Source organism: Schistocerca piceifrons, chromosome 5 (genome assembly GCF_021461385.2).
Source record: "Schistocerca piceifrons isolate TAMUIC-IGC-003096 chromosome 5, iqSchPice1.1, whole genome shotgun sequence".
NCBI classification, from domain to species: Eukaryota; Metazoa; Arthropoda; class Insecta; order Orthoptera; family Acrididae; genus Schistocerca; species Schistocerca piceifrons.
The window spans coordinates 603,702,012-603,846,190 of NC_060142.1; the positions used below are offsets into that span (position 1 = coordinate 603,702,012).

Below are 144,179 nucleotides of genomic sequence, written 5' to 3' on the forward strand. Positions count from 1 at the left end.
CCTTGAGTGTCCCATGTCTGTTTTGGCGTTAATTGCAACGTAGATCGAATACCCGTAATGCCCTTTAGTGCATGGTTTGGAACCTTTTATCTGCAGCAGTAATACGAGAACTGGCCTCAAACGTACTCAGTACAAGTGCCTGAATGTGGTCATAATTCCTTTCCAAAACAGTTGACTTCATTAATTTTCGCGTACAACCAAACGAGCTATACAAAGATTCCACAAAAGCGCTAACGCCAAACACATTTATTTAGTGAACAAACTTCGTCGAGTTAGTATCGAGTAGTAAGACATTAATACTGGATCTCAAAATATCGAGCCCGCCATCACTTGCTGGCAGCAGAAACCTGCTGCGGCGATTTTCCTACTCCCGAGAAACTTTACTCATATCTGGTCGGTGGACCTAGGCTTCTGTACTGAATAAGAAAAGTCCGTCCTGCAGCGCGCAAATCAATTCTAAAATTCTAGTGACTGCTGCAGACGTTGAGATGAAATTGTGGAGGAGATGAAATACAGCTCCTAAGCAGCTGAGAAGTGGTTCCCCCGAAACGTACTGGAAGAAATCTAGAAATAAGCTACAGAGTTTTATTAAATTTTTTCCTTGATCCTCTGTTAAACTGCGTTGGATGAGCTTTCGAAGTTGGTAAAGAGAGTGCGCCCACAGAAACTTGATATATTTCTGATATTCGAGACACAAAAACAGTAAGTTCACAGTTCCTGGAGACGCGAAAAGTGAGAGTAGCAGAACATCAGTTCTTTCGTCAGAGCCGTGATGCGTTACACGACTTGGCGAACCAGGAGCAACGTTAGCGGAATGCGCCGCCTTAAAATGGGAAAACTGGCCATTGTGAGGGAATCGTTGTCAGTAAAACCGACAGTTCCGTCTCGTAATTTCCGTTTCGTAAATGAAGAAACGCACAACATCTACAAGTAGTGTATAAATCTTTCTCCCGTTTTCTTTCTGAAAATCTACGAATTATGTTTACAGGTACCATTTTAAAATGATTCCTGTGAATTTTGAAAGTAAGTCTTGATTTTTCTGCTCTCTTATTGAGGTTTTGATGGGCAGTGGTTCTAACATTTTTGCAAACTGTACCGTTTTTCCTGATTGCCTTAAGCACAGCGTCTCCTTACAATTGGGAGAAAACAACTGTTTCAATAAAACCAATCAGTTAACGTCGTATATTTGTTTCTAACCCCATCATTGCTTTCGGATTATTTTCATATTTCCATTGGCCATACATCAAACTGTGTCAATTAAACAAACAAAAGTCAATCATTGCACCACTGATGACGATATACACTGCTGGCCATTAAAATTGCTGCACCACGGAGATGATGTGCTACAGCCGTGGAATTTAATGGACAGGAAGAAGATGCAGTGTTATGCAAATGATTTGCTCTTCAGAGCATTAACACAAGGTTGGCGCCGGTCACGACACCTACAACATGCTAACATGAGGAAAGTTTCCAACCGATTTCTCATACACAAACAGCAGTTAATCGGCGTTGCCTGGTGAAACGTTGTTGTGATGCCTCGTGTAAGGAGGAGAAATGCGTACCATGACGTTTCCGACTTTGATAAAGGTCGGATTGTAGCCTATCGCGATTGCTGTATATCGTATCGCGACATTACTGGTCGTGTTGTTCGAGATCCAATGACTGTTAGCAGAATATGGAATCGGTGGCTTCAGGAGGGTAATACGGAACGCCGTGCTGGATCCTAACTGCCTCGTATCACTAGCAGTCGAGATGACAGGCAACTTATCCGCATGGCTGTAACGGATCGTGCAGCCACGTCACGATCCATGAATCAACAGATGGGGACGTTTGCAAGACAACAACGATCTGCACGAACAGTTCGACGACGTTTGTAGCATCATGGACTGTCAGCTCGGAGACCTTGGCTGCGGTTACCGTTGACGCTGCATCACAGACAGGAGCCCCAGCGATGGTGTACTCAACGACGAATCTGGGTGCACGAATGGCAAAACATTTTTTCGGATGAATCCAGGTTCTGTTTACAGCATCATCATGGTCGCATCCGTTTTCGGCGACATCGTGGTGAACGCACATTGGAAGCGTGTATTCGTCATCGCCATAATGGCGTATCACCCGGCGTGATGGTATGGGGTGACATTGGTTACACGTCTCGGTCACCTCTTGTTCGCATTGACGGCACTTTGAACAGTGGACGATACATTTCAGATGTGTTACGATCCCTGCGAAACCCTACATTTCAGCAGGATAATGCAGGACCGCATGTTGCAGGTCCTGTAGGGCCTTTCTGGATACAGTAATTGTTCGACTGCTGCCCTGGCCAGCACGTTCTCCAGATCTCTCACCAACTGAAAACGTCTGGTCAATGGTGGCCGAGCAACTGGCTCGTCACAACACGCCAGTCACTACTCTTGATGAACTGTGAATCGTGTTGAAGCTGCACGGGCAGCTGTACCTGTACACACCATCCAAGCTTTGTTTGACTGAATGCCCAAGCGTATCAAGGCCGCTATTACGGCCAGAGGTGGTTTTTCTGGGTACTGACTTCTCAGGATCTATGCACCCAAATTGCGTGAAAATGTAATCACATGTCAGTTCTAGTATAATATATTCGTCCAATGAATACCTGTTTATCATCTGCATTTCTTCTGGGTGTAGCAATTTTAATGGCCAGTAGTGTATATTGATTTAAATGATACAGTATCATCTACACTCACGTGAAGTTGGGATGAGATTCAGAAATGCGTTGAGAAATCAACAATAAATACACCATGTCGCCAGATTATTTTATAGAAGTAATCGTGTTCACATAACAATGTTAAACACTAAATAGGATAGCTGGTGAGGAGGCACAAATAGCTATCCACATCTCTACTTGTAGGAGGTCTCCCACTCGAAGTGCTTTTTCATATTTCGTCTTCATGGGGAAGTTGTTTCTTGGTTTCCCTTCCAGATCCGAAAGATTCATCTAACTGGTGCAGCTGTATAGTTGGTGATCGAACTTTTCCCGTCGAAAACGTTGTACGTGTGTTCTCATTTCCGCTACAGTGTGCGGCCAAGGTTGGTCATGAAGAAAGAAATGCATGAAAGTTACGTTGGGTAGGCTGCATGAAATCGGGCGAAAGATCTCACAAGCACTCACATCTGTCGGGAGACACTATTTTATTGTCATCTTTACGTGCTCACTGTGCGCTCAAAACCAGAAAGAGCGACGTGACGCGATCGACGGGCGTACTAAGGACACTGCCCAACACCTCTATGCAATGCTTAATCAGGTTTTCATTGCGGTTTCCGTTTCGCGATAGATCGTACCGTTCCTTCTGAATAGCCCTCCTACATCTACATAACACTTTGAATCTCACATATTTCTCCAGAGATCCACTGCAAAGGGACCTCTATCAGATCATATACGGAAAATACTTCCATACTAAATTTCCTCATTGACACCATCTAGCTGATAGACGTTTGACGTACTAGAGTAGTATCTGCACAGTAACTAAATCAAATACATTAATTTTATGCAAATATACTGAACTATAATTTTTCAGTTTGATAATTAATAGCTTAAAGTAGCAAGGAATAAAATAAAATAGAAAAGAAATTATGTTAGTAGAAATCGAAACGGGAACTACGAATTAAATGCCCGTAATTCTCCCACAGTACCGTCACAACAACAGCTACTTTAAAGAGTCCTCGTACTGCCGCTTGCACACTACGCTGTATGCAGCTTCAAAGGAAAACACTGATCTAACGTTGTGAGAAACTTAGCATTCGTGGTGTCGGAAGGCAAGACGTCACAGCAGAGCATGTGCAGAAGAAAACAGGCAAGTCCATTCCTTTCCGAGCTGTGCGCAGTGCAGCTGACCATAATTCCTGCACTCGACACTGGTTTCTAGTTATCGAGGATACAGCAATATAAAACATGTTTTTGTCGGTTTTATTTGCATACCAGCATGCGTTCGAAGAGAAATGGCGTAATTTCAGCACCAATTTTTGACTCCCATTGGAAGAGAAATGACGTAATTTTAGTGTGATTTCCAGTTTGCATTCGATATTTACAGAGTGCAGGAGCGCATTAGCACGTGATAGCTGTCCGCCACTGCAAACGACTCTCACACTACAGTAAGTGTTTTCATTTCGAACCAGAATCGTTGCGGAAGCTTTATGATAGAAGTGATTTGCGAAATGTTTTATACTTTTGACATTTGAAGCGAATAATAGTCGTCAACGAGAACTTCTTCTTTCGCATTCAGTATGTAACTCATTCATCACCATCATTATCATCTTCTCCTTCCTCTTATGATATTAGTATTTGTAGCATTCTGCATCCTAGGGAATTCAGTATTTGTCGATTATGAGAGACAAAACATTTTTCACTTTCACACTCTTGTTCGTCTTAGTCAACGCATAGGGCTTTGACGTTGTGAACGTTTACATATTTTCTCTTAAGTCTCTCAAAACGTAATACTGATCCTGTATTATTATTATTATTCCGCTAAAAATCAACATTTGCAAGTACTTCTCGTATTTTATCGATTGAGTGTTTTATTCCATAGGATATGTAGTTTTAGATAGATTTTTTTCCTCTTATCATCGCGGCCATTCTCGATATTGATGACAACCTCTCTCACCAAATTGGGAACAATGTCATGGGTTTTCAAAGTTCCACGTGTTAAAGTAATTCTGTCCACACTTCCCACATAAAATATCTGATTTCAAAAGTAAAAGTTGTTGTTTCTCGACATAATATTCTGTGAAGAATTGTTGGTAATTCGTTGGGTAAGGCAATTGCGTACGCGTGATCAGTCAAATTTGATGTGGTGTTAAGGACAACAGTTATAAAAGAGTTTTACCTGATAGGGTAAATGTTACACCATGTTCTATGGTATCTACTGTGATACTGTATGTACTAAAGAACTCGATAATTTAACAAGAGTTCAGAAACTTTAAAGATAGGTACCACATCTCTGCTTTTTGATGAATGAAGCGTGTAAAAGGTAAATTTTCTTATAGCTTTTGAAATGCATCACTATTTCCCGAGGAGGAGGTAAACAGCCAAACCAGGCAAATTACTGTAGAGGATTGCCCTTCTCATTGTAAGATATCCAGTGCGAACCACGTTGAACTTCTTTCTGCAGGTTAATAATTGTACTTTAATGTCTTTCAAGTGCTTTGGTTGAAGTATCTCTTAAAAACAGTATTTGCAATTTTTTAGCGTAATACGTTGGATGACGATCAGTTAGGCTGTATGAAAGATACAGGCACAAGAGAGGCAATTCTTATGTTGCCCTCGATAATGGAATTTAAACTGAAAAAAGGATCAAGACACCTTCGTATGAGCTGTTGACATCAAAAGAGCATTCGGCAGTGTAAAATGGTGCAAGATGTTGGATATTCTGAGAAAAATAGGGGTAAGCTATAGGGAAAGACGGGTAATATACAATTCATATAAGAACCAGGAGGAAACAATAAGAAAAGGCATACCAAGAGCGAAATGCTCGGATTAAGACGAAGAACCAATGACGGAAATAAAAGAAAGGCTCAATGGTGGGACAGAAATTCAACGTGAAAAGATATCAGTGTCAAGATTTGCTGATGAGATTTCTATTTTCAGTGAAAGTGAAGAAGAATTAAGATACCTGTTGAATGAAAAGAAGTCTAGAAGTACAGACTACGCATTCAGAATAAATCGAAGGAAGACAAAAGCAATGAGAAGTAGCAGATATGAGAACATCAGATACTTAACATCAGGACTGGGATGCAGTATGCTAGTATTAACGCAGCCTTCGCAGCTTGCGACAGCTTCTATTGTGTCTTCCTCCGACGTTTGTGGTAGATATAAAGTCCATGATGTTTTAATACCGTCTTAACTAGTTGTTTGCACGGCTTATGCTCCGTGGGAAGGACACTGTGTCTGGGGAAGAGTAGAACCGGAACATGCTAGGTAATATTCTTTGCCATATGCTTGTATATTCTAGACAGCGGCTGATCCTTCTTCTGCAGGGCACCAGGAGTAAACATGCAGGTCACCTGCAAATTATGAAACTATTATATTCTGTGGCAAACTATCAAAGCTGAATCGTAAATTTTTTGAAAAGCAATGGTGATACCTAGGATGTACCTGCACTTATCATCCTCGGCGAGTCATAACTACTTCTACTTCTTAGTGGTCGATGGGTAAGTACGTGGATAAATTTGCTCACGAAGCTCCCCGGAATATTCTGTCTCAGTATTTGGGCTGGCAGTGTCGTTAATGTGACCTTAATACCCGCGTTAATTATGTTTGTAAAAACAGCAGTTACATAACTGTTGCAGCACAAAATTATCTGGTAACTGTAATTTTATTTATGTTCATGAGACCTGGTAGTTAAGGAATGGCAGGATTCGGTTAAGATTTTTGACGGGGCCGTAATCAGTTACTTTGGTTGTCTTTTACAGTCACACAGAATTTATTTTAAGCCAGTAATTCCAGACTCAACAATAAATAAAATACCACACGTTATTAATGAAGGAATAAACAACTGCAAATAATAGTGTTTTCAGTGAGCTATATTTTAGCAAATCACCATTATAATACAGGCATAACAGATAATGTTTTAAAAACAAGTAACTGCGATATGGGCAGAAGGCCTTACACCCCAGGAATGGCAATAAATTAAGAATTGTTTAAAACTCGTTGCAACTTACAAATTACAGGTATTGAAATATTAAAGGCAAGTGGCCACAAACAGAGCAGAAGGCGTCGGAAGCCAGGATTGACAGTAATTAAGATTCTAAAGGCTTACTACGTAAATACAAATAGCAAATTAGAATTTTAAGGCAGGTGACTACAATCACAGCTGAAGGCCTTACACACCAGGAACGACAATAATATAAACGATTTAGAAACCTGCTTTAAAACAGCAAATACAATAGCAAAGGTTAATTAAAAAAAACAAGCAGCTGATCACCAAACGGGTGAAATAAGATGACGGTAAACTTTGTAACACAAGTGGCCACAGACAGTGCTCCAGTAATCTCGACCTCTGAGAAGGTCCGGCTACAATCACTTTCGCGAGGGATGAGATAGGCAGCCAAGAACTGTACTCACTTCACAAGATGGTAACTCAGACTAGTGGCAGTCTGACAAATGGCTAATGATAATCTTGCTGAAGCTACCTGACTTCCAGTAAACCAAATGCAAGAATGGATCAACACGCCAAAGCCGGAACCGGCGGTTTGCACTACGTCCCCGGAATACTGTGTTTAGAGCGCCCAGACCGAAGAGTGAACCACTAACACCACTACCACCACAGTAGAAAGCACTCCACTCGCTCCTCTTCGCCTCGGTGACACTACGAGCAGCAACACGGAACCAAGTCACTGGAGAATCGCGAAATATCACAGTGGCGCTTTCTCTACTTGGATTGAAATGCACTCATCTTGAGACTTGCTGGATCAGGTCTATGGTGAGGTCGAGCACCCTCGTGACCACAGCCCTTCCATCCGGCAGTCCATGCGTACCGCCAGAGGATCCAGCGTGTTCTTTCACTTCGCGGACCCCGCACCTCCTGAGTCCCCACCGGACTGGCACACTCACACGACCCGAAAAAACAACCACGTCGCCCCAAGGATAGGACCACAGTTACTACAAATCGATAACCGCCGCTGCTCCAACTGGCAGACTGGCAACGCTAGCGAAACGGAGTGGTGCCAGTCAACACAAGAAGACAAACAACCGCAACCATGCCAATTAAACGATACCGTCTGGCCTGCAATAGAGGGCGGAAACGTACAATCAGCACCAACGCGAGCCGCAGCATCTCTTCAGTTCAGTTTCTCCTAAATCCAAAATTTGTTTTTGGAAATAGGTTTGTGGTGCTCATATTACCATTCAGATCCGTATTTCAACATCGTTTCCAGCACTCTCCGTGCGCAACTCAGGTGCGTTATAGCCTTATACGGGGTTTTGGTGGTTTACCGTGTCTTCCTGTCGACGGGAATATCAGCCCTCTTCTTCTAGATATTATTAAAAAGAACACATAGATGGATCCTCATATTCTGTGCTCAAGAAGGACCCATGCGGTAATGTATATTTTCGATCGCTGGGGCACTACTTCGTCCCAGATAACAGGTGTCTGCTGGGTTCTGAAACAGTTCTCTTACGGTTACCTTCCTCGACATACTCGTTAATGAATTGTTCATCTGAATCAGCAGTTATCCAAAAACTTGTTCAAAACGCTTTTGTGCTGTTCTTATTCCAAACTCTACGTACGAGTGTATGTTTAATTTGTTGTACTTGGTTGTAAAAGGTTATGTCTTATTAAGGTTGACACAGCAGTTCAAAAAAGGGCACATTTTTCTCATTTTGTAGCAGTCGCTTCACTTTCCTTCCTGTCTCTTGACGTTTATGTACTTGTAATTTTCTTCTGAACTACACCATATGTGAAGTTTGTACGTCCTTGGTTGCAGCAATGCATTATTGCATTCCTTACCCCAGGTACCACGTTTGGCCCCTGCATCACGTGTGAGAATTGTGAGTACATGACAAAATCTGAGGATTTTTGCCTCTACCTGCCATGTGAGGCTTAATAAAGTAGGTTCGTACGGAAGGAGTGGCTGGGGGAACCCGAAGGGCAGTTTAGTCCCCTCGTTGGAAAGGTTTTTCCTTCCTCCGCTCCCGAGGGCACCTCATCTTGGCGAAGTGTGAATTAGCTTGTAGGAGTGAGTCTGTTCGGTGTAGTGTAGCGCCGGTGTTGGAGTTGATAGGGGTGTGTGAAACAGAGTGCTGGCACATAGCTTGCACCTATCGACGAGCTTAATATCCCCATCCGTTGGGCAGATCACCATCAACAGTATTCCATGCCCACTCACCTTGAGATACAGCAGAGAGATTTGGTACTTAAGCCAGGACAACGGTACAAAAACTGGTGATCAGAGATTTACACCAGCACCCTGCCTGTGCCTTCCGCCATAAAGGCGAAGGGAAGATTGTCACCAGCAGCCGGCTTGCCTAGACGGTCAACCCTCCAAGCAGTGACCACGTCCGATGGTGAGCTGATGGAAATCGGAGTATTCAACTCAGAACGATCATTGACGTGAAGTTTAATGCTAACAGCGAGTTTTTCAAAACCAGAGTAAAAATGCGGTGAAGAGTGTGAGCTTGGGTTTTCAAGGGCAGGTGATCGTGGCCAGTAAATTAGAGGCGATGCGCCCAGGTGATAGTGCTCTAATTAGCTTTTGTGAGCGCACAGCGCGTTTTTGACTATTAGATAAGTTATTCAGAGGGGTGGAGGCGGCTCACCATAAAGACATGACTAGGACGGCAGACGTACGTGAAGAGCGAGACAGATAGACCACGTTGGTCTGAGGTCAGATGCTACAGGTGCCAGGAGAAAGGTCAGTTGCCAAACAGTTATTCCAGCCAAGAAATCGGATCAGTATGTACTATAAGGGGCAAAGCGTTACCCGTGGTGTTCTTGATTGGAGCATTTTGGTAACATCCAAATTCGGTGTTCTATATGTGTGCAGGAGCTTTAACGAGGAGCTGGTGTGTGCTCTTTTGGGTTCGGGAAGTTCATTGATTTTATTTACTGAAGATTGATACTTGGCGAGTCTTGAGGCACGCAAACTTCTTGAGTTTTCGTGGTAAAGTCGGGGGCCGTCAGGGTGGCAAATTCCTGGGAGATGCAGTTGTTTTGCGAAATCACCCTCAAGGTCCGTATTCGCGACGCCACCTGGAAGATCAGGGTTCGAGTAGTATGGAACTTGTCAGTTCCCACGAATTCGGAGTTGATTTCATTCGACACGTCGGGAATGTTCACAAGTGCAAGCAAGAAAAATTTATTCCGGTTTTGATGAGGGGCGTCACACCTAATCATTTTGCAGACCTCTAGTGGGAAGGAAGGTTGATAATCGAACGAGAATGGTCATGCAAGGTGGAGCAAGGGGAGACTGTATAATATAGATCATTAAATACCATAGCAGGGTCGGCGTCTTGGGGAGTTCTGTAGCGAGTTAGTTCTGTAGCGAGTTAGTTCTGTAGCGAGTTAGTTCTGTTGCCAGTTAGTTCTGTAGCGAGTTAGTTCTGTAGCGAATTAGTTCTGTAGCGAGTTAGTTCTGTAGCGAGTTAGTTCCGTAGCGAGTTTGTTCTGTAGTCCTTTGTCGCATCGTTTGGCGGAGCTGAGAGGTGAAGAGTACAAAACAGAACTGACGACGTCCAGGCTAGGCTTCCGTCATACCGATTGCCCCCCGCAACAGCTGAAGGCTTCTATCGACGAGATTTTGGGAGAAGGAGTCATCCAAGTCCTGTCTTCTATTTTTGTTGTGCGAAATGGTCAAGACGGTGTGCGTCCAGTCGTTGACTATAGGCTGTTAAAAAAGGAGGTGATGCTACAGTTGATAACCTCGCCGGAACTCCATTCGTGTTTCTGTCGGTTCCGAAAGGCGAAGCTGCTCATCACACTTGACCGTAACCAAGAATTTTGTCAGATTTCGCTGACCGAAGCATTGAAGCCTGTCACGGCGTTCACCACCGACTGTTATCTCTATCGGTATAATAGTTCCGTTTGGACTTTCAATTGGAGTGGATGTTTTGTCGAGAATTTTGGACAGGGTTCTTTCTGGGCTGAGATACTGGTGCATTTAACACTGTTTCGATAACTCAGTAAGTTTTAGCGAGCAGTTGGATGAACACCTGAATAATATGAAATAAACTGCGGCGTGACCACGATGTTGTTGTAACCGTGAAGCCTTCGAAAACTAAGTTCGCAGGAGAGCTTATGTAAAGTTTGGAAGTAAAGCTGTGAGGAGTTTGGGTTGCTCAGTTGGCAGAACACTTGCCCGCGAAAGGCAAAGGTCCCGAGTTCGAGTCTCGGTCCCACACACAGTTTTAATCTGCCAGTCTGCCAGGAAGTTTCATATCAGCGCACACTCCGCTGCAGAGTGAAAATCTCATTCTAAGTTTGCAGAGCGGAAGGTGTTTTTTTTTTTTTTTGACATTTGGTTTCAAAACCAGGGGTTGGGATTGACCAAGGCGGACATGGGCCTTATGTTGGTGTATGTCTCCGAAAATTAATAAGGGAATGGCCTGCATTATTGGGATGTCAAAAATTTTCGCAACTTAGTGCTAAACCATGAGAAGCTTGCAGCTCCGCTGAAAGATTTTAGAAACAAGGGATAGAAGTTACAGTGGGGTCCGTTACAGCCACCCGCATTTGATAGGCTGAATGCAGTCTCGGCAAGCGCTCCAGCAGGGCAGTGGCTGATTTTAAGGAAGAGTTTATTACGCAAACCGACGCTTGGATGGCTGGAGTCACCCCTGTTCCCCTACAAAGGGACGGACGGGGGAGGCTGCCGATCACGTACCCTACAAGGGCGCTTTGTGCTCCTGAAGTAGTCGGTTTACGAGCTCGAGGCCCTGGCCCTTATACCTACAACCGAGAAGTTTAGGGTTAATTTCAGACACGATCTATTCCTGTTGGAGACGAACAGTTAGGCACTTTAGGTTTGTCTTGGCTAGGCCAGAAGAACGGGTCGTATTTCGAGGTGCGATATTCAGCATTTCAGCTCAAAGTTAATCACATGTGCGGTGGCCGGCCGGAGTGGCCGAGCGGTTAAAGGCGCTACAGTCTGGAACCGCACGACCGCTACGGTCGCAGGTTCGAATCCTGCCTCGGGCATGGATGTGTGTGATGTCCTTAGGTTAGTTAGGTTTAAGTAGTTCTAAGTTCTAGGGGACTTATGACCACAGCAGTTGAGTCCCATAGTGCTCAGAGCCATTTGAACCATTTGAACCACATGTGCGGTACAAAGAATGTTGTTGCCGATGAGGGATCAAGTACGCCTGATTATCATGTGTCTCACGTTAAAATCGGCATTTAAGGACGTAGACGTGAAACTGGACATCGATACAGAGTTATGTCAACCGAAACAGCTATTTGAGTGGGGAAGCATGGTTAAACGGTGTATCTTAAAACGGAACTTTGTGTGCTTTTCCATTCGGGGTGGCCGTGGGAATAGGGTTGTGTCACTCAGCGATGGAGTGACAGAAACACAGCCATGAGATGCATGTTGAGGTTTTCTGGGGGTTATCAAGACCAGAATGATCAGGGCGAATTTTGTTTCGAAAGCCGTGGATAAAGAGATTAGGAGTATGCTGGCAGGTTGTAAGGTTTGTGGTATAAGAAAGACAGTGTTGTGGGCTCGGCAAGTATTATTGGCGTCGGAGGTAGTCTCCCAACCGATGGAGAGGATATACGTGGATTATGTGCGTCCGTTACCACGTTCGAGTGAGGTCAACCGACGTATATTCATGTGTGCACACATTTGCGTGTTTTTAAGGGTTTGAGACGATATTCGGTACCTGCGGGTCCTGAAGGATGCTAACCACATACAGCGCTCCTATTTTTACTTCGTCTGCTTTCCGAAAATTCTGTTCTGAGGCAGGGATTTGCCAATCAATAATAGCCCATCCTTTCCTAATCCACCCTTTTGCTGAGCGCGTTAGTCGTAGTTTGTGCGGCGCTCTGATTTATCGTCATGCTGACCTGCCTAAATTTGTATGATTGTCGTAGATGCTCTGCTTCGTGACGACGGTTATTAGAATGTGCATTTAATACAGGAGTGCACGAGGCCCACAACCAGACCTCCGCTGCTGTGATATTTGTCTTCAATCAGAATAGGCCTCTGTGAAACTCGTGGTCACTCAACGATCTCCTTTCGCAACAGATGGATGCTCTCCAAATACGAACGAGTTGGAAGAGCAGTCGAAAAAATTAAAGCTCACCAATGAGAAGATGGTGTGCAGGCACGATGATGGCAGATGGCCGACCTCGCGTAAGCCTGGAGGCCGGGTGTGAGTCAGGCGCCGTGAATATAGGGGTGGATGAAGTCTTCGGGAAACTCCTGCCTAAAGTTGTGTGATTGTCGTAGATGCTCTGCTTCGTGACGACGGTTGCCTTATTCAACTGTCCTCACACCAGGCGCAGATTCAGTGTGCATTTGTTTCCTGCTAATCCTAGAGGGAGGTGCTGCACACGCAACATGAGATTATGTTAGGTGATCCATGTGAAAAGGTTTCCTACTGAATTATGGCCCGACTACGGGAATTAACAGACTTGGAAAGCGGAATATTTGTTGGTGCAAGACGCATGAGCCATTCCATTTTGCAAATCGTTTGGGAATTCAATGTTCCGAGATGCACAGTGTCAAGAGTGAGCCGAGAGTTATCACAGCTAACAGACAAACAACACTACGTGAAACAACAGCAGAAATCAAAGGGGCGTACGACGAAAGAGTCCGCTAGGACATTGCGGTGAAATTTAGCTGCCCAAATCCGACCCAGCTGGAAGAATCGTGGAAAGATACACTTCGGTACGAGGTGCCCAACAACGCTGATAGTGAAAATACCATCACTTCACACAGGTGCAATTTTCATTTTGACACTGCATTGATTTAATGCTTGTCTTTGTAAACTATAATTTTGTAAGGCATTACCTAAATAAAAATAAATTTCAAACAAGGTTTCACCGGCTACTGGGATCTGACTGTAAAACGTTAGCTGGATTTCAAGCAACAAATGTTCTTATATGGTACGAAGAACATTCTGGACAATTGGAATGAATGATACGGACCATCCATCACATGACATGAATCCCATCAACATTTATGGGACACAATCGATAGGTCACTCCGTGCCCAAAATCATGCATCAATAACGGTTTCGCAATTATGGACGGCTATAGAGGCAACCTGGCTCAAAATTTCTGCACGTGCCTCCAACGCCTTATTGAGTGGAGCAACTGCACTACAGCGGGATATTAGGAGTGGTATCCCGCGACTTCTGTCACCTCAATGTATATCCTTTTTTTGTGTCTCTTGGAGTCTTAGCATAATTGTTATCTGCAGTTGTCAATACTGGCCATCCTTCCCGCTTCCCCCCCTCCCCCCTCCTACCGTCCCCCCACCGGACCAGAGGGCCTAGCGGAATGGGGACTTTCTGATTGAGACGGAACTACCACGTCACGAGCCCCATAGCACTCAAAATTCCCGCTGCCGATTTGAGCAAGGGCTGTGAACAAAATCCATGTAACCTCATGGAGCGCCCCAAAGACTGGGGACCCTTCACCGGTCTTCCTTCTCGGATCAGTTACTCGACAGTAGACATTCCCTGGATTGAAAGAGGGTCTCAGGAAGTCCGTGCCACATGCTGAATCGCTAGACTTGATAACAAAAAGTTGCTTTGGATCGATGTCGATTTGCTCCAGTTCCTGTGCGCTGGAGAACTTCGGATAACTAGGGAGCTCTTGTGTCTTGTAGCGCCCGATGTTGGTTAGGTAGCTGATTACATGTGAAGGTAATTTTTTCTGCTTTAATCAGCGAACTGGAACTTGCGATAAACTGCGTAATTCACCACGCGGCTGTGGAGATACAGATCTCAATGTAACTAAATTTGCATCCCTGTTGGCCAGTGGGTTAAAATTTTATTGAAACAGTTTATTTGCTGTTGGCCAGCAGGTAGATTTCTCTAAACTGCACAGCACGTTCAACCTTAATTCTAGTTACTCCACATTTTGCAACCCTTCCCACTTGGTGCCTAATAAGTAACACGGTATGAAACCGATTTGTGTTTTTGATATTTTATGCTGTAGTTGCTAATGATGCTGACTGTTCTCGTGAATTTTAGTAACATTTTAAGTAGCGTTAAGAGACTGATAATATGTAACTAAACTTGTTCGAAGCATTAATCCGATTATTTTGAGCTACTTATTCAAGCTGAGAGACAGTATTTTATTTGCATGAAAATATATTCAATGAACCGATTAGTTGTTGTTCTTGAGCTATTGTTGTTGCAGATTGAACTAGTGAAGTTGCAGTTGATATTTTACTTTTGTTGTTTAGAACTCTAATCTCTTAAATGATGAATATAGTTGTCAACGGTAACTGGGATCACACGGCTTCTGGGAGTATTTGGTTCGATTTGTCGAGTCTACGTAAATGGTTTTAGAAATTTGCACTTGGCTCTCAATCCGGCACCAAAACCCCAGTTGCTAGTTCCGCTACAGTCGTCAGTATCCGCTATCATCTTCCTGACACTGTTCTCTTAGTCTGAGCCCCACAACAGACGGTAAGAGGTAGGATAGCCCAGTACAGTATTTGGATGCTTTACCGCACTTTCTCAATTTCTTTCGTCTTGGTCTCCCTATGAGCAAAGTAAACCGACACTAAGTTTATTTCATTCCCGTTGCTATACAATGAAGCTGTAGCAGCTGAAGTGGTATCTCTTGTCTATCATCTCCTTGAAAGTTATACAGGATTCCTTTTCTGATGAGAAGTGTACTCCAACGAATCCTCCGAATGCATACACTGGAGCAAATATTGGAATGAGAAGCAATATTACACCTGTTTTGGAGAGACAATAATCACCTTCTTTCGAGCGAATTTTCCTTCGAAGCAACTTATGAAGCTATTTTAAGAGCTACTTTCTTGACTGATGTGAGATTATTGGCTGGCTTCAAACACTGTAGACTAGTTTGAACTGATTTAATTATTCTGTTCGTTAGGTTCTCTGTATTTTTCTTCTTCAGCTTCATCTTCTTCATGCCAATAACCTATTTACCCTCAGCTTGTAAGCCCAGACACTGCGGAGGTAGTTTATTTTCCACTGTGCTTACGAGGAGAACACAGCCTGTGCCGTAACCCAATTTCCCAGAAACTTCGCTCAGTGGAAGGCGAGTAAAAATAAGCGCACATGTTTCTCGGGTTATACGTAGACGCAAAACCGGTTCTGAGGAAACGACGTTCAATGTTTTAGTCGAAATTGTAGCGGCCTCTCAGCGCACTGAAAGTTAGGTAGAAATGGTGGTACAATAGCTACCGTCCCAGCTGATTACCTGCGCTCCCCGTGTTCGAAACTAGATTACCATTTTTATTTTATTTTGTTTTTCATTTATCTACCCATGGCCATTGAAGGTTAGTACAAGAAAGTTTCTTATCAAGTTAGGGAGCAAAGGTTCTTGTATTAATTGTAAAATTAAAGCTCGGTTTTACTAATCGTAGATTAGATTTTTGATATTGTAAGTGTATATTATTTTTAGCGCTTACAGTTTTTGTAAAAATTCTTATAGCATTCATATATCATTCTATAACGCCCCAAATTTTATACGAAATTTACCAAAAATAATGTAATGACAATACCAGAGACCTCTGGGTAATATATCGATAATTATATAACGACTATAATGTGTAGTTAGTAAAAATGGTGGTGGAACCAGGGCACACTCTCCTTTCTTTTTTGCTTCGATCTTTTGCTCTTTTCTTTTTGCCATTGTGCTTTTCTCTCTCTGTTGGAGTGATTCACGTTACGCAATTCTGCGGATTCAATAAAATGGCCACAGGAGATATTTCTTCGACTATTACTTAATTATTTATAAATGGAACTGTTGTTAAATATCACAATATCAAGTGCATGCATCTGAATATAGCACGTTTCATATAGGGATCTTTTGTTTTAAATGTTAAGCTGTGCGGAATAGTGTAAGCTGGCTTTTATTTCTTTAAAATATACTGTTATAGTTTAACCATATTTCATCTACAAACCAGTCCTTCCTTTGCTGATTTATGATTTCATGTGTTTTCTTAAGTACGGAAGCATTTCTTTTGGGCATTATCGTTCGCGTGCGACATTTCATGAGCCCTAGTCTTTTGTTCTCCCCCCCCCCCCCCCCCCCCATGAACCATAGACCTTGCCGTGGTGGGGAGGCTTGCGTGCCTCAGTGACACAGATAGCCGTACCGTAGGTGCAACCACAACGGAGGCTATCTGTTGAGAGGCCAGACAAACGTATGGTTCCTGAAGAGGGGCAGCAGCCTTTTCAGTAGTTGCAGGGGCAACAGTCTGGATGATTGACTGATCAGGCCTTGTAACACTAATCAAAACTGCCTTGCTGTGCTGGTACTGCGAACGGCTGAAAGCAAGGGGAAACTACGGCCGTAATTTTTTCCCGAGGGCATGCAGCTTTACTGTATGGATAAAGTATTTGTATGGAGTGTAGCCATGTACGGAATGGAAACATGGACGATAAATAGTTTGGACAAGAAGAGAATAGAAACTTTCGAAATGTGGTGCTACAGAAGAAATCTGAAGATTAGATGGATAGATCACATAACTAATGAGGAGGTATTGAATAGAATTGGGGAGAAGAGAAGTTTGTGGAACAACTTGACTAGAAGAAGGGATCGGTTGGTAGGACATGTGTTGAGGCATCAAGGGATCACCAATTTAGTATTGGAGGGCAGAGTGGAGGGTAAAAATCGTAGAGGGAGACCAAGAGATGAATACACTAAGCAGATTCATAAGGATGTAGGTTGCAGTATGTACTGGGAGATGAAGATACTTGCACAGGATAGAGTAGCATGGAGAGCTGCATCAAACCAGTCTCAGGACTGAAACCACAACAACAACAGTCTTTTGTTTGTGAAATACGACAGAACTTGCAATCATTTCAGTATTATGAAATCCGATAATCAGTTTAATTTTAATTTCCAAAAGGAAACATGTTTAAATTCACCGTCAGTAACAGATTTTACCAAAAGATTTGCTCTCCTAACCAAAACTGTGGACCGTTGCTACTTTCAGAATTAAGTCAGTCATTTAACGAAAGAGGATCCAGTTTTATTCAACATTGCCGCTATTGCTTTTCATTTCAGTATAAACGAAGTTCATAATCCGAAATTATCGTTCATATTAATTGCAAGTAAAGTAATTAAATCTCAATTAATAGGTGGTGATGTTAAAATTCATATACCAATTCTTATATTAACTTAAATATTTCATTCTTATGTTTATTCTTAAGCAAGATCTTGTGGATTACCTTGTGTGACACCGATCGTTCAAACATTAGAGACGTTGTAACTGCTGTATCACGATCACTGTGCGAAGGCAGGTTGGCCACAGTAAAATTTGTTCATGTCAATCCTAATTGAGAAAGAAACGTCCTTAACATTGCTGAGAATTCACACGCTGTCAATAATTTCGTGGCAAGACACGCTTAATGTATCACTTTACTGAAAATGGGCACTTGTTCAAAATGGTTCAAATGGCTCTCAGCACTATGGGACTCAACATCTGAGGTCGTAAGTCCCCTAAAACTTAGAACTACTTAAACCTAACTAACCTAAGGACATCACACACATCCATGCCCGAGGCAGGATTCGAACCTGCGACCGTAGCGGTCACGCGGTTCCAAACTGAAGCGCCTAGAACCGCACAGCCACACCGGCCGGCTGGGCACTTGTAATTGATTATAAATCAATATAGAGTACATGAGATTCGCCGAAAACAATGTCAAATAGTTTTCTAATTCATTTTTTTGCTTTTTGCTTAGAAATCGTTCACCAGACATACAATCATTAGACGATTAAGGACAACGTTATTTGAGCATACTCTGGAAACCAATTATGTATTAATCTTATGTGGGCATAAATATAGAAATGAAAAACCAAAGTAAAAATAATAATCGGGCTTCGAACACGGAATGCAGAACTGTAATGCCGTCACACTAGCCACCATTCTGGCACTCGGGATGAACTGGTGGCTCTCTACAAGGCAAATAAAGTCCATTGAAAACCATGATCGTCATTTTCTGGGCAACGGTGGAATGCCTTTGCTTAAGCAGAGTCACATGTTCTTTTATTATGACCCTCTTCCAGTGAGATAGTTTCCTAGTTAACGGACTGGCTCCAAATTCACATCATGTATTTAACTATCCCATCAACTTTCTTCCTGGCCTACAGTATGAGTAGCCAGATATATGAAGTTCTGTGGGCATGTTGCTAAAAACACGATCAAGGAGAGATCCAGCTTCTTCTTCTTTCCTTTGTACATGCTCGAATTCTACCTGACGAGTGATGTACTAGAATCAAGAAAATGCTCCTACAGAGGGTGATTTTTTTCGCCGTGCAACTTTAGGGATTCATCGATTAGAGGATACAAAACAAAAAAGATGTAATGAACTTACAATTATATCCGGAAATGCTTAATTTCCATGATAGAGACCATTTATTCAATCGTACATTGTTACAGAACCTGATGTCTAAAATGTGGTGTACCAAGCAGCCACAGTTACAGGATGTGTTGAAAATCGTTTCCGTGTGCATCAACACATTCACACATTCACGCGTTCACATCGGCCAGGCTGCATTCGAACAGTGTCCAAGGCAGCATGAATACGCTGCTCCAGTGTCTCCACATCTGGAGGGGGTTCTGCATATACGATACTTTTGAGATGGTCCCATGTCCAGAAATCGAATGAGCTGATTATGCAACTGGACCCCCTCGTCCGATCCATCGACAGGGGTAGAGGGGGGAGAAGCTTCTGGACGTTAACAGCGAAGTGGGCTGAAGCACCATCCTGTAGCAGCCACATAACCCTTCCAGTCATCTGTGGCACTTCTTCCAGTAGGAGAGACATAGTCACCCGAAAGAAATAACGAGACTTCCGGCCTGTTAAGTGATGTGAAAGGAAGACTGGTTGCCGAAGTATGATAGCCAATTATCCTGGCCCACATATTCCGGCTGCACCGATGCTGATGATTCGCTGTCACCATACTTTCCATGACTGCATACTACTCCACAGATGACTGTTATGAAAGCTGAAGATACCACACCTCGTAAAGGTGGCCTTATCTGTGAATAAAGTTGATGCCACTAATCGCGGAGTCATGATTAGCTGTTGAAGAAACCAGTGACAAAACTACTCCCGATGTGGAAAGTCTTACGTTAGCAAGCCCTGCACACGATGTAAGTCATAAAGGTAGTAACAATGTCATTCGGAACGTTCCACATGGTTGCCTGTCTTATCGTGCATCAGCAGGGCAACTGCCAGGTACTGACACAGCGGTCGCCTTCCACAGTGTTAATCACATTTTCCTCCAAATCTGGTGTCCGAACATTTCGGGTATGTTCTTCACGATTTCCTGCTTCCTGAAACGACCCTGCCTTAGACAAATGGCGGAACACTTCTGGATACCTTGAATGGTGCGGTTGGTGTCGGCGGAGATAGGTCTGCTGATTTATCTTGCTCCCCGCCCGTTGCCATTTGCCCTTCCGTACGTAACGTGTATCCACAGGACTTGTGGCCTGTAATTGAAGAAGTATCATTATGATCTCTCCATTGCCAAAGATTCCGGAATAGTCCCCCATTCGGATCTCCGGGAGGGGACTGCCAAGGGGGAGGTTACCATGAGAAAAAGATTGAATTATCAACGAAAGGATAACGTTCTACGAGTCGGGGCAAGGAATGTCAGAAGCTTGAACGTGGTAGGATAACTAGAAAATCTGAAAATAGAAATGCAAAGGCTCAATCTAGATATTGTAGGGGTCAGTGAAGTGGGAGGAAGACGAGGATTTCTGGTCAGATGAGTATCGGGTAATATCAACAGCTGCAGAAAATGGTATAACAGGTGTAGGATTCGTTATGAATAGGAAGGTAGGGCAGAAAGTGTGTTACTGTGAACAGTTCAGTGACCGGGTTGTTCTAATCAGAATCGACAGCAGACCAACACCGACAACGATAGTTCAGGTATACATGCCGACGTCGCAAGCTCAAGATGAACAGATAGAGAAAGTGTATGAGGATATTGAAAGGGTAATGCAGTATGTAAAGGGGGACGAAAATCTAATAGTCATGGGCGACTGGAATGCAGTTGTAGGGGAAGGAGTAGAAGAAAAGGTTACAGGAGAATATGGGCTTGGGACAAGGAATGAAAGAGGAGAAAGACTAATTGAGTTCTGTAACAAGTTTCAGCTAGTAATAGCGAATACCCTGTTCAAGAATCACAAGAGGAGGAGGTATACTTGGAAAAGGCCAGGAGATACAGGAAGATTTCAATTACATTACATCATAGTCAGACAGAGATTCCGAAATCAGATACTGGATTGTAAGGCGTACCCAGGAGCAGATATAGACTCAGATCACAATATAGTAGTGATGAAGAGTAGGCTGAAGTTCAAGACATTAATCAGGAAGAATCAATACGCAAAGAAGTGGGATACGGAAGTACTAAGGAATGACGAGATACGTTTGAAGTTCTCTAACGCTATAGATACACCAATAAGGAATAGCGCAGTAGGCAGTACAGTTGAAGAGGAATGGACATCTCTAAAAAGGGCCATCACAGAAGTTGGGAAGGAAAACATGGGTAACAGAAGAAATACTTACGTTGATTGATGAAAGGAGGAAGTACAATCACGTTCCGGGAAAATCAGGAATACAGACATACAAGTCGCTGAGGAATGAAATAAATAGGTAGTGCAGGGAAGCTAAGACGAAATGGCTGCAGGAAAAATGTGAAGACATCGAAAAAGATATGATTGTCGGAAGGACAGACTCAGCATACAGGAAAGTCAAAACAACGTTTGGTGCAACGGGAATTCCACTGTTAAATGCAGAGGAGAGAGCTGATACGTGGAAAGAATACATTGAAAGCCTCTATGAGGGTGAAGATTAGTCTGATGTGATAGAAGATGAAACAGGAGTCGATTTAGAAGAGATAGGGGTCCAGTATTAGAATCTGATTTTAAAAGAGCTTTGGAGGACTTACGGTCAAATAAGGCAGAAGGGATAGATAACATTCCATCAGAATTTCTAAAATCATTGGGGGAAGTGGCAACAAAACGTCTATTCACATTGGTGTGTAGAATATATGAGTCTGTCGACATACCATCTGACTTTCGGAAAAGCATCATCCACACAATTCCGAAGACGGCAAGAGCTGATAAGTGCGGGAATTATCGCACAATCAGCTTAACAGCTCATGCATCGAAGCTGCTAACAAGAATAATATACAGAAGAATGGAAAAGAAAATTGAGAATGCGCTAGGTGACGATCAGTTTGGCTTTAGGAAAAGTAAAGGGACGAGAGAGGCAATTCTGACGTTACGGCTAATAATGGAAGCAAGGATAAAGAAAAATCAAGACACTTTCATAGGATTTGTCGACCTGGAAAAGGCGTTCGACAATATAAAATGGTGCAAGCTGTTCGAGATTCAGAAAAATGTAGGGGTAAGTTATAGGGAGAGACGGGTCGTATACAATATGTACAACAACCAAGAGGGAATACTAAGAGTGGACGGTCAAGAACGAAGTGCTCGTATTAAGAAGGGTGTAAGACAAGGCTGTAGCCTTTCGCTCCTACTCTTCAATCTGTACATCGAGGAAGCAATGATGGATATAAAAGAAAGGTTCAGGAGTGGAATTAAAATACAAGGTGAAAGGATATCAATTATACGATTCGCTGATGACGTCGCTATCCTGAGTGGAAGTGAAGAAGAATTAAATTATCGGCTGAACGGAATGAACGGTCTAATGAGTACACAGTATGGTTTGAGAGTAAATCGGAGAAAGTCGAAGGTAATGAGAAGTAGTAGAAATGAGAACAGCGAGAAACTTAACATCAGGATTGAAGGTCACGAAGTCAATGAAGCTAAGGAATTCTGCTACCTAAGCAGTAAAATAACCAATGACGGACGGAGCAAGGAGGACATCAAAAGCAGACTCGCTATGGCAAAAAAGGCATTTCTGGCCAAGAGAAGTCTACTAATATCAAATACCGGCCTTAATTTGAGGAAGAAATTTCTGAGGATGTACGTCTGGAGTACAGCATTGTATGGTAGTGAAACATGGACTGTGGGAAAACCGGAACAGAAGAGAATCGAACATTTGAGATGTAGTGCTATAGACGAATGTTGAAAATTAGTTGGACTGCTAAGGTAAGGAATGAGGAGGTTCTACGCAGAATCGGAGAGAAAAGGAATATGTGGAAAACACTGATAAGGAGAAGGGACAGGATGATAGGACATCTGCTAAGACATGAGGGAATGACTTCCATGGTACTAGAGGGAGCTGTAGAGGGCAAAAACTGTAGAGTAAGACAGAGATTGGAATACGTCAAGCAAATAATTGAGGACGTAGGTTGCAAGTGCTACTCTGAGATGAAGAGGTTAGCACAGGAAAGGAATTCGTGGTGGGCCGCATCAAACCAGTCAGTACACTGATGACCAAAAAAAAATGTAGACCATGTCGGCCATCTCACGATTAGACTACGGAACCATTGTGTACAATGCTGCATCACATCCACTACAAGGTGAGTTAGCAAGAGACGTGAATCGCACAACATTACCAATGACTAAGGCAGGAGAGGAACAGTACCACCCTCTAGGAGGAAACCATACATTCTGTAACTATGGTTGCATAGTACTTCGCTAATTTGACAGCAGTCTTTGTAAAAGAGTATGATTAAATAAATGGTCTCTACCAGGGAAACCATGCGTTTTTGGACATAAGTTCATTACATCTTTTTTGTTCCGTCTCCTCTCAGAGATCAATGCATAAAATGTGTACACAGTGCAAAAAATCACCCTGTAAATTAGTTGCTGCAAGACAGAATATTCCTTATCTCACTGAGTCTGAACGTGATTGTGCAACAGTGTTACAAGAAACTGGTTGTTTTTGCTGCAATACTGCAGAAAGGTTTTCAGGAATGGAGCCACTAGACATGAATTCTGGCAGCGTTGATCACGAGAACATACGGTAGCAGGAAGATCTGGCTCCGGATGGTTGTTTGGTTGGTTGTTTGGGGAAGGAGAACAGACAGCGTGGTCATCGGTCTCATCGGATTATGGAAGGATGGGGAAGGAAGTCGGCCGTGCCCTTTCAGAGGAACCATCCAGGCATTTGCCTGGAGTCATTTAGGGAAATCACGGAAAACCTAAATCAGGATGGCCGGACGCGGGACTGAACCGTCGTCCTCCCGAATGCGAGTCCAGTGTCTAACCACTGCGCCACCTCGCTCGGTGTGGCTCCGGATGGCAACGCGACACTACCGAGAGGAAAGACTATGGTGTTCGGCGCACGACCTGGTGCATCTACTGCATTTGTAGCAGCGATTTGAGCAGCGGTTGGTACCACAGTCACACAACGAACTATTACAAATCAGTTACTTCAGGTACAGCTCTGAGCCAGACGCCCTGTAGCATGCATTCCACTGACTCCATTTGTGACTTCAGTGGTGTCAAGCGAGATCTTCTTGGAGGACAGGGTGTAGATATGTTGTGTTTCCTGATGAAAGCTGATTCTGCCTCGGTGCAAGTGATGGCCGTCTATTGGTTAGGAGGTGTCCACTTGAGGGCCTGCAACTAACCTGTCTGATTGCCAGACACAGTAGAACTAGGACTGGTGTAGTGGTCTGCCGTACGATGTCCTATGACAATGGGAGCAGTGGTGATTCCACGCAAGCTGACTGAAAATTTCTATGTCAGTCTGGTAATTCGACCTGTTCTGAGAGCATTCCAGGGGGTGTATTCCAACCGGGTAACGCTCGCACACATATAACTGTCGTAACCCAACAGTTCTACTCTGTCGACATGTTGGGTCGACCTGCTATATCACCAGATCTGTCTACAATCGAGATGATATGGGGCACATCCAACGATAACTAAAGCATCGTTCATAATCAGCCTTAACCATCCCTATATTGACCGAACAGGCATGGAACTCCATCGCACAAACTAACATCAGACACCTGTATAACAAAATGCATGGACATCTACGTGATCTCACTCAGCATTCTGGTGATTATATCTGTCTTTAATGTACCAGAATTACTAATTTGCAATTAGCTTATCTGGCGCTTAAAAATAATCTGTGATCTTGAATGTTACTCACTCACGTATGTTACCTAGACAAATGTATTCCGGAAATTTCATTACTCCACATTATTTACTTTTTGGTGTTGCGATATTGTTCCGTCAGTGTACTTCAAACAAATAGAAAAAAATCCAAAAAAGTTAACAGAAGGTAGTTTTAATGCAGTTACTCTTTTTGGATAAGGCGATCATAATTTGAGGGATGTTTTCAAGTTTCATGTCAACCCAGGTATGACTTAATGTGTTCCTCGAACTGTGGAGACAGGTACGGGGCTATAAGCAAAGATGATGATTTAAATAACAAGTGTTATTGGCCTAACTTTGATAGCTTTACTTGCATTTAGCTTCATCTGATACACGTGGGCAATGGTATAGACTGAGATGTTTCCTTGATCAATCAGATGTTGAATTGACAATGTAGTTTTAGCCATTCTCTCAGTTCCATAGGACGAATACTTAGGCTTTAAAGTTGGGTGTTGAAATCTGTACGAGACATTACGCAGAAAACTGGAATTGTTGACGAGAAAGGCAGTCTGAAGCTGACTTTTTACTGGAAAATGAGTTTAAGCTCGACTCTGAGCCGCTACACGGTTTGGGATAGCGAATATGAAAGGAATAGGAGGAGGCGGACCAAGGGAATGAAATTGAAACCAAATAAAATATTTATGAAATCAGAAGGTAGAGGAGTACATATCAACAATACGAGGAGAAAGACGATGATGATGTTGATTAAATGTCATGAGAGTAATATACAGCATAGACCGGGCTAACATTATTTTTGTAAACCACCAAACAAAAGTGTGACACTGTATCCGGCATGAGATTCGAAAAGACAGGAAGAGTATGGATGACTGATAATTCACACTAAACTGTCTAAAGAGGTGATTTAATAATTCGCAGTGTAAGATATCAAGGAACGGGATGATTATATATGCTGTTGTTTCAAATTACTTCCTGTACATGTGTTACACAACATGAGATCTGAAACTTGTGGTATAATTCTAGGGGCATTTAATGCTCGTAGACAGAGCTATCTCTGCTACCGACCACCAAATTCTTACACATCGTAAGCCTTTATTAAAGAAAATTGATGGAACATTATTGCGAAGTGATGGCATATTCGTACATGTTGGTATGGGAGAGAATGAAAATGAACTTGACATTTCTGAGTGAAGGTGATTCTCCAATGAACCCAGAACACGTCGATTTTAAAATTGATTAATGAGTCACTGGGTAGATTATTTCTCTTCTAAGCTTAGAAAATGAAATGCAGTAATGCACGTAACAAGGAGATAAAATCCACTGCGTACGCCACACTGCTTCCTCGCGACACAGCCACCACTCTTGCAGACGTGTACCGTAGGTAAGCCACAGAACTTGCAGCTAGGACATCTACATCCACATGTCTACTCCGCTATTCACTATTAACTTACTCGCAGAGGAATGGTGCACCATTGACCTAGAAAAACCGGAAGTCTGTTATGCACTGTTCCTGTTAATAATAATAATAATAATAACTATTAATAATAGTACTTGTATTTTGCTTGACAATTTCTGGTTGTAATTTTGAAATATCATGGGTTCTTGTGCTCTCAAATTACAGAACTTAAAGTTCTGATTTTTGGTGGAAGGGAAATAGGCATCAAAATACCTTCGGCACTGCAGAGGGGGCAGCGGCGCCTTGTCTTGAGAGTAACACACGTGAATACCAGATCTGAAGAGGCAGTGATGGTCTGTCGTAAGGAGTGTAAGGTATATCAGCTGTCAAGATTCTTTGCTCTCAGAAAAGATGAAATTTACTTTCTCAACAGCAGCGTGATATATCATGGAAGAGTAAACAACTTGGACCTATTTTATACAGAAATTACTCATGCAAACTGACATATTTTATGGCCGAGCGGTTCTAGGCGCTTCAGTTTGGAACTGCACGACCGCTACGGTCGCAAGTTCTAATCCTGCCTCGGGCATGGATGTGTGTGATGTCCTTAGGTTAGTTAGATTTAAGTAGTTCTAAGTTCTAGGGGAATGATGACTTCAGATGTTGAGCCTCATAGTGCTCAGAGCCATTTGAACCATTTTTGTCCTGACATATTTTTTCACATACGTCTAGAAGAAAACTACGAACATAGAAATATCAGTTGCTATTAGTAAGTCATCATGCAGAGGAACTATAAGGCATATTAACTGTCGGTCTCTAAAAGAACATCGGTGTGGATATGTGTTTAATAGGCAAGAGTGTATACATCTCACACACAACGTCGTTGGACGTAGTTGCCATGTAAATACTTTTTCAGAAGTTAATGCGAAAATAAAACAGTCGCATAAGAGGGAGTGTTTTATAGATTCTGCACACTTTCTTACTTCTGAAGTATGTGATAAATATGAATTTGCACTCATGTTCAGAAAAGAAAACAGAAAGTCTTGAACGACTAGAGGTAAGACATTCGTATTCACAGAACATGTACGTTAGTATGCTCTGCAGAAATGATTAGCATTTGAACCATGTCGGCCCGCCGGGTCACGGACATCATCGATATCGTGGCGCAACGCAACCTACCGGTTAAATGTGCCCAGGGCTCTCGTTGTTGCTATAAACCGAAGGTAACGGATCGGTGTGACTTCAGCAAACGTGCAAGATGCCTTACAGATGTTCGCACGAACCGTACCGTCAAATCAATAGGTTTGGAACAGAGCTCATTTCTGGCATTAGAGAATGTGATGCATCGATCCGGGAAATTGCTGCTCGTGTCTAAGTGTTTCGGCAGTGCAACAGGTGTGTGGAGAACGGTTGAAAAAAGGTGGTAGAACACGACAAGATGGCTCAGGTCGTACCACACAGACCACACCCCGAGAAGATCGACACCTCATCCGAAAGGCATTGCAGGACAAATCCGCGTCCTTCTCGGCTGTGGCGCAACAGTGGAACGGTGGAACACACGGTACACAATCAGAGGCGACAGTCCGCCGTCGTTTATTATGGCGTGGGTTACGTGCTCGTCATCCACTTGTCCGCCTCCATTCGACGAATGTGCAGAAACGCAGGGCGGCAGTGGTGTATGCAACGACGTCACTGTTTACAGGAATGGCATCAGATAGCGTTTTAGGTTCTGTTTGTCAGAAAATGATGGCCGCATTTTGGTTCACTCCTGATAGGGGGAGCAGCATTACAGTGACTGCACTCGCACGAGACATACAGCGTTAATTCAAGGCCTTATGGTGTGAAGTGCTACTGGATATCCACAAATCACGTTTGGTGCCGCGCAGAGTGACCGCGTGGTTTGAGGCTCCCAGTAACGGATTACGCAGCCTCTCCCGCCGGAGGTTCGCGTCCTCCCTCGTGCATTGGTGTGTGTGTTGTTCTTAGCGTAACCTAGTTTAAGTAAAATTTGAATTTTCTCGGCGAATCAAGTGGTCAAAAAGATTTTGGTCAAAAAGATTTCGGGTTTGCAGCCGGTCGTCGTAAACTTCATTGCACGATATTTCGGCTGGGCAACTGCCAGCCAACTTCAGGTGAGCCGAACAAGGACTGACGAAGACGTTCTTCGCTCCAGCTTATATAGTGCGCTGATAGTACTGCCGCGCATGCGTTGCAATTGCGGAGACAGAAGGGCCACACCGACCAGCGGCAGCGCCCTCGCTGGTGGAACTGCAGTAATCAGCTGCCGTCGGTATTGTCGCTCGCCGCAACTATCGAAGTCTTCTGGCGTCTTCGTCTCGAGCAAATTTCGGAGATGACGGGATTCCACGCGTTATTCAATTGGTAACCACTATCACGGTTCAAATCAAGTATTTCAAATGATTCTTTGATAATGGAGTCCCAAGAAGTTTTTGCAGTGGCCAAAATCGAAGTTTTGTCGTATTCCATTGAATGTCCGTTAGGAATACAATGTTCCGCAAGTGCAGACTTACTGGGTTGCAGTAGGCGAGTGAAACGTTGATGTTCTGTACAACGCTCTTCCACTGTACGCGTCGTCTGACCTATGTAGGCCATACCACACTGACACGCAATTTTCTAAATTCCCGCCGTCCGCAGTAATAAATCATCCTTCACTGATCCCAGCAAATCCGAAATCTTAGAAGGCGGACGAAAAACCACTTTCACATTAAAACGATTTAGAATCCTTGCTATCTTGAAAGAGATATTTCCGACAAAGGGAAGAAAAGCTAGGGACTTGGCTGGCGCGTCCTCTTCTTTATCCACTTCCCGGTTCCTGGCTCTAGTTGAGAAGGTCCTGTTAATTTGGCGGGTCGAGTACCCATTGTCTCTGAACACAGTCCTCAAATGTGCCAATTCCTTAGGCAAATTCTCTGCATCCGACACTGTGTGTGCCCTGTGTACAAGGGTTTTAACTACACTCATGGTCTGGGGTGGGTGATGGCAACTTGAAGAATGCAAATACAAATCAGTGCGAGTGGGCTTGCGATAGACAGACTGTCCCACAGTGCCGTCACTCTTCCGTTTAACCAAAACATCCAGGAATGGAAGGCAGCCATCTTTCTCTAGTTCCATAGTAAATCGAATATTCTCATGGATGGAGTTAAGATGATGAAAAAACTCCATTTACTTTTCTTCCCCGTTAGGCCACACTATGAAAGTGTCATCGTTGTATCTCCAAAAAACAGTTGGTTTACAGACCGCAGATTGAAGTGCTCTCTCCTCAAAGTCCTCCGTAAAGAGGTTAGCCACAAGAGGAAACAGACGGCTGCCCATGGCGACACCGTCAGACTGTTCAAAATATTCCTGGTTAAACATAAAATAGCCGGCCGCGGTGGTCTAGCGGTTCTAGGCGCTCAGTCCGGAACCGCGCGACTGCTACGGTCGCAGGTTCGAATCCTGCCTCGAGCATGGATGTGTGTGATGTCCTTAGGTTAGTTAGGTTTAAGTAGTTCTAAGTTCTAGGGGACTGATAACCACAGATGTTAAGTCCCGTAGTGCTCAGAACCGTATGAACCAACCAAACATAAAATAAGTTGAGGAAAGAGTATGTCGGAACAAAGCAGTAATGTCCGATTCAAACTGTTGGCCAATTCGAATCAAGGAATCCGCAAGAGGTACTTTTGTGAAAAGGGAAACTACATCAAAACTCACTAGAAGATCTGAACTACTTAAGTGGAGAGCCCCCAGTCTGTTAATAAAATCAGGAGAGTTCCGTATATGGTGTGAACATTTGCCAACAAATGGTCTCAACAAAGAAGCTAGATGTTTGGCTAATTCATATGTCGGTGCGTCAATATTACTCACTATAGGCCGTAAAGGCAGACCTTCTTTATGCACTTTAGGAAGACCATACATTCTCGGTGGTACGCTGCCATGTGGTCTTAACCGCTTGATATTCTCTGGAGCTAGCGAGGAAGAGTTCAAAAGTGCACACGTCTTACTTTGCACACGTGCTGTCGGATATTGATCAATTCTCCGATACATAGTATCACTAAGTATACTATACACCTTCTCCAAATACAACCCACGAGGTAACGAATCGGTAGAGTTACCTTCGTCAGCCTTAAGCACCACTATTTCGGGATCTTCTCGAAGGTTCCTTAGTGCAGCCCTTTCTTCAGCGGTTATATTACTGGGTTGGGGAGGAGCTTTCAGAAGGACCCGACCAGTTTCCCTTCTTATTTCTTCAGCAGCGTCCGTAGGAAGGCGACAGCTTGTTCAACACCACTTACGAAACTTATAAGAGGTAATGCACTGGGTGTAGGTGCAAAGCTAAGACCTTTGCCCAAAACCCACAGCGTCGCATCGTCTAAAATCTTCTCCGTGAAATTAACGACGGAACGTCGTGCAGTTATTTCCTGTGGCGTCGGCTGTTGTGGCACCAAGCGATCAAATTTCGACATCTGCCGGAAACTAGCAGCCTTATATACCCAGTCGAACTTGGCTGACGTCACACCATCCACCCATTCCCATGACATAGGAGAAAGAAGTGCTGCAATTTTCAACTGCAGATGGAACAGTTCTTCTGAGATGGCATCCGACCTTCGTCTCGTATAACAAATTCTCTCCTTCACGATAGCGTGACTCGCCTTATCCATTATTTTCCGTGCAGTGGTCGTCTTAATAAAATGTGTCACTCTGGCAAATTTGGGTATTATGCCATGGTCCCAACATCTCATTAAAAACTTAAAGAACTTAAAAGCTTTGCTCTCTTACCACGTAGCTCGTCGAACCTTCTTACATTTGAGGCCATCTCCTCCCCGTAAAGGCGTTTGATGTAAATTTTGAAATTTTCCCGGCGAATGAAGTGGTCAAAAAGATTTCGGGTTTGCAGCCGGTCGTCGTAAACTCCATTGCACGATATTTCGACTGGGCAACGGCCAGCCATCTTTAGGTGACCCGAACATGGACTGACGAAGACGCTCCTCTTTTTCTTTTTACTGATTTTCAATTCCCCCCCGAAGGGGGCGGGCTGGCAGCAGCTTACTACGCTGCCCTACAGCCTACAGACTTTTTCTTAAAAAAAAGGAAGAAGAAAGAAACAAGAAAAAACAGGCGATAAAATGATGATTTAAAGTGGAAAACGGCGTAAAAATGCGGAAAGTTAAAACAGAAAACAAAAAAGGACGGCAATGTTTATAAAATACACAGGAATCAGACAAGTAACATGGAAATGGAAATGAGCGTTTGGCGTCATTGGCCGGGAGGCCCCTCGCGGGGCAGGTCCGGCCGCCATATCGCAGGTCTTATTACATTCGGCGCCACATTGGGCGACCTGCACGCCGGATGGGGATGAAATGATGATGAACACAACACAACACCCAGTCCCTGAGCGGAGAAAATCTCCGACCCAGCCGGGAATCGAACCCGGGCCCAGAGGACGGCAATCCGTCACGCTGACCACTCAGCTACTGGGGCGGACGAGTAACATAGTAGACACACAATTAAAAAACATGGCTACAGTCTGGATTCTGTTCGCAAGTGATAAAAAGCACACCCAGCGACAGTATGATGGCTGTTCGCTACACTTCCCAAAAGACACAACACGGAGCACGCACTGGAAAAACACACTGTAAAACACTGCACGAAAAAGGCGGCACAAAGATGGCACTCTCGATCCAAGGCAGATGGGGGGGAGGGACCTGGAGTAGGGGGAAAGCAAGGAGGGAGGAAAGGAAAAAACGAAAGGGGGGGGACCAAGGAGGGAGAGGACTAATAAAGGGGGAAAAGGGCAGACGCGAGATGGAATGAGAGGAGGCAGAGGAGGGAAATGTAAAAGGACTCGGGGAAGAAAAGGGGGCAAAGAGAGGGGAGGTGTGGAAGAAAGAGGATGGAAGGGGGGAGAGGGAGCCCGGGGAAAGGACAGTGGAAAGGAGAGGGAGTGAGGATCAGAGTCGATATGAGGGATAAATGGAGGGAGAGAGGGCATCATCCGGGAGGGGGAGTTGATGGAAGCCACCTTGGGAAAGGAGATGTATGGTGTAGAGATGGAGGGTAGGGGGGACACAACGGTGAAGATGTGGCAGGGGACAGGGATCGGAGAGGAGAGGAGCAACCAGGGGGTGAGGGGGTTCAAGACGGCGGGAGGTGTAGAGGATGCGGATATGTTCAAGGAATAGGAGCAGATGGGGGAAAGGAATGAGATCATAGAGGATCCGCGTGGGGGACGGGAGGCGAATACGGAAGGCGAGGCGGAGTGCATGACGCTCAAGGATCTGTAGGGACTTATATAATTTGGGGGGGGGGGGGGGCAGAGATCCAGGCAGGGCTGGCATAACATAGGATGGGATGGATTAAGGATTTGCAGTTGTGGAGGATGGTAGAGGGGTGCAACCCCCATGTCCGACCAGAGAGGAGTTTGAGGAGTCAGAGGCGGTTGTGGGCTTTGGATTGGATGGAGATGGATCCAGGTGAGGTGACGGTCAATGGTGAGGCCAAGGTAGGTGAGGGTGGGGGAAGGCGGACAGGACAGGCGCAGACAGTAAGGGAGAAATCCAGGAGCCGGAAGGAGCGAGTGGTACGACCTTCGATGACAGCCTGGGTCTTGGAGGGGTTGAGTTTCAGGAGCCACTGGTTACACCATGCAGCAAAAAGTTCATGGTGATTCTGGAGAAGGCGTTGGGACCGGTGGAGGGTTGGAGCGAGGGCGAGGAATGCGGTGTCATCAGCATATTGCAATAGGTGTACTGGAGGGGGGAGGGGTTGGGGCATATCTGCCGTGTACAGGAGGTAGAGGAGAGGGGAGAGGAAAGAGCCCTGGGGCACACCTGCAGAGGGGTAGAAGGTGTGGGAATTGGCATTATGGATGCTAACATAGGAGGGGCGGTGGGAGAGGAAGGAGGCCATCAGACGGATGTAGTTGATAGGAAGGGCGTAGGTTTGGAGTTTAAACAGGAGACCGGGATGCCAGACACGGTCATAGGCCTTTTCGAGGTCAAGGGAGACAAAAATGGCAGAGCGATGGGAGTTAAGCTGGAGGGAGAGGAGATGAGTGAGGCAGAGGAGTTCGTCATCAGCAGAGAAGGAAGGTCGAAAGCCACATTGGGTGTTTGGGAGGAAGTGGTTTTGGTGGAGGTGGTGATGGATGCGCCGGGAAAGGATGGATTCCAAGAGCTTGCTGAACACCGATGTGAGACAGATAGGACGATAGGAAGAGGCATCACATGGAGGCTTGTTGGGTTTCGAGAACATCAGGATACCTGAGGTTTTTCACAGGTCGGGATAGAAGCCAGTGGCAAGGATGACATTGTAGAGGGTGGCAAGGATTGAAAGGAAGAAGGGAGGGCAGTGTTTGAGGTGGCGGTAGGTAACGCAGTCGTGGCCGGGAGCAGTGTTGCGTTTAGTGCGGAGTGTGAGGCTGATGTCCTGTGTAGTGATGGGAGTGTTTAGTGCAGATGGTGGGGTGTGGTTCAAGTATTGGAAGCTAGGAGCAAGGGGAGGAACAGAGGTATTCGTACGGTCCATGACATCAGGAAAGAGGGAATAGTCAAAGTGGGGATCATCTGGGATGGAAAAAACATCAGAGAGGTGGGAGGCAAATTGGTTGGCCTTACTGAGGTTGTCGGGAAAGGGACGGTCATTAAGGAGGAGAGGGTACTGGGGAGTGGGGCGGTTCCCAGTAAGGCGATGGAAAGTAGACCAATACTTGGAAGAGTTTATGGGGAGCATGGTGTTGAGTTGTGTACATGACTGGCGCCAGGCATGGCGTTTCTTTGCAGTAAGCAGGTTGCGGATGTGTCGTTGTAATTGCCGGTGGCGGGTAAGGGTATCCCGGTCACGAGTGCGGAGAAAAGAGCGGTAGAGGCGGCGGGACTCTCGAAGGAGAAGGACGGCCTGTGGAGGCAGGGCGGGGCGGTGAGGGTGGATGGCTTTGGTGGGGATATGGGTGGCGATGGCGTCAGACAAGGTCTGGTGCAGGAAGGCAGCAGTGCGAGAGATGTCATCAGGAGATTGGAGGGTAAGGTTGTGGCCGTCAACCTGGGTGTGAATGGAGTCCCGGTAGGCATCCCAGTTGGCATGGGAGTAATCATGGACAAGTTTAGGAGTGACGTCAGGGCGAGGCGTTGCGGGGATGGCAACCATTAGAGATAGTGAGGAGAACAGGAGCATGGTCACTGCCAATGAGGTCAAGGACATCTGCGGTGATGCGTCCAAGGAGGTTGGGAGAGGCAAGGACCACATCAGGAGTGGTGTTGGATTTGGGTCGGGTGTGCTGAGGCAAGGGAACCAGGTCTCCCTGGAGAGTGGTGAGAAACTGATGCCACCGCTGGAGGTCGGCAGGATCACGACTGTGGATATTGAGGTCGGTGGCGATCACATAGGTGGAGAAGGTGCGGTCAATGTGGGCCAGGAAATCGTACGGGATGGGGGTGTGAGGGCGGATATAAATGGTGGCACAGGTGATGGTAAGGGTGGGGAAGAAGAGGCTGAGGGTGAGATGCTCGGCAGGATTGTTAAGGAGAGGTTGGGGCCGGACAGGGAGGTGCTTGAGGTGGCCTATAGCAACTCCGCCATGCGCAAGAGGGTACGGATTATCGGTGTGGTGTAGGGTGTAAGGAGCTGTGGAGACGGAGATACGGGGTTGAAGGAAGGTTTCATTTAGGATGAAGGCATCCACGCAGTGCTGATGGAGGGTGTGGAGGAAGAGGAGTTTGTGGGTGGGCAGGGAGCGAATGTTGTGGTACAGGATACGGTAGGGTTATTGTACCATGGGAGAGGAGAGTTAGACGAGGGTGGTGAGGGGGGTGAAGATGAAGTGGGCCTGGTTGTGGGAGTATGTGGCATAGGTGTAAGATGGAAGATGGAATGGGCAGCGAGGGTGATTTGGGACAGAGTGTGTGAGCGCTGGAAGGGGTGGATGTTTTGGAGCACAATGGTGGTGAAATGGAAGATGTCCTCGGCAGTAGGGGGAGGGCGGAGTGAGTTGTTGGGGTGGACGGGGTCATCAACAGGACGGACAGGGATGGTGAGCTCAGGGGTGACTGGTGGGGGTTTCGCTTTACACTTTGAGGAGTAGGTAGGATGTGGTTTGTGGCAAGTGTTGCAGGAGGGGGGAGAGGTGAGGTTGGGGTAATTCTTGAGGAAGTGTGAAGCTTTGCAGTGGGGACAAGTAGGGGGGTTCTTGCGGGCAGAGGTAACATGGTCATTGTAGGTGAGACAGCGTTGGCAGCGGTAGGATTGGACTGGGGAACGGGAGGGGTCCACCTTATGGCGCTGATTGTAGATGAGGGCTCCCTTGGTGAGGAGGCGGTCAATGGAGGAGGTGGATTCGGTGAATATCCGCATGAGAAAAGTCGGCCCGGCATCGTTGAAGATGAGACGGGCTGAGCGGATTTCAATGTCGGGCCGGGAGTTGAATTCCGCCAACACCTCAGACTCCATGATCATGGGGCTAAGCTTCATGATCACAGCGGTGAAGGTTGGCGGACGTCGGGGAGGTTGAGGCTGACGGGGAGAGGACGGGTTGTGGTAGGAGGTGAGGGTTGCACGTTGGCCAAATTGGATACGGGGGATGCGGGAGAGGAGATCGGTGTGGAAGGAAGCATTGGGGGATTTAATGAGGACAGAGTCCTTGCGAGGAATCAGATGGGAGATGGGGGCATTGGGGTAGTATTTCCGGATGGCGAGGGTGAGGGAGCGGGCATCAAGGAATTGAGGGTCAGGATTGGAGAGGACAAAGGTGTGGGTGGCAGGCGTGGCGGTGGCGGGGGTCAGGGCCACGTCCATGGGGGTGGGTGGGTCACAGGGATTGGGGGTTTTTTTGGAGGAAACTTCGGGAAAGGGTCAACATTCGGGTGCTTTGAAGGTTTCGTGGTCACGACTGGGTGGAGAGGGGGCAGGGGGACGGGTTGCAGGATGGCGGGGGGCAGGACCACCCTGAGCATCGGATGACGCAGACAGAGGGGGCGTGGGCGTCACAGAGACTGTGGATCGTCGAGCCGAGATCCTTGCTGGCTTGAAGCCCGTCGGAGGCGGTGCAGGGAGCGGCGGAAAGTCAGTAGCTGTCGATGGGGCGACAGTGATAGGGGAGGAGGAGTTGGGGGTGGTTACAGCCGAAAGTGGCGTAGGGGTGGGGTGGACAGGGAGAGTAGGAAGGACGGGAAGTGGGGTGGAGGATGAGCTCCATGTGATGGTGGTTGGAGCAGCGGAGGGAGAGGTGAAGATGATAGTGGGGGTGGGTTGGGAAATGGTGGCGGCGCGCGAGAAGGGCGGCGGCGGCGACCAGATGGCGGCGGCGGCGAGCACCGGCAGGCGGCGGCGGTGGCGGCGAGCACCGGCAGGCGGCGGCGGTGGCGAGGACCGGCAGGCGGCGACCAGGCGGCAGCGGCGAGGACCGGCAGGCGGCGGCGGCGGCGAGGACCGGCAGGCGGCGACCAGGCGGCGGCGGTGGCGGCGGCGGCAGCGGCGGCGAGGAGGACCGGACGGCGAGCAGTAGTGACGGCGAGCAGACAACATGGCAAGGAAATGGTGGGGAACTTCCAAGTCGAAGATGCACCCTGAGAGTAGCCCAGGCAGTGAAAGTCTTCGATGAAGAAGTGAGGGAATCCATCCCTCGGGATGGCGTAGACAATGTCCGCTCCAGCTTATATAGTGCGCTGATAGTACTGCCGCGCATGCGTTGCAATTGCGGAGACAGAAGGGCCACACCGACCAGCGGCACCGCCCTTGCTGGTGGAACTACAGTAATCAGTTGCCGTCGGTATTGTCGCTGGCCACAGCTATCGAAGTCCTCTGGCGTCTTCGCCTCGGGCAAATTTCGAGGATGACGGGATTCCACGCGTTATTCAATTGGTAACCAATGTCGCTGGTGGAACTGAAGATGGCTGGCAGTCTCCCAGCCGAAATATCGTGCAATGAAGTTTACGACGGCCGGCTGCAAACCCGAAATCTTTTTGACTCGTTCAAGTAAGTTGAAGTAGTGTGTAAGTCTAAGGACCTAGGACCTCAGCAGTTTGATCCCTTAGAAATTCACACACACACACACACACACACACACACACACACACACACACACACACACGCGCGCACTGGTACGTGTCTAGTGCACTTTGACCAGTGACCTACGTTAATGACATCCTGCGACCCGAACCCATACACGTTCTACACAACACCAGACGCCATTTTTCAGCAAGACAATGCTCGATCACATGTTTCTGCACAAACACGTGTCACACGATGTCCGCCTGTTGCCCTGGCTCGCCGGATCACCAGTATTATTGTTAGACAAAAGTATGTGGGATATGGTGAAACGACGGGTGCAGCCCTGTGACCCAAAGTCGTTCACCACAGATGAACTATGGAATCAGGTGAATGCAGCATAGACGGCTATACTACAGGACGCCACTGGCGTCGATGCATCATGCATGGAACAAGCTATCAGGGCCCATGACGGATCCTGTGCTTACTAGGCAAGTAGACAGATGCTGACAGAGGTGACTGAAATGCTAATAATTTCTGCATAAAATACTATTGTACATGGCTTGTGAATATGAACGTACTACCTCTAGCGTTCAGAGTCTTCTGTTTTTTCTGAAGCTGTATGTGTTTGTTACTGTAATGTTTCTGATTCACCATGGCCAACAGTATGACGTTGCACTGTGTGTCGGTGTGTTCTGATATTGTAATTGCCGCTAGCCAGCTCTGATGGCCACAAAACCACCACAACTTACAATAAGGAGCTGTCTCACCATTGCTTCACCCCTTCCAGACTCAGTACACCGACAGTCTGACGAGCTTCACACACATTCTCTCATCCTTCAACGATATCTATACTGTTTACCCCTGATCACACCCTTACAGTATGTATCTCCGTATGTTATTTCTGCTCAGTACCACCTTGCACTCTCATGTGTTGTAAGTAAGCTGTTTAGGTTTTTATGTTGGTAACGTCACGTAGCGCTCTGAATGAAAATCACTGACTGCGCTGTGTGCAGTGTAGTGTTGGGCTATTGGATGTGAACAGCGCGTAGCTTTGGTCAGTTGTAGGTGAGCCGCCAGCAGTGGTGGAGGTGGAGAGAGAGATGCCAGGGTTTTGAGAGGGTACTACAAGCAGACGATGTGGACGTGTGTCCGTCAGAGAAACGAAATTTGTAAAGATGGTTGTCATGAATTGATATATATTTAATGACTTTTAAACATTACTGAGGTAAATACATTGTTTGTTCGCTATCAAAATCTTTCATTTGCTAATTACGCCTGTAAGTAGTTAGTGCCTTCAGTAGTTAGAATCTTTTATTTAGCTGGCAGTATTGGCGCTCGCTTTATTACAGTAGTTCGAGTAACGAAGATTTTTGTGAGGTAAGTGATTCATGAAAGGTATAGGTTATTGTTAGTCAGGGCCATTCTTTCGTAGGGATTATTGAAGGTCAGATTGCGTTGAGCTAAATAATATTGTGTGCCAGTTTAGGAATGATCAGAATAAGTAAAGAGAAAACTGTTTGACAGAATTGAGATTTGCTCAGCTGTTTGAAAATCAAATAACCTTGAAGTTTACCAGCACATTCATTCTTAATTTTCAAAGGGGATGTTTGAAGCCGGCCAGAGAGGCCGAGGGGATCTAGGCGCTTCCGTCTTGAACCGCGTGACCACTAGTGTCGCAGGTTAGAATCCTGACTCGGGCATGGATATTGTGTGATTTCCTTAGGTTAGTTAGGTTTAATTAGTTCTAAGTTCTATGGGACTAATGACCTCAGATGTTAAGTCCCAAAGTGCTCAGAACCATTTGAACCATTTCTTTCAATATCTTTATTCATCGCCGTTATTTTAGCATAAAAATGGGGATCGAACTGTTACGTAAGTGATAACGTAAAGTAATTGACTAACAATTCAGTTGATCATGACAAGGGAGCATAGATGATGCTGTAAAGCGGTCGCGAACTTCCAAGTTATTGTCCATAGTTAATTACCAACAAATCCACAAATAGACATGTCGTTATTAAAGACCATTCGCAGATAAAACGAGCAGCGTATAGTATGTTATCACTCTAGAAAACGCTCTTAAAATAATGCCATCTGAATCGTTACGGCATGGTGCTGTGATAGATTCCTCGAGTAACGTACAGCTACATTTCTTGGCTTGTCGTTACCGAAGCTAGTGCTGATTTTTGTCGTACATGAGTGGCTGCAGTTTCATATGAGTCCACTACTGAAGTCTGGATGTCTTGGTTTCATTTCCTCCATTTATACTTCCCACATTCCATCCCTAACCCTCCCTTTCTCTCTCTCTCTCTCGTCTCTCTTTCACCCCCCACCCCTCTTTCTCTCCGCCGCTGCTAGTGTCGGCTCGCATCAGCATCCACTGTGCAGCGGGGCAGGAAATGGACATCGCCTCGACGTAGAGAGGAGGACGTTAGCGACACGGGGGGGGGGGGGGGGGGGGGGGTAGTTTCAGCAGGATTTGGCGTACCAGCTGTGACACGCTGTCCTCATTCATTTCCATAATTCAGACATCTGCTCAGATGTGGACTAACATGTTTAGTTTACGCTCCTGTTATGAAATATCGTACTGAGTTCCGTAATGGCAGAACGTAATTTCTAGTTACTTCGTGCTGCCGCCAATAAATCTTCTCAGGTAATATCCCCTTAAATAATTTTGTCAAGTGTTCTCATTTGCTAGCTGATGAACAGTTTACATGTAATACGCGCCGAAAAACATCTCACACTTCATAAAAGATTGTATTATATTTCCCTGTGCCCCAGCGGACTATAAAAGAAGGATGTCAATCACCTTTCGTCCGTCTAATTTACAAACAGTTATTTTATTTGGCCACCACTTTCGGTGAATTAGTATGCCAATCTTCGCGCCCCTGACCGACGTGTAGGATAAATCCAACCTCAGTTCCGGTCTAAATAGTGGCCAGCATTCAAACAATGGTATCTGTAGATTTTTGTTGCTCCAACGCTGTAGCAACCACAAATATACAGATACCAGTATCTCAATGCTGGCGCTATTTTGACAGGAACCGAGGTTGGTATTTTACTACATGTCGGTAAGGGGCGTGAAGATGACATGGTAAATCCCAGAAAGTGGTAGCCAAATAAAATAACTGTTTGCACATTAGATGGCTGAAAGGTGTTTGATTCGACATGCTGTAGCGAACAGCCAAGACCCGCAACCATCTCTGGAAAGGTAGACACACAGAGATAAAACAGGAAATTTTCATCGACGTCCCTTTCATAAGACTTCTGCAGTGTTATGACTCCGCAGAAGGCAGAGAGAACTTCATTCCCAGATTTCTAAAGGGCATTGAGTGAAGTGACAGAAACGACGACAGGAAGGCTTTTGAAACTAGGTGTGCGGAATCTATGACGCTGGAGACATACCATTACACTTTCGGAATAGTAACATCATTACGGTTAGCAGGGTACCAAGAACAGGTAGGATTTAGTTATCGTACAGTCAGCCTGTCAATTCGCAGTTGCTGACAGAAATAATATGCAGAAGAAAGGAAAAGAAAACTGAGGGGAGAAAAAGAAGCAGTTCTTACGTTTCGCTTGACATTGGAAGCAGGTCTTAAGAAACAGCAAGACATTTTCACTGGACTTGTCGACCTAGAAAAAGTGTAAAATGGTGCAAGATATTGGAAATTCTCAGAAAACAGGTGCATAGCTCTAGGGTAAAGCGAGTTATGTACAGTATTTACAACAGTCTAGAAGGAGCAATAAGATTGGAAGATCTATAAAAAAGGTTCTCGGATTAAAAATGAAAAATGGTGTAAGACGGAAAAAAGCATTTCCCCCTTGGGGTCGAATCTGTACACAGGGGAAACAATGACGTAAAGCAGAAATCAGCAGTGGAATTAAGGTTCAAGGTGAAATATTTCCCATGCTCAAATTGACTGATGACATTGTTAGCCCTAGTCAAAGCAAGAAAAATTACACGCCATACTGAATGAAATGAGCAGTCTACCGAGCACGCACCACAGATTAGGAGTAAACCGGAGAAATATGAAAATAATGAGAAACAGCAGGAGAGAGGTTAGTATAAACTTGATATCAGAACTGAGGACCACTAAATACAAGTCGTGCTACTATAGGACCAAAATAACGCATGATGGATGGAGCAACGAAGACATAAAAACTTGGCTAGCACGGAAATGAGGGAATTCTTGGACAAAAGAAGTCTGCTATTTTCTAAATTTGACCTTAATTTGAGGAATAAACTTCTGACAATTTATACGTTGAGGGCAGAATTGTAGGGAAGAGAATCGTCATCTGCGGGAAAATAATGACGGTGAAGACCAAGTGACGGTAAAACACGAAATGAGGTCGTTCTCTGCACAATCGGCGAAGATAGGAATATGTGGAAAACACTGACAAGAGGATAGGACAGGGTAATAGTACGTATGTTAATACGCCAGGGAATAACTATCATGGTACTGACCTGAATGGCAGATGATGAAAACAACTGAGGAAGGCAGAGACTGGAAAAATGTCCAAGAATTATAATAATTGAAGGCGCCGTTTGTAAGTGCACACTGAGCTGAAAAGGTTGACACAGCAAAGTAGTAGTAGCGGTCATACACAACCAGTCAGATGGCTGATGACCCAGGGATATAAATGCTTCCGAATAACATTCCCTGATAGCACCTGTAAATATATTGGCGGTAATTACGTGAAAGTAGCAAATAATACCCTTCGCAATAAATAGGTGCCACACTCATTCACAGCTTCCTTCTGCATCATTGAGGTATTTCAGATGCCGATTTTTAGAGCAAGTTGAGGTTGTTATATCTGTAGAACAGCTAAGCAGCACGTATTGGAGTATTCATAACAAGTACCAGAGATTTTAGTAATTAGTTTTTATATATTTATGATGAATTCGTTTGTTGGGATTTAAATATACTATTATCTGATGTAGCCGTAGACGGTCAGCCTTAGATCCATATTGTGAGTATACGGAGAAAACAACTTGATTTTTAAAATGAATGTTCACCTGTTTTACTAAACAACCATCGTTTCTGACGTAGGAAGCTATTTAATGAGTTTTAGCATATTCACAGAGAATACATTACATCCCTCAGATGATACTGCATAAGTATTAAGGATATCCATTAACCACTACCGCTGCGTTGGACTCTATTCTCCTATTTAATATCTCCTTGTGTGATGCATTGGGTCGATGTTTTAAGATGCCAGATCTGCGAATAGTGCTGAAGAATCAACAATTCGTATTTAAAATATCTTAATTGTCCTATTGCTAAACAGATCTGAGAACTAGATGCGTTGTCCCAACGAAAGTAATTTCTTATTTCCAAAGTAGCTCGCTTCTCACCAATATCTTTACCAAATTGATCCAGGAAACTTGGACTGTATTTTCCAGTTACTGCTTTATCATGTTGTGCCCTTCATATGAAGCCGACTTTGGCAATGTTACGTGAATAGTAATTTACTTGTTACAATCTTTATCAGTTAGCTTCTATCTTAACGTCGTTTGGCTGCAGATGACAAGCTACCTGCAATAAACAATACATAAGTGGTCCTGAAAAATCATGCAAACCGAGTGTGAAGGTATTATTAAAAAGGAACGAATTGTTGTTTCAACTAAATATTACCGTAATTTTGTAATCATTTAGTAAAACTGTTCACATTACAAATTAAATAAAACAGAAACCCACTGATGATTGCACAGAGGTGCTGAAACATGTTTGGGAACTTGGAAAAAACGGTGTTTTGCATATCTGGCGGGCCTTACATCCAAAAATTTTATCGTAGCAGTTGTTATGCATCTCCATTTCCTGCGATCCATTGCTTTCTTTATAATTTTGATGAATGTGCTGCCATTCATCACATCATCCTTGGTCTGAAATCTCTTCCTTCCACGCCTCCTTCCCCCTTTCACATAGCCCTCTAACAACTTTAATGTAAGCGCCTCCCTCTTTCTTAATATATGTCCAATACTGATTCATTCACTTTTTATAAATTGCCTTCGGCAATTGTCTTTGCCGTCCCACCCTTCTCAGTGGCTCTTCATTTCTCGCTATAGCCATTCAACTAATTCTCTCGATCCTTCGCCATATCCACATCTGAGAAGCATCTAGCCTTGCTCTGTCTGTCTTCTTCAGTGTCCACTTTTCAGCACCATACATGGGCACACACCATAAAAAACATTTCATCCATCTTTCTGTCAAATCTTTGTCGATATTGATGAAGAGAATCCTCCTTGTATTATAAAAATCTCTTTTGCTGTAGCAATCCTCGTTTAATTTTTTGTGCTGCTCTCCAGTTGGTTTCTATCTTGTTGATGAGGTATTTAAACACCTGCACATGTTCTAACAGCAGTCACGAAAACAGTGATGCCTGTCGGCTGAGGATGAACCCTTGCGCTTTTTAAGGCCTGTTCTGGTGCAGATTAAATGTTTCTACATGCTCTAATATTTCTCCATTCAGCATTATTTTAACCCTTTCATTTTATCCTGTTGCGATATTTTTGTTTCCTGTTACTGATTTTCATTCCATAAATAACATACGTAAGTCTAGGAATCTATGACCAAACTCTCTATAGTAAATGAATTCCCTTGAGCGCAACACTTGCAATAACGAATGACCATCGATTACGTGTCTCAGCTGCTGGTATATACTGATAGAAATTGACATCTGGATTTATATCTACAAAAATTAATTACCTTTGGTGACGGCTAAATTTAAGTTAGTCACCTCTATAACGTTAAAGTCATATCACACTGTAGGTTTAAACCAAAGCATTTTCCATTCTTCATCACAAATTAAAGACTTATAAACTTAGTATGAGACCTATTATTGCTAATCTCAAGGTACGTATTTCAGATTTAGTGTTTCACTGAGTTGTCACATACGGAAATCTGGAAGGCAACTTTTCAGTTGGGTGCGTTAGCGCAGTCCAGTACCTTTTGACGATTGTTTTCCTGATGGCGTTGAGTGTCTCGTAAGAATCTCGATTGTTATTGACTTGTTTCGGAAGTTGCTATTGAAATTTGGAGAGTAAATGTCTCCGCAATTCACAGTATCTACGGTTTACAATTCCAACTATAATTTCAGTGACTATCTCTACTTTTCATGCTAATGCAATGGGCTTACTGTTCCCGATCGTGGAACGTCACAAATTCATCGAACGACTGTCTTGTAATAGACCTTTTTGTTGCTTTCTTCTAATTATTTCAATAAAAAACGCTCTGTCCTGTACCGTTCTCACAGATAATTTCAGATGTAATTGTTTCACACTAGATCACTCCGGACAGCTACTACTAGACAGCGCTTCAGTCTGGAACCGTGCGACCGCTACGGTCGCAGGTTCGAATCCTGCCTCGGGCATGGATGTGTGTGATGTCCTTAGGTTAGCTAAGTTTAAGTAGTTCTAAGTTCTAGGGGACTGATGACCTTAGATGTTATGTCCCATAGTGCTCAGAGCCTTTTGACCCATTTTTGACTACTAGACACTTCACTGAAAGGACTGATTCCAGTGACTGAACGTCTAGTATATGTTTAAAAGGAATTTATGATTACATTCAGCTGCTAATATTTTCACATGGTGTTGATAATAGTGATGTCTGATTACATGCCATAGTAAATTTCCACTGAAGTCACTTTCCTCTATACAACTGAGGTGTCTGCGCACATTCTCGGAAGCAATGTGTGTGATTTGCCAGACCATTCTTTCATGAATACCTTGAAGAGTTGCGGTCCTGCTACACTTACCTCGAGATACGTTGAAGATTACTTTGGCTTCAAGTTAAGACAAGAAATTTTTAGTCATGCCACATATCGATTTGAATATTTCGCATGCAACAGTTGTCTATTTTATGTGTATGTACCTGCACATACTGCTATTTCTAAGTCGATAAAAGCGGTATTAACCTTAAAACCGCCTTCTAAGTTTTTTAGTGGCCTTCTGACTGGTTTGATGCGGTCCGCCTTTAATTCCTTTCCTGTGCCGAACTTTTCACCTCAAAGTACCACTTGCACCCCACGTCCTCACTTATTTGTGGGACCCCACTCTCTGACTTCCTTTACAGTTTTTATCTTCCTCAGCTTCCTCTAGTAACGTGGAAGTTATGCTGTGGTTTCTTAAAACATGTCCTATCAATCTGTTACTACTTGTTAGTGTATTCCGTATGTTCATTTCTTCAGGGCTTCTGTAGAGAACCTCCCCTTCTTTGCCTTATAAACCGACGCAATTTTCATCGTTATTCCGAATCACCACATTTCAAACGTATCAATTGTCTTCTAATGCTGTTTTCGACAGTCCATAAGTCACCATCATAAAATTCCCAGACATTTCGTTTCCAAATTAATGCCTATATTTGAAATGAATATACCATACTTCATTTGACCAGAACCAACTTCATTTCCAGTGATAGTTTGCGTTTTAGGTCCTTTTTGCTTCGTCTGTCATAGTTTATTTGACTTCCAAAGTTGCAGAATTCCTTTACCTTGTCTACTTTGCTGTCAACAATTTGGATGTTGAAGTTCTCGATATTCTTTTTTCTGCTGCTTCTCGTTATTTTCGTCTTTGGTTTATTCTCAATTCATATTCTTTGCTCAATAGACTGTTCATTCCATTCAACAAATCCTATTAATGTCCATTGTTTCAGCGTAACGACAAGCGCCGCCACGAAGATCAAGAACGATACAGCAGAGAGGGCTGTGAGACGACGTCAGCCAATAGCATGCTGACTAGAACGTAACCACGACAGGAGCAGCATCTACACGGTAAGAATAAAAGCGAAAAGCGACGCGCCGCCTAGAGCCCGCGCACCCCCTCCTCCAAGTGCCACACATCTTTTCTTCTCGCCTCCATACCCCAGAGCAGTTTCTCCTCTTTCCCTCCCCCCCCCCCCCCCCCGCCAAGAGTCTGTGACCCACTCCTCGGCTGTTTCCCTCTCCTCTCCTTCCCTCCCCAGCCCCCTTCTGCTCGCACCCGCACTATCCCTCCCCCTACTCTAGCACCACCCATTCTCCCTCTCTCTTCCCTTCTCCCTTGTATACGTATCCCTGGCAGGTCCAGTATGTTCTTCGTCATGTGTGCTCCATCAGCCTCGTGTTCGGTGCTGTTTTACCGTGAAGTGAACTGCTGTCATTTTAATCGGCTGCTGGACGTGTACATAGTGTTTCTGTCCATGGTAATTCTGTGATACTCTGCCTCTTGCAACTTTTATTGTCCGGCCATACTTCACCTTGTGTTCTTTTGATCGTGTGTGGTCTTTTGTGTACACTACTATTTTGGATTTGTATCTTCATTTTTACAGTCACCCCCTTTTGTATGCTACCTCCCATAATGTTACCCCTTTTTTATGTCTCTGTTTCGCCATATTTTCTCCTTTATGTTGTTTTAAATGCCTCCCTGTTATGCACTTACTGTCTCGGCTGAAAAGCGGCGCTATACTGCTGCCAGCCCTTCCCTAATGGGGAATTGAAAAGTAAATAAATAAATAAATAAACTGGCCTCGGCGCACTAGTAGATCTGGACTAGAAGAGAGCACTAGAAGAGCTGCAGAGACAGTATGGATAGGAGTGGCTTATGAACTTGTGGGATTGGCTTGCATGGAATTTGTATCTATCAAAGGAGATTGATTATTTGCATGTCGCCAATAGCTTGCGACCCATCATGTAGAAACGAAAGTTAAATACTGTCATTCAATTACTGCAATAAACTAAATTAATATGAATTGCTTGTATGTTTTCCAGTCATCTGAGAAAACAGCTTCCCAGACACCCTGTAAGAGACTAGTGGGCAGGATCCCACATCCATGATTTTCACTGAGGATAACGATGTCAAGAGCGAATGTTATCGTTGGTATACTTCCACACTGCATTTTATTTACACTCTCGAACTTTTCTTTTACTTCTGTCGTTGCTTCCTCGATTTTAGATTGAACGGTAGGGGTGAAAGATAGCATTCCCGGCCCGGACCGTTTTCACTCCTAGTATCTCGACCTTGGCCTTCAGTCTCAGTGTTCGCTTATTGTAGTTGTTCACTGATACTACTATACAAAGGAACGTCGTTTAGCGTTCCTAGAAAATAGCATTATAAGTACTTCACCTTTTCAGTTCCTATTCTCACACGATACTCTAATAAACATCCTGACAGACAAATTTTACATATTTTAAAATAACATGGTATACAAGTACATATAAAAAATATAAAAGAGAAACGCTGTTAGCAAAAATTTCGAAGAAGTCTTCACTGACTTTCTGAAAATTTTTACAAGATACTGTAATAAACCTTCGTATGGATATAGCTATACATTATTTTATATATGTCATTTATAGATGTATGTAAAGCGTCAAAGCTTGACTCGATACTCTAATAAAATTTAGACGAACGTAGGCTATGAATTTTTTAAACGACAATGCACAGGCTTTCTGTTAACGACTGTGGGCCAGAAAATTGCTGTGCTGTGAAAATATGCAATTTTGATATATTTTTCGCTGCCACTTTCATCAGCGATGCGATTGCACGTAAAACATTAGAAAAATTGATTGTTCCATCTATTTTCTTTCACTTTGCATGTTTTCAAACAAAAATTTTGTACACAGCTATGTGCTGTTCTGTTTTGTTCCTAGACGTCGGTTTCACATAAATCAGAAAACTACTTCGGAAAGTTGATTCGTCCGAAGCTTTGTAATCCTACCCTTTCACAAAATATGCGAAATACTGTCGTTGACGTTACTACCAGATTCAGCATCTGGAGGGGTGTCTTTCATGCCCCGTATATCAGTGTTCCAAACAGATGTACTCATTCATTTTAAGGGACTTCAGGTTCGAATCAAAGTTTCGTTTGCAGTCTCAAGGTCAGAGTGAGGCATAAGAGGACAGACAACGAGGGGTGGGGGGGGGGGGGAGGAAACTGACAAAAAGTGTGGTGAAAAGCAGACAGGCAGAGAGAGGAAGGAAGTGATGAGGGGGGGGGGGGGGGGAGAGAAGGAGCTGATGGATAAAGAGAGGAGGAAGCGGGCGAAGAGAATGGGAATGAAGGCGTTTAGGACATATATCACAACTCCCACATGAATTTAGCAATTGCGAGGCATTGTTTGCTAGTATTGTATATACCAGTCTTTCCCCACAGTTTACTCTTATCTTTTTCAGAATTTCTGAATGCTCATCTCATGAATGAACGGAAGAGATTGGAATTCCCGTTATGTTGGTTCCACACGACAGTTACTTGCTCTTAACAACATTCACCAGATTCAAGCACAACACGAAGTTCAAATTTCAGCCAGATATAAACGTCAGTATCGTAGGTCTACTGTTCTGCACCTTTGTCCTGCAACACCTCTTGTACCCTGTTGTAGCCATTACGTGTTTTTCATTAACATGCGACAGTCCTTGTTCCAGAGAACTGCTAAAATCAGTTGCATTTTTCTTACACGCTTGCTGAAAAGCAGCTGCCTACTCCGGATAAAGCTACTTGAACAGATTTTAAATTCCGCGTTTCCTTCTTGCTATAACTGTCATTTACTCGTCTCTGCGTTGACTGAAGAATGAATGTGCTCAATAACCTTAAATGAAGTAATTTCGGATGACAGAATCTAATTTTCCACCCCGCTTTCGTTTCAGAATCTTTCGCTTCATTTCCATCAAGATCAATGCTTGAACTCTACCATCAGCTCTTACCAACCGAAAGCGGGACGCATCTGACCAAGGCCACGGTTTTCCAGTACTCAATGTCCAACCGATACGATCACCTGCCCAGAAGCGGCGCTTCACCTGGCCACATTATTTTCTTCCTCTGTTGGTAGGCTCCAGGTTTGAGTCTTTTATTTTCACAGTCCGAGAGGTAAAAATCTTTCTTTACGCAATTTTGAACGCTTCTCACGTAACTGTTCGTACTCTTGAGTTCGTTCGCCAACATTGCAACACTGGCTTTTTGCTACACCTTCCCAAAATTTTTACACAGCCATGGTGGGCTCTTGCAATTCCTTCTAATTCACAAAAATGACGATCAGATTGCGTACTATAAGTTTGAATTTTCGTTAGAGCTATTCTAAATTCACCTTTTTACCACTGAATGTTCTAATTATTACAAAAGTCTCTAATCATTTTACAATAGAACTTTCTAAGGGCTTATAACATACTAAGTTTCCTCACGTTTAACTCAACACAAGTGATCAATGATATGATATTCTTGTACTATCCATGCCCTGAATTGATAATTTCGATCCTGATACTTTCTTTCTATTTTTGCAGTTACATCAAATACTTTCCTCTGCAGATGGATGTTTCTTCATCTGATAAGGATGCTATTTTTAGGAAATGTCTATTGGGTAATGGTGGATGGCTGATGTAAATTATCTGCGACCTCTTTGGCACGATAAAAACTCCTTCAGCAATGTTTTATATATTCATTTCTTATCTGGACACGTCACTGATTTCTGTCTTACCTGGACATTAAACTATTTACTTCAACTGAGAGCCTAACCATTGTTGCCCACTACCTTTAGAACTTAATTCTTCGCAACTATTTATTGCTGTCTTAAGTAACCTTTCTGAACCAAGTATGACTTGCTCGTTGTTATCGATAGTGAGAGAAATAAATTTTAAAAGCCTACTGCACTTCAACAATGAAGTAATATTAGGTTTATATCCTTATCTGGCGGAAGTGCATCTCCTCTATAGCAACTTCGATTACCAAAACTCTCATGTACCTGACTCATCTGGTAGACTGAGAGTCTCCTTTAAAGTACTAGGCTGGTGCATAAGTTCGTAGCGTTTATGTTTCGCATATTGATATTCCGGTTGCTATGGGTTTACTTACTTACTGAGTTTTTTTTAATTTGTTGATCACTGTTGCTGTTTGCGTTTTCATATGGTCATTTTGTCATTCGGAGATAGTGAGTGGAACAGTGGATGCTATGAAATGGAGTGCCAAATGGAGAAATCGGAACATTTCCGATGTTTTCTTCTGTTTGAGTGCTGTAGAGGGGTGACAGCAGCGGAGACAGCCAGCAATGTTTGCACCGTCCGTAGGGATAATGCTGCTGGAAAAAGCAAGGCAAGAAAATGGTTTTTTCGTTTTAAGGAAGATCGTTTAGTAACACTCATCGTCCAAGAAGACATTTCAGGTTTTTAAAATACCGTTTAAACCCATTAATCCACAATGACCCACGCCACTGTACTCATCAACCGGCAGATGTACTTAACTTTGGTCTCTCGGCATAAACTGGATCTTAAATCACACTGATCTTTTCTATCCTGTATCGCTACTAGTTAACTAACACAACGAAAAGAAAGACGTGGTTGAGCCCAAACAAAACAGCGACTCCCTGTATGAAGACCAACCCGCATTCACAAAAGTTAATGCTATACATCTGGTGGAACAGAATACTGCGAATTGCCTCCCCGAAGTGTAATCATCACTGCTGACACTTATTGTCAACAACTGAAACGTCTTGCAAACGCAATCCAAGAACAACGACCAAGAATACTACGTGAAGTGATGCTACTCCACAATAACGTCGCCTCCAACATTCAGCTAAACTAACGAAAAACGCTATAGAAGACTTGGGTTGGGAAACAATTTCACACCCACCCGATTCAGTTATCTTGTGCCCTCAGGATTTAACCTTCTCCGCTCTCTGTCGAACAACATTGAAGGAACTACTTTCCAAGACAAAAATTCGCTCCGAATATGACTCGACGAGTTTTTCGCATCAAGGACACGTGATTTCTACTGTCTAGGAATGGAAAACTTACCCCAGCGCAGGCATTCTTTTGTAGCGATGGAGAGTATATTACTGATGACTAATGTCTCTGTTAGGTGTATCTCTTGTGTTTATTAAACTCGAGGGAAAACGCTGCGAACTTATGCATCAACCCATTATATATTCCTACGTGCATGTACTCATGTATTCCGCTTCCTGACAATAATACACACTTTGTGTGTTAAATCAGACCTCCACTCTACACAAAAAGTATTAAATATACATCTGGAATCCTCGGACAGGCGAAGGATATCCAAACGAGAGGGCTATGATATAATGCCACAAATGCCAAGATGTGCACTCGCGCCTCCTCTGCCCGCTTATCCCTTGTCCCTTGCCACCCAAGATAACAGCTTAACATAAACCACGAACTGCAGCAATCTGCAGCCAGTGGCTATTGCGAGAGCTTCGAAGTCTTGGACAAGACCAATTGACGAGCGTAAGGAGATCATACTGATCACTGCAAAATATTGAAGAAGGTTATCCAGAAATCTAAACACCTGCATTATGAGAAAAAGATAAATACATCCAGCAATAAAATAAAAACAATATGGGATATAGTTAAGTCAGAGACAGGTAGGACCAGAAATGAGGAGGAACAAATAGCTCTAAAAATAAATGAAACCCTGGTAACAAACGCATATTGTGTTGCAAACCATTTAAACAAGTATTTTGTCTCTGTTACTTTTAGTATGGGGTTGTCAGGTTCAGCAAATAATACAATGGAATATCTGAGACCATTGCACATGAGCAATCTCAATAAAATGAAATTGACACTTAACTTCACCCAAAGAAATAGAATCCATCACAAAGTCCTTGAAATCAAAGCATTCTAGTGGTTGTGATAACATAGAAACAAAGTCAATAAATGAGTGTTCATGTGAGCTTAGTCATATCTTACGTTATTTGTGTAATGAATCACTTGTCACAGGAACATTCCCAGAATGGCTTACATATGCTGAAGTTACACCTCTCCACAAGAAAGGGGACAAAGAAATGCCACCAAATTACAGACTGATCTCACTTTTGCCAGATTTTTCAAAAATCTTTGAAAAGGTTATGTTCAAGCGTGTACTTAAGCACCTTAGTGAAAATAACATACTGTCAGAGTCACAATGTGGGTTTCTTAAGGGTTCTGATAATGAGAAAGCTATTTAAACTTACAGCGAAAATGTCCTCAATTCATTGGACAACAAATTAGAGGCAACTGTCACATTCTCTGACCTGTCAAAGGCGTTTGACTGTTTGAATCACAGCATTTTATTAAGTAAATTAAAATATTATGGCGTCACTGGTAGTGCTGAAAAGTGGTTTTAGTCATATCTTACTAACAGAAAACAAAGGGTGTTATTACATAACATTTCAGCAGTAGGCAATCAGACATCATATGACTGGGAAGAAATTATATGTGGTGTTCCCCAAGGTTCCATACTCGGTCCACTACTGTTACTTGTGTATATTAATGACCTGTCATCTGTTACATTACCAGATGCCAAGTTTGTCTTATTTGCAGATGGTACAAACATTGCAATAAATAGTAAATCAAATATAAATTTAGAAAGGGCAGCTAATCAAATTTATACTGACATTAGTAAGTTGTTCATAGCCAACTCACTGTCAATAAACATTGAAAAGACCGACTATATGCAGGTCAGAACTTCGAAGAGATTTCCTTCTGGTATTTGTATAAAATACGATGACATGGATATAGGAGAAGTTGAGAGTGTAAAATTCTTGGGATTACACCTTGATAATAAATTCAGCTGGGAGTAACATACTAACGAACTGCTAAAGCACCTGAACAAGTCTGTGTTTGCAATGCGAATGATGTCAGACATAGAAAATATAAATATAAAAGAATTGACATATTTTGCTTATTTTCACTCCATATGGTATCATATTTTTGGGGTAACTCGACAAACAGTGAAACAATTTTTAGAGTACAGAAGCGTATAGTAAGAGTAATGAGTTGTGTAAATCCAACAACATCATGTCGAAACCTATTCAAAGAACTGGGCATATTAACCACAGCTTCTCAGTATATTTACTTCTTAATGAAGTTTGTTGTAAATAATACATTTCTTTTTCCAACTAACTGCTTAGTACACAGTATCAATACTAGGAATAAGAACAAAATACATAAAGATTTAAAATCATTTACTCTTACCCAGAAAGGAATCCAGTATTCAGCAACGCATATTTTCAATAAGTTACCAGCAACCATTAAGAGTTTAATTTCAGACAAGGCACAATTTAAAGATAATTTAAAAGAATTTTTGGTGGCCAATTCCTTGTATTTCATCCATGAGTTTTTCAACAAGTGCAGTAGACAACTCTAATGGAAATTTACTATACTTTAATTGTTGATAGTACTTGGCTGTAACAGCCAACTACCTACTACGTGAATGATGGATATATGGAAAGCAGATATAAGTCTTAAGTCTGTAAATAGTGGAAGTTTGATTTTAAATCTTGTACTTAATCTGACTGTTCTTAACTAAGGATCACTGAAATGAATAATTTACTTAAATTTTTGACAATACTTGGTTGTAATAGCCAAGAAACAAGCACATGATGGATTCAATGAAAGCAGATATAAGTATTAAACCTGTAAATACTAGAAGTTTTAATTTAATTCATGTACATAATTTTACTGTTTATTGACAGAGGATCATTAAAATGAATGAATCTCAAGTTTTTGAAATTATATTTTTGTAATGCATTTATCCGACATTTTCCTCACCCAGGAGGATTCCCTCTTTTATAGGTCTATGGAATGAATAATTAATCTAAACTAATCTTTGGTGACCAAACAGCTGTCCCCTCCAATAGCTATGGTATTCTACGTAAACAATGCTACAGAGCTTCAAAATATATGAAGAACGACATCGCGCAAGTGCTGTAATCTGTATTTATTCAGAATCACTGGTTTCAGACATGCACTCGTCTCCTGGTTTAATATTAACCAGGTAAAATGAAGGTTCGTAGGCATCAAATACTCTATTGCAGCATTTGTCGCATATACATGTATCAATTATCTTATACAGTTTTCCATCAATCAGTGCACAGATCGATATTCCATCGCAGTGTTCCGTGTACTGCCTGACCAATATCATAAAATAGCTATGGATAAGAATGGCTGAAATACTGACTTACATCCTTATTCATAGCTGTTTTATGCTAATGGTTCGGCCATAAAAGGAAATATATATTTTTACAGAAGTTCTGCTGACCACGTACGCAGCAGAAACACACATTGTTCATCACTACACAGACCTCTGTAAAAATAACAACTACGACATTATAGCAGTGAGAGAAGAGATGGAAATTACATAGCACATCTTAAAACCAGAATGATAATCTTAGACTAGACTGGTTCGCTAAATTCAGTTGCAGAATAAACTCCGTTGAGTTTCTGATAAATTAGTCATCTCAAGAAATTAATTAATGCTCACGTGTACTAAATGAAGCAACAAAAATAGTTGATTTCACCTCTTCCTTTTTAACATTTTCCCAAAAATCTCAGGGAACGAGGCAATTTTGCAAGTTTTGTATAGAAGTTATTTAGTTTAAATTTTATGGAGCTCAGATAGGGACAGGACAAAAGCTATGGGTTTCACGAAAATTATTCGAAATAACTTTTGTCGTAACTTGAAACATTAGTTATACCTTCGAATATTTGATTCTGAACTATACCTTCCTAGTTTAAAGCTTGTGGAGCTCAGTTAGAGACGGACAAAAGCTCCGGGTTTAACGAAAACTGTTCGAAATAACATTTGTCAAAGCCTTAGAGATTAGTTATATCTTCTAATATTTGATACTGAACTATTCCTTACCTTTGTGATCAGTACTTCTCCATACCAGCAAAATATTAGGAGCTGAATGGCTGCTCCAGTGAAGTATACACTGTACCGACAAAGGTCGCCAAAGTCATTAGAAATCTGTAACATACGGCGAATGAGCCAGTAACTATGTGCAATCAAGTACATTCGACGTATGCTAAAATACAAATGGAATTGACTATAACGTTATTGGTTTCCATCTGCTGCCCCACCCAGGCTACCTCCGATGCCTGTCCAATCGGTTCAGACTCTGGCCTGGCTGCCTCTGACACTGGGTCGGCCGACTCCGCCACCAGCTCTTGTGGAGCAACAGAACCCACACTACCCGAAAGGTAACAACGGCAGGTGAATTGGGGAACTACTGCCCTATTAGCTTTGCAGCTCGTGCATCTATATTTCTGGCAAGATTAATATACAGAAGAAAGGGAAACGCAACTGAGGAAATGTTAGATGACTAATTATTTGGTCTTACCGAACATAAAAGCAGGAAAGGGAGTTTCACCAAATCTGATTATGGCCATAAATTCACTGCACAAAAATAGTGAAAGAAGGATCCGTACTGTAAGAAATGCGACAGAATATGCTGATATTAATCAAGGAGTCGAGACAAGACTGCCAATTGTATCCCACCCTACCTCTACATCTACAACTACATCTACATGGCTGCTTTGCAAATCACCTTTAGGTACCTGGCGGAGGATTCGTCGAACCACCAATAATTCTATAAGTCCACTCTCTAACAGCGTGAAGAAGAAAGGAGCACCTATATCTATCCATGTGAGCTCAGATTTCTCTTATTATATTATGATGACGTTCTTCCCTATATAAGTTGGCGTCAACAAAATATCTTTGCATCCGAAGGAGAAAGTTGGTGACTGAAATTTCGTGATGAGATACCGACGTAGCGAGCAATGTCTTTATTTTGATGATATCCACGCCAAATACTTTATTATACCCGTGACAGTCCCTCCAATATTTCTCGATACTACGAAAGGTGGTGCTCTTCTTTGAACTTTCTCAATGTACCCCATTAACCCTATCTGTTTATGATACCACATCGCCCAGTGGTACTCCAAAACAGCGTAATAGATCTGTTGCACCTTCTAAGTGATCTGCCAATAAACTACCATCTTTGGTTCACCTTCACCGCAGCATCTTGTATGTGGTTTTCGAATTTAAATTGTTGGTAATTGTAATTCCAAGATATTTAGTTAAATTTAAGGTCTTTAGATTTAACCGATTTTTTGTGTAACCGAAATTTAACGGATTTCTATTTTCACTCTTGTGGATGAACTTATATTTTCCATTACTTAGGATCAATTCCCAATTTCCGTATCGTACATATATCTTATCTAAATCCTTTTGCAAGGTTTAGATCTTCTGATGACTTTAGCAGACGATAAACGACAGTAACCTCTACAAAGAACGTAAGTGGCTGCTCAGACTGTCCCCTAAATCGTTTATATAAACGAGGATAAACAGAGGGTATATAAAATTACCTTCGGGAACGCCAGATATCATTTCTGTTTTTACTCGATGACTTTCCGTCAGTTACTGTGAATTGTTACCTCACTGACAGGAATTGACGAAACCTGTAGCATAACAGACACGATTTTCCTTAAACACGTAATCTGATTACAAGCCGCTTATGAAGTACGGTGTCGAAAGTCTTCTGGAAATCTAGATATATGGAACCAATTGGGAAGCTTTTGCCGATAGCACTCAACAATTTGCACGAGTAAAGAGCTAGTTGTTTTTCACAAGAACTATGTTTTCTAAATCCTTGATAAGTATTGGCCAATACACAGTTCGAACACAGTATTTGTTCCAAACTCTTGCTGCGTATCGACGTTAATGAAGTGGACCTCTGATTTAGTGGACAACACCGACTGACTTTCTTCAGTGTTGGTGTGAGGTGTGGAACTTTTCAGTCCTTAGGTATGGATGCTTCTTCGAGCGAGCTCTTGTATATAGTTAAGTATGGAGCTACTGCATCAGCATACTCTGAAATGGTATGCATTCTGGACCGGAATACTAGCTTCTGTTAAGTGATTTAATTTGCTTCACCTTTCGAAGAATGTCTATTTTAAAGTTACTTATCTTGGCGGTTGTTCTTGATTCGAATTCTGAAACATTGTCTTCGTATTCTTTGGTGGAGGGATTTCGGAAGGCTGGGTTTAGTAACGCTGCTTTAACAGGTCTGTCATCGATAGTCTGTCCATTTCTGTCACACAGAGACAGCTTTGATTCTGTCTTGCTACTAGCATACTTTACATACGGTCAGAGTCTCTTTGCATTTTCTGCCAGATTTAGAGACAGAGTTTCGTTTTTGAAACTGTTATAAGCACCTCGCATTTTTTAAATGTTTATATTGACAATATCAATGTGTTTATTTTATTTTGCTGAAAGACACATAAAGAACTAATGATTTTAAAATAATTACGATGCCATTTACTGATCATCAGATTGTGTTGTTGTGGTCTTCAGTCCAGAGACTGGTTTCACGCAGCTCTCCATGCTACTCTATCTCGTGCGAGGTACTTCATCTCCCATTACCTACTGCAGTCTACATCCTTCTGAATCTGTTTAGTGTATTCATCTGTTGGTCTCCCTCTGCGATTTTTACCCTCCACGCTGCCTCCAATACTAAACTGGTGATCCCTTGATGCCTCAGAATATGCCTTACCAATCGATCCCTTCTTCTAATCAAGTTGTGCCACAAATTTCTCTTCTCTCCAGCTATATTCAATACCTCCTCATTAGTTATGTGATCTACGCATCTAGTCTTCAGCATTCTTCTGTAGCACCACATTTCGAAAGCTTCTATTCTGTTCTCGTCCAAACTATTTATCGTCCATGTTTCACTTAAATACATGGCTACACTCGATACAAATACTTTCGGAAACAACTTCCTGACATTTAAATCTATACTCGATGTTAACAAATATCTCTTCTTCAAAAATGCTTTCCTTGCCATTGCCAGTCTACATTTTATATCCTCTCCACTTCGACCATCTTCAGTTATTTGGCTCCCCAAATAGCAAAACTCATTTACTGCTTTAAGCATCTCATTTCCTAATCTAATTCCCGCAACATCACCCGATCAAATTTGACACCATTTCATTATCCTCAGTTTGCTTTTGTTGATGTTCACCTTATGTCCTCCTTTCAAGACACTGTCCATTCCATGCCACTGCTCGTCCAGGTCCTTTGCTGTCTCTGACAGAATTACAATGTCATGGGCAAACCTCAATGTTTTTATTTCTTCTCCATGGATTTTAATTCCTACTCCGAATTTTTCTTTTGTTTCCTTTACTGCTTGCTCAATATACAGATTGAATAACATCGGGGAGAGGCTACAACCCTGTCTCACTCCCTTCCCAACCACTGCTTCCCTTTCATGCCCTTCAACTCTTATAACTGACATCTGATTTCTGTGCAAATTGTAAATAGTCTTTCACTCCCTGTATTTTATCCCTGCCACCATCAGAATTTGAAAGAGAGTATTCCAGTCAACATTGTCAAAAGCTTTCTCTAAGTCTACAAATGCAAGAAACGTAGGTTTGTCTTTCCTTAATCTATTTTCTAAAATACGTCGTAAGGTCAATATTGCCTCAGGTGTTCCAACATTTCTACGGAATCCAAACTGATCCTCCACAAGGTCGGATTCTACCAGTTTATCCATTCGTCTGCAAAGAATTCGTGTTAATATTTTGCAGTAGTGGCTTATTGAACTGATAGTTCGGTAATTTTCACATCTGTCAACACCAGCTTTCTTTTGGATTGGAATTGTTATATTCTTCTTCAAGTCTGAGGGTATTTCGCCTGTCTCATACATCTTGCTCACCAGATGGTATAGTTTTGTTAGGTCTGCATCTCCCAAGGCTGTCAGTAGTTCTAAAGGAATGTTGTCTATTCCCGAGGCCTTATTTCGACTTAGGTCTTTCAGTGCTCTGTCAAACTCTTCACGCAGTATCATATCTCGTATTTCATGATCATCTACATTCCCTTCCATTTCTATAATATTGTCCTCAAGAACATCGACCTTGTATAGACCCTCTATATACTGCTTCCACCTTTCTGCTTTCCCTTCTTTGCTTAGAATATGGTTTCCATCTGAGCTCTTGACATTCATGCAAATGGTTCACTTTTCTCCAAAGGTCTGTTTAATTTTCCTGTAGGCAGTATCTATCTTACCCCTAGTGATATATGCCTCTACATCCTTACATTTGTCCTCTAGCCATCCCTGCTTAGCCATTTTGCACATCCTGTCGATTTCATTTTTGAAACGTTTGTAATCCTTTTTGCGTGCTTCATTTACTGCATTTTTATATTTTCCCCATTCATCACTTAAATTCAATATCCTTTGTTCCCCCCAAGGATTTCTATTAGCCCTCGTCTTTTTACCTACTTGACCCTCTGCTACCTTTACTATTTCGTCTCTCAAAGCTACCCACTCTTCTTCTACTGTATTTCTTTCCCCCATTCTTGTCAATCGTTCCGTAATACTCTCAATGAAGCTCTCTAGAACCTCTGGTTCTTTCAGTTCATCCTGGTCCCATCTCCTCAAATCTCCTCATTTTTGCAGTTTCTTCAGTTTTAATCTACAGTTCATCACCAATTGATTGTGGTCAGAGTCCTCATCTGCCCCTCGAAATGTCTTAAAATTTAAAACCTGGTTCTTGAATTCTATCTTAACAATATATAATCTATCTGATACCTTCTGGTAATTCCCGGCTTCTTCCATGTATACAACCTTCTTTCATCATTCTTGAACCAGGTGTTAGCTATGATTAAGTTATGCTCTGTGGAAAATTCCACCAGGCAGCTTCCTCTTTCATTCCTTCCCCCCAATCCATGTCCACCTACTACGCATCCTTCTCTCTCTTTTCCTACTATCAAATTCCAGTCACCCATGACTATTAAATTTTCGTCTCCCTCCCCTATCTGAATAATTTCTTTTATCTCATCATACATTTCATCAATCTCTTCGTCATCTGCGTAGGTAGTTGGCATATAAATTGTAACGTCCCCATTGAAAAATTTACGAACTACTGTGCTGATAAAGACCTATGTTATTAGATTTTCAAACAGCTGAGCAAAACTGAAAGTACTCAGAAATTCACTAAAGTGACACACAGTATTTTTATCGCGACGCAGTCTGACTTTCAGTAATCCCCACAAAAGAATGGCCCTGACTAACAAGAACCTATACCTTTCATGAATTCTTACCTCACAAAATTCTTCGTTTCTCGAACTACTGCAACACAGCGAGCGCCAGTACTGCCAGCTAAATAAAAGATTCTAACTACTGAAGGCACTAACTACTGATAGGCGTAGTTAGCAAATGAAAGATTTTGATGGAGAACAAACAATGTATTTACCTTAATAGTTTTCAAAAGTCATAATATATATATCAGTTCACGACATACAATCTTACAAATTTACTGTCTCTGTAAAGATCATCCGCTCTCAAAACTTCACCATCTCACGCCCCACATCCACCACTGCTGGCGGCTCACCTCCAACTGAGCAACGCTACACACTGTTAACAGCCAACTGCCCAACGCTACAATAACGACTATTGCAACAATGCCGACCAGCCTCAGACTGCACACAGCACAGCCAGTGATTTTGATACAGAGCGCTACGTCGCGGTGGCGTTACCAACGTAAAAACCTAAACAGCCTACTTACATAGTCCCCATGCTCCCCACAAAAAATTTTGCAAATGGTTTTGAGCAGTGGCCAATAGAGATTTAAAAAAAAAATCAAACGTACGCACTTATTGATACAATGTCGGTCAAAAGCTAACATTTTCTCACAGTCCATAAAAACAGTCCTGATCATTCATCACAGTAGTAACTGCAGTTTTATTCTCAAAGTCTGAGCAGTAAAAGAAAATGCACATGGAAGTAGTGGATTTCCATGCAGTCTTGAAGAGGTAGTGTTGTCCTTCCAACGGAAAGACAGTGCTGACTCCTGACATGCAGACAGGTAATGGGCCACAACAGAGCAAACCCACAGCAGAGTCAGTCGAAATTTTGAAGAATATTGGTAGGTAGGTCATCACAGAGCAGACCCACAGTAGTCCTAGTAGAGATTATGGTCTTGCTGGGCCACCATGTGCAGACCCACTGCAGTCCTTGTAGAAATAATGGTATTGGTGGATCATCAAAGGTGCAAACCCACTTCAGTCCTTGTAGAGACGGCCAGCAGCCATCCGTTGCGACTGTGCATGCATACAATCACCATCGAAGGGTCTTGCGGACAATGTAGCAAGTCTATAAACCACAATTTATGCACTCACAAAGTTTTTGGAATTGTCCTCAGAACCAGCAATGTAGTTAACCAGCCCCTTGCTGAATTAGCAACACACGTTGGAGCACTAACAGTCCTCTTTTTTTTTTTTTACATATTGTGCATATACTGTGGCCAACAGAAATGTGTGCAGTGAAATGAATGCTTACAAGTTACTAAAGTTGATGAACTGGTGTCAATTAGAATATTATAATATGAGAATACAATAACAAAGGTACAAAATATATCATTAAAGAACATAACAATACAGATAGCATTTGTAGTAATACAGGCGCTACAAAAGAATCGAAATAACATTAGTTTCCGGAGGACGACAACTACGAAACTTTCACAGAATTATCTTACAGCAAGACGCACATTTAGCGCTAAAGGGCATGTATATGAGTGATTAATTTTGTACTTCAAACATTCATTTTTAACGCTTTTTGAATTACAAAGAAAGTCTTCCGTGATAAATTTCATTCCATTTGTGTAATCTGTATCGCCTGAGGGTATAATTACATTAATCCTCACAGGGGTACATGCTTACTTTGTGTACCATGTATTTGGCAAGCACAAGGAGCCCTAGCTGATATGGTATTTGCTTATACAACTTTACACATTGGTACTATATTCCTCTAACACAGAATTACACAGCTATCTGATTATTTAACAGAGAAACAAACATTTTTTTACGTCAGTGACAAATGTTTACGCAATTACACAGTTGGATAACTTCACACTTATGAAACTGAATTTTGTCTGTACTGTGTGAACTGTTCATATTTTTTCGCACCCAGTGTGTACTATGAGAGCTTTGAATAATGTATTTAGTATGGGATCATGATTTTTGAAGTACATTTGAGGTAGATGATTTTATTGAAGGTCTTTAAATTATTAAAAGAAGCTGCAACGATTTTGAGATGTGATTGATCTGTTATGATGTTATTGTTACCACAACGATGTGTATTATGCTGTTAAGACATGTTTATGATCAATAAGCTAATGCTATATGAGGAATCTGATTATGCTATGTATTTATTGTGATGAAATATTGAAGACATGTTGATGAATATGCATATGTGTAATAAGGTAAGGAATAAGGAGTAGTGGTTAGGGACTCTGATTTATGAAAAGGATGTTGGAAAGCAAGAATCGTACTTTAAGAGTTATGAAATGTGTGTACATATGTGGATGTTAGTTACCAAAATGCTGACAAAACTTTTTTGGACATTGTTATATATGAGATTTTGTTTCTACACACTTCTAACGTAAATTTCTAACATTTGAATTTTTTTATTTTATATGAGACTGTCACTGTAGTGGAAACTGCTGCTGTAAATATTTCAGTAAAGAAGGTAAATGACCTTGACGTAATGTGCTGTGGAGTCCCATCTGAGCGACAGTCACCTGGAAAAACAACCTTTTGTGTGTGCCTTTCAGAGGTACAGATGGAGAAAAAAGGAGGCCATTATACTCGCTATTGACATTTCTTTGAAGAAAGCATCGCAAATACTACACGCTCAAACTTGAAAACCTACGATTACACTGTGGAGCTGTTAATTTATGATATTTACTAAAATGCCTAATGATATGATGAGAAACAGTTTAGATCTATTGTCTTTCTAGTTGAGAGATTGCTCATTTTGTTTAATATCTAGTTTCTAGCTGCACTGCAGCATATAAAATAAATAAAATAAATAAAAAATGTTATTTTAAATATGTTAATTATTCTATCTGTATGACGGTGATTGTGATTGCAATTGTATTTGCTTATCTGGAACGTGGACGTTTAATTATTCGGTATCAGACGCTTGACAATGGCTTTTTCGTAAAGGCAATGTTACTCGTAGTTGACCGTGAAATAAAACTGAATAATCGGACTTCGTAATTAAATCGTTTCCAAAGACTGCTGCGGTAGGTGCGGACTCATAATCTAAATCTCAATATTACAATAATTTGCCAGCCATGCCAATACGTTGTACAGAGGTGATTATCTACTAAACATAAAAAAGTTACACAGTTAGTTAAATCAGATATATTCAATGAATAAGCCTACAGTTCATAATCCTACTTACTTTTATAAATATAAATTCTTCACAGAATCGAGTGCCTGGTGTGGTTGCAACTCGCAGTATTCTTCTATAACATGAAATATGGCGGTGTGCCAGACAATAAAAAAAAATACGTGCTTCTCGCACCACTTCAACCAGAGATCTCTCTCTTTCTTAATCAAACATAAGAGTAACGTAATTGTGCTTTTGTTTTATCAGCGACACAACGCTGCAGTTGTGTGCCATAGGCTTTATTTATTTGTCACTGATTATTTATTTAATTAATATTTCGCGTTTCCGAGGAAACTCACGCTCGGCATGCAAATGTGCCTTTATATTGCCCCCTGAATTGCGAGGCGAAAGAACACACCTGCAGGCGAGCAATTCACCTAAAGGCACAAGAAAATCTAAGTTATCTACAACTATTTACATGACTTACATTACACATTATACACATTATATACAAAATTTGAATGACGCGGGTGCGCTGTAAAAGTTCTAATTTTGGCAGACAGAGTGCGCGCATGCACAGAAGCGTCTGTGTAGCTGCGGCACTGCCGTTATATCGTACAGTTAGATCACGCGGCACAGTGTTGCAGATCATATTGTTCGTGAGCGCGCGTTTTTCAGTCGTTGCACAAAGAAAATATTCAACCAAGATTACATATGAAGACTGCATTCTATGACAGGTAACTTAGTTTTAAATTTACAATATTTGTTATAACACAATACAAATTAGATTGTTGAATGTTCTTAGTTACTTAGTATTGTTTTGAAATACTTCAAAGAAAAATGTCCGTATTTTTCAGGTGCGTTGACCTATACACATCGTGTCGTTATTACAGTTCATATTCATCCGCTGCACAATAATTTTTTACAGGTTAGTATCGTCGTGGTAAAGTTTTTTGATCACAGTAACATCGTTGTATAACAACGTGATTAATACATAAGCGTGTCCATTTCTCATTTCCATTATAGTCATAGTGATGCAGTTCGTTGTGACTAAAAGCATTGCTTATTACAGATCAGACGTGACCCGTCGAGTAATTGGTCCACGTGCAGTTCGTTTTTTACATTCCGTGAAAGCTTGGTTGCAGAACCTCGGACGGCACATAGCTGGCGTCGATCCTTGGACAGTCCAGGTAAGAGTGTCCGTCACATTTCGAGAACATTTCATTCCCTGAAGTTCCAACCAAAATTCTTCCACCCGTCGTGTTGTTTTCTGGACAGGCACTTTGTGTCCATTTAATCCAGTTAACATCTTGAAGTTGGGTACTGTAGTAATATCACTAGACGATGCACGAATTATGCACTTCACATTTTCAGTTTTTTGCTGAATATAGCTCACCTAAATGTTCGTAGTTATTAATCAAGGAAATCGTTCATCGCGTTCACATAGATACGCTGCATAATGAATGGCATTAACAGTTTCTTTCACATAGGTTTCCGCGTAGTTGCAGAGTTAGTAATGTTCGTTAATGTCCGTGAACAGTGGTTCACTATGCAATGTCTTTTTGGCACTCGTTTTGTTCAAATTTTTACATAGTAACAGTTACACTATACATCAGTTAAAAAAATAAGTAATTATACATACACACGTCACATATTTTCTTAGCATAAACATAATATAGTTGCACATAACATGTTTACATCATCATTACATCGCTATAGGTTATTACATTGTGTCACATTTGATTACATGAATTGCAGATATTTACATCCTCTTTAGCGGTTTTGCTGGGATATTATCGATGTTTTTTGTGATGTCATCTGAAATTAAGATAGGTTAGACACAACATTCATTACATCAGTAGGCAAGACCAGGCGTTTTCACCACTCAATAAATATTCAAAATAGTAAGAGAGAGAAAATGTTCGATTCCTCGCGTTTTGTGCGTGTGTGTAGAGTGTCTGTGTGGCCTTGACTACTGATAGATGCTTTTCGTGTTGAGAGATGTGCGTCTAATCTATTTCTCAAAGTAAAAGATCGCTTCACAGATGACGTCTGTCAGTTCGTCAGGTGTCACACCAAGTCAGTGGTACCTTCAGTAACAAATGTTCCGTGAAAAATTAATATGTCATCCACTGCTACGTAATCATAAATTTTACTTTAATATTCCGTCTTTCAGATGGAGACGCGCGCTGAAAGAAGAGTTCTTCTGTCTTCAACTGCGTCACTGGAACCGCTGAAATGAAATTTTCTATACTACTTATTATCTGTGTTGTAACAACAGAGTTTTTTCGAGTTGCTTAGCAATATTTTGATGGGTATGACTTTGACATTATTCAGCATGAAATGCTCTAAGATCTCGGTGTGCGTATAGCCCAATAATTTTGTTAGTTCTAGGATGTTGTAACAGATACGCACCAGGATGCGGTATGTTAACAATTATATAAGGTCCTTCATATAGCAGACGCCACTTAGCGTTGCGTCGTTTGAGTGCTACAGATTTATGATGAGTACGAAGTAGTACAAGCATTCCTACCTCGAATTTTTGTTTTCTTTTTATTATGTTTCTGTGATGTTTGTTTCGTATTTGTGCGTGATGTGTCAATGTAGTCAATACTTCTTTTATTTTCTGTTCAGGTGTGATTTCCTTGTCTGACAACTTAGGTAATGGTTCTATCCACTGATCGTTCTGTTTGCAATTGAACATGATCTCGTTAGGTGTGTAATTCGTATCGTAAATATTTAAGTTATTGTGTACGTCTTCGAAAAGACTTAGGTAGGACACCCAATTAGTATGTTTTGATGAAATGTAGGTCCTCATGAATCGATTTAATTCTCGGAAAAGTCTCTCAGTCGCGTTACATTGTGGACTAAACCTCGAAATAAATATACTTTTAATGTTATTGTCCTTCAAGAAATTTCTCCATTTGTACCCAGAGTAGTATGCTGCATTATCTGATAGAACTGCTTTAGGTTTTGCCACGTGCGTCAGGTAATCACTTGAGAATCTTCGTATTATAGCATTTGCAGTGGCGGATTTTAAAGCATAAAGTTTTACATGTTTAGAAAATATATCGTAAAAAGCTAAGATATATTTGACGCCTCCAGAGCTTGCTGGATGCGGTCCACTGATGTTAGTACACAGAATTTCCAGGGGTTTACTAGGTAAAATAGAATGTAAATCTGTTTTTGTGGATAAATTCTGAGGTTTTGATTTTTGACATATGACACATGTTTTTAGTTCCCTGTAAATTTTTCTTCTCATATTGCTAAAATAACAGTATGTACTGAGCTTTGCCAAACACTTTTTCGTCCCATAATGACCCCAAACTAAGTGTGTGTGCCAAATTAGATTACGTTCAGACTCTTTGGGAATGCATACACACCAGTTAGTAGCATTTGGAAGTCGGCGGTAAAATAACACATCATTGTGTAACTTGTAATACTTAGTCAAAGGATGATTGTGTTTTTCTACCAGTAATGTTATTATCTTATACCAGTGAGGATCAGATTTTTGTAATTCAGCCATGTTTCTGCACATATCAATATAATATTGGTGATACTGCTTGTCTTGCATTAAGAGAATCCTGTAGTCATTTATATTTTCTAAGTCACTGTTGGTATCATTCATACCTTGTGGAAGTCTAGACAAAGTGTCTGCAATGGTGTTGTCCTTACCTCTTATGTACTTAATTTCAAAAGAGTAGTTCTGAAGTGTAACTGCCCATCGTGATAGTCTAGGATGTACAAGTTTACAAGTTAACAAAAATGTCAGGGCCTGGTGATCGGTGTAAATTACCGTATGTTTTCCAAATAAATAATAATTGAATTTCTTGAATGCCCATACTATGGAAAGTGTTTCTAACTCAGTAGTGGAGTATGTACGCTCACATTCAGTTAGAGTGCAGGAGAGCTTCTGTAAAGTTTGGAAGGTAGGAGACGAGGTACTGGCAGAAGTAAAGCTGTGAGTACCGGGCGTGAGTCGTGCTTCGGTAGCTCAGTTGGTAGAGCACTTGCCCGCGAAAGGCAAAGGTCCCGAGTTCGAGTCTCGGTCGGGCACACAGTTTTAATCTGCCAGGAAGTTTCATTTGGATAACACTTCCTGTAGTTTTATACGTTCATGTACACTGAGAGCTGTAGCTTCACTTATCTTATGATCAAGCAATGTTTTCAAGTCCATTAGCTCTGTGTCAGATGAGTGTGTTTGCATGTCTTGAATGTCATTGTCAAGTACTAACTGAACCTTGTACCCTGTACAGTGTTTGTCATGCTTTAGAGTTCTCCTGTCCAAATCAATAATAATTACACTGCCTTTATCATTTAAAATACATTTACCTTTGGAGAAGTCTATAATGCAGTCCTTCTCGCTCATAATATCTATTCCTAATATGCAATTTGTCACAAGGTTTTGTACAACCTGGAATGGCCATTGTACGGTTCCATTACCTATTTTAACGTTTACAAAAACTTGCTTCGTAACCCTACATGACTTATTACCTAGTGCAGTAGTTATTTTACAGTTTTGGACAGGAAACTCAGGCACAGGTTCCAATTCACACATCTTTTTATAGAAATTAAAAGACAAAACGCTCACAGCTGCACCTGTATCTAGGATAATAGTAGTTGGAATCCCACCTACTACACCAGTAGTAGATGCTAAAACAATTTCATTTGTGTCTAAACGACATTGTGTACTGTCTTGTAAAAGTTCATCTGACATATTGTTATTGTGGTTGTATCTTATAAATAAAACAGGTAGTTTTTGTTTAGAATTACTCGGCATATCATTATTCAGTTGTTCAAGTGTGGTGTCAAATAACTGATTAACATTGAAGTCGCCCCCCAAGAATTCTTCAGCCACGACCTGGGGCAAAGTAGTGACTGTTTCTAGTTTGTTGGATTATCATTTGTACTAGGTACTGACACAGATTGAGGTTGTGCATCAGGTGTCATTTCTATTATATTCACATTCGGAAATTGCCTATTATGATCTCCAAACTTTTGCGGTTGTTGTTGCTGTTGCGCATTATAACTTACCTGTCGGTCGTAAGGTATGCTCCAATTTTGTCCTGGTGGCTGCTGTGGTAAAGCAGAGTTTGAATGAAAGTACTGATCGTTACGAGTCCAACCTTGATGCTGTCTTGGCTCGTAGTTATTATTATTTCTATTTCTGTTTGTGTTTTTGTTATTACCTTTGTATCCGTTGTTACCGTTGTAGTTATTACCGCGGTGCCTTTTGTATGGATTGCCGCATGAAATGTTATTACTGTTGTAACTATTGTTTGTATTGGAATACGCGTGTTGATTTTGATTTCCGTACTGAGACGGCATGTGAGTTTGCTGTTTTTGTTGTACCGCGTATCCAACTGTGGGCGCGCCAGAATTGTGTTGGCAAGCCTGCATGTTTTGCATACCACTAGTGTAAACATTGTGGCTGCTGTTTTGCCGCGCGAAGCGCTGATCTTCAAGTAACATGTCAACCGAATCTAAAGCTGTTAAAAAAATAATCTGAATCGTCATCCGGGATATGTAGAAGTTTTTCCTTAATGTTGAAAGGCAATTTGGCCTTCAACGCTCGGAGTATATCACGCGTTGCGACTGGTTCGTCTAAAAAATGTCCCATGTTCAAGTATTTTTCAAAATATCTGCGTAAGTTACCATTTTTACTGTTAAAAGTTTCAGGTTCTAAAATTTGTCTTCTGAGTCGCTCCTGGACGGATTGCGACCAGAATTTGTTCAGAAAAGCACGCTCAAACTCACTTTACGCGGTACATACGTCAGCTTGACTGTATGCCCAGACAGCTGCATCGCCTTGGATGTAACCGACAATATATGAAATCTTTTTCCGGTCACTCCAAGTGCGTGGAAATGCGTTACTAAAAGATTTAAGAAAAATCACCGGATGAATGGTTCGTTTTTCTGGGATAAAAATCTGAAATTGCCTGTGTTTCATTAAGCTTTCATCTTCCTTCGCATTGTGATATGGATTTATTCCACTGTAATTACTGGTATGTTCAGCTGGCGAGTAATTACGATAATGTTGCTGTGGTTTACCATGATAATAGCTTGTGTTTGTGTTTCCACATCGTGGTATGTGTTGTAGTCGTGGTGTGTTTTGTTCTTGTGTATTTGTCGTGTGCGGAATGTGTGTATCATACTCGAATGTATATTGGTTTCTGAACTGTACATTTTGACTGATATTTTCGTTACATTCAGACTGTAGTTGATCGGTGAATTGTCTCATGGGTGCAGTGACGGATTGTACTGCGTCACTGTCAGCTGTTTGTTATTAGTAATGTATTGCGCTACGGAGTCGTGCACAATTGTTGGTAAATTTTCACGTAAGCATCTATCAAAATGTTTGTCTTTGTTCTCAACCCAATCATGAAATTCTTTATTAATATTTTGAAAATGAGCTGTGGCATCTGATTGTAAGATGTCAGTCAGGTGTTGTTCAACATTGTCAAATTTATTCTGTGCGTCAGTAATTCGTTTTTCAAGATTGTCATGTACTGAAGGATATGTTTGAATTTGTTCAGTAAGAACTTCACACGTGACATTAAGGTTTTTTACTTGTGTCTGTAAAAGTGCTACGTCAGTTGTAGTCTTTTCTTGTCTCGTATTGAGCTGGGAAAATTTAGTACTGAGTTCGGTCATCTGTTTGGTCAGTGTGGCGTCTATAAGTTCCACACGCTTACATAAAGTGTCATTACCTATCTTGATTGCTATGAGATCAGATTTGATTTCGTCATTTTGTGTTTTTAACTGTTCATTTTGTGTCTCTAATTGTGCCTTTAAGGTTGCCATGTTTTCGGCGTTTTGTTTCATTAGCATTTGTAACATGTCGGCAATGTTTACCGTTTGCAAGGTCTCTGCCCCCGCCGCGTCATTAGGCGTGACGTCATGCATTAACATGGGCTCTGATTGAGATTTTGAAATTTTTATAGTGGACGGCCTATCGTCAAAATTTTCGTCAACACTTGCGTCAATGTTTGATGAATTGTCACTACCGGTCGCTGTCGTAAAGTCATTTTCTAACACTTGTCTCACGTCCGAGTCGGATTGCGTCTGAATAGTACGTCCTTGCTGTTCCATTTTTGCGTATTGTTTTCTAGTTATTACCATGCCACACGTGATATATGTTTCAAGAAAATTTTTGACACTGATTTTAAAATAAAATGTAGTTGAGCATGAATCGCTCGTAGCAACAATGGCTGTCTGTTAATTTAAAAATATAAACTGAATTTGAGATTATTGGTAATGGCTGCTGGCCATGTTACATGATATCATACAGAAGTCGGCCATATTGTACACTCGTGTATTGGTATTGTTGCATACGTTATTGTTTAGGGAAAAGTACTGAGAATGAAATTTATCACTGAAACTGTTATGCAGAAAAGAAACACTACAGAATTTACACTGAATTATACGTCTGGTCAAGCCTACCAATGCAAAGATGCTGCGTCTTACCTTATTTTGCTGGAAGTTTCATTGCGTCTTCCCGCAAAATTTCAGAATTGGAAAATATCTTCAGATTTTGTTATCTCTCATACATTGACGTCCAGGTCCAGAAAGTTGATTTTTTACATGAAACAAAGAGAACAATGTAACAAATGACAAAATAACAAGTCCGACACGCAGTCGCCAATATAAAATAAATAAAATAAATAAAAAAAATATATTGTTATTTAAATATTAATTATTCTATCTGTATGATGGTGATTGTGATTGCAATTGTATTTGCTTATCTGGAACGTGGACGTTTAATTATTCGGTATCAGACGCTTGACAATGGCTTTTTCGTAAAGGCAATGTTACTCGTAGTTGACCGTGAAATAAAACTGAATAATCGGACTTCCTAATTAAATCGTTTCCAAAGACTGCTGCGGTAGGTGCGGACTCATAATCTAAATCTCAATATTACAATAATTTGCCAGCCATGCCAATACGTCGTACAGAGGTGATTATCTACTAAACATAAAAAAGTTACACAGTTAGTTAAATCAGATATATTCAATGAATAAGCCTACAGTTCATAATCCTACTTACTTTTATAAATATAAATTCTTTACAGAATCGAGTGCCTAGTGTGGTTGCAACTCGCAGTATTCTTCTATAACATGAAATATGGCGGTGTGCCAGACAATAAAAAAAAATACGTGCTTCTCGCACCACTTCAACCAGAGCTCTCTCTCTTTCTTAATCAAACATAAGAGTAACGTAATTGTGCTTTTGTTTTATCAGCGACACAGCGCTGCAGTTGTGTGCCATAGGCTTTATTTATTTGTCACTGATTATTTATTTAATTAATATTTCGCGTTTCCGAGAAAACTCACGCTCGGCATGCAAATGTGCCTTTATAAGCATTAGTTAAAATAAAATTTAATAGATGTACTAATATAGATATTTTATGCCTACAGATCCAGTAAATAATAATTTTATGATCTACTTCCAAAAAAACGAGGGAGCACAAAAAGACATTTCCCTTCACAGGAACTGCATACATAATTTTTTTCGATGACTGGGTAACTTGTTTAGTAGTGTAAGTTAAGGTGATGCATCACTCTAGTGTTAAGATCTGACATAGGTATTATACTTTTCATATCTTTACTGTAATTTTTTTTTTTGCTTGAGCTTTGTCATGTTTAGATTGAACTTATTGCATTTGCTGCTTCTGTTTGCCAGGCACAGTGCTACTAAATTTCACTTTGTATTACTCCATTAAGCCAGTTTCACTACTGATTTATTTTTCTTGTTGCTGCACATTGGCTCATATTAGTTGTAATGTTGCATTTGCTTTGTTAATTTAGATATACTGCTGCTTGCTTTGCCAATTTGCATTTTTTTTGTCATTGCTGTTTGTGTTAATGGTTTTGTACTGCTGCATTGCCTCGTCCCTTAGTTTAGCATCTGAGCTCGGTAGATTTAAGTTAGCTGAAGAGGTGGTTGACTATATTAGAGAGTGAGTTGTGATGAATTGGAAGTAATGCATTGACAAGGTATAAAAAAATGTGAAATAAGAGGAAACATCTGTGAAATGATGTTTTGGGTTGGACTGCAGTACCAATTGTCACACTGAAAACAAATTCTGGTCTTTCCTTTGTGTTATTCCACTATGTGTCTGTGTACCTTGTGTATTTGTGTTCTTCCGTTCTTTACGTGTTTATCTGATAAGACTTATGTTGTAGAATTTTTCTAATACTCAGCTACATTCACTGTGGTGAGGAATCCTATTGTCCTCAAACATAATTTGCATTTATAATATGTTATTTACTTTGTAAGGATGTTTAGACATTATTTATTCTGTTTTGTTTTGTTGCTTTGATGTTTCAAAAGTTATTCTGATCTTTTATGTATTTACTTATGTCATAATACCTGTACACTGATGTACATGTTATTTCGATTCTTTTGTAAATCCTGTATTACTACAAATGTTATCTGTGTTATTATGTTTTAATGATGTTTTCTGTATCTTTGTAATTGTATTCTCATGTTATAAAATTGTAATTGCCACCAGTTCATCAAATTAAGTAACTTCTAAGCATTCATTTGACTGCACATATTTCTGTTGGTCATAGTATATGCACAATATGTGAAAAAAAAGAGTACTGTTATTGCTCCAACGTGTGTTGATAATTCAGCAAGGGACTGGTTAACAGCATTTCTGGTTCTAAGGACATTACCAAAAAGTTTGTGAGTGTACAAGTGGTGGTTTATGGACTTGCTATATTGTTCGATGGTGGTTGTGCACCTTCACAGTCGCAACAGATGGCTGCTGGCCACCTCTACAAGGACTGAAGTGGGTCTGCAGCTTTGATCGCCCACCAGTACCATAATTTCTACAAGGACTGCAGTGGGTCTGCACCTATGGTGGCCCACCAATACCATAATCTCTACCAGAACTACAGTGGGTCTAGTCTGTGATGACCTACTTACCAATATTCTTCAAAATTTCGACTGACTCTGCTGTAGGTTTGCTCTGTTGTGGCCCATTATCTGTCTGTATGTCAGGAGTCAGCACTGTCTTTCCGTTGGGAGGACAACACTACTTCTTCTGTTATCTGTGTTATTATGTTTTAATGATGTTTTCTGTATCTTTGTAATTGTATTCTCATGTTATAAAATTGTAATTGCCACCAGTTCATCAAATTAAGTAACTTCTAAGCATTCATTTGACTGCACATATTTCTGTTGGTCATAGTATATGCACAATATGTGAAAAAAAAGAGTACTGTTATTACTCCAACGTGTGTTGATAATTCAGCAAGGGACTGGTTAACAGCATTTCTGGTTCTAAGGACATTACCAAAAAGTTTGTGAGTGTACAAGTGGTGGTTTATGGACTTGCTATATTGTTCGATGGTGGTTGTGCACCTTCACAGTCGCAACAGATGGCTGCTGGCCATCTCTACAAGGACTGAAGTGGGTCTGCAGCTTTGATCGCCCACCAGTACCATAATTTCTACAAGGACTGCAGTGGGTCTGCACCTATGGTGGCCCACCAATACCATAATCTCTACCAGAACTACAGTGGGTCTAGTCTGTGATGACCTACTTACCAATATTCTTCAAAATTTCGACTGACTCTGCTGTAGGTTTGCTCTGTTGTGGCCCATTATCTGTCTGTATGTCAGGAGTCAGCACTGTCTTTCCGTTGGGAGGACAACACTGCTTCTTCAAGACAGCATGGAAATCCACTGCTTCCATGTGCATTTCCTTTTATTGCTCAGACTTTGAGAAAAACACCGCAATTATACTGTGATGAATGATCAGGACTGTCTTTATGGACTGAGAGAAAATGTTAGCTTTTGACCAACATTGTATCAATAAGTGTGTGCATTTGATTTCTTTGTTACTGTAATTGTGAAAAAATTTTAACAAATATGTATTGGCCAGTGCCCTAAACAATTTGTAAATTTTTTTGTGGGGGGGGAGCATGGGGGCTATGTGAGTAGGCTGTTTAGGTTCTTATATTGGTAACGCCACCGCCACGTAGCGCTCTGTATGAAAATCACTGGCTGTGCTGTGTGCAGTCTGTGGCTGGTTGGCATTGTTGTAATATTCGCTATTGTAGTGTTGGGCAGTTGGCTGTTAACAGCGTGTAGCGTTGCGCAGTTGGATATGAGCCGCCAGCAGTGGTGGATGTGGGCAGAGAAATTTCGGAGTTTTTAGAGCGGATGATCTGGACGTGTGTCCATCAGAGACAGTAAATTTGTAAGACTGGATGTCGTGAACTGCTATATTTATTATGACTTTTGAACACTATTAAGGAAAATACATTGTTAGTTCTCTATCAAAATCTTTCATTTGCTAACTATGCTTATCAGTAGTTAGTGCCTTCAGTAGTTAGAATCTTTTATTTAGCTGGCAGTATTGGCGCTCGCTGTATTGCAGTAGTTCGAATAACGAAGATTTTTGTGAGGTAAGAATTCATGAAAGGTATACGTAATTGTTAGTCAGGGGCATTCTTTTGCAGGGATTACTGAAAGTCAGATTGCGTTGCGCTAAGAATATTGTGTGTCACTTTAGTGAATGTCTAAGTACGTTCAGTTTTGCTCAGTTGTTTGAAAATCAAATAATGTAAGAGGTTTATCAGCACAGTAATTCATTAATTTTTCCAAGGGGACGTTTCAAAACTTGTACTACTGTGGTAGGTGTGGGCATCGTATCTATGTTGGCAACAATAATGCGATCACTATGCTGTTTGTAGTAGCTTACCCGCATTCCTATTTTCCTATTCTTTATTAAACCTCCTCGTGCATCACCCCTATTTGATTTCGTATTAATAACACTGTAATCACCTGACCAGAAGTCTTGTTCCTCGTGCCACCGATCTCCACTGTGTCTCACTATATCTAACATTAACCTATCTATTTCTCTTTTTAAATTTTCTAACCAACCTGCCTGATTAAAGGATCTGACATTCCACGCTCCAATCCGTAGAACGCCAGTTTTCTTTCTCCTGATAACAATGTCCTTCTGAGTAGTCCCCGCCCGGAGATCCAAACGGGGCAATATTTTACCTCCGGAATATTTTACCCAAGAGCACGCCATCATCATTTGCCCATACAGCAAAGCACCATGCCCTTGGCAAAAATTATGGCTGTAGTTTTTATTTGCTTTCAGCCCTTCGCAGTACCAGCACATTAAGGCCGTTTTGGTTAGTGTTACAAGGCCATATCAGTCAATCATCCAGACTGTTGCCCTGCAATTACTGAAAAGCCTGCTGCTCTCTTCAGGAACCACACGTTTGTCTTGCCTCTCAACAGATATCCCTCAGGTATCTGTTGAAAAGAGAATCTGAAGAAAAGGTTCAAATTTCAGTACATAGAGTAAAATTGCCGCTAAATATGGAATGAGAATGTAGGCGGGTAAAACAAAAGCTATGTCATTTCAAGGACTGAAAGCCACAAAAGCAAAAATTCTTATAGATGGACTAATTATTGTACAAGTAAGACAGTTTGTATATTTAGGATGTAGTTTCATTAAATTAGATGATGCAGAGCTATAGTTGGCCAGATTCAGGCAGTTTTGCGGAACTATATAACGTGTATTAAAACATAACATCCAGAAAGAAACAATAATTAATCGCTGCAAAGTAATAGCGTTGTCTTTTCTGCTGTATTCCAGGGAATGTTCAACCATAATATCTGATCAGTTACGACGAATCTAATCATCAGAGATGAGGTCCCTCTACTTTGTGGCATGATACTCATGGTTTGACCATAAAAGAAATACCGATTTTGGACAAAAACTAAATTTTAAGGGTATTGCAAATATAATTAAAAAATACCATCTGAACTGAATAGACCATGTCCAACGTATATATTATGATGGGGTAACTAAAGCTATAATGCAACGTAACAGAAGCGGCAAAAGAACGTTGGATGACTAATGAGGAGATGGCGTGAACAATTCTTAGGCGGAACAGGTCAAAAGGCCTAAACCATGAAGACGATAAAGATGACAAAGGCACAATGAAACAGGCTATAGGCATATCACGACACCTTCATGAAATATGAATATAAATTAATGGAGCCGGCCGCTGTGGCCGACCAGTTATAGGCGCTTGAGTCAGGAACCCAGCTGCTGCTGCGGTCGCAGGTTCGAATCCTGCCTCGGGCAGTTAGGTTTAAGTAGTTCTAACAAGGGAACCTCCCCATCACACCCCCCTCAGATTTAGTTATAAGTTGGCACAGTGGATAGGCCTTGATAAACTGAACACAGATCAATTGAGAAAACAGGAAGAAGTTGTGTGGAACTGTGAAAAAATAAGCAAAATATACAAACTGAGTAGTCCATGGGCCACATAGGCAACATCATGCACAATATGAACTCATGAGCGCCGTGGTCCCGTGGTAGCGTGAGCAGCTGCAGAATGAGAGGTCCTTGGTTCAAATCTTCTCTGGAGTGAAAATTTTACTTTATTTATATTTGCATCGTTATTATCTGCCCGTTCGTCCATTGACGTCTCTGTTCACTGTAATAAGTTTAGTGTCTGTGTTTTGCGACCGCATCGCAAAACCGTGCGATTAGTAGACGAAAGGACGTGCCTCTCCAATGGGCACCGAAAACATTTGATCGCAAGGTCATAGGTCAACCGATTCCTCCACAGGAAAACACACCTGATATATTCTGTACGACACTGGTGACGGCATGTGCACCACATGACAGAAATATGTTGTCGACCCACCTAACTAGTACACTTGGCGATTCTTCTACCTTGCCCGATTTAGGTTTTCTTGTGGATGTGATAATCACTCCCAAAAAAGTGATGAAAACATAAGAGTTTGTCACATAAACTGAAAATAAAAAATAAAAACTTTCACTCAATGGAAGATTTGAACCAAGGACCTTTCGCTCCGCAGCTGCTCACGTTACCACGAGACCATTGCGCTCCTGCGATCCTATTGTCCTTGATGTTGCATATGTTCCCATAAACTACTCAGTTTGTAAATTTTGCTTATTTTTTCACAGTTCCACACAAATTCTTCCTGTTTTCTCAATTGATCTGTGTTCAGTTTTTCAAGGCCTATCCACTGTGCCAACTTATAACTAAATCTGAGGGGGATGCGATGGGGAGGTTCCCTTGTAAGCCTAGGGAACTGATGACCTCAGATGATAATTCACATAGTGCTTAGAGCCATTTTTTCAATTACTGGAGAAAACGGGTGACATGCTCTCCTTGACAGCTGAAAAGAAACAGATGCTTTGCTGGACGGGAATAATCACAGGCAATGACAGACGACATGGGACACAATAAATACGTAACAGAGCTGGAGTGGAATATTTGTAGTGAAACATTGTACAGATTGCACCACATGGGAATGGAGGACTATAAACAAAGAATATTTGTGTTTGTCACAGGTCAGACTTGCAAGATAAAGGTCGAAATCTAACTTTTCCGTAAGGAATACGCCCTCCTCGAGCACTACTGCAAACCTTGCACCTGTTATTCATGCTAACCACCAGACTGTTGTGGAGGCCTTTGTGGATATTTTCTGACTCCCCTCTGAAGGAAGTTCTCAGTTCTTGCATGGTTCGGAGAGGAGGTGCTGACTGAGATGCACGTCAACGAAAAGCATCCCAGGTATACTCTATTGGGTTATGTCCGGGGAGAAGAGAGGCCATTCCATAAGTTGAATATCTTTACTTTCCAGGGCGACCGACACCTCAGTGGTCCTGTGGTGGCTGGTATTGTCGTCTGTAAAAGGAGAGTCGGAACCTATTGCTCCCCCGAAAGGACGTTCATTGTCCAGAATACTCTCCCAGCAGTAGCGCTGAGCTGTGACGATACCTCACGCGCAAAGATATGCAGCGGTGTTCGGTCACTGTGCATAATGCCTGCCCACGCCATAGCCCGTAGGCCATACCGATGACATTCAGGAACGTTCTGTCCCCCCTCTCTCCGCACTGAGTGGCCAGAATCACTTGCCTCAGTGGAACGGGGTTCGTCAGAGAATATCAGTCTGGACCACTGATGCTGACCGCAACCATCCTACACCAACGATTCATGGTTGATGCATTTAAAAGTCTTCGGAGCAAAGAAACCATCCTAATTTAAACACTGTAATATAGTTCTGGCAGAGAAACGTGTCCCGGTAGCAATTGCAAGGTCTGCATTTATCTGTCCAGTAGAGGTTACTTCTCGCCACTAGGCCTAAGTGCGTTTTTATCCTCTTGCGGTGTGGTGGTCAGTCGGCGACCACCGGTATGTTTTCGCAAAGCATTTCCACTTTCAGTGACTTTCTTCAACGCCGAGAAGACACTTTAGGACAAACCCATTTATGTGGTCACGGTAGTGACACTTCCACCGGCTTCGAGCCATTCAACAGCCTGTCTTCGATCATAAGCACTCTAATGATGACTTGCCGTATAACATGAAATTTCGCATTAATCGGTTTCATGCAAACCTTCGTCAAACAATGTACTGCATAAACTGTCGAATCCACACACAGCATTCGTGCGGAGGCTTCACTGCAGTGACACGTCCGGCTCACTACAGCTACTTTAACTGATCGGTTGTTCCGTGGGAATCACCGGTCGTTTCGTAGCAATTGTCAGTTGTTTCTCAAAAAGTGCCAGTTGTTCCTCAGTATTTGTCAAGGAGTATATTATACGTACTCGAACCGAGTTGGAACAACACGTATTGAGTCGTGACCACATGTCAGTAATCCGACGTAGACCATCACTTCACACTTGTTTACCTTCTGCCACTGGTCATATATCACGTCTCTCTCTCTGACGCACGCACATACACACACACACACACACACACACACACACACCATCACAGTACATGCAATCTACTCCAACAAACACGCCTCACTGAACTGCATCTACCTGTATTATTACGAACAGCGTGCCATTGTCATGATGTGATGAATCTGTTTTCATTAAAGAGTTCTTTGTTCGTTCTTCTGCTTTCTCAAAGCTGAGCCAAAGGCAAATGTCAAGGCCATCGGTCAGAACAGCAGCGGAAAACGATCCCAATTGCTAATGAGCTCTTATCTACGATCATTAGCATCCTTTCTCACACTATGGCAACGAATGGATAAAAAACACGAGCCTTCAAAGTTCTGGATCTGACGGTGGTTGTGTTTCAATTCGTTAGCGGAGGAAAGATGAAGAGTTGATTATATATCGCAGACGCAATTAACAGTACTAGTTAATGCATACTACTTTATGGCCGTACAAGTTAGTTGAGTTATCGTACACCTACTGAAGATATTATTCCTATGAGGAGACTGTTGAGTGTACAGGGTGAAGACTTACCGCTATGCCAAAGCCTGATAGGCAGATGATGACCATACTGCACATGAACTGTGCCAGCGCCACTGGACTCAGCACCTGCTGCAACACGTCGACGTACCTGTAGAATACACCAGTAATGGCACATAGTCATAAAATATTTGTTTCTTTTGTAATTTGTGATGACTACTTAGCACTAAATGTCTTCTTATTTAAGGGTGAATTTACGTCTAATATTTCTTTATTCGTCATTTGGTTTTGCTGCTCTTGCAGTAGCTGTGTTTGAAGATTCGGTAAAATACTGTAACAATGTTTCTTTATTACGAAGTCCTTTTCTGTTTACATGCAATGACCGGTAAGCGTTTGCAACAGACACTAGTGTGATAAACCAGATATTAGACGGTTAGTTAGTTACTTAATTAGTTAGTTAGTTGGTTGCATGTTCCATTGATCAATCGCACGGAACGGTAGCCGTTATGATGCGGAACGTGTCAAGTGCACAAGAAATGCACATATGGAACAAGATTTTTTAAATATATAATACAGAGTTAAAGATTAATATTTGTATTATCTACCCCAAACCCTTAAATGGCACAAATTGCTTATACTATATTTATAGATTTATTTATTCCTACTCAAGAATTCATCTATGGTATAGAAGGAGTCGTCAATGAGATATGACTTCTATTTATTTTTGAAGCTATTACTGCTGTCTATCAGATATTTTATTTCGTATCGTAATTCGTCGAAAATTTTTATAGCAGCATGTTTTACCCCTTCCTGTGCCAAAGATGGGTTGAGTAAAGGATAGTGTAAGTCTCTCTTTTTTCTGGTATTATAATCATGAATGTCACTGTTGTTTTTAAACTGGTCCATGTTGTAGACAACAAATTTCATTAGTGGGTAAATGAACTGTGAGGCTGTTGTAAGAATTCCCAATGTTTGAAAAAGATGCCTACAAAAAGTGCGACTATGAACCCCTCACATTAATCTAACCACTTTCTTTTGAACAGTGAATACTTTTTGTCTAAATGTTCCGTTACCCCAAAATGGTATACCGTATGACATCAGAGAGTGAAAGTATGCAAAGTACGTTAGCTTAGTAATTTCTATATCCTCATAATTGGCAATTATTCTGATTACAAAAGTTTCTGAACATAGTAGCTTTAGAAGATCCAAAATATGAATTTTCAAATTAAGGTTCTCATCTATATGTACACCCAGAAACTTAGTATGCCCTACCCTGTCTACTTACTTCTGTTTATGTGTTATGTTTATAGAAGGAACTGTACATTTTGCAGCAGAAAACTGGATGTACTGTGTTTCTACAAAGTTTAGAGCAAGCCCATTTGCGGAAAACGTATTAATGAATTTTCCAAAGACCTTATTTGTATCATTTTCAGTTAGAGTTTCTTTTACTGGATTAATAATGATGCAAGTAGTGTCAGTTCAGCTTCCTGTTTCAGCTAGGAAGGGAGGTCGTTCACATTTAATTGTCATGGGAGAGTTTTTCGAATCGTTTGCTTATAGCTTGTGTTACTTAACAGATTTATTAGGAAAATCAGTGACTTAGTATGGGAGAACTGCATATGGTAACGTGCTGAGAGAAAATAAATTGCAATTTAAGAAGTTAGCACGTATATGTAAAAATACTGCATGAGCTAAACTGCTAAAATAGCATTCAGATTGTACCTGAACTATTACTGTATTTCTTACAGTGGGATGAAAGTGGATAGTGTATATTATATTGGATAAAGGTAAATTATTGTTTCTGTAAGAATACAAGAATGTTAGATTAATATTTAAGAGTAAATAGTACCGAAACAGAACAAAATAAAACATAATATTGAAGTACACAAATAAAACTGGTATAAAGGTAGTGCAGACATTCAGAAGCAGCAGTTAGGTTAAATAATTCATGAAAAATCGAAATCAAAGTAACGGATGTCTGGGGATTCAGATTGGCCGAATAGTGCAATAGAATCAAACTCGTATCACTAATAACTGCTAGGAAAACCAAATAAACTATAAATGACTCTCGTAAAAGTTTGATATGTGGAATTGAATGAGCTAATTGAAACTGTGGCCATTGTGTGTGTGTGTGTGCGTGTATGTGTGTGTGTGTGTGTGTGTGTGTGTGTGTGTGTGTGTGTGTGTGAGCGACAGAGAGGGAGAGAGAGAGAGAGAGAGAGAGAGAGAGAGAGAGAGAGAGAGAACAGCAGACTGAATTGGGATACACTCAGCTGTAACTGATTTTAAATCACTTAACGCGGCTGGAGGCCAGAGATACCTTAATTAATAAATAATAAATTCCCGACATTAAATTATGGAATTTAATTATTTTGACAGTCGGGATACACAGTTCCAGAGCACAGTGTTTACAGGAACTCGAAACAGGTATTGTATGGGAAGGGAAACAACAAAAGAAGCCTTACCCTATGATGTTCTTGTGGTGCTTTATGCAGGCCACGAGCTCATGGTACAGCTCCTGCTCGCAGCCCTGGCCACAGAGGGCTTTGTGCCGGTCACCGCCACCTTCAAGGCGGCCTACGCACAGCTCCGCATCTGCCTGCGCCTCCGCGACCGCCGCCGCCGCCCCCACGCGCTCGGCGCGCCGGCCCAGCTGTTGCAGCGAGGCGCGTAGCACGTCTATCTGGCTGCAGATGTGGATGACGAGCGACATCAGGAACGTGTCGCACGCCAGGTGCGTCATGGTGAAGATGGCGCCGCACATCACTTGCAGCGTGAACGTGAACGCGTAGGCGGGGCCGGTCTGCACCTCCCACGGGTACAGTGCTATGATCGGGTACTGCGGCAGACGAAACTCTATTAAGCAAAGCATTTTTTAAGCACTGCATAAATCACATACTTAGAGACTTAAAACTTCCTGGCAGATTAAAACTGTGTGCCCGACCGAGACTCGAACTCGGGACCTTTGCCTTTCGCGGGCAAGTGCTCTACCAACTGAGCTAGCGAAGCACGACTCACGCCCGGTACTCACAGCTTTACTTCTGCCAGTATCTCGTCTCCTACCTTCCAAACTTTACAGAAGCTCTCCTGCGAACCATGCAGAACTAGCACTCCTGAAAGAAAGGATATAGCGGAGACATGGCTTAGCCACAGCCTGGGGGATGTTTCCAGAATGAGATTTTCACTCTGCAGCGGAGTGTGCGCTGATATGAAACTTCCTGGCAGATTAAAACTGTGTGCCCGACCGAGACTCGAACTCGGGACCTTTGCCTTTCGCGGGCAAGTGCTCTACCAACTGAGCTACCGAGACGAGATACTGGCAGAAGTAAAGCTGTGAGTACAGGGCGTGAGTCGTGCTTCGGTAGCTCAGTTGGTAGAGCACTTGCCCGCGAAAGGCAAAGGTCCCGAGTTCGAGTCTCGGTCGGGCACACAGTTTTAATCTGCCAGGAAGTATCATATCAGCGCACACTCCGCTGCAGAGTGAAAATCTCATTCTGGAAACATCCCCCAGGCTGTGGCTAAGCCATGTCTCCGCTATATCCTTTCTTTCAGGAGTGCTAGTTCTGCATGGTTCGCAGGAGAGCTTCTGTAAAGTTTGGAAGGTAGGAGACGAGATACTGGCAGAAGTAAAGCTGTGAGTACCGGGCGTGAGTCGTGCTTCGGTAGCTCAGTTGGTAGAGCACTTGCCCGCGAAAGGCAAAGGTCCCGAGTTCGAGTCTCGGTCGGGCACACAGTTTTAATCTGCCAGGAAGTTTCATATCAGCGCACACTCCGCTGCAGAGTGAAAATCTCATTCTGGAAACTTAGAGACTTGTTGAGGAAATGCTGGACGTTAAGTAAGAACGTTAGTGTTACGGCAGAAGAAAGAAGAGAGCCATTACGTGCCAAGTGGATCAGGTCGACGACACTATCTGCTGAGTAAGGAATAAGCATTCAGTAAAGGACGGTAAAACAAAGGAAACGAACCAGCATATTCGTTACCTAGTGAGACATATTGCGAGAAACTGTATGTGTTTCATTAGAGGACTTAGCGGGGGACCAACAGAACAGTTAACATCGTATTAAGGGAAAGTAGTGGAATAAGGAGGACGCATTTCGTGATCACGAACCGAGATTTGCGTCATAGCTTCACGCTAGCTCCAGTTACACTACTGGCCACTAAAATTGCTACACCACGAAGATGACGTTCTACAGACGCGAAATTTAACCGATAGGAAGAAGATGCTGTGATATGCAACTGATTAGCTTTTCAGAGCAATCACACAAGGTTGGCGCCGGTGGCGACACCTACAACGTGCTGACATGAGGAAGGTTTCCAACCGATTTCTCATATACAAACAGCAGCTAACCGGCGTTGCCTGGTGAAACATTGTTGTGATGCCTCGTGTAAGGAGGAGAAACGCGTACCATCACGTTTCCGACTTTTTTAAAGGTCGGATTCTAGCCTGTCGCGGTTGCGGTTTGTCGGATCGCGACACTGCTGCTCGCGTTGGTCGAGATCTAATGACTGTTTTCAGAATATGGAATTGATAGGCTCAGGGGGGTAACACAGAACGCCGTGCTGGATCACAACTGCCTCGTATCACTAACTGTCAAGATGACAGGTATCTTATCCGCATGTCTGTAACGGATCGTGCAGCCATGTCTCCAACCCTGTGTCAACAGATGGGGACGTTTGCTAGACAACAACCATCTGCACGAACAGTTCTACGACGTTTGCAGCAGCATGGACTATCAGCTCGGAGACCATGGCAGAGGTTACCCTTAGCGTAACATCACAGACAGGAGCGCCTGCGATGGTGTACTCAACGACGAACCTGGGTGCACGAATGGCAAAACGTCATTTTTTCGGATGAATCCAGGTTCTGTTTACAGCATCATGATGGTCGCATCCGTGTTTGGCGACATCGCGGTGAACGCACACTGGAGGCGTGTATTCGTCATCGTCATACTGGCGTATGACCCGGCGTGATGGTTTGGGATGCCATTGGTTACACGTCTCGTTCACCTCCTGCTCTCACTGAAGGCACTTTGAACAGTGGACGTTACATTTCAGATGTGTTACGACCCGTGGCTCTACGCTTCGTTCGATCCCAACGAAACCCTACATTTCAGCCGGATAATGCACGACCGCATGTTGCAGGTCCTGTACGGGCCTTTCTGGATACTGAAAATGTTCGACTGTTGCCCTGGCCAGCACATTTTCCAGATCTCTCACCAATTGAAAACGTCTGGTAAATGGTGGCCGAGCAACTGGCTCGTCACAATACGCCAGTCACTACTCCTGATGAACTGTGGTATCGTGTTGAAGCTGCATGGGCGGCTGTACCTGTGCGCGCCAGAGCTTGCTCTGTTTGACTCAATGCCCAGGCGTATCAATGCCATTATTACTGCTAGAGCTGGTTGTTCTGGGTACTGACTTCTCAGGATCTATGCACCCAAATTGCGTGAAAATGTAATCACATGTCAGTTTTAGTATAATGTATTTGTCCAATGAATACTCGTTTATCATCTGCATTTCTTCTTGGTTTAGCAATTTTAATGGCCAGTAGTGTAAATACGCCAGCACTCCATCTTTGTCTTAAGTTGACATCGATGGCGATCAGAGGAATAGCATTCGATTCCGTGATTAGGATACTGTAGTGAATCTATGTGCTAGATGCTCCAGCACAGCCTATGAATCAACCGATGTACTCCACATGATGGCCTTCACCATTTCTTGTTCACTGGCTACCACCCAATGATGGAAAATCTTACTGTATTCCGACAACACCACATCACAGAGTAAAGCCAGCAACATGGGTTCTTGGGATACACATTTCTCTTCAACACTCAGGCGCCTTCGGTTGCTGAAACCTGCAAGACGTAGGAAGGAGATAAACCGGACGCACGACTACCGATACCTGGTACATCGCGGATGGGTCATCAAGAGTCATCATAGAATCTGGCAAGAGACCAAGTAAATCTCACAGGCCGCGCGAGAACCACTGCGCCCCAACAGCCGCTTCCCTAATCGTCGATAGCCGGCGCGCCGCTAGGGTCATCTCCGGGACGAGCAAATGCTGAGCTTTCTCGATGGACGTCAGCTAGAATCCAACACACAGCTGAATTACGAACAGCTCAGGCTACTACAGAAGAAGGACGAGTTCTGAACGTTGTGAATAAATAAGTTCTAGTAACATTTTACTTGCGTTGATCCTTCACAGTTCCCCAACAACTATCCTTAATTCACACAGAGGTGTCTCCGCTCGGTCCTCTCTATCATTTACCGACAGCAGGACACACACACACACACACACACACACACACACACACACACACACACATGTAGCACGATATATAACAGTGCGCCCACCGTTGGTTCTTGTCGTTACTAAGGTACGTGCCTACTTCCGCTACACAGGTTTTAGCTAATTAGGTACAATAACCTTCATTGCTTATGTACTAGGTGATTTGGTCAACGGAGTTGTCATAATCGCCTGTATTGTAGCTTCGGTAACTTTAACCTTCTTCCTCTGATGTGGCAGTTGTGTTATTTGTTTGTATGTTTCTTGCGTCTCATGTCAGGTATATTTTGGCTTTCTTTTATGTATTTGTGTGCAGTGCCTTTGTGGTCCATTTCTTTCCACGCTCTTTCGTCCCTTATCATGTTGTAAAGCCATCGAATGTGTCTTCTAGTAGGCCGGCCAATGTGAGAAGCATGCAGTGAATTACGACGTGGTCTGTCGAACTTCTCTCCCCACAAGTACAATCTTGTGGTATAATTGCGTTGGTTCAGGATTGTGTCCAGACAGGAAGTGGACCATGCTTCTGTTTCGGTCGGTGAGGTATAAACTCTCTGGCCTTTATCACTGCTACCCGATTCCTATTGCTAGCTAGCCAACCGCCAGCTCCGTAAGTGACGTTTGTCTCAACATTTCTTCCCCTGTTGTAGTTACAGTGCTCATTATTCACATCCTAAGCGAATACTCTGCGACGCCATATCTGATGGTGCAGTCTATCGGATAGATACCCAAAATTATGCACAGGTGTGGTCATAAAATTCCTCGAGAGCCTGAGTGGTATTCTTCCCTGCCTTGACTGCTGCTCTATTAGCAGCAAAATTCAGGCAGTGCGAACATGCGCTGGCCGGAAAGGACACGATCGATTCAAACTTCACGCATTGATACAGGCGTAGTGTGACGTGTGATAATGTAAAGTGTTCATCATTTGCGACGGTTGTTTGTCTAATAGTCGTTCGGCGTTTTTCGAAACTATTTGTTTATAGTTACTTAAGATTAGTCGTTTCTCAGTGTATGCGCCAAGGTATCGTGTTGTTGTATTGTATGTTACGAAAATAGTGTCTGCGTTGATCATGGGGCTCCTTGGGATTAGTTCCTTTTTTTCATTGTGTAGACTCTTTTATTGGTAGCTATGTCCAATTAATTGGTTTTACACCAACTGTTCATTTGTTTTTTCACTTTGTTTCATTTACTTTCTTGGTGTTCCCTCGAGTCACCCGATGCTATCACCAGTAAATTGTCGGTATAAGCAACGATTCCATTGCTATGTTCGAGTCTATCAATTGTAGTAGAAGTCTTAAAGCAAAAACCCCAAATATTACCATACATATAAAGCCCTGTGGACATCGTTTAATTTTCTTTACAGCTTTGCCATTCCCCATATAACGCTGTGCCATTCTCTCTTTACAATAGTGAAGGAGACATAAAAACGCCGAAGTTGCATCAAATTCAGTTGGACGTGCGAAAACCGCAGGCTAGCATTGATTGTCAGCTTCAGATGTGATATTAATCCGGTATGCGACAAAGTATTTATGTACCCAGTTTTGAACTAAGTGAAGAGAACGCATGATCGTATCATCTGCTGACCTTATTATTTTAATTTTTATTTTGTTTTACTCGAAGCTAAACTGATGTTTAACAACACCCCTGTGTCTCTTGGGTGCCTATAGACAACTGCACAGGAGAGCCTCTTGGACATCGGCTAGTACATTCAGTATATATATTTTTCTATATGACATTTGGTGTGAAGGGTCCTTACCTGTCTGTTTCCGTGTTATCAGTTTTCCACATCGCAGGTATTTTACCAAACAGCAACACCTCGTTTAACACATCTGCAAGAAATCGTGAAATCTGTGGGGCAATTTCTTATACTACTCCTGTCAGGATGTCATCAGGACGTTGGGCTTTCCTCCTATGCAACTTTGCCATCCTCAGAGCGACCTCCACTCGCAAGAAAGGAAAAATGACTGTGTTGACGTTTATTTCTGTTCCATTTCCGTTTTAAGTTGTGCTTCTGTATGGTTAACTGCGTGCGTGTCGTCTGGGAGGAATTTGTGCAGACAATATTATGCTGTGCTTCTCCATAATGGAATCACAACGTGTGATAGTCCCACTGCGGGGAAACGTAGTGCGATCTTCACTTTTTCTGTTAGTCTATACGGCACTCCACCAGTGTCGTCTTAGAGTAGCGTTTCTATTCAGTCGTCCCAGTGTCGTCGTCTAGGTACTAGAAGTAGTACTTTGTATCTGAATTTAGTTTTCTCTATATACACTATGTGATCAAAAGTATCCTGACACCCGAAAACCGTACGTTTTTCATATTAGGTGCATTGTAATGCGACCTACTGCCAGGTACTCCATAACTCGTTATCACCGACCTCAGTAGTCATCATACATCGTGAGAGAGTAGAATAGGGGCTCCGCGGAACTCACGAACTTTGAACGTGGTCAGGTGATCCGGTGACACTTGTGTCATACGGCTATACGTGAGATTTCCACACTCCTGAACATCCCTAGGTTCACTGTTTCCGATCCGAAAGTGAAGTGAAACGTGAAGGGTCACGTACAGCACAAAAGCGTACAGGTCGACATCGTCTGTTGACTGACAGAGATCGCCGACAGCTGAAGAGGGCCGTAATGTGCAATAGGCAGACGTATGTCCACACCATCACACAGAAATTCCAAACTGCATCTGGATCCAGTGCAAGTACTATGACAGTTAGGCGGGAGGTGAGAGAACTTGAACTTGGATTTCATGGTCAAGCAACCGCTCATAAGCCACACATCACGCTGGTAAATGCCAAACGACGCCTCACTTGGTGTAAGGAGCGTAAACATCGGACGACTGACACAGTGTAAAAACGTTGTGTTCAGCGACAAATCACGTTACAAATGTGGCGATCCAATGGCAGGGTGTGGGTATGGCGAATGCCCGGTGAACGTCATCTGTCAGCATGTGTAGTGCCAACAGTAAAATTCAGAGGCGGTGGTGTTATGGTGTGGTCGTGATTTTCATGGAGAGGGCTTGCACGTCATGTTGTTTTGCGTGGCACTATCACAGCACAGGACTACACTGATGTTTTAAGCACCTTCTGGTTTCCCACTGACGAAGAGTAATTCGGGGATGGCGGTTGCATCTTTCATCACGATCGAGCACCTGTTCATAATGCACTGCCTGTGGCGGAGGGGTTACACGACATTAACATCCCTGTAATGGACTGGCCTGCACAAAGTTCAGACCTGTATCCTATAGAACCCCATGGACTTGTTTTAGAAAGCCGACTTCGTGCCAGGCCTCACCGACCGACATCGATACCTCGCTTCAGTGCAGCACTCCGTGAAGAATGGGCTGCCATTCCCCAAGAAAACTTCCAGCACTTGACTGAACGTTTGCCTGCGGGAGCGGAAGCTGTCATCAAGGTCAACACCATATTGAATTCCAGAATTACCGATGGAGGGCGCAACGAAATTGTAAATCATTTTCAGCCAGGTGTCCGGATACTTTTGATCACATAGTGTACGTTTCAGTATCGCCTCTCTGTCCCATTCTACTTTTGCCTTTTGGTATTGCTTTCGACCCTTCTAGTTAGTTTTCCTAATTTTATTAGCTCATGGTTGGTGTTATGTGGGACATCGCTACTGCATCAGTCTGTGATTTTTGAATTAGCTCTATGGTCTGGCTGATTTCAGTCAGTGCTTCCTTGTGTGGTCTGAAACGGGGCGTCTTCTATCGGTCTCTTTAGTTGTGCCCAGTCGGCCTTCATCAGATACAGTCTGTTATTCTGTCTGTTAACTGCAGTCTCTGTATGCATGGTGTTGTGGGAACCCTGAGTAAGTCCTTCCAATATTGTACAATTTTCTATCGATCTCGACTCACTGTAATTGCCCACTGCTGTGCTCCTTGTGAGGCCTACTCCCTTCAGTAATATGAGGGAGGCTGAGACTCTTTCCTTAATACATAGGTTTGATTCGTTTATGATGGCATTTGTAATTTGTCCCCTTACGTCAGTTGTTATAGCATGCCACAGCGCGGAGGGTGCGTTTATGTCTGCGCAGGTAATTCATAGCCCGTTAGCAGTGGAGCCTGCTATGCCTCGTTTTATCTGAGCATAGAGCCCTATTTCATGGCTGTGTTGGGCATGAAGTGTTACTACCACCCATGTCTCGGTTCTTAACATCAATTTCTACTGTCACAAAGCGACTAGTGGTCATTGTGTAATGGATGTCACATTTATGTCACAGTTGCCATGGTTGGTGACCTTCTGACATCACTCTGACGTGGGAGGGAGAAAGAGGTCGGTTTCCCCTGTTGTGTGGGGCTCTTAGCGACACGCCAGGTACTGAACAAGCCTTACCAGGGCACTGCCTAATTCTCTGCTTCAAAGCATGCTCCTCACTGCATTCAGTTGTGGAATATAGATGTACGTCTAATTGATAAATCAACAATTCACAATTAAGTGCCTGGCAGAGGGTTCCACGCAGCAATTTTAAGCTACTTCTCTACTGTTTCGCTCGCGAACTGCACGAGGGGAAAAAACAAACACTTAAATCTTTCCGTGCGAGCTCCGATTTCTCTTATTTTATCATACTAACCATTTCTCCCTACGTAGGCGGGTGCCAACAAAATATTTTCACGCTGTGAGGAGAAAGTTGGTGATTTGAATTTCATGAGCATAACCTGCCGCAGCACAAAACGCGTTTGTATAAATGACTGCGACCTCAATTCATGCATCATATCCTTTATACTCTCTCCCTTGTTTCGTGAAACTGCAAAAGAAGCTGTCTTTCGTTGAAATTTTTCGATGACATCTGTCCATCACATCTGCTTCGGATCCTATACCACACAGCAATACTAAAGAACAGGGAGACCAAGCGTAGTGTAAGTAGTCTCTTTAGTAGACTTGTTACATTTTCTGTTATGCCAATAAATCGCAGTCTATGCTTTGCTTTTTCCACAACATTATCTATGTGATCACTTCAATTTAAGTTATTCGTAACTGTAATCCCTAAGTACTCAAATAAATTTAGAGACTTTAGATTTATGTGATTTATCGTGCAACTGAAATTTAGCGGATTCCTTTTAGTGCTGAAGTGGATGACTTCACACTTTATATTATTGAATGTGTTTCCATTTTACGCGACAAGCAGATAATTGTTTAAATCATTCTGCAATTTCTTTTGATGATCTGATAACTTTACATGATATCATCGTCTTCAAACAATCTAGATAGAATCCCATGCTGTTTACGGAGAAAAAGTTCAAATGGCTCTAAGTTCTACGGGACTTAAGATCTGAGGTCATCAGTCCTCTAGACTTAGAACTACTTAAACCTAACTAATCTGAGGACATCACACACAACCGTGTCCGAGGCAGGACTCGAACCTGCGACCGTAGCAGCAGCGCGGTTCCGGACTGAAGTGCCTAGAACCGCTCGGCCACAGCTGCCGACTATGGAGAACAAGAAAAACGAATTGTCTAACACTTCTGTGGTGAACACCAAATTTATTTCTGTTTTACTCGATGACTTTCCGTCAGTTATTACAAACTGTGACCTTTACAACAGGACTTTATGACAGGAATGAACTGAGACTATTGTACATTTAATCAGAAGTGGCTTATCAGAAAAGGTGTCAAAAGCTTAATGGAAGTATAAAAACATAGTATAAATTTGACGCCCCCTGTCGATAGCACTCATTACTTCCTGAGAAAAGGGAGCTAATGCATTGCACAAGAACGATATTTCCTAAATCTGTGTTGGCTATTTGTCAATAAATCGTCGTCTTCAAAGTGATTCAAAATGTTCGAACACAGTATATGTTCTAAAATCCTAAGGAAATCGACTTCAGTGATATGGTTCTGAAATTCTACGGATTATTCCTGTTTCTTTTCTTGGGTATTGGTGTGACTTGTGTAAATTTCCAATCTTTCGTGAAGGATCTTTCTAAGACCGAACAGTTGTATATGACTGCTCAGTACGAAGTTATTGTTTCAGCATACTACGATAGGGACCTAAATGGTATACAATCTGGAACGGATCCTTTGCCTTTCTTAAGTGTTTTAAGCTGCTTCGTTACACTAAAGATATCTGCTTCTAAGTTACCCATGTTGGCAGTTGTTCTTGACCGTGTTTAATAACTATGGTCATAGTGAAACTGTCATCCATAACATCGAAATAGTAATCGAACAGCGAGCGTATTGAGGTATTCATTGCCACTGGTATACTTTACATTCGACCAGAAACTCTTAGTGTTTTCTGCGAGAGTTCGAGACAGTTTCATTGTGAAAACTATTAAAAGCATCTCGCACTGAAGTTCGCGCTAAATTGTTTTCACTTCTGTAAAACTTCACCTACCTAGGGTCTTTTGTTTCTTTTTAAATTAGGCGTGCTTTCTTATTAGCTTCTGCAATAGTGTTCTGATCTGTTTCGTGCACCATGAGGGATCAGTACCATCTCTGATTAATTCATTTGGTATACATCTCACAACTGCTTTCGATACTATTTCTTTGAATTTAATCCACATCTGATGGGACTGGAAGGGGTGGAGACTGTCTCTTAGGAAGATGTTAAGTGAATTTTTATCTGCTTTTTTAAATAGACATATTTTGCTCCGGCGTTGACACGGAGTTAAAAAAAAATATCTAGGAACCCACCACCGTGGCGTGACAATATTATTTTGATAATATTTCCCCCTCTCTTGGTTTGCCTATTTCGCTTCTACCCAGTGACTATTGCTCGACAACAGCAGCGTTAGGAATTTTATCCAACAACCCGTCTTCAGCTTGAGAGGGGAAAATCATCTTTTATACCCAACGATGATGGCCCACGAAATATAGCTGGAGAAATGTTATCCAACAACCCCACTTCTTCAGCAAAAGCTCGAAAAAATTGCTTTTTATAAGTGAAAACGATGGTCTTTTTGATAGTGTTCAGATGACCATTAACACCACAAGTTCCTGATGAAGATCCCAGCGTACCGGTCGAATGGCCAATCAAGTAAAACGAATTGAAGAGGAAAATGTCGCGGCCTATGATCCTAGAAGAGGTTTCCTTCAATGAAAACACCCACGAAAGCCTGTAGACTTGCATAGGAGGCTTTGTTTGTGATTTAGGTGCCTGAAGCTTAACGAGCCAACGTGAACTACAATATAGGTACTAAAAAAACTAAATGTTTGTCTGTACACCGAAGATATTCGAGCTCGCTTCTGCAGTGGAAAGAGAGAGAGAAACAGAGAGAGACAGCATTTAAAGAATACTATTTCGTCGATTCGGATGTTCAGTATGTAGGAAATAAATAGGAAGGACAAACATTAGTACTGCATAAAACATTTCGAGAAGAAATAGGAATCATGAGACAGAACGGAAAACGAATGTGTTTCTTCGTAATTATAAACATCTTAATTTTAAACATCTACTTCACACAACACACTTCTAATCACGGAAGCGACAAATCTATTCTTTTCTCATTCATAACTACATATTAGGTAAATGCATCGAATTCTTACACATTACATTACTAGCATTGGCTGTGACGAATAATCGAATGATATATACTTCGTAGTTTTCTACAAGAAAGTCCTGCCAGAAGTGGATATACAGTTAGCAGACGGGGGAACTTAAGGTATCTGTGACTCAGAAAATTTTGTGGAATGATTTTACACTTTCTAGCTGTTATGGTGTTGTATAGTTATGAGACTGTAACTGTGCAGACAGAGGAAAGAGAAAGACTGGACTGTTTTGGGATATCCTTACGAGCGTTCCTGAAAAGGAAATTGACTGATAAGATTGCAAATGACTAAATCGTTAAGACTAGTGGCAGACTATGATCTGGACACCATTATAAAAGCAATAGTTTCCTAGTTTTGACATGTACTGAGACATAAGGGGCTCCTAAAATTCTCAGGAGAGACATATGACCATCTATACTATTATCGAAAGACAACTCGTTGTTTAACGTTGTTATCAAAAATAACGAAAAGTACCTGACCAATTGACCTCCTATGTTTACACGATACTGCAATGTACCTACATTTGAACAAACATAGGCTATAATTTTTTAATATGTAATATAAATGTATAAATAATTTATAATAGGGAAACGTTGCTACCACAAATCTTGAAAAGGTCTTGAGCGATTTGCTTCAAGTTTTTGCAGGGTGCTCTATTATAATTCATACAGATTTAGGCAATATATTTTCAAAACAACAATATTCAAGTTTTCTATTAAAACCTACTGCGGGAAGAAGTTACTGTGCTATGAAAATGTGTGGGTTCGTTTCATTTCTCGCAGCCAGTTTGAACTAAAATAGCAGAGCATTTAAACCACTAAACAAATTATTATTCCATACATATTCTTTCTCATTACATACTTTTAATCGTTTACACGAAACGCGTTTCAGAGAAAAGAGGAAAGCTGTATTTATGCCTTATTGGCATATGATTAGAATACTACCACAGAATCTGAATTCCCCCCAGGGGGTCGACAACCCTTTTGTGGATACGTGCATAGCGAGCACGGGACCCTGAGCTAATGTGGCCCTCCTTCCTTTCCGAGCCGCATACCTTCCCTTTCCGCATCCTTCCCCCTCCCCCATCTTCGCCCCCCTCCTCAACTCTGGCCTTTTCCTTCCCTTTCTCCCCCTGTGGGAGTATGGTTTGTGCCTACGTCCGGAGACGGACGCTCGAATCTGTTACAAATTCTTTGCTTTCTCCGCTTGCAAGTCTTCATCCTTCCTCTGTCCTCTTTTCCTTACCTCTTCTCTTTGCCCTTTTCTCCGCTGTGGCGTTTGAGACCCCTCTTCTTTCCTTTCCCTTTCTCTTTTTTCCTCCCTGTGCATGTCTGAAGGCCGACCCACGCTTTTTCATGCGTAGCCGGTGACGGGGTAACGCGTAATTCCCCACCCTGGGTAGACAGGTAGGACATGTACGTACCCCCTGGTAACGGCCAGGCCCAGGGAGGGGTGATTACCCGAGCTCATACCTTCCGAAAGTACCGATTGGTCCCTCCATCCGTTTGTCGGGAGGTGTGACCTGAGGTGTGAACAATCACCTAAGGTGGGAGTTCCCTCAGAGAGGGCCCCCACAAGGGAGGAACGCGCCATCGGAGACGCCGGTAATCATGGGGGATTCTTCCGCAATGGTTTCCTCACCTTCCACTGTGTCTGCTCACAAGCGTAAGTTCACTGAGTCTCAGCCACAGACAGTTCTTCCATCGTTCCCACAGTTCCCTGTTGTTTCTCGGTCTGACGTAGGTCACAACTTCTCCATGGTCAACCCTTTCATTATTCAGAAAGATGTTGACGGAATTGCAGGGCCTGTAAAGTCTTGTTCCAGATTATGGAATGGCACCTTGTTGTTAGAAACAGTGAGTGCCCTCCAGGCACAAAAATTGCTGCGTACTTCACTGCTCCACACCTTCCCTGTCCGGGTTGAACCGCACCGCACTTTAAATTCCTCGCGTGGAGTCATTTATACACGCTCCCTCGATGGATTGTCTGACGAAGAAATTCAGCACTACCTGTCTGATCAGGGCGTAACGGCTGTTCATAGAGATATGAAAAAGGTTGACACAAACATCATTCCAACCCGCACTGTCTTCTTGACATTTGACAAAGTTCAACTCCCAACGAAAATCAAAGCAGGCAATGAGATAATTTCCGTTCGCCCTTACGTCCCAAACCCTACGCGTTGCTATCGGTGTCAGCGATTCAATCACACCAGCCAGTCCTGTTCCAATCTGGCCAAAAGGTGTTACGTGTGGCAAGGATGCCCATGAGGGTGCTTGTCCACCTCCATCCCCTCGCTGCATCAACTGTATGGGTGACCACGCTGCTTCCTCTCTAGATTGCCCCATTTTTAAAGACGAAAAGCTCACCCAGGAAATCAGAGTGAAGGAAAAGGTGTCGACCTTTGCTGCTCGAAAATTATTCGCCAGTCGACAGCCCACCGTGCCTCAGACAGGAAAATACAGTACTGTCCTTGCTTCTCCTCGGCCAACAAAGGAGGCGGCCACGCAGACTTGCGACCTCACCTTTAGTACCACGGTCGTCAGTTCGGCCAGCGCAAAGATCGCCCGTTCAACCTCACCACTTTCGCCTGCCCACTCTATGGCTCACCCTTCATCGGGTTCTGCTAAATCTCGAGTCCACAAGTCAGACACCAAGACTTCGAAAAAAGAGCATACTCGTGAAGATTTTTTACGTACCCCAACTTCACAACCGGTTCCTCCTCCATCTAAACATCATATTTCCAAGAAGGCTAATAAGAAACCCAGTTCATCTCCTACTCCGCCAAGGCGTGTCCCATCTACAGCACCACCTGGCGGAAATCGACCTCGGCCATCTTCTGTGTCGCCGAGGCGCACTGCTGGCGGCCGATCAACCGGCCGATCGCTGGTGGCAGGAGCTGCTCCTGACCAACCTATGGATCAGGATCTTCTGCCTTCGGCTGAATGCCATTCCATGCTGTCGGTCGCAAGCTCTGAGCAGTCGTTGAGTTGACGGCAACCTTGGTCACATTCCTCCCTTTTCTGTTCACCCTATGTCCATTATCCACTGGAATATCCGCGGCATTCGAACCAGTCGGGACGAATTGTCGATCTTCTTACGATCCTACTCGCCGGTCATCTTCTGTCTTCAGGAAACAAAGCTGCGTCCCCATGACTGCTTTGTTCTCCCCCATTTTCAGTCCGTCCAATTTGATCTCTGTTGAAGGCACTCCAGCCCATGGAGGACTCATGATTCTTCTCCATGATACTCTCCATTATCACCCAATCCACTTAAACACTTCCTTCCAAGCTGTCGCTGTCCGTCTTTCCCTTTCTGGAAATACCTTTTCTCTTTGTACAATGGCACTAGCTGATCTCCTTCATCTTCTTGGTCAGCTTCCACTCCCCCCCCCCTATTTGCTGGTTGGGGACTTCAATGCCCACCACCCGCTTTTGGGATCTCCACATCCTTGTCCACGTGGCTCACTATTGCTAGACGTCTTCCATCAAGCGGATCTAATTTGCCTCAACACTGGGGTTCCTACATTTTTGTCTGCCTCCACGACAAATTTCTCTCATTTGGACCTTTCGGTCGGTACCGTTCCGTTAGCTCGGCGCTTCGAATGGTTCGCCCTTGATGATATACACTCGAGTGACCACTTTCCATGTGTCCTTAGACTGCAGCCTCAACTGCCATATATGCGCCCGCGACTCTGGAAGTTTGCCCAAGCCGATTGAACACTTTTTTCGTCTCTAGCGACATTCGATGACCATCACTTTCCTAGCGTCGACGATGAGGTCACACATCTTACCGACGTTATTCTTACAGCTGCGGAACGTTCAGTACCACGCACCTCCGAATTGCCCCGGCGCCCCCCAGTTCCTTGGTGGTATGAGGCATGCCGTGACGCAATACGTGAGCGGCGACGTGCTCTTCGCGTTTTCCGCCACCATCCTACTTTGGCCAACTGTATCCGCTATAAGCAGTTCCATGCGCGATGCCGTCGCGTCATCCGCGATAGCAAGAAGGCAAGCTGGAAATTCTTTAGTAGCTCATTTAACAACTTCACTCCCTCCTCGGAAGTTTGGAGTCGAATTCGACGGTTATCTGGCGCGCCTAGTTCCTCCCCGCTCTCTGGGCTCACAGTCGCGCGTGATACGTTAGTGGACCCCGTCGCAATTTTTAACTCCTTGGGTAAACACTTTGCTGCGATTTCGAGCTCTTCAAATTACCCACCAGCGTTTCTCCCGCAGAAACGTGCAGCGGAAGTGAAACCTCTTGCTTTCTTCTCTCAAAATCGCGAAAGCTATAATACTGTTTTCTCCATGCAGGAACTCCAACATGCACTCTATTCTTCTCGCTCCTCCGCCCCAGGACCGGATGGTATCCACATCCAAATGTTGCTGCATTTATCAACCCACAGTCTGCGTTACCTCCTTCACATTTATAATCGAATTGGGACCGACAGTACTTTTCCCAGACGATGGCGGGAAGCTATCGTTGTTCCTGTTCCGAAACCTGGAAAGGACAAACATCTCCCCTCTAGCTATCGCCCCATTTCTCTCACGAGTAGTGTATGTAAGGTTTTGGAGCGTATGGTGAATTGCCGTTTAGCTTGGTGGCTGGAGTCCCGCAGTCTTTTAACACCTGCCCAATGCGGTTTCCGAAAGCATCGTTCTGCAGTTGACCATCTTGTTACTCTCTCCACTTACATCATGAACAATTTTCTTCGGAAACGCCAAACAGTAGCAATATTTTTTTGATCTGGAGAGAGCATACGATACCTGTTGGAGGACAGGCATCCTCCGCACACTGTTCTCTTGGGGATTTCGAGGTCGGCTGCCTCTTTTTCTTCGCGATTTTATGGCAGAGCGCACATTTCGAGTGCGGGTGAACACTACTCTCTCCCGTACTTTCTCCCAAGAAAACGGGGTACCCCAGGGCTCCGTGCTAAGTGTTGTACTGTTTGCCATTGCCTTAAATCCAAATATGGATTTTCTCCTTCCTGATGTCTCGGGATCCCTCTTTGTGGACGATTTTGCGATCTACTACAGCTCTCAACGGACCTGCCTTCTGGAACGACGTCTTCAAGGATATCTCGATCGCCTCTACTCTTGGAGCATCGAAACCGGCTTCCGATTTTCTCCAAGTAAGACCGTTTGTGTTAATTTTTGGCGACGAAAGGAGTTTCTACCACCCTCCTTACATCTAGGACCTGTCAACCTTCCGTTTTCGGATGTCGCTAAATTCTTGGGTCTTATGTTTGACAGAAAACTGTGCTGGTCCTCCCACGTTTCCTATCTTCCGGCTCGCTGTCTGCGATCCCTCAACATCCTCCGTGTCCTCATTGGTACCTCCTGGGGAGCGGACCGAATGTTCCTTCTCCGCCTCTATCGCACCTTAGTGCGCTCGAAATTGGACTATGGAAGCATAGTTTACTCCCCTGCTCGGCCGTCTACTCTTAGCCGTCTCGACTCTATCCACCACCGTGGATTACGTTTAGTGTCTGGAGCTTTTTACACCAGCCCTGTGGAAAGCCTTTATGCTGAGGCTGCTGAACCTCCGCTGTCCAATCGGCGAGCAGTCCTTCTGAGTCGTTATGCTAGCCATCTGTCTTCCATGCCTGCTAATCCAGGCCATGACTTTTTTTTCGACGCCTCCTTTGATGTAGGGTATGCAGGCCGCCCTTCCTCCCTTCTACCACCGGGAGTCCGCTTCCGTCAACTTCTCCATTCTCTTTCCTTTCGCTTTCGTAAAACCTTCTTGACAACTTGGGGTACAGCACCGCTTTGGCTCCGTCCCCGGATCTGCCTGCTCCGTGACCTTTGCTAATTTCCCAAGGATGTTTCACTTGTTTATCGTCGGGCATTTGCTGCTCTATGTGCACAAATGAAGGAAGCCACATTTATTTACACTGATGGCTCGAAAACATCGTTAGGTGCAGGGAGTGCCTATATTGTTGGCGACACCCCAAATCAATTTCGGCTTCCCGACCAGTGTTTGGTTTATACTGCGGAGCTTTACGCTGTTCTCCAGGCTGTCCACTACATCCGCCGCCATCAGCGGATACAGTTTGTTATCTGCTCAGATTCTCTCAGCTCTCTCCTCAGTCTCTAAGCTCTTTACCCTGTCCACTCTCTGGTCCACCGGATTCAGGACTGTCTGCGCTTGCTCCACCTGGGGGGGGGGGGGACGTCTCGGTGGCGTTCCTCTGGCTCCCAGGACACGTTGGTATCTGTGGAAATGAGGCGGCCGATATAGCGGCCAAGACTCTCTTCTTCGGCCAGCTATTCAATCGATTCCCTTCACCGATCTACGGAGCGTTTTATGTCGTCGAGTTGTTCTTTTATGGCACGCCCATTGGTCGACACTTCCCCACAATAAATTGTGGGACGTGAAAGCTCTTCCTTGTGCTTGGACCTCTTCCTCCCGAACGCGCCGTCTGGAGGAGGTAATTTTAACTAGACTCCGGATAGGGCACTGTCTTTTTAGCCATCGACATCTTTTAAGCGGCGATCCTCCCCCACTCTGTCCCCACTGTTCTCAGCTGTGGACGGTAAGACACCTTTTCATTGAATGGCCCTATTTTACACCGTTACGCGCCCGTCTACAGCTGTCGCCTGATATATCGTCCATTTTAGCAGATGACACGCGCTCAGCCGATCGCGTTCTCGAGTTTATTAGTGCCAGTGAAATGACGTCAGTCATTTGAAGCTTTTCTTGGGGACAACCAACCCCTTTCTGTAATGAATTTTTAAGTCTTCTTTCTGCTTTTAGTTTCTCCAATTTTTTGAGTTTCGTTCCCATTTCTGCTGGTTTCCATTTTCGGTTTTTACTGTTTCCTAAGTCACGGACCGGGCGCTAATGACCATAGCAGTTTTGCGCCCTAAAACCAAACCAAAACAAAACAAAAGAATCTGAATTTTCAACAACAGCAAACAAGGCTCAAGGTCAGAGAGGGGCAGTAGATGGAAAGGGAGGGGGTGAGAAACTGGACATAGAGAATAGGCTGGCGGATATGAAGAGAGAGGATGGAAGGAGGAGATCGACAGAGAGGGTGGGCAGGAAAACATGCAAAGAGAGACGGAGCAGGATGAGGAGGTGGACATGAAAGGACAGTGGACACAGGGAGAGAGGAGAAGGAGATATGGACGTACATATTTCGCAGTTGTGAAGCATTACGGAGTTCGATAGTGGGAATATAAGTGCAGGAACACCTTTACTGAAAACCATAAATCAAACTGTAACATATACTGAAGCGCCAAAGAAACTTGTATAGGCATGTGTATCCCAATACAGAGATATGTAAACAGGCAGAATGCGCTGCTGCTGTCGGTAACGCCAATATAAGACAACAAGTGTCTGGCGCCGTCGTTAGGTCGGTTACTGCAGGTTATTAAGATTTAAGTGAGTTTCAACGTTGTGTTATAGTCCGCGCTCGAACGATGGGACACAGCATCTACGAGGTATCGATGAAGTGGTGATTTTCCAGTACGATCGTTTCACGAGTGTACCGTGAATATCAGGAACCCTGTAAAACCAAAAATATCTGAAATTACTGCGGCGGCAAAAAGATCCTACAAGAACGGGACCAACGACGACTGAAGAGAATAGTTGAACGTGACAGAAGAGCAACCCTTCCGCAACTTGCTGCTGATCTCAGTGCTTGGCCACCAACAAGTGTTCGCGTGCGAACCATTTAACGAAACATCATCGATGTGGACTGTCCGCCCCGATAGCTGAGTGGTCAGCGTGACGGATTGACATCCTACGGGCCCGATTTCGATTCCCGGATGGGTCTGGGATCTTCTCCGCTAAGGGACTGGGTGCTATGTTGTCCTCATCATCTTTTCATCCCTATCCAGCGCGCAGGTTGCCCAATGTGGTGTCGATTGTAATAAGACTTGCACCAAGGCGGCCGGAGCTGCCCGTAAGGGGCCTCCCGGCCAATGACGCCAAGCGCTCATGTCCATTTTTCCATCGATATGTGCTGTCGAAGTCGAGGGCCCACTCGTGTACCCTTGATAGTAGGATGACACAAGGCTTTCGGCCTCGCCTGGGCTCGTCGACACCGACATTGGACTGTTGATGAATGGAAACATGTTGCCTAGTCGGACGAGTCTCGTTTAAAATTGTATCGAGTGGATGGACGTGTACGGGTCTGGGGACAACCTCATGAGTCCATGGACCATGCGTGTACGCTGGTGACTGTTGAAGCTGGTGGAGGCCCTGTAATGGCGTGGGGCGTCACAGTTGGAGTGATATGGAACCCCTGACATGTCTAGATACGACTCTGACAGGTGACACGTACGTTAGCATCCTGTCTGATCACCTGCATCCATTCACGTCCAACGTGCGTCCGAACGGACGTGGGCAATTCCAGCAAGACGATGCGACGCCCCATACCTCCTGAACTGCTACACAGTGGTTCCATAAACTCTCTTCTGAGTTTAAACATTCCGCTGCCCACCAGGCGCCCCAGACATTAACATTATTGATCATTTCTGCGATGCCTTGCAACGTGATGTTTAGAAGACATCTCCACCTCCTCGTACTCTTACGGATTTTTGGAAAGCTCTGCAGGATTCATCGTGACAGTTCCACTCAGCACTACTTGAGACATTATGCGAGTCCATGCCACGTCGTGTTGCAGTACCTCTGCTTGCCCGCGGGGACCGTCCACGATATTGGGCAGGTGTACCAGTTTCTTTGGCTCTTCATTGTATGTAAGCTACAGCTCCTACACGGAAACGAAACATAGTGCAGAAAGACGCGAAGAGAGAATTTCTGCTGTAAACCAGTCCTAGGAGCAAGAAAGAATAAAAAGTCCCCTGTGTACATTCTAAATAAGGAGAAAGAAAAGTCAGCCTGAAGCTTCCTGGCACATTAAAACTGTGTGCCAGAGCGAGACTCGAACTCGGGGGTTTTGCCTTTCGCGGGCGAGTGATCTAGCAACTCTCGGTCCGGCACACACTTTTAATCTGCTGGAAGTTTCATATTAGCGCACACTCCGCTGCATAGTGAAAATCTCATTCTAAAAGTCGGCCTATTTACAATGATCCAATAGAGAGCTGTCACCGGCTTTATACATCTATTAATAAGTGATATGGCTAATGCTACGTAGCTGTGGAGACATGATATCAACCTGCATGCATACTTCACATGCGCATTTGGTGGAATTCGGAAATGACCCTCCCGAGCCCGACAAAAATCCATTGGAAAAGTACATCGGAGAACGCACCTGTAAAAGTAGATTTTTCTGATGTATTAAATATTCGTTTCATTGCCTGTGAGAATATGGCGTCGCTGTTATTGTAGCGTCCTTCCGGCGACTGCTGCATGAAGTTGAGGAGCGGCAGAGAGTCCCAGATGAAGGCCACGATAGCGTAGTCGACGCAGAGCACCAGAGTGAGCAGGCGTGCGTGCCTCGCAGCTCCGGAGTAGATGCGCTCCTCCCATTCGTTCTGTCAACACAAAGAGCTGTTTTTGTCATATGAAAACAGTTACGTTCATTTTTCTTCAATTCAAAGCGATATTTTAGCACCTAGTTTTTTTCAGCGTAAGTGGTTGAAATGGTTCAAATGGCTCTGAGTGCTATGGGACTTAACATCTTAGGTCATCAGTCCCCTAGAACTTAGAACTACTTAAACCTAACTAACCTAAGGACATCACACACATCCATGCCCGAGGCAGGATTCGAACCTGCGACCGTAACAGTCCCAGCGTAAATGGTTTCCGTACTAACGCACAAGAATATCTACGGTATTTCGCTGCCACAGGACTTAGGGGCGGCATACGTAGATAAGAAAGGAAAGAAACTCGACGTGCTTGAGGAACTTGAAACAGCATCCACCAGGCTAAGTTTGATAATGTATTTAGTATACAAACTGACGAAAACTGTACTACCTTCTTCAATGGCTTTTTAGATCTTTTTTAAGGTTGTCACTACGACGAAGTGAACGATTTGGCATGGCACACCATTGATATGGTAGGAGCTTTGGAATGTTGTGGAACTGCAGACGGTTCAGTGCCGTCTGTACGGCTCTGCACACATATTTACGAAACAGTGGTGCACGGAGAGACAGCTGATGCGCCTGGTGTTCAAATGTTCAAATGTATGTGAATTTCTAAGGCACCAAACTACTGAGGTCATCGGTCCCTAGACTTACACTCTACCTAAACTAACTTATTCTAAGAACAACACACACACACCCATGCCCGAGGGAGGACCCGAACCTCCGGCGGGAGGGGCCGCGCATTCCGTGGCATGACGCCTCAAACCACGCGGCCACTCCGGGCTGCTGCGGCTGGTGTCTACCGCCTTATGGAAGAAACGATTTTCTGGACACATGGATAAGCGGAGCACAGTTACCTGATATTGCCATATTTGAAGTGCGGTACATGTAGCATTGACTTTGTCAGACGAATGATGTGACCTTGACACCTGAAACTCGTTACTGTGGATTATCTTCCCGTTATCAGTGGTTGTAGTCTAAAATATTTGTTTATTTATATTTATTTACTTACGTAACCCGATATGATTAGGGCCGTCAGGCCATCTCTTACATCGGATCAGGGTTTCACATGTACAGTACCTATTTTTCATCGTAGTTCTCTAAAAAAAAATGACAATTTCGCTATTACAAATATTATTAAATGATTTGAATGTCTGAAATGGCAGTATCAGTATATAATACTGGCTATGAACTAATAAGGTTAACAATAGCAGTTCTTGTACTACTCCAGTCGTTGCCACTAATAGTGTTAATAATAATAACAATAATAATAATAATAATAATAATATTGAAAAAATGACAGTAATAGCACTAATTGTACTGGCACAGATCAAAAGAACTTACGGGTGTACGAAACAAATTGGTTCTTGTATAGTGATTTCTGGGAAAACAAAGTTTAAGAAAACGGCATGGGCTAAAAATGATAGGAAATGAGGAAGATCGGGTTGGAAAAAGGGATGTACAAGAGTAATGAGTTCGTACAATGGTAATCGTTATTATTGCTTTCGTAGATATGTCATTAACTATTTTCTGAAGCTGGAGATGATATTCAATTCTCTAATATAATACCCGAGATTGTTCCTGAGTCGCGTTCCTTTAACTGCGAATGACTTCTAGAAAGAAGATGGACGATGGAATGGGACAGAAAGGATTTTGATCTGATGGGATCGGGTGTTTCTGCCATTTTATTCAGACTAGAGCGTCAAAGACAAGAACATATATGATGGAGCGTATTTATTGATAAGAAAGTAGAGAAAGCAGAGGGTATGGAAATCTCTGCGCTTGTCTGCAAACAGCTAGGATTGCAGTGCTTATGATGGTGAAATATGATCAAATAATCGAACATCACAGACAGAAGGATCACAGGCATTCATAACCAGTTCCAGCCTCCGTGAGATTCCCTGCGAAAGGCCTTGTACGATATCACTGCTGTAATCAGTAACTGGAAGATTAAGTGTTTGTAGTGGTCTCTTTTTCACTTCAAGAGGAAAGAGCTTTTTATACTTGTGTAGGACGTGGAGGGATGCTAATGGCTTCTTGAACATTGCAGTTTCGTGCTCAGTCCAATTTATAATTTCATCTATTATGACTCTCAGCTCTTTCCTGAAAGGGAGAAGTGGGTGTGTGTTTCCATTTTAGAGTTAAGTACGGTAGAGATTCCAGATATTTGGGGTTATTGAACGTAGAATCACCAGCCACTAACTCAAAGTTTTTGAATACGTTTAGTTTGAGCCCTCTGTCATGCGCCCATTTTGATAATTCACACAGCTCGGCACTGATGTTCTTTATTACTGTCCTCGGGTTTACTGGTTTTGCACTTAGGTACAACTGGAGGTCATCAGCAAACATGTTGATACGGGTGACACATCTTTTATGTACAATGAAAAAAGTATAGGTCCTAACAGCTAACCCTGGGGGAGACCTGATACTTCCTGGGTCCATTGAGACTTTATGCCGGAGTGCTGGCGATGTGTCAGGTGTGAGCAAAGCCATTGTATTGCACTTGGCAGGAAATTTAGGAAGCTAAGTTTGGCAAGCATGTGTCTAAGTCGACGGCAGTGTCGAACGCTTTGCTGTAGTCTATGAAGGACATGATAGTTGCCTCTTGTTCATCCATAGCAAACTTCGAGTTATCTGTTAGCCTCATTAAGGCAGATATTTTGCTCTGATGTTTACGGAATCATGACTGATATTCGTCTAGTAGGTTGTTTGCAGTCAGGCAGTTTGTTAGCTGGTCATGGAATATGTTCAAAGCCTTAGACAGCGCAGGGAGAATGCCAATAGGTAGGTAATCGGAGGGCGCTGTGGCTGCGTCCTAATTAGATAGTAGCTTAGCTATTCCTTTTTTCCAGGCCTCAGAAAAACACTTCTCGTTAAGGAGTAGACGAAGACGTTTGTTATAGAGGTCAGTTGTGGGTCAGTAATACGCTTCATCATTTGGATGCTCATCTGATATACATGAAAGCTTTTTGACGGTGTTACAAGTCATACACATAAGACGGAAATTTTTGTGGCTATAGATATTTACTCCCATGAAGTAATCAAAGAGTCTCTGCCCCATATGTGATTAAACTGTAATTGTAGGGAATTTGAAGTATCGTTTCAGTTGTACAGCTGGGACAATGGGACCTGCTGCAGCTTTTACTTTACCTATACCAAGACCACGAAGGTTTTCCGTAAGACTGCTTGTCGGTTAATTTTTGGGCCTTCCTGTGTCTTACATTTTACACAGATTGATCAATTCTGTTCCGCTTCTCCTTGTACTTATATGATTTTCACGTGCGGGGAGTAATTTTTATGCCCGATGTGTAGTGGCTCTGAGATTCATGAGCTGTTTTAGATCTTCATTTAGTCGAGGTGCACGTTTCCTTTTACGGTGAGTAAGATGGCACTGCCTGACATAGATAAATTATTTTATTTGAATTTTTATTGTTAAAACAGTCGCAGTTTCCTTAAAGATACAGTCCAACATATGGCTGAGTAGGTTTGTTAGGAAATCTATGTACAGTTTCGTTTGTGTCCGAAACTGGAATAGAAGGTATTCTCCAAACTATTTTTTCCGTCTCAGTTGCAAGACCTGATAAACTGCTATGTTTGCAGTCTTGGTATGAAGTTTTTTGTGATTCATTTGTGGGTCATTCTAGAGATTACGTCATGAAAATTATTTCATGGACACAAATGCCGGGTGCAGATACGAATTACTCTGTTTGGGGATTTGTTAAAAATATATCTGTGACAGTGTGATTGGTGTTCATATGATGGATAGGAGCACGCTGAAGTTGACATCTGTTTGAAGAAGAAAGCATCCGCCTGAATTTCGCACTAGACTGCTTATTGTATAGAAAATTTTAAGATTGCAATAGCTACGTCCAGTGCTTAAAATGGAAAGTGTTAGAAAGTAAAACTAAAAAAGTTCATTGGTTAAGCACAGTACTTCGCAGAAGTAGCCTGCAGCGACCTGGCGCTTGATTTAAGCTTTAGTATTTCCACATACCTGGAAGCTCTACTTCAAGACGGGGTTTATAGAACGAGGTATCTGAGTGAATGGATGTGTGAATGGATGATTGAAAGAATTGCGCCTAGAACCTCGATACTCAGTTTCGTACATCTCGTATTCCGTCCGCCCCTGGTAGCTGAGTGGTCAGCGCGACGGAATGCCATACCTAACGGCCCGGGTTCGATTCCCCGCTGGGTCGGAGATTTTCTCCGCTCAGCGACTGGGTATTGTGTCGTCCGTATCATAATCATTTCATCCCCATCGACACGCTAGTCATCGAAGTGGCGTCAACTTGAAAGACATGCACCAGGCGAACGGTCTACCCGAAGGGAGGCCCTAGCCACACGGCATCTCGTAATCCGTGGCTAACAGCACGAGGCACTGTGGATGCAAACCCGTATTTTTCGTAAGAGATGCAAGTAAGAGGTCCGATCGTCTGCCTGCGTAGTTGGGTGGTTACGTGCTTTCCTCCCATGGAGCCAGCCCTGGTAAGATTCCTTGTCGTGTTGGGGATTTTCTCCGTTCGTGAACTGGGTGTTGCGTTGTCATCATTATCACTTCATCCTCATCAACTACACGCAATTAACCCGATGTGGCATCAACTGAAATAAGACTTGCACTCGGCGGCTGAACTTCCCCGGATGGAGCCTCCCGATCAAGAATGCCATACGCTCATTTCCATTTCCAGAGGCCTGATCGACAGTGGACACTGCACATTATCGAAAAGATTAAAACAATTAGTATGATTGCTGTCTAATGTCGCATTTGCAGCTACTCGTGAACCATCGAGACGCTTTCACTGGGAAGATAGATTTGTGGCGCTGGTCAATCTTACTTTATGACGAAAAGACATGCTCTCCGCAGACTGAATAAAAGTAATACTGCTAACGTCCGGGAACGTTTCACATAACTAACTAACTTGTGCAAAACGTGGCACTGACCACTAAGTCACTTTTATAATGGAAGCAGTGCAGCTAAACGCCCATACAGATAAAAAACAAAATGCATATTAAGAGCAGACTTGCAAAACTACAGCGTCTGTCTCCAGAAAGGGTTGACGAAACACACACTTGTTATTAAACGAAAAATGCTTGTCTCTAACATATATGGATCTTATCGCTAATGGTTCTTCCCATACAAAGAGTCTTACTCATCTGACCATCGCACATACGACAAAGTCCACTTCGAATCAAAGAAATCCCCAATCGCTTCACACATTACTCATGAATACAAAGAATTTTACGGCAATACTTAATCCTAATACTTGAGGTCCGTACTATTATTTAGAACTGTGCAACATATTCGTACAATGAGTTTCTTTATTCAGGTGAGCTCTCCAACATCTGCTGCGGCATTTTACGTTAGCACTGTTCTAACCTACCAGAGAGTCCACAAACGTTTTGGTTCTCCGTCGAGGTTATACGCTGTTGCCATCGCCGTCATTGCGCAACTGATTGTTTCTCAGTACAACGAAAAACCAGCCGAAGTGGCAAATTACACTTCTTTTATTCGCTCCATGACTAATTTCGATTATTTGACGTTGGTCATCTATAGCCATCGTCTGTACTTCCACCGCAAAACTAAATAATATTGGAAAATTCGATGTAAGTCGCTCGTCACTGGCTTTTATTTCATGTGGAACACCTAGTTTCAATTTTGCTGTAATGAACACGTATTCTACCTGTCGTCGAATGGTAGAATACACTGAATCAACGAAGCCTTATTTCAGAAGATTCAGTGTATATTTTCATTTAATATCTCCCAGTAAATGATAATTGGTAAATGTGAGTGAAGACTACCAAACCAAGCTTTCAAACGGATAAGGAACTGGATATTTATTCAAGAAAACTTGTATTCATATTTCAGAGTATCCTCTCTTTGGTTTCCCGTTCCTTCGTTATATCTTTAGTTGTATGCAAACGTTTCCAGCAGCGTTGACACGGACAATTTTTCATACAGTATAGGGCCGTTTGTAACGACATAGATAAAGATAAAACAACAGTAATATGTAACGGGACAGGAGATAATTCCAGCACAGTATGTCACTTCTGCTGTTTGATACACTGTTTTATCAGACAAGCTGGCTGAACAGTCTCCTTTTTAAAACAAGTACCCTTGTTAAATAGCGTGATATGTGATATTTGCTGTTCTGGGAAGACGTAGCCCCACCAGGAGGTCTGCATTTCCGTCTATACTCTGGAACTGTTGTGGCGTTCAGTAATTCTGGTACAGCTGACTTTCCGCTCTCCCCTGTTTCATTAGCAAATTGCCCATACGAAGAATGCCTCGGTAAAGCTCCGTATTCTAGAACGTCTTTTATATCCTGATAGTGCTCATTTGGCTAGAAGTATGTGTAACGAAGTAACGCGTAGCCTGACTCTTCTTAGGCCGTCCGTCCTCGAAATTTCTGCAGTTAACAACCACATGACCCTCAATGTCTCGCTTGCAGCGTCTTCCACCGGAATTTTTTGAGCATAATCTTAAAGCTAACGCACGTATAGGATCCCGTACGGAATGACGCCGTTCTTCTACTGCCTATTAATCCTGCTTGGTAAGGAACACAGACCAGTGAACAATACTTCAGACAGTGGCCAAATTGTCTTTCGTAAACCACATTTTTCGTGCATAAGCTACAATTCTCCCTCAATGAGTCTCACTCTACCATCCGCAATTTCTGCTATTCGTCTTACCATTCCACCTAGGGTCCCTCCAGATGGGGATGAAATGATGATGATAAGGACAACACAACACACAGACCCTCAGCGGAAAAAATCGCTGACTCAGCTGGGAATCGAACGCGGGCCGTTAGATATGACAGTCCGTCGCGCTGACCACTCAGCTACCAGGGGCGGACAGTGAGGAATTACATCCCATGTTGTCTGATACCCAAAGGACACGGTAGGGGCGGCTTTGTCTGCGGCACTCATGGACGAAAAATGCAAGCTGATTTTCGCCAGATCTCTGACTATTATAAAGATGAATTTTCGTTCTCCAAAAACGACAAAATGCGTGAGCGTTAATGATGGCCGGAATTCTACGACATTTGGTCATCAGCGATATAGGCTCCTAAATATGTGCATGTATCTAACAATTGTTCCAGAAAACGGGCTTGATATTCCATGCTTTTACCATCACTTCATTTTTCGTTGCTCTAGCGACCTACGATAACTACTGCTAGATGTGGAGTGAGTTGTTTCGCGCATTCTCTGAGGATCCTCACAGCTATCTCTTCCGATTCAACTGCCTTTCCATTGTGGGAGTGTTTTCGTTGCGTTTCTGTTCTATGTTTGCTTGTCCAATTATTTGCCGTTTCGGCCTTGGTGCGAAGACTTAATGGAGGAAACGTTTTAACGTCTATGAAAGGAAACTTACGGAGTGCCCTCTCCGATTTCCTTCATGTGAGTGGGACACTGGATGGACGTACAAACTTAAAACACTGCGCAGCAAATAGTTCAGGAAATACGGCGTCATAAACATTGAGCTGCGCGAAATGAAACTGCAGGGCGAAATTCCCTAGACACACTGGTGAAACATTTGTGCAAATGCGTGTGAAATGTGTTAAATGCATGTGAAACATATTTGGCATATGCGTATGAGGGATGGGACTTTATCCCTTTCAGTCGATTCTATGCAGTGCTGCTTTGATCATTTTTATATATTCAGTACATTATAGTTTAAACATGGATTTTCCACTGAGTACCGTTTTTTTTTTTTTTTGTTTCTTGAATGCAGAATTTATGAAAACAATATGTTACGTCGGACAGATGTTACCCGGAAGAATGCGACAATGAACAATACTATTTCTTGCTTATTTTTGAATCTGTTGTTCGGGTTTCTTGCCTCAGCTGTTGTTTTACCCTTCCTAGTACCAAAGGAGACAATATGATCCCATAACCGTACTGGAAAACTGTATTTCCTTTCTATTCAAAGCTTTATATATATATATATATATATATATATATATGTGCCGGACGCGGTGGTCTAGCGGTTCTGGGGCTGCAGTCCGGAACCGCGGGACTGCTACGGTCGGAGGTTCGAATCCTGCCTCGGGCATGGGTGTGTGTGATGTCCTTAGTTAGTTAGGTTTAAGTAGTTCTAAGTTCTAGGGGACTTATGACCTAAGATGTTGAGTCCCATAGTGCTCGGGGCCATATATATATATATATATATATATATATATATATATATATATATATATATGGTGAGTCACCTAACGTTACCGCTGGATATATTTCGTAAACCACGTCAAATACTGACGAACCGATTCCACCTGACCGAACGTGAGGAGAAGGGCTAGTGTAATTGTTTAATACAAACCGTACAAAAATGCACGGAAGTATGTTTTTTAACACAAACCTACGTTTTTTTTAAATGGAACCACGTTAGTTTTGTTAGCACATCTGAACATATAAACAAATACGTAATCAGTGCCGTTTATTGCATTGTAAAATGTTAACTACATCCGGAGATATTGTAACCTAAAGTCGACGCTTGAAACCTCCGACGTTCAGTTGCGTGTTGTAACAAACACGGGCTACGGTCGGCGAGCAGCATCTGCAGGGACATGTTTACGATGACGACCGTGTTTACGAGTGTGGCTGTAGTGCACTGTTGTGGTTTGGTCTAGCTGTCGCAGTGTCCGCATGTAGCGCTTGCTGCTATTGTTAGTCTGCATTCGTCTCCGCACGCAGACCAACTGTAGTACACCGTTTTACCAAACGTCTGTCATATTGTAGTGTTGTAGGAACTATGACCATGGTGTATTGGAACTCGGAAAAGGCAGAGATGATACTCATATATGGCGAGTGTCGACGAAATGCAGCTGAAGCCTGCAGGGTGTATGCAGAACGGTACCCGGACAGAGAGCATCCAACGTGCCGCACATTGGAAAACATCTACCGCCAACTGTATGAAACAGGTATGGTCGTAGTACGCAAACGGGTCCGTAACAGGCCAGTCACAGGAGAAGCGGGTGCAGTTGGGGTGTTAGCTGCTGTTGCCATGAACCCACACATGAGTACACCGGACATTGCGAGAGCCGGTGGACTGAGTCAAAGTAGTGTCTTGCGCATACTGCATCGTCACCGCTTTCACCCGTTTGATGTGTCGCTACTTCAGCAATTACATGGTGATGACTTTAATCATCGAGTGCAATTCTGTCAATGGGCATTAACAGAGAATGCGTTGCAGTTCTACCTGGTTACCGATGAAGCGGGTTTCACAAACCACGGGGCAGTGAATCTACGGAACATGCATTACTGGTCCGTGGACAATCCACGCTGGCTCAGAAAGCTACAGCGACAGCGACCGTGGACTGTAAATGTATGGTGCGGAATCATTGGCGACCACCTCATTGGTCCTCACTTTATTGCACGGGCCCAAACAGCTGAAACATACATCACGTTTCTACAGAATGATTTGCCAACGTTGCTCGAAAATGTCTCACTGGAAACACGTCGACGTATGTGGTATCGGCATGATGGTGCACCTGCACATTCCGCAATTAACACTAGGCTGACCCTTGACAGGATGTTTGATGGGCGTTTCATAGGACGTGGAGGACGCATAAATTGGCCAGCCCGTTCTCCTGATCTTACACCTCTGGACTTCTTTCTGTTGGGTACGTTAAAGGAGAATATGTACCGATATGTGCCTACAACCCCAGGGGATATGAAACAACGTATTGTGGCAGCCTGCGGCGACATTACACCAGATGTACTGCGGCGTGTACGACATTCATTACGCCAGAGATTGCAGTTGTGTGCAGCAAATGATGGCCACCACATTGAACATCTGTTGGCCTGACATGTCGGGACACACTCTATTCCACTCCGTAATTGAAAACGGAAACCACGTGTGTACGTGTACCTAACCCCTCATGGTAATGTACATGTGCGTCAGTGAAGAGGACCAATAAAAAGGTGTTAGCATGTGGACTTAATGTGCTGTTCCAGTCTCTTCTGTACCTAACGTCCATCACCGTTCCCTTTGGATCCCTACGTAATTCGGTGCTCTCCGATACACACGATCGAACAGTGGAGGAGTGGTAGTCAAGCGTCAACTTTAGGTTACAATATCTCCGGATGTAATTAACAGTCTACAATGCAACAAACGGCACTGATTACGTATTTGTTTATATGTTCAGATGTGCTAACATAACTAACGGGGTTCCATTTAAAAAAACGTAGGCTTGTGTTAAAAAACATACTTCCGTGCATTTTTGTATGGTTTGTATTAACCAATTACACTAGCCCCTCTCCTCACGTTCGGTCTGTGGAATCGATTCGTAAGTATTTGATGTGGTTTACGAAATATATCCAGCGGTAACGTTAGGTGACTCACCCTAAATATATATATATATATTTATATATATATATATATTGTTGTTGTTGTGGTCTTCAGTCCTGAGACTGGTTTGATGCAGCTCTCCATGCTACTCTATCCTGTGCAAGCTTCTTCATCTCCCAGTACCTACTGCAACCTACATCCTTCTGAATCTGCTTAGCGTATTCATCTCTTGTTCTCCCCCTATGATTTTTACCCTCCACGCTGCCCTCCAATACTAAATTGGTGATCCCTTGATGCCTCAGAACATGTCCTACCAACCGATCCCTTCTTCTGGTCAAGTTGTGCCACAAACTTCTCTTCTCCCCAATCCTATTCAATACTTCCTCATTAGTTATGTGATCTACCCATCTAATCTTCAGCATTCTTCTGTAGCACCACATTTCAAAAGCTTCTATTCTCTTCTTGTCCAAACTATTTACCGTCCATGTTTCACTTCCATACATGGCTACACTCCATACAAAAACTTTCAGAAATAACTTCCTGACACTTAAATCTATACTCGATGTTAACAAATTTCTCTTCTTCAGAAACGCTTTCCTTGCCATTGCCAGTCTACATTTTATATCCTCCCTACTTCGTCCATCATCAGTTATTTTGCTCCCCAAATAGCAAAACTCCTTTACTACTTTAAGTGTCTCATTTCCTAATCTAATACCCTCAGCATCACCCGACTTAACTCGACTACATTCCATTATCCTCGTTTTGCTTTTGTTGACGTTGATCTTATATCCTCCCTTCAAGACACCATCCATTCCGTTCAACTGCTCTTCCAAGTCCTTTGCTGTCTGCCTACTCCAAATTTTTCATTTGTTTCCTTTACTGCTTGCTCAATATACAGATTGAATAACATCAGGGAGAGGCTACAACCCTGTCTTACTCCCTTCCCAACCACTGCTTCCCTTTCATGTCCCTCAACTCTTATAACTGCCATCTGGTTTCTGTACAAGTTGTAAATAGCCATTCGCTCCCTGTATTTTACCCCTGCCACCTTTAGAATTTGAAAGAGAGTATTCCAGTCAACATTGTCAAAAGCTTTCTCTAAGTCTACAAATGCTAGAAACGTAGGTTTGCCTTTCCTTAATCTTTCTTCTACGATAAGTCCTTAGGTCAGTATTGCCTCACGTGTTCCAGTATTTCTACGGAATCCAAACTGATCTTCACCGAGGTCGGCTTCTACTAGTTTCTCCATTCGTCTGTAAAGAATTTGTGTTAGTACTTTGCAGCTGTGGCTTATTAAACTGATTGTTCGGTAATTTTCACATCTGTCAACACCTGCTTTCTTTGGGATTGGAATTATTATATTCTTCTTGAAGTCTGAGGGTATTTCGCCTGTTTCATACATCTTGCTCACCAGATGGTAGAGTTTTGTCAGGACTGGCTCTCCCAAGGCTGTCAGTAGTTCCAATGGAGCGTTGTCTACTCCGGGGGTCTTGTTTCGACTCAGGTTCTTCAGTGCTCTGTCAAACTCTTCACGCAGTATCGTATCTCCCATTTCATCTTCATCTACATCCTCTTCCATTTCCATAATATTGTCCTCAAGTGCATCGCCCTTGTATAGACCCTCTACATACTCCTTCCACCTTTCTGCTTTCCCTTCTTTGCTTGGAACTGGGTTTCCATCTGAGCTCTTGATGTTCATACATGTGGTTCTCTTATCTCCAAAGGTCTCTTTAATTTTCCTGTAGGCAGTATCTATCTTACCCCTAGTGAGATAAGCCTCTACATCCTTACATTTGTCCTCTAGCCATCCCTGCTTAGCCATTTTGCGCTTCCTGTCGATCTCATTTTTGAGACGTTTGTATTCCTTTTTGCCTGCTTCATTTACTGCATTTTTATATTTTCTCCTTTCATCAATTAAAATCAATATTTCTTCTGTTACCCAAGGATTTCTACTAACCCTCTTCTTTTTACCTACTTGATCGTCTGCTGCCTTCACTACTTCATCCCTCAGAGCTACCCATTCTTCTTCTACTGTATTTCTTTCCCCCATTCCTTTCAATTGTTCCCTTATGCTCTCCCTGAAACTCTGTACAACCTCTGGTTCTATAAGTTCATCCAGGTCCCATCTCCTTAAATTCCCACCTTTTTGCAGTTTCTTCAGTTTTAATCTACAGGTCATAACCAATAGATTGTGGTCAGAGTCCACATCTGCCCCTGGAAATGTCTTACAATTTAAAACCTGGTTCCTAAATCTCTGTCTTACCATTATATAATCTATCTGATACCTTTTAGTATCTCCAGGGTTCTTCCATGTATACAACATATATATAAATATGTATAATGTGTGTGTGCCTTCATCTCTCTCACTCCAATTTATCCAATGGTGTTTCGTTCAGTTTCATATGTACAACACATCACCATATATTTCTGGCTTGTTGCACTGAGTACCACTAGAGTCAGTGTAACCGCAATCTAAATTTCTTTTGTATCTTGAATATACAATATTTGTTAAAATAGACTGATGGTTATTACTTTCAACGAATATGTTTTTATGTTAGCTGGTTAAAATAGTGTCATTATATACTGAGGAAATTACTTGGGATTTATATCACCCCAGTCGTATTCAGTGAAACAAAAAAAAAAAAAAAAAAAAAATTCAGGGAACAGGAAGGGTTGAGTGCACATTACTCGACAGAAGTAAAAGTATCTGGATAGCCAATGTTTTCCCGATACGTAATTACAGGAACTTTCTCCTAGTATTGACTAATACTACCTCTTATACGAATACGTGCACTGTTTTTAAAACTTACTGTTGCAACATGTTCAGAGGTAGCACTCTACCAACGGGAAAGAAAACGTAACCTCATATTTTATGTGGGTGCTGTACCTGAGGCACGGAAGTGTCCTGCAGTGTGTGCATGAGCTGTATGATGGGCCGGCGCAGGGAGACCAAGGAGGAGGCCTTGCAGAGGGCGACGGCCACCAGCAGGATGATGCAGGCGTTGATGGTGGTGTGGCTGAGCTCGCCGCCCCAGTACTGGCGCAGCGCAGCCAGCTCGCTGGTAACCATGGCGGCGAGGCTGCCCTGCTGCAGCAGCGCGTTCGGCCACCGGGACGGCCGCCACGGGCTGCCCCGTTCCTCGGGCCACAGGCCCACGCAGCGCAGCAGCCGGCGGTTCAGGCCGAACTGCACGAGAGACCGCTTCTCCTGCAGTGCCATCTGCGCGACAGGAAAATACAGGTTACCAAACAATATTTCACAGGCCATGAACCTAATCAGTTACATTTCATAGATGTGGCAATTGGTCCCATCATTTTTGGACGTATACAGGGTGGTCCATTGATCGTGACCGGGCCAAATATCTCACGAAATAAGCGTCAAACGAAAAAACTATAAAGCATGAAACGTGTCTAACTTGAAGGGGTCATAGGTCAAACGGATATCAACTGGGTTTTCTTGAAAAAGGAACCCCCAGTTTTATTACATATTCGTATAGTACGTAAAGAAATTTGAATAATTTAGTTGGACCACTTTTTTCGCTTTGTGATAGATTTCATTGTAATAGTCACAGACGTATAAGTACGTGGTATCACTTAACATTCCGCGAGTGCGGACGGTATTTGCTTCGTGATACATTACCCGTGTTAAAATGGACCGTTTACCAATTGCGGAAAAGGTCGATATCGTGTTGATGCATGGCTATTGTGATCAAAATGCCCAACGGGCATGTACTATGTATGCTGCTCGGTATCCTGGATGACATCATCCAAGTTTCCGGATCGTTCGCCGGATAGTTACGTTATTTAAGGAAAGAGGAACTGTTCAGCCACATGTGAAACGTCAACCACGACCTGCAACAAATGATGATGCCCAAGTAGGTGTTTTAGCTGCTGGTGCGGCTAATCCGCACATCAGTAACAGACAAATTGCGCGAGAATCGGGAATCTCAAAAACGTCGTGGGTGAGAATGCTACATGAACATAGATTGCACCCATACCATATTTCTATGCACCAGGAATTGCATGGCGACGACTTTGAACGTCGTGTACAATTCTTCCACTGGGCACAAGAGAAATTACGGGACTATGACAGAATTTTTGTACGCGTTCTATTTAGCGACTAAGCGTCATTCACTAACATCGGTTGTGATCTTGGCTAAAAAAAATTTCTTCTCATAAAAATAAAATAATGGTGGGAAAGTCAAATATGGCAGAAAATCATAAGTTAAAAAAATGTTAGACGGTTGAACTAGTTACATTGCGCTAAGTAAGAAATCCAAGGTGGAGGACAGCATACATAACGTGAAACCCCCAAGATGACCGACCTGGGAATAAGAGTGTTGCCGAATGACTTCATAAACCCTGATACCGATCCATGATTGTGGAACAGGGAGTTCAGGAACAGCCCTATGGCGTGAGAACCTGAAACGGCGGTACTGCATAGGCAGGTCGAAATCCAAGATGGCGTACCTGAGGATGTGGACATAGTTTTGAAGCTGTATGTGTCAGTGACACGAGCTTGGTTGCTACGTCAGGCATCCACAATACAGTGGCCTGAGGATAGGAGGACAGGCTGTATGATCGCCGGATAACTCTTTATAAGTACTAAATCCAAGATTGCCATTCAGTATTCCCTGACATTACAGGCCACTTGTGCTATATTTAAAATTGTGGTAGCCTATTTGTCCTAATTAAAGATGATTTCCCGATCCTCTCAATGTCACAGTTCACTTATGCAACTAGCATCATTATATAATATTCGCCCTTCCAAATACTAACGGAGAAAGCTAAGTTGCCCATAATTTAACGCTGCATACTATTCAAATATTTATTGTAAGGTAGGATGGGAACAATTGCATATTTATATAAAGAAATCTCGTGTTGCGAAGTTCTCTTCAGCAAAGTTCTCTTGAGCACTGCCGCTTCAGGGGTCATACAGCGAAACATGTGTGCACCAAATCCAGACACCTATGCCATGTGGATTCACCAACGAGACAAGGTACGGCAGGGCAGGTAATGGCAACCAGCCAACAGCCACATCACGATGGTGGGTCGGGGATAAGTAGTTCTGCTGAACTCTCTGGCCGGAAGTGTAGGAAATGCTTGGCATTTATTCTTGAAGCAAACACCACTTATAATGAAGTGCAAATGCACGTGTTTTTATAGAAAAGCTGCGTCCATTGCAGCTGCGTCCATTGCAGTTGTGTATGCCCATTGTTTGTGGTACAACAGTTCTTTCAACGACATGCGCTATTCACATCTGTCTAATCATTGTATGGTATAGCAATCTTATGTTTTAACCAATTGTTTGACAGGGTAGATATGAAGAGGAAAATGCGTAGCTCCATTTTAATAAAGTGGAATTACTAGTTCTACTATATTTTTCAAAGTAGATAACACATTTTAGTTTGGCTAATAATAGTCAGAAGTGTTCATACACTGTATACATCAGAGAGTATGCTTCTAAATAAATGTGTCTCACAAATTGGAACAGTTCAGGCATTTCAGATAATAATATTTATTCATAGTAAACGAAGTAATGAACTTTGTACAATATTTACAAAACTAGTTCAACTGTATACAAGAAATCCATAAGTATGAAATATGCCTCGCAGGTTGGAACAATTTCATATGGTTTCACAGATTGAAATGCCTCCATATTTTTAACAGCATCATAGCACAGTTTACGGAGTCAAATGGATAACATTGACACACTTAAATGGTTTCAACGACCTTTTAAAGCCTAACATACACTTAAACCACATACAGCATTGTCAAACGACTGACATTATAACACATGATGTATATACTTTCCGTTCGCCATTGAGATATACACAAGAAAACAGATATGACCTTGTTTCGTATGGCAAGCAACAGCGAAATCTAGTCACTCACACATATATTGTGTAAATAGTATACTCTGTTCAGTCACATTAATATGACAGTCTGTCAAATGCCTGAATAATTACCTCTTGCAATGCTTACCTGCTGTAAGACATGAAGGAAGAGAGTCACTGAGGTTCTTGAAGTTACTGACAGAGGTGTGGAGCCACACCGATTACAGTGCCATGGACAGTGGCGCTACATTTCTCTGTTCAATTCATGGTGCGAATAGCCCGATCGTGGTGGCCATACAGATTCTCGATTGGGGTTAAATCCGGAAAGTTTGGTGGCAATGGGAGTATAGTAACTTCATCCTGGTATTGTGAGCGGTCACTTACTCAACAGTTGCACGTCTGTTCACCCACACATATCTCTGCAGCAGTCACTCCCCCCCCCCCCCGCCCCCTCCCCATCCCCCTTGCCATCAATGGCCCATGTTGCAACACTGTTGTTTCAGCGCCGGTTTTGGATAGTGCCATTTTGTCATGCATTGCGCACTTTATCCATGGCAGCATATGTATAGCTTACAGACCTTGACGTTTAGAAATACTTCCACCCTTGGCCTGAAAACCAATGACTGTGTCCTTTTTGACATTAGACAAGTCATTCCATTTCCACATTATGACAACTTCTGCACTGTTTTCTGCAGCCCCTGGTATGTTTTATATAACAGCACTGCTAGTGCTGCCACCCACTACCTGAGAGTGGTTATTACACATTGGCAGATAACATAGGATGTGGTCACACATATGTGAGTGGACAAATTGTAATCTATTGTGCACACACAGTATGGAGTAACACACGTAGTTTGCCCATTACCTTGCTAAAATAATATGATCCTTCACACACACACACACACACACACACACACACACACACACACACACACACACACACCTGAACTTCTATACAAATGCAATCAGATGTGGGTCACGCTTTTCCACATAGATACACACACTTTTGCTAAATGTACAACACATATGTACATCATCACTTAAGTAAATAGCATACAGTGGGGTTCCTATCACGTCAGCACAAGTGACCCACTTATTATCGTGATGTGACATGTACCATATGGTCTCACAACTGTAAGGTATCTTGGTGCATGATATGCAGAAGAAGTGTGGCACTCATAATGGCACTGTGCAGGCAGTTCTACAACTTGCGTCAAGGTGCTAGCTCCCTGATGCTGCAGAAGCCAAGAAGTAGCTTTATATACTACCTCCATCGTCATTCAGCAGTTGTAAAGCTAAAATTATTTGAGAGGAAATGAAAAAATACAGATACACACACACACCTGGACTTACATCTAACATCTTTGCTATTACACGCTGTCCCACTTCTTTAAAAACGCTTATTTGTGGCAATAAAACTACAACATTGCCATTGCCCTTCAGGTGGGATGGCATGCTGTCATCCATATCCCCAAGATGAGGGCACTGGCTGCCAGTGGTACCACTGCTACTAAAGAACTTCATGATGCTTCATTGCTGTAGGAGCTGCTATGAACACGCTGATGCTGTATATAAGAATACTGGTCATTTTATGTAGTCATGGGCAGGGGAATGATGGTGGGGGTAATATTCAGCCCCTAAAGTGGGAGGGGAAGGGGGTGAGAGTGGACTTGAGTGATCAGAGTGAGCAAAAACAGGAAATAAGAGATTTTAAGATAAAAATCATTTATTTGCCACCCTATGTAACAACTGTTTTACATTATCCAGTGCACAGACAAAAGTAATCCTCTTCTCCAGCCTAAGGTCAAGCAGAGGATGGTCATTTGTTTCCAAGCTATCAACAGCACTGTTATTGTAGACATCGGTCACCCAGAATAATTTATCGCTACCTTTCATCTAAGCAAAGGATTTAATATGATGACAGCTTCGAACTGATCTCACCCCACACCTGAAAAAATTATTCCATTTTTGTCCCAGTGACTCCATGATAATTTCGACATAACTATATTGTACTTGATGGATCCCACATCTCTGAAATGGTTTCCAAATCGTCGATTTTAGAGATGGTTCCGGTAGCTTGTCAGTCGTATGTGAACACAATAAATGCAACATCTTAAAACATGAACTGTCCATATTTATCGAGCAATTGTTGGACAACACCAGTAATGTTCACAGTCTGAGGTACCGTGGCGAAGTGGCTTAGATTGATACTGTACCTAATAATTTATTTAAGTGTCATCCCAATTCTGGTAAGTGAGGTATAGTTAATAACATGACCATGAGATAATAATGTCTGTGCTGCTGTGTTTGCTAATAAGTGCTCAGAACGCATCGCTCACACTCTCAATCTGTTTTGAGGAATCTGTAATGACTATGGAAGCTAATGTCTTAAATTCTCTTGGATTGAGGAGACACCAATCAATGTGTCCAACCCCATAGTATGCTGGAAGAAACGTAGCATGCATATGAAGAAGCCAGGTGGATTTGATATCAGTCCAACTTTGCTCTATATTCTAAAAGAGTAGTACTCTTAATTAAGGTGAACTTTAGCATTGGTTAAACTACAATTGTCGAATTGCCCTTAATCATGTTTGAGGTTCGCTTTTCTATCAGATTGAACATAAAGTCTCATAAATTGATGTCTTTCTAATTGAATTTGTGCTTCGAGGTGCTTTCAGATGGAGATGATATTCAAAGAGCTCCCATCATTTGATATTATTAACATAACTAAATTCCAGCCTCAAGTATTTACAAACTTTACAAGAATCCCCTATCAGCTACCGAGCTTGGGGCATTTCCTTATTAATTTGAAAAGCAATCTTTTCTTCTATTCAGGATTGGCAGCTTCAGGGAAAGATGCATTATCATCAATTCCTATAAGTATTAAAGTAAGTTCCTGTTGTAAATCAACTAGAATTCACATCTTGTCATCAATGGATGTAAGCATTATCTTGAGTGGCATGCACGCATTAAGTAGTTTGTACTCGTCTGATGATGCCAATTTCTTCATAAACCACTCTGCATTTTCTAAACCATTCAGGTCCAATTAGGATTCTGAAATACATGTTACTGATGTTGATGTGATACTTACATTTCGAGTGCTGACATTTTCAACCGTATTTAGCCACTAATGGAAAAGGTTTGGAAAGGAGTATTCCTGATGAATGATTCGCTCATCACTTTAGACTGGGACAGTTGTGGTGAGCTATGACATTGCTCTAAAACATTTTGAAGCCTAGAGATTTAGGAATTGACGGTTCCTTAGTGTCAACATGCTGTGTTTCTTTAGTAAAATGGTGTACTTCGGGTTGCACATGGTTTCTACCACACATCTACTGTGGTACATACGTAACCATAACACAATAACTTCACCAAGAAAGTCAATGAGATGTCCTTTTCGGTCCGCAATATTCATCACAAGATGATGTAATGTTTTTTTTTCGCCTTTTTTAAAAATTTTATTGCTATTCCACGTTCACATCAACTAAATGACTTCATAGTTGATGCTTGATGAGGTTCATTCTTGATAATAATGATTTCTAGTTTTTTCAGTTGATTGTATGAGTCAGAAATAGTATTCCAGGTGTTAAAAATCGGCATATCTTTCTTCTCCAGGTCTTTCAAAGCTCAAAACATGTGCTGTTAACTAATTCCAATTTGCTTTTCTACAGTATCTCTAAACACAAATACGTTCAAACTTGGACCTAACTTTCTTCTTTAATCCATCAGTTCCATTTCAAAGTAGTCATTGTCAACATTACAAGTAGCAAAATTTATTTCTATTACAGAGCCTCTAAGAGTTTTTTATTTATTTTTAACACAGACTAACATCGTTTTACCATTACTAAATTTCTGAATCTTATTGAGAAAATCTTTCCTCACATTTCAACATTTAAAACTCTCGTTTTAAGATGGATAATATGAAAATCCGACTTATTTTCTTGTCAGAGCTTCAACAGGCTTGCACAGTGAATGAATGTTCCTCTTACAAAACTTTTAGCATAAAGAGATAATTTGTTTTCGAATAAAGATACAATGAAACAAAACGTTTATATCCACTTATCATACTATAGTTCGGCATACTGAACTCTTCTCCAGGAGCAATGCTTTCGATGCTGGTAATAAAGAGACTACATGTTTAAAGACAATCGCTGTTAATAACTAATGTAACTTGTTATGCATCAGAGGATCCGTGTACTTTTTCCCTGTTTCCGCAAAATATATATTTTACTGGCAATTATTAACAAATGTGGCCAATAACAGAATTAATAACATTAGTCATCAAATCCTTAACTTCTGCTTATTTCTTCTGGAAATTGCAGTGGATAAAGTTCTTCTTCACTAATTACACAGTGATAAGTATTTCGTGCTAACATTTTCTTTCAAAATAGCAGCAAATCCGTCTCATACATAGGTCATCGATTTCGCCCTGACTATTGAAAGAAACAATTTTATCGAGTAGAACATGACTGTTTTCGATGTCCTCACTCATAGCATTCGTTAGACCCTCTTCAAATCTAATACTTAAGGCCCTTCTTCAGGACAAGAGATGGAATAAACCATTAAGAAATGACGTTTGTGCTGTGCCTTCATTTATGTCTCAAGACTCATCAATTGCTGTTGACTAGGACCATCGACTTACGTGATGGTTATATTGACTGTTCTATTAGCCAGTGCATTAAAAGACAATAGTATGTCCTTAATTTTTTGAAAGCTTTGCTCTTAAAATCTCCAAATAGATCATTCTATGCATTTTTTGTGTATTCCCTGACTGTGAATGTTTTTCTTCTCTTCTAAATCTCTGGAGTGACCACAAAACATTGTAATAATAACATTATGTACTACATTCAGTAATTAAGAAGAGAAAATAATTTTTCTGGACTCTTCTAAGCTTCACAACCGCTTTCTTCCTTGCATCACCGACAGAGCGACATGTGTTTAGTCATAAAGTTTCTCTCCAAATTTGTTCTCTTTTTCATCATACAACGTTTGCTGTCTAATAGGACAGCTCAGAAGACAGTTTAGTTTTCAATAAACGCAAAACTGTCTGTCTATTTAAATTCACGGTTTTTACTTGTTTTTCTTTGTTTATTCTTTGTAGCCATGTCAAAAAGGAACCTATATACGTTTTGCCATTGACGATTAATGGTTTGGACAAGAAGAGAATTGAAGCTTTTGAAATGTGGTGCTACAGAAGAACGCTCAAGATTAGATGGGTAGATCACATAACTAATGAGGGAGTATTGAATAGGATTGGGGAGAAGAGAAGTTTGTGGAACAACTTGACTAGAAAGAGGGATCGGTTGGTAGGACATGTGTTGAGGCATCAAGGGATCACCAATTTAGTGTTGGAGGACAGCACGGAGGGCAAAAATAGTAGAGGGAGACCAAGAGATGAATACACTAAGCAGATTCAGAAGGATGTAGGTTGCAGTAAGTACTGGGTGATGAAGAAGCCTGCACAGGATAGAGTAGCATGGAGAGCTGCATCAAACCAGTCTCAGGACTGAAGACCACAACAACATACTTTTTGCAGGAGGTTGAAAATTTTTATGCTTTGAGTTACTGCTTTTGTCTGCCACCATCATTTTCGAGTGTGACAACAATCAACTACTGCACAGTATGATTGGTGCATAACTGGGTCACTCAACTGGAGCATAAATCGTGTGTGACTCCTCAACACATACAGGCAAAATGAAACTTTCTGACCACTGAATGCACAGAATGACAGGAATGGAGGGGAAGTGCTACGGGTGGTGAACCATAAAGAGGAAGCAAAGCATTTCAGAGAGAAGCAGTTCGTATACCCAACCTCAAATTTGTGAACTTTAGGTAGAATCCCATGGGCCATAAGTATCAATTGCCTTCTGCATGTACATGTACATGTGGTGTTATGTGGAAGAGCCACACTCATTGTTGTAGGCAGTGGTAGGACTCTAGGCATTTTAGTGAGTTATCCTATTGAGGCACTTGTAGCTCCTGCAAACCATAACGCAATGAATGTTTTTAATACTCTGATATGGCCTTCTTGTTGTTCTTTATCTTTAATGTGTGAGGAGCTGCAATCATAACTTGAAATTTAACCTCGTAACCAATTTAGTTTTGTACGAATTGTTTTAACAGTGACAACTGCGGCACCATACTGGCCAATAATTATATCAATTCTGGCCCATATTTCCTTAGCATTATAAACCAAAATTCTATTTACAGCATTATTTCCTAGGAGATCTTTACTTGCTGTTTATGTGGTATTGTTTGTCTGCTGGCCTCACCTAACAGATTGCTTCCCTCATCACTATACACAAGTCGTTTCACAAGCTTGGTTCCTCGTCTGTAACCGTCGTAGTTGTGGATGTGAAGCTGAACAGATAACTTGTCGAGGATACCATATTACTTTTGTTGATATGCTTCCTATTATGCATGTAAAGTTACAATGTTGTTTGAGTGTCACGTGATTTCACATATATTAGACGTTGGCATCCCCATAAATCTTTTGCGATCGTGGAAAGCCAAGCCATGAACAGTAACCTTTTCCCCAGTCGCCTTACAACATGTTCTGTGGAAAAGCCATCCAGTTCATCAGTACGAAAACTGAAGGCTACTTCACTGCCATTGATATCCTGTGCGATATAATTTCTAGGATATCTTTGCTGCTTCTTGAAGCCTGATCTTCAATTTGGAAATACAAACTATATCGCGTATATAAAAATTTTCCCGCTTGGGTCTTCCGTTTTAATGCAACTTCATGTGTTATTTAAGACTTTTTTATCACAAAACTCAATTAATTACATTTCTCCTTTTCTTTCTTGGTGTATGGTTTGGTCATATTGGTCAATGATTTGAGGGAGGATATTAGCCCTAGTCCCTATGTGAGAACCACAACAATTAAAATGCATCTTCATTCCCTCTTTTATCGTTCAGTTCAAACCGCCCACGAAAGCTGCCTCAATCTGGGAGAATGTTGACCATTCGTTTATGGCATACTGTTCCATCACCCTCCTGGAGTAAATATTGTAAAACTTCCTGCTATGATCGGTTTGCGGATTCTCTGGTGCGTGACTGATTTGCATCTGTATCAACTGATGAATCAACTCTGCAGCATCCTTCCCCTTCTTTGTTATCACAGGTAAGGCATATGCAAATTCTGAATGCGTACCAATGACTATTAAAATGTATTTGTAGCGTTTATTCTAGCTTGGATATTCTCTCATATCTAAAACATCCAGTAGGTAATGGTTGGACTCTAGGTATTTTAATCAGTTTTAGGGTCTTCTACCTGAAAATCTCAAGTGAATAAATATTTTAAACACAGGTGTGGCTTTATTATTGTTCTTTGACTTCAGTAGGCGTTGGCCTGTTTACATAAGTTGGTTGAAATTTAACCCCATACCTAATAAGTTGCATGAGTCGTTTCATCAACTAAAACTGCTGTGAAAAGTTTCCAATAATACTAGTTCTTGCCCATATATCCTTAGCTCTATGAAGCAAAGTTCGAACTATAGCATTATGCCATAGTAGATCTTTATTTTCTGTGTATGCAACACTTGTGTCGACTGCTGGCCTCGTCTAATAGATTGTTTCCCCCATCACTACATGAGAGTCATTTGTCAAACTTGTTTCCAGGTCTGCAACGGTTGCACTTGCAGATATGAAGCTCAATAGATAACTTGTAGAGGGTACCACACTACTCTTGCTGATGTGCTACCAATCATGCATGTTAAGCTACTTTGTTGTTTGTGTCCTGCATGTTTTCACGTTTATAAAATCATTGGCATTCACCTAACTGTTACGTGATGACGGGAAGTCATGCTATTGACAAGTGCTTTATTCCCCCATTTCCTTACGATGTGCTCTGTTTAAAAGATGTCCATTTCACTGACATTCGGTAATTATTCTGTATAAAAACTGACAGGTACTTTACGAACACTGCTACCCTGTAAGATGTAAGTACTATGGTCTTTTCATTGTGTGTTGGAGACTAGTCTTCTAATTGGAAATATGTACTAAATCACACATAATGAAATTTCTGTTTGTGTGGATCTGCCATTTTAGTAAGACATCACATATATAACCTCAAAATATTATTTGAAAGTTCATTATAACAAATGTCAGTTGTTTTCATTTCTTATTTTTTGGTGCATAGTTTGGTTATACTGATCAATGATTTGTTGGAGAATATCAGTCCATTCACTATTATTAAAGTGCATCATTGTTCATGCTTTTATCGTTGAGTTCAAATGGTCCATGACAATTGCCTTCATCTGGGAGAATGTGGAATATTCGACTTGACATTCTGCTCCATTACTATCTTCAAGTAAATGTTATAAAACTCTCTGTGATGGTCTGAAGATTTACCTGGTATGTGACTGCAGCTGATGCTGTCAGCAGCTGAAAAAGTTCAGCTATTTCATTGGGGTCATTGTAGTAGATCATAATTCTCTTATTCTGAATTTAGATAATGTAGCTGCCGGCTCAGCCCCTAACGGTGGTTTAAAAATGTTGTTGGATTTCAAACTCTTGTGGCTTTATATTCACAGTTCGTTGTCTTCCTTAACAATTTTTGTCACACATAATTTTTGACTATACATTTCCTTATCTTCAATGAATACCTGTCGAATACATTCATTAAACCGGGCGTACTTTCAAATTCCTAACACTGAACTGTTTAGCATTATTAGTGAAACCTTTTGGTTAAGTACCCATCATAGACGGTTACCCTGTTTACCCCATTTGTTCTATTCCTGTTCTCATGTTTAATAAAATCGCCAACAGAATATTTTTCTTGAAAGGCTTTTGCCATTGAGAGTCATTCGGCAGAATCAGTAAGAGGCCTGAGCACCTGTCACAGTGATTGCTTTTTTCCAAATGCGGAGCATGAGAAATCACAGCTTCTCTTGAATAGCCCAGGGCACTTCAATGAGTTTATGGTTCATCGACATTTTGTTGCACACTAAATAGTCTTTGGACCTGAAAACATGTCAGATACACTCTCTTTAGCCTTATCTCAATTATATGAACCCCTATGTTATCTATAAATAGTGCTCCTTCTCAGTGCCTTTTCATGATATGGGACACCCAGACCAGTTACGAACAGTTTAGGAAAACCGCAAATATCCAGCAGACTCACACCCACTGCGGATAGGGATCTCGCCGACTGATGCACGTGAACACTACGCTATGTGATACACACAGTTGGCTGGTGTGGTACCAGTGCCTTTACTAGATATCAGCACAGGTGGCCTTTGCAGCTAGGTTGTGGCCATAGCGATACAGGGACGTGAAACAGACAGTGCCAGGCAGTGAAAGACTGTGTGAGATGGTGGATGGAAGTTGGCTATGATTTCAGGCACCTGGCGTGCTATAGTGGCTAACAAAAGTACTGCCCACACAGGCTTCTATGATTTAATCCATGAACAATGGCAGGCCGCGCACTCCCGCGCAATCTAGATACACAGACAGTGGCTGCAGCGTTACTGGTTGCAGACAACAGATGAAGTACGGGCATAGATATGACAGCTTGCAGGGGCGGAAGTTAGGCCACCACCACCACACGACTGCCATCGTGAGGTGACGAAATCGAAAGGAATAAGGTATGCGTTATCGACAGACACAATAAGGTTACTTTTGTGCTTCTTGCAGAGCTACTACATTCAGGGAAGTACGAATGCTTGTGTCCAATGGTAAAGCTTATTTTTTGCAGATACATATTTTCGTGAAACGCCGAAAACGTAACAAAACATTCATAAGCCTAACGCTCCGATAACGCCACAGGCGGCTACTCAACTGATTTACATGTTCCATTGTCATCTGGATTGTTATGCACTGTTTCATAAGGTTGCGTGATTTGCGGATGCTGCACTGCTCTTGTGCACCGTGTAGGTATTGCTAGTATGGACACAGTCTGCCACAAATTACATGTTATACAACGTTCTGAAAGGAATAATTTAAATATGAAAAAAATATTATATTTAATACTGGAAAATATTCCGACTGTGATAAAAGTTATATTTCGACACTGTAAGTTAGTCCAGACGCATTTAACTTTATTTCAAAGCTCTTCGATCAAATCAAAGTTGCTAAAGTGCGCTAAGTGAGTTTTAGACCCATAAAAAGTAAAGAATATTGTGTGTACTGAATCTGCTGTGTGCTAAAAAACATTAACATCTTTGAATGTATTTGCCATTCATATACTGCCGTTACTTATTAAACATAGATCAGTCGAGACAAGCTTTGAATATGATCCACCGCAGCTATGCACAAAACTACGCCAGGTAATCTAATGGCTCCGGAATGTAGAAGCAAAAATACTGCCCACTGAAGTTACTTCAAAATAAAGGAAAGTGTGCCTGGTCTGAATAAGTCTTTTATGACAAAAGACTGAATGTATCTTAGTACTGCTGGTAAAACCGCGACTGCGGAAGAGAAACTATTGAAAAAGGAAAGACAACAGGATTATTGTACGTGTATCTCACGTCTCGTGTTTCAATAGCTGCGATCGTCGTCATATACAATCCCAGCAGTCCTCGGTGTCTGATTCATCTAGTCTTACAGTGATGACGGTGGGATCAAGCCGATTATCAATTTAAATTTCTCTCTCCATGTCCTCATGTAGCCGTTCTGCTGGCGATCACACTCAACCTGCGCTGAAAGAGTTATGCTGTCAAGTGCTTCGAGCTGTTTCAGACAATTTAAATGTGTTTTGTTCTGTGATATAGCTGTTCACTTGTGCCCATATGTGTTCCATCGCACTGTACTGACAATGTTAGGGTGGCCAACTGTATGTCAATGTTTCTGTGCAACACAATCGATCTCATAAAATTTGACACGAGGCTTTTAAAGCCCTACAAGATTTAACAATTCAGCGCGTGTATGGCTGGCAGTGTTCCGTACCTTTTTACTTGTAAGCCACAGTTTGATATCGAATTTTTTTTGCTTGTTGTGTGTGCCACGTTAACGACAACTCGCGTTGTCCATATGAATCACTGAGTTTGGAGGCAAGTAAGGGAGAAATTGTCTGCCAAACCGTAATGTAAATGTCTCGGCATTTCAGAATGCTAATCCCCTAAACTAATATTTCTTCCGCAACGCTAATCTTCTTTCCGGATTGAATCCGGAAGCTGAACCGTCGTGTAGCACTGGTGCTTGAAAGTCATTCGAACCTTCACTGAGTTTCCAGAACGCTTTGCTCATGTAATTCTGTTTTACCCATGTTTCGTCCAAGTAAAAAATGTTCAGGTTACCAGATTTGCTTATTTCAAGAGTGCTTCTTAAGGTCGGTGCCCTTGAAGTGTTCCGTTAAAATTTTTCTTCCATCATTTACATTTACGTACTTGAACACAATGTTTTTCAGTACTCTTCGCATCGAGGCAACACTACATTTAAAATTTATAGTTTCACGTGTTGTCAACGTAATTCTTTTGACAACAGGAGATTACCCTGTCTGAAACATATTGAGCGAGATGATCTTGAAGCGTTTAACAAATTTCACCATTCTAGTCAAATCCAGGCAAGGATACCATCATTCTTCAATAATTTCCTAATCAATCCAATTGTGGTATCTAGTAGCACCAATGTAATTGATCTTTCACTCAGTCATCTACTAACATTAGCGTAGATATGTCTGCCAAAGCAGAAGGGAAGCTGATAACTGATCGCCATAAAAAGCCACTTAGTGTCCCAGTTGACTCTGCCTGTGCGCCAAACAAGTCCGTAGGATCTGTGGTTTGGTGCCAGTCAGACGATTACTCGCAATTCGAGCTTTCAAGCCAGCGTCGAGAAACCTGTACACGACTTCATGATGACGCTCTGGACCTAACCACTGCACTGGTTTCCAGGTGTTGTCATGACTTCCTCTTGTAGTGAGAATATTGAAAACAAACTCGAGTATTGAACTAATGTTACTTTACAGTGTGTAATATTAATAATTGAAAATACAAGAACTGTTTACAGTCTTGTAAGAAAAACAATATTGTTACAGTGGCAAATGACTATGTTTTGAAATAAAATGGTATGGTCTAGATCAGTGTTTTATTGCAGTCACAAGAGATGGCAGAAGACCTGTGTTATTTTTATTTTTTTAGTTTGTAAAATAACATTTGAGGACAGGTTTCAGTGTGTCCGCTATTGAAGAAATAACAATTTCGACTCCCGTGTTATCCCCAAGGAACTGAGCATTGGTTTTTGTGCAACTGAGAGCATTAAAAAACAAACAATCAGGTGGCGTTGGGAAACGCCCTCTGATAATATTTTACTGCGATTGCTAGTGAGGACTTCACTTGTTGTACTCCTGGTAGCCGACAACCTTACAAATAACACCTGTATATCTGTGGGCTAATTTTTGTTTCGTACTTCTAATATAGTAGGTGACGTTTGTGAAGACATTTCGTAATTTTATCTTCATAACAAGCTCTGCTCCTCTTCGGCTTTGAATTATTGAGTTGCATGGTCTTCTAGCAATGACAGATTTAATACTGTTATTCCGCTCTCCAAATATACGTGCTTTACTGTCTAGTTTGTTGTGCTTACTCCAGCTAGCCAATACGGGGATAAAATGAATAGCACACCTTACGAAAGTTACGAGCCGGTATTTAATGAAGTTAAGTTCCCAGAATCTTGTGTAGTTGTATTCAGTTGGAATGTATAAAGAATTGTGCCTTTTTGAAACTGCCAAAACAGAATACGGGAAAATTGCTATCGATGGGTCACAAAAGTAAAATGTGTAGTAAAATTCTTTGGTATTAAAATAAATATTTTGTTTTCAGTATAACACATGTATAAAAGTGTAATATATTTTTAATTTTTTTATTTTTGAGAGTTCGCTTTTTGGCTTTTGAAACCGAATATCAGGTATTCGAAACAGAGAAGGCTGAAAGTAGACATCTCTTGTTCGAAGGTAAAAAGGAGAAAAAATTTGACTTATCTGAACACAGACTATTCTAACTGCAGTACCTTGGAAGGTAAAACGCGAAAAAAAAAAACATTTAGCTGGTTATCGAAACAGAAACCAGAAGAGAAACGTACAATGACGTACATTATTTAGTATTGTTCATAGTGACCTATTTAGGCCTAAGATTAGACGAAATTCGAGGTGGCTCATTTAAGGCAAATCTTACTGCCCCGCTTAACAACTCTCAATCTGAGTCTGCAGCACGCTACTTAATATTGCGAATATGACAAAATGGCGTGAATTGCTCGTACTTTCCATGATGGCTGCAAAACGTTAATCATTATTGCCATATCACTACGACATTTCGGTCTTTAATACTGGCCAATTACAAAAACTCACTAAAAATACAACCTTTTTTGATTGTTGCTTTGTGCCTTCATGGAACAACTTATAACTAGGACGGTGGATGTTTGGCAATACTGGGTTCCCTTAATATTCGTATATACGTAGTTACAGTAGTAGTAGCTTTGTTCATCCGTAGATCTCTTTTTACAAGGATATAGGACATATGAAAGTATTTACTAGTTTAGATCAATTTAAAATAATCTAATTCGTACACACCTATATTTACAGACTTCAAGTTAGCGACAATCATTGGATTTACTCCAGGTACACAACACGTTTTTTACAAATAACTTATTAAATAATGTAATGCTACTTTGTTCACTCATATCTCTCTACTAGTCACTGCACACAATATACACACATTGTTTCATAACACTTCACTCACTAGACACACACACACACACACACACACACACACACACACACACACACACACACACACACGTATGCGCCTATTGTAACTATCCACAGAGAAATTATTCCGGCCCATCTACGGAGCCGGATTATCGATAGAAATCAGTGATTACAGAAATTGACGATAACAGGAAAAAGAAACACTTATGCTGGTCTGTTACTGATGTAACGATATTGCCAGCAGGATTCGGAGTCAGAGGTGTGAACATTAATAATCTTTCTTTCGAATGCCTTAATGAGGCAACAGCTACAAAACTTGGCGAGTACGGAACGGTATTTCACGTGGATGTCGAGTTATGGCTAGCTGGCGGGCTGGGTACTCAGCGGAGTCAGATTGTAGGAACTAATCTAGAAAGCATGTTCCGTTGTATCTGACGATCGTTGAGAAGCGTGTTTTCACTCATTAGGGCGGACTGTCGCCGACAAGGCCGATGTGTAGCGGAACAGATCATTTGCGACAGCAGTGTATTTTGCGACCAGCAATGCAACTGTCGCAAGGGGATCTGGACAGAAACACTTTACTCTGGCGCGGTAGCAGCGACTACTGTCCTCACTCTCGCTACACAGTGACTTCCTAACGTGCCCATGGTGACAGGTCGCGAGACAGAAGTAACGTGTGCACCGGGCGGAGTCACAACCAAAGTTGCAGATTTAAAAAGTTCCCGAATGGCTGCTACCTCAAGTAGCTCACAGCAGCGATTCGAAGCCTTTCCACCACACAACACAAGGTTACGGGTGGGAAACACAAACAAGTTGTTGCAAAATCCAATCAGATTTCCACTTCCGGGGCATCAGCAGAAAAAATGAAGTTACAGGGGTGCGTTAGAAAACAAGATGTTGACGAAGCAGAAGTGAGTTGTCCTAAGAGAGAAACGTTAGCGGCATCAACTCAATCCGGCCTGCTAGAAGAGAGACACAAACGTAAGGGAGAGAGGCATCCTAAGGTGCAAGCCACTGTCGGTCATGACACCACTTTTGAACAAGCGAGACTTCACCTCATGGCTGCACTGAACGGCTGCGAAGGCGGAAGGACACCGAGGCCACACTGACGCAAACAACGGTTACTAAGCTGGATCACATGGACACCAGATGAAAACGTTTTTGGGTTATGGAATGGGCAGACGATGCAGTAGATGACCAGTTCTTTTAAGTAACATAAAAAAATAAAAAAGAATATACATTTACGCATCAACGCCACCAGTTGCGCATCTGAAACATCAGAGTTATTAAAGTAAATACCTGTCGAATATTTTTTTTCCTTCCTGTTTCATAGGAGATTGTGAATGCAATGTACTTTCCCCGTCAATTACCACTTAAGTTGTCGCAAAATTTTAACTATAATCTCTTAGTAAACAGCGACCCAGAAATGAGAAATAAAGGACGTAGACATCTTGCCAGTTGGGTATGGGGTAGCTTGTGTTTTTCAGGTTATTATCGTTGTAAATATCTACCCCCTCAAGGCCTGGACATTAAAGGTCTGTGAAACAATTTCTTCAATGAAGATATATGTCTACTTTTACATAAAGCCGTAAATTAGTACTTGGAGGAGATTTCAGTCGCGTACTACGGCACAAAGAACATTGTGTTACTGAGTCACTTATCATCCTGAACTTCTTCCTACTTTAAAAGGACATAGAAACTTAAATTTCAAGAAGACTTAATAAATTTCGACCTACCAAGGATGCTAAAATCATATATTCATATAGATGACCGATTTCTGCGATTTTCTGTTGCCATCTTCGGACATACTTTTACATTCAGCGTGAGAGAATGTCAGTCCTAAGGGACCGGGTTCGATTCCCGGCTGGGTCGGATTTTTTCTCCTCTCAGGGATTGGGTGTTGTGTTGTCCTAATCTTCATCATTTCATCCCCATCGACGCGCAAGTCGCCGAAGTGGCGTCAAATCAAAAGACTTGCACCCGGCGAACGGTCTACCCGACAGGAGGCCCTAATCACACGACATCCACATTCACTTTTACATTACACAATTTTCTTAATCCAGTAACAGATAATTATCGAAGACGGCCATTTGTATGAACAAAAGATTTTAGCGACTTTGGCACTTGGAAAATTATTCTGTAATAGTAGAGTTGCTGACGATGTTAGCATTTTAAAAACCTGAAAACCAAAAGGTTCTATAATAGGCAACAGGCCTATGGACAATACGATAGACGAACCTCTTTCGGTATCAGTATAAAAAGGGAACGACAACGGAATGACAAACTTTATGTAAAAAGTGCATTAGTAATGCTGGCATTAAGACCACTAACATAAGCGAAATTATAACGAAAATTTTCAGACTTTTTTCAAATCTATTTCAGTACAGACTCTTTCGGTACAGACCAATGTATAATAATGCCTCTTTGTCTTTACTTCAAGAAATTTCACATGGTGTAACAAGGAGAGGCAGAATGCTTTGGTTAGAATGCTTTCAAACGACCGTTTAACAGTAGATGACATCCAAAAGATGGTAAAAGCTAGCCCCAAGGGAAAAGCTCTCGGTAATGACGTTATTCAAAAATGGTTCTGAACGCTATGGGACTTAACTTCTGAGGTCATCAGTGCCCTAGACTTAGAACTACTGAAACCTAACCAACCCATGGACATCAGACACATCCATGCCCGAGGCAGGATTCGAACCTGCGAACGTAGCAGCAGCGCCTTTCCGGACTAAAGCGCCTAGAATCGCTCGGCCGCATCTGCCAGCTCTAAGTCGTCCTCGTATGGTACGTAAATCAATAAGATCGAACCGATTTTTATGTGTTGACAGTCTTCGTTGATTTTTCGCAACAGAACGTTGATGGCTAAATCAAAGTGTCCCTCAGATAGAGTGCAGCAATGTCTTCCTGACCAGTTCGTTTAAGATAGCACCCAGTTTTCCCTGAAGTTCCCGAGATTTCTGCCCTTAGAATATGAGAAAGCATCAGGTCATCAGTTAACCCGGGAAAATCTGTGCTTCTGCCTCTGATTAGCAACAAGAGGAACTTACTGCATGACTGGTATACCATCAAAGACCGGCACAAAATACTCGCAGTGCAAATGACTGAAACTTCCAACAGGCACGCTGCACTGCAATCTATTCGATTGTCAACTCTCGCTGAAGCAAAAAGGAATCTTAAGCTGAAATAGAGGCCTACGACGGTCAAATGGTTCAAATGGCTCTGAACACTATGGGACTCAACTGCTGGGGTCATTAGTCCCCTAGAACTTAGATCTAGTTAAACCTAACCAACCTAAGGACATCACAAACATCCAGGCCCGAGGCAGGATTCGAACCTGCCCTGCGACCGTTGCGGTCTTGCGGTTCCAGACTGCAGCGCCTTTAACCGCATGGCCACTTCGGCCAGCCTACGATGGTCATTACTCAAATTTTGGCGAAGGCTTGGTACTTCGCACCGGTTTTTCCTGTAGCTAAGGAACTCGAAAGGGCTTTCCACTATCCAACGCACTAAATACTCTGGTGAAATAAATCTTCAGGACACGCTGCAAACGTTTAAGCTTCCCCCATCCAACTAAACAAGAGTGATTGATTTCTACATGCATGTACCAAGTGTATAATGCACAGAACCAACTCGTACTAGAAGAGGTTTCCAATGATCCCACTATGGTCCTTGTTACAACACAAAAATGGTTCAAATGGCTCTGAGCACTATGGGACTCAACATCTTAGGTCGTAAGTCCCCTAGAACTTAGAACTACTTAAACCTAACTAACCTAAGGACATCACACACACCCATGCCCGAGGCAGGATTCGAACCTGCGACCGTAGCAGTCCCGCGGTTCCGGACTGCAGCGCCAGAACCACACGGCCACCGCGGCCGGCGTGTTACAACACACCAGCCTCAATCTCAACGAGCGCCGTTTGATTACAAACCTATCCGAGTAAATTGAATTTTTTTCGGAAACATTGCCTTTACAGCAGTTATCTGTTAGATAACAACTTGCTTCACACAAAGCCCTCTCCCAGGCTCCACACAGCACTTTATCTACAAATAAATGGAAATACGACCGCTACAATATGGCTGACAGGCTGTATGGAGGAATATCTCCTATAAGTTGTTAAACCAGCGTGGTATAAAGTTGCCAATGGTACTATAGCTACGGATAGTAAGCTCTATGCAGTAAGATTAATACCACAGAGCCTTTGCGAATAATGTAGTGCTGAGGACGCAGTAGTACATCCGCTTATGTGCCGTAGATTTAGAGGGGTAAGGGACATAGCATGGGATATGCCGTCCCGGACCATCAAAGCGGACAAAGGGGAAACAAAGGCGCTCCACGTACTAGTGGCCGGACACCGGCCTTTTCGTGTTACAAAAAGAAACACAAACTTCTGTAACTATATATACGCTGCTCACGCCAATTTCTAAATTACGAGACGTCCACGAAAAATATGGAACTAATGCAAAATATCAAGAACCTTACGCCAGGTTTTTAACCATACCGATTAGTTTCAACATAGGATTATACAGCCAGCCGGTTGCAAATAACTGTTTGGTACACTGACCTAGTTTTCAACTCCTTTATGGATGTCTTCATCAGAATGAAATTTTGAGAAACCGTACAATTTAATTAATAGAAAGAATGGTCAGAATTAAAAGCAGATATTCTTCAGTCTAAACATAAAACAGAATATGCTCGAACCTTTGCGTTTTTTTTGCCTACCTTGGAAAATCACGAAATACCGATCAGGACGGCGTTAATAGAAAATTTGTTTTTGGGTGTAAAACGGCATTTATTGTTCCTTACCTGCATTTCATAAACCAAATATCGAATGCCGACTTAATATTTACTCACATTATAATTGAAGAAGTGAACCTCCTTTTTTTATATTTTCCTAAATATTAAATTTTTAGCTTTTATAGGAGAAAAGTAAGAAGTCTTAGAGATTGTTTATTAAATTTTTAGAAGGCTTTAAGAATTGCAGGTATCCCCTCTACTGACAACGCAAAAAGTGTACAGGAACTTAGCTAACAACGAGCACAAAGGGAAATTCTTATGTTTATCAGTGTCTATCAACGCTACGACGAGGTGCTTCTTTCCCCTCATCAATTACGATTTTTCATTAGTAGTTTCCTACACTTTTCCGTGTCTTGTGTTGGGAAGAGGCAGATCTGCCTATGGTAAGAGTGGTGTTCGGTAGTGTATGTGATTGATTGTGGGCGGTGAACAGCCGCTAGTGTACTTTATTCTGAGTAAACTTTACATTTCAAGAGGTATGAAAGTGCTCCAGTGTAGGACTCTTAATATTTCCACTGCATTTACGGAACTGGGAACAGACAGAGTATGAGTAAATGTTCCTTGCATCACCTGTGTTAATTTGAGAATCGTCATTTTGAACCCGGAACTGTTTTGAGGTGGTGAATATTTCGAGTATTGTGAATATGGACTTAGCTTCTGTGTATCCTTGAGGACTAAGAGGTATGGCAATAAAGTAATGAGAAAGATGTGAAAAAATGTTACTTACCGTTTTAGTCAAGTTTAGTATTGTTTCCTTGAAAGTAGTTCCCTTCCGATTGCACACAATTTTTCCAGTGCTTCTTCCATTGATGGTAACATTTCTGGAACTCACCTTTTGTAATAACCTCCGAGACCCTCGTCACAGCTTTTTGGACGCATTGTGTTGTTTGAAAATGGTGGCCCTTGACCGCCGTTTTGACTCTTGGAAATAAAAAAAAAGTCGCACAGAGCGATATCTGATGAATCAGGTGGCTGTGGTAGTACTGAAATTTGTTTTGACGTTAAAAATTGCCGTACTGACAGAGCGGTATGGGATGGCGCGTTATCGTAATGCAGAATCTAATTATCAGCAATGTTGGCACGGACGCGAAGAACTCTTTTACGAAGACTTTCTAAAATTTCTTTGTAGTAATATTGGTTAACTGTTTGTCCAGGAGTAACCCACTCTTCATGAACAGTATCCTTGGAATTAAAGAGGTTAATGGTCGTCCACTGCGGTCTTCATCTTCAACATTTGTTCTGCCTTCGCTAAACATTTTATGCCAACGAAAAACTTGAGCTCTTGACATAACCTCCTCTCCAAAAGCGTTCTGAAGCTTAACGTAAGTTGTCGTCGCGTTTTCACCCAATTTAACACAAAAAGAAATGGCATGCCGTTTCGCAATATTATGCGGTTTCATTTCCATGACGAGAGACACAAACACATGTTAACTTATTACAGCACAACTCACGACTGAGCTGTTGCATCGATGTGCTGCTTGGACTAGAAACAGCTTATAGACAAAGGTCAAAGGTATTGTGCCTACGCAAGCCTGCAGGGTTGCCACACCTTGCAAAGAAAATAAGTCTCATTACTTCATAGTCACACCTCGTATTAAATATGGGGATTTTGCTGCCATTCTTGTAACACTCTTAACGTACCATTACTACATCTGATCAGAGCATTTTATGTCTACATTTTAACTGAACATCATGGCCCATTTTCCGTTTATTTAAGATGTCGGTTCTTGAATAAACATTACTTAACATAATCCTCTGTCGTCCACACCAGTTACAAACGTTGCAATAGGACCGTTGATATTAAATTATTCATTTAACTTTCATTTTGTGTTCCTGTATATTTTATTAACCCTCAGTCTAGGCAACGCATAGACTATTTTACTGCAGCATCACAGCTACAGTTTATTATATGCAGCGAGATAGCTGCGGAGCCATGAAAGCAGACGTGCGCTGCTCGGCTCTATGACTACATCGAGCTATTCTTTTTTAACAGAGCCGTGCATAACTCAAGTACCTAAGTTCGAGCAACCACAGATAAAGAAGCAACTTGCTTGCTCATATGGGATGCTACTAAGAAGAGCAGCTACAGTCTGTAGAAACCGTTGGGTGCTGTCGCAATCTAATGATCCTATCTGCAGTCTATAAAATTAGATTCTCCTCTGCATTCATTTTCATGTATATGGAGATTTTTCTTCTTACTTTTACAGCCCACAGTTACTTAGTGCCCATTTATGCTAAAATTTCATTGTGGTCACTGATTCCAGTGTCTCTGCAAACCCATCGAAAGACGTCTGTACAGCAAATTAGTTGTTCATCTATTAACGTATCGTTGAAAGTGTCTATATGCCCAACGCATCGATGCAGCCCTCCGCCGTCCCTTTATGACAAAGAGGAAGTAGTTCCCACAGTATCTTCCCGAGAAATCACGGTTCAACACACCACATCTAAATTCCACTGCAGCTGCTGCCTAAACTGATGAATTTAATTCGGAAGACATTGTACAAATCTGCATACTTCCATCGCGACGCTATATAGGCATACCTTAATATGTCTCCATCGTAGAATGTGACCGAGCGGTTCTAGGCGCTTCAGTCTGGAACCGCGCGGCCTCTACGGTCGTAGGCTCTAATCCTGCCTCGGGCACGGATGTGTGTGCTGTCCTTAGGTTAGTTAGGTATAAGTATTTCTAAGTTCTAGGGGACTGATGACCTCAGATGTTATGTCCCATAGTGCTCAGAGCCATCTGAACCTACCATATCTTCTTCATTCCATTTCGTAGAATTGTAAGTAGGCTGTTTGTTTTCTTATTGGCAACGTTACGTAGCGCTCAAAATGAAATCACTGGCTGTGCTGTGTGCAGTCTGTGGCTAGTTTGCATTGTTGTCTGCCATTGTAGTGTTGGGCAGCGGCAGCTGGATGTGAACAGCGCGTAGCGTTGCGCAGTTGGAGGTGAGCCGCCAGCAGTGTTGGATGTGGGGAGAGAGATGGCGGAGTTTTGTAATTTTTCGTGAACTGATATATTTATATATGATGATATCAAGGTAAATACATTGTTTGTTCTCTATTAATATCTTTCATTTGCTAACTATCCCTATCAGTAGTTAGTGCCTTCAGTAGTTTGAATCTTTATTTAGCTGGCAGTAGTGGCGCTCGCTGTATTGCAGTAGCTTGAGCAGCGAAGATTTTTGTGAGGTAAGTGATTTGTGAAAGGTATAGTTTAATGTTTGTCAGGGCCATTCTTTAGTAGGGAATTTTGAAAGTCAGATTGCGTTGCGCTAAAAATATTGTGTGTCAGGTTAAGCACAGTCCTGTATAATTGTTCTAAGGGGACGTTTCATATGTCGACCCTTAGCCTAGGATACCTCACTGGAATCTTCTGATTTTTTCTTGTAGTTTGTGTATTTAGTGTAGCTTTTGTTTATTACTAGCGCGTAATTGTAGAGAGAATTTCCTTTGTAGTTGCAGTCTTTCATTGTTGTATAGTAAAACAGTTGTGGCATGCATGTAGATTTGCACCAAGTATTTCGCAGCTGCGCTTGCAATTAACTAGATATTATTTTAGTGCTATGTTAATGTGTTCTCTTATTTGTGATCTTCAAATTGTGTTTTTCTGTGTTGTCGTGTGAAATACTGTGACAATAATGGCGTGTGAAAAACGTAACACTAGGCTCCAAACTAAACTGAGAAATAATAGTGATGACGAGCGTAGCTTATCAGCGCCGCCGAGTAATGAATTTACTAATGTTCAAAGTAGTAATTTGGTAACTGTGCACAGGGAAATGGAGCGGGCGTCAAACAATGGCGTGGACAGTGAAACAATTAGTGAAGAGGGAAGCATTATCGATCGACCGGTCGGCAATAGCTCGCCTCAGGAAGCCGAAATGACACAACACGATCTCGCAAATACTGTAGATTCAGGTTTTGGATCCTCACCGTTTTCTCAAATAAGTCAAGACACATTTTCAGCTTGTCAAAATGTGAATGTTGCCGGTGCAAATGCACTGCCGAAAAGAGTAGAGGAACAGATTCCAGACACTAATGCATTGTTATTACAATTAATACAACAAATGGGACAGACACAGCAAAAGCTTCAAAAGTTAGACACACTGGAACAAAATCTTAAAAAGTTAGACACAATGGAACAACACCAGAGACAAACACAGCAACAGTTAGACACAGTGGAACAAAATCTTCAAAAGTTAGACACCACACTTGAACAAACACGTGAAGATTTAGCTAGTGAGTTACATAACATTGAATCGAAATATCAAAAAGTCTGTAATGACGTAAAATCACAAATTTGTGAGCATTTCCAACCTATTTTTTCGCGGCATGAAAATGCATTACAGAATCATGAAGCAGCCATAAAAGAACTGAAAACTATTTTTCATGAAAATCACAACACCTTGTGGGCTAAAATTGACTCAGTTGCATCTACCGATTCGGTTACGCAACTTGCAATAACTCAGGAAAACTTAAAGGACACAGTAGATACGATTTCAACACAAATGGACACTCTGAAACTTGGTTCAGAAAAACACACTGAGGAAATGTGTTCACTATCGGAGAAAGTAGCCGAACTTTCGGATCAGGTCACTAACTTATCTACAAAGGTAGATGATGATCTGAATGACACAAGACCTGTAGCCTTCACTGACACTGAAGAGTGCGAACAAATTAGGAAATTCAAACAAAATCAGAATCAGATTAATACGCAACACCAAAGAGAAATCCGGGAAGTACAAGATCAGCTGACACAGTTAATACAAGAATTACGTATTTCAGAGGATACTCGCGCCCCAATACGGGAAGAGGGACTTAGAAATACGGAACAACCACAAAATAATAACACAGGACACTTCGGAAGTTATGAAAGAAATTGGCAAGGTGCACCGAATTTTGAAATGGAACCGCCGAAACGACATAACAATGACCGATATGCGACTCGCCGACATGATGACTTTGACTATAAGCTGTTCATTACTACACGTAAATTCAAAACATTTAAGAATTCTGGGAACGACATTCATCCACAAGCATGGCTCCATCAATTCTCTCATTGTTTTCCTCCCAACTGGTCATTAGAGCACAGATTAGAATTTATGTGTGGCTACTTAGAGAATGAACTAGCTGTAAGAATGCGATCGGTAATTCACGATTGCCACAGTGAAGGAGAGTTTTACCATGCCTTCCTCTCAGCATATTGGTCTCAAGCCACACAAGACCGTGTAAAACATAGCATCATGATGATGAAACACTTTGAACAATCTGAATTTTCCAGTCTTGTCAAATATTTTGAAGACATGTTGCATAAGAATCAATATCTTTCAAACCCATACAGCCCCTCAGAACTCATCCGCATTTGCTTAATCAAATTACCTGAACATTTACGGCATATTATTTTAGCAGGACGTTGCAAAGACGACATTGAAGCTTTTCAGGGACTCCTACAAGAATTAGAAACTGACACAGACAGTCGCGGGATGCGAAAACAGGAAAACAATCACTTCAGGTCACATACGTCACAATTCCGTGATGACAGAAACAATAACTGGACACGAAAAGGCTATTCTTACAACGCAAATCGTGACCAAAACAGACACCATCCGTATGACAACCGTTGGCAGAGTAGTAATAACTACAGGGAAAGATCACCTCTCCGTGGTAATGACTATCACAGAGACAATAAGAGAAACAGACAATATGGGAACCAGAATAATTATTATCAAGGGAGGCAGAATAAATTCAGGCGCAACAGTCCGACGCACAGTTACGATTCAGGGAGAAATTCTCCACCACGTGACCGACACGAAAGAAACTACAGGAGCTATCGACATGACGACAGACGATGTGATCGTAACGACAGACCTGAACTGCATCAGAACTGGCGGGATTTAAACAGAGCTGGGCCCTCTCGAGGAGGTGAATTTGTAGAAGTTAGGTCTCCAAATCCCAATAACGACGCGCGCCAACAAAGAGACAGACAATGACTCGCACAGCAGGCAGCCGCGTGCGCCAGGTGGCTCAGAGAAAAATAACATAGACGCTAACCTTGAGAAAAACTCCAGTATTCTTTACCGACGTATACCGCCTGACAATTGCATTCAAGTTCAAACTCTGAGTACTATGAAGAGTAAAGGTTTACACCACATTTCACATGTAAAACCGTCTATTGAAAGATAATCTGCTTTTTAACTTTGTCTTTGTCATATAACTTTTCACTTCACATTTTTAGTATGCTTTGTCAGACTTAAGAAACTGTTAACATGCAACAATGTTTGAAGTTAAATATCCCGCCAAGAACCAAGAGAAATTATTTAAACAGAAATTACGAATGCATTGTTATTGCGAACAGACGACACAGTGTAATTGTGTGTGTACATTCTTGCTTGTTAGCTGCACGATTAGAACATTTACCAGTACTACTAATGAGATTTTAATGCAACATTTTGGTTTACTTGAAAATACATTCCGGATTTAAAGTACTTTCTGTGAGATACCAGATGAGACAATAGTTAGTTTATGTGACAGCTACACGATTTTATCACGACGCTACTAATGAGTGACAATTTACAATGTTGCTTTTGCAGTGTATCTGTTTTATATCTGCACAGTTTTCTGAATTCTTCTGGAAAGTAAAACATGTTTTAGTAGTAACTTTTGTGGTATAGCAACAATGAGACAGCCTTTTTCGTGGCATAACAATACGTTACTGTACAGTACTTTCCTCATCACGGCAATAAGCGTAATAATTAAGTTATCTATACGTAAAGCATTTCACTTTTGTGTATCATGAGGTAAGTACATTGGCTTTAGCAGAACTTTGCTTACAGAGGACGATAACTACGACAGTTCCACAGAATTATCTTACAGCAAGACGCGCATTTAGCGCTACAGGACACGCATTTGAGTGATAAATCTTATACTTAAAACACTTATTTTCAAAGATTTTTTAATTACAAAGAAAGTTTTCCGTGATACATTTCATTCCATTGCTGTAATTTGTAACACCTGAGGGTATAATTACATTTATCCTCAGGGGGGTACACGCTTACTTTGTGTACCATGTGTTTGGCAAGCACAAGGAGCCCTAGCTAATATGGTATTTGCTTATACAACTTTACACATCGGTACCATATTTCTCTAACACACAAATTACACAGC

At 42.3% G+C, this 144,179-nt stretch overlaps 1 protein-coding gene and 1 non-coding gene across 2 annotated transcripts; both read right to left on the minus strand.

Moving 5' to 3' along the window:
- Positions 1-5,940: 5,940 nt before the first annotated feature.
- Positions 5,941-115,952, minus strand: LOC124799162 (odorant receptor coreceptor-like). The gene is made up of 6 exons (XM_047262701.1): positions 115,620-115,952; positions 102,174-102,396; positions 81,631-82,021; positions 79,220-79,316; positions 54,637-54,741; positions 5,941-6,030 (listed from the first exon to the last, which is right to left on the minus strand). Exons 1-6 carry the CDS (start codon positions 115,950-115,952, stop codon positions 5,941-5,943), a joined length of 1,239 nt encoding a protein of 412 aa, XP_047118657.1.
- Trnas-cga lies at positions 82,401-82,475 on the minus strand. The gene has a single exon. It is a non-coding gene; the product is annotated as a tRNA-Ser (tRNA).
- Positions 115,953-144,179: the final 28,227 nt, after the last annotated feature.

Coding starts and splice junctions, on each gene's coding strand:
- LOC124799162 (XM_047262701.1), bottom strand. CDS start 115,952: ATGGCACTGCAGGAGAAGCGGTCTCTCGTGCAGTTCGGCCTGAACCGC. Junction 102,397..115,619: donor AGGACACTTCCGTGCCTCAG/GTACAGCACCCA, acceptor TTGTGTTGACAG/AACGAATGGGAGGAGCGCAT. Junction 54,742..79,219: donor TATCAGGCTTTGGCATAGCG/GTAAGTCTTCAC, acceptor CGTATGTTACAG/ATTTCTAATGACTTTGGCGA.